Raw genomic sequence first — 144,179 nt, forward strand, 5'->3', positions numbered from 1 at the left:
CCTACAGTACTTTCTTCTTGTCTGCAGAACATCGCAACTCAGTAGTCTGCTCCATTATCCATAGTGGTTACTAATTTGTCTGCAGACTACTGCTTAGTTGTGTCGGGCTCCAATCTCTACTGTGGTTACACCTGTTTGCAGACTATCACCATTGCATCCAGCTTCACTGCCCACAGTGGTAACAGTCTGTCCGCAGACCTTCACAGCAAATATCCATTTCCGCTGCCCACAGTGGTTACTAGCCTATCCGCAGACCAACTTATACTGTATCCTTCTCCACAAGTGATCTACATTCATATATCTTGCTCCACTGGCCACAGTGGTAACAGCATGTCCGCAAATCAATGCAGCATTGCATCCAGCTCCACTGTCGGTACTTGCTACTAGCCTGCCCACAGATTATCCAGTTACTGTATCCTGCTCCACTGTCTGCAGTGGTTATTAACTTGTCAGCAGACTATCTCATTCCAGTGTTCTGCTCCACTGTTTTCAGTGCACTTCTGCCTCACAGTGCTGGGGTCATGAATTCAATTCCCGACCATGGCCTTTTCTGTGTGAAGTTTGTATGTTCTCCCCATGTTTGCGTGGGTTTCCTCTAGGTGCTCCGGTTTCCAGTCTCTCTCTCTCTGTCGTCTGTGTGTGTGTATCTATGTTAGGGAATTTAGACTGTAAGCTCCAATGGGGCAGGGACTGATGTGAATGAGCTCTCTGTACAGCACTGCAGAATCAGTGGCGCTATATATATAAATGGTGATGATGGTGATGATTGTTGCAGCATTGTGTCCAGCGCTACTGCCCGCAGTGGTTACTGCTTGTCTACAGATTCACATTATCATATCCTGCTCCACTGCTCCTCAGTGGTTACTACCAGTTTACTCATCTACTTTCATCAGCTACCTACTCAGCTATTATCCCAGCGTAGCCTTGAGACATTCAGGTTCTCCCAACAGATCTCATCTAGTACTCTCTCAGGGACCCCGTCCTGTGGGGCAGAGGCCATACCTCTTGTACAAAAGGGCCTTGTATGTAAGTGTGAGGAGCTTGAACAGGATTCTGTAGGGGAAGGGGAGTCAGTGAAGGGCTTGGTAGAGGGGGGAGGCAGAAGAGGAGCAGCGAGAAAGGAAGATGAGCCAAGCAGCTGTGTTAAGTACAGCTCGAAGGGGAGCGAGATGAGAGTGGGGGAGGCCAGTAAGGAGAAGGTTGCAGTAGTCCATGCAGGAGATAATCAGAGAGTGAATAAGAGATTTGGTGGCATCTTGGGAAAGGAAGGGCCGAATATGTGTGATGTTGCGTAGCTGGAAGCGGCAGGATTTGGCAAGAGAGAGAATGTGAGTGGCAAAGGAGAGAGAGGAGTTGAGGCTGACACCGATTTTAGCAAGTTTCAGTTTAAGAAATCTAGAGGACATCCAGGAGGAGATGGCAGATAGGTAGGCGGACACCCTAGAGAGGAGGGAGAGCGATCAGGAGATGATTGGTAGAGTTGAGTGTCGTCAGCATAAAGGTGGTACTTGAGGCCGAAGGAGCTGATGAATTCACCCAGGGAAGAGGTGTATAGTGAAAAGAGTGAGGGTCCAAGAATAGAGCCCTGTGGGACCCCAACTAGAAGGGGGAAGGAGGGGAGAGAGACATAGAGGTGGCTACATCCACTCGGAAGGGGTAGTCTGGGAGAAGTCCCTGCAGCAGCTTTTGTATGCCTATCGAGAAATGCTGGAGTCTATTGGGCTCTCCAAGTTCGAGTTGCTGTATGGCCAGAGGGTAAAACTTGGTCTGTGAGAGCCAGTGATATCCATCATTGAGTTTGTTGAAAGTTGCGGGAGTGGTTTAAAAGACTATTGAAGCTGACTAGCTACAGCCTACGAGTAGTGCAGGACCGCCAGAAGCAGGACTGTGATAGGCAATCCCAGGGCCAATTGCTAGCAATAGGGCAGAAGGTGATGATGCTAGTCCCAACCAGGATAGATAAGCTGCAGGCCACTTGGACTGGTTCATATACCATAGTGTAGTGCCATCACAAGGTTGACTATAACATCACCTTGAAAAGCGCAAGCAAAAATCTAAGGACTGGGCCAAAGCATACCTAGAATGAGAGGTTGGGGCAATGACAGACTCCCTTCCTGACCTGGTAGCTGACGTCAAGCAAGATTTAGGAGTAGGGGTGGTACAGACAGGAGAATAGCTCCCCAATAAGGTGTTGGAGAAGCAACGGCCCAAATGCGGACACTGGGGAGTCTCGGTCTATTCACAAACCCGCATTTTAGATGAGCACAGAGGTTCTCAGCATGGACGAAAAGGTGGTGGATGAAATGCTGGAATGGAGAGGTATTTGTGCCTGCATGCAGCCAATGGTTCTGCATGGACATCTGCCAGCTTAACAAGGTGACTGTGATGGATGCTTACCACATGCCGTGTAGATGATTTATTGGACCAACTGTGGGCAATGCGCTATGTGTCCACCCTGGATCTTTTACTGCTACTAAATAAATCTTCAATGGGCTTATTTCATAAAACAGTGCAATGTGTAGAAATGTGCTGTAGACAAGAGTAACCACTTATATTCTGTTATTCGTCCATTGCAACTTGCAATAATTATATAAGCCTTTATTAAATGGAAGTGGAAGATTTGGGGATTTGAAAAAAAGTATTCCATGCCTAGGCACCAATGTTCTTGTCTTGGATGCTTATACAGTAATTCTCTATTTTACTGTTACTTTCATGTTGTATTGTTCTTGTTTTGTACGGTGCGTAAATGGGTGTGCATTTCACAAAAGCCAATCCAATATGCTATAAAAATATTGGTTTCATACAATCTTGTAAAGTACTCAGATAAATCTATATTGCTTTAATTTGATTCTATGCTATATATCCAAATATATTTTTGAGCTTGCATGAGGTTATACACAACTCTTTTCATATCAGCAATAACATACATATCTGGCCTTTAGAGTGTTATCTAGAAATAAATGTAGCCAGCTTAGTATCACCAGGCAGACAGATTTCTTTCCTTGTATGTTTGTCATATGTTTTTGAGACGTGGATTCTCATTAAACTAGATTACCTAAGGGCAATTTCTGGAACAAGCTTCACATCTTTTTTTTTTACTTTCAAAGATGATGTGTCTAAATTCCATGAGGACTCATTATGATTAATTCATGTCTTGTGAGATAACCAAAGAAAATATTATTTAATCAATTTTTCTTTCATCCGTGCACAGTATTTTATAATCATACTGCACCAAAATGCTAATTCTAGCTAAAGAATCATACATTAAGGAAAGAAAAAAATATGAACAGAAGCACTGTATAATAATGTTGTAGTCTACATAGAATTCCCTTTTTATCTATGAAAACCCCTCTTGCTATATGTAGTGATTAACTATATATTGATCTACAGTATCTATATCTCCTGGTCTAGGCCTACCAGGTCCCAAAAATAAGAATCATTAACTTTCTGTGGACTCTGGGTGATCTATTTTTTTCTCCTAAACAAGTAAATCTTCTTCTAAATCAATTTTCTTATAAAGGAAATCAATGTAAGCTTTTGAGGGGGTCAGTTGATACTTTTTTTTGGAGAGGGTGACAGAGCTGCACTTAGGGGGCAGGCGGTTCTAGTTGCCAAGAATTCCCCCTACACTCAAATCAGAAAACAGCTTCTAGAAAGCTACCAGTTAGTGCCCACATTAAAAAAACTATAGCATTTTGCAGTCTAAGGGGTATATTTACTAAATTGTTGGTTTGATAACAATGATGATGTTGCCTATAGCGACCAATTAGATTCTAGTTATCATTTATTTAGTACATTCTACAAAATGACAGCTAGAATCTGATTGGTTGCTATAGGCAACATCTCCACTTTTTCAAACCCACAGTTTTGAAAATATACCCCTAAATCTCATTTTATTGGGAATTTGCCAATGTTTTAAAGAACTTTGGCTACAATAAGATGCCGATGCCGTTCTTGCTCTTATTTTTTGACTCTAGTGTAACATTTTTAATTATGTTTTGGTTCTACTGTTTCTGTGGCTTTACGGAAATTGAAGATGCGATACACGCAAGTTACCTGTGCTCTTCTGTAGTTTATTTCCTGCTGAGAGTTATATGAAACTCTAGGCAAGCAACTGCAACACTAATTGAGACTTTTTTTTTTTTTTAATTGAATGTGAGGGGAGATTAGTATTTAGTTTGTAGATTTGAATTAATTTATAACGTTTTATATTGATTTGGTCAGATGGCCAATGTGTATTTATTTATAGGAGGTTAATATTAATGTGGATTTTTTAATGCACAACTTACTTCATTTCTCATTCTGTATATTGTAGTTTTCTAATTGTATTATTATTGCTGCAAGAAGTGAATTTTATCGGTTGTTCCAAAATCAAGCATTTGGAATCTCCCCTCTAGAAATCCTGCACTTGGCGGTGGGTGAGGATATTATTTTATTAACATATATAATGCAATGGGAGAATACTTAAGTGAAGAGATTACTTACGTAGGGTGGTGCATAACTGTAGATGGTCTTGTAGAGTTGTATGTGATGTGCCAGAGTAAGTAACTAAGTATTTTTGCAAAATAAATAAATCACTTACTTTGGGGAATATTTACTAAACAGCGAGTTTGAAAAAGTGGAGAAGTTGCCTATAGCAACCAATCAGATTCTAGCTACCATTTGGTAGAATGTACTAAATAAATGATAACTAGAATCTGATTGTTTGCTATAGGCAACATCTCCACTTTTTCAAACCCACAGTTTAGTAAACATGCCCCTTTGAGTAATTCACCTGTGATGTTTGAACTTTATTTTACAAGTCCTCGAGGGCTGAACAACATAAGTCTTCTGTAGAGACATTGTCCACCACATCAATAGCAGTGCAACAACACTTCCCATTGGACCTCACAACTGAAGTGCTGCTGTTGCTCTCTTTTGCTGCAAGTAGGAGAAAGGCCTTGTCAAAGACTCTGCAGAGATGGTATCCAGTTCAGAGTGTCCTGGGCGAGCGATGTGCAGTACAAAAAAGCAGATGAGTCCACCAGACATGGTAAAATTAAGCATTTGGTATCCACTGCCATTTTTCAAAGCCCAAAAAAAAAACTTTAAATGCAAAACAGGCCTGAGGCTAATAACGGTCCACTGAGTCTGCTTTATAAATATCTGGCATCACATCAGCAGAGACATATAGTTATACTCAGCATTCTGAGCATTCAGTTTTGGAACAGTTTCTATCTATTTTAATGGTAGAGGATGTATGAACTTCTGTATATCTGAAAACATTATGACTATGCACAAGGGTACCACATAAAAACTCCTGCTTTCAACATTTCATCTTGAAAACTAATTCCAGACTGTCTTCGGCACATCTATCCATTTAACGGGACATGTGGCGGTAGCACATATGAAGACATTCCCAAATGTGCAGTTTCATCACTGTGCCATATGTAATTAATTTTTAATTGTGGAAAAGTTGCTTGATCAGAAGCCAACATATGTTTTATAATAAACTTAGAAAGTAATTTGCGTGAAGAGCAACAATGTAGTTTTTTATAGATAAGTAATGTGTGTAAAAGATGGATTGTGTTCATTTAGAAATTAAAGGATTTTTTAAAGGTTAATGCATCCAAATGGATAACTCTGAGGGAGGGGCTTCGACAACCACACTAGCATTTTGAAAAGAGCTTGAAAAATCATCTGCTCCGGACCATTAGATTTCTTTCTTTTATCATTTTGAGCATACAGTACATGCTTTAAGATCAGGGCTGCCACAGGAATTCAGGGCCCCGTTACAGAACTTCATGGGGTCCCCCTTATAGTTGAGCATGGCAAAAAATTTTGCCATGCAAAATTGGCAGTGGTCATACAATTGGGGGCGTGACTGTGCATCATTGCGTGTCTAGCAGGTGAAAAGCGCTAGGCCACCCTCCTACAGAACAAACCCTGCATTGCTGTGTACACCATTGACAGAAGTGTGCAGTGCCCGCTGGCCGGAGCGTGACATATGTCCCACCAGCCCCGACTTTCAGGACAGCAGGACAGTCACCTCATAGGGCCTCTTAGTTGTGCCCTCATAGTAGAGGCCCAGTTAATACTGTGGTAAATAGTCCTGCCCACAATTCATAACATAACACATGTTCATATTATTATAGTTCATATTATACCACAGTAATGCCCTCAATTCATTATATGCCACACATAAGTGTCTAAATTCATATTATGCCTCACATAAGTGCCCACAATCACATTATGACTCACATAAGTGCCCCCAATTCACAATAACAGGGGGGAAAACAATGGAAGAGGCCCACCAAAGGGGGTGTGGCCAGCCACTAGAGAGGCATAACCAAACCACCAGAGGGGGTGTGGTAAGCCCACGAAGGACATCTAGCACCATAATGTAGTATATAAAGAATGTAGTGTGTACATAAAGAGTTCATAGACTTGGCCTGGCCCTTACATTAGGCAGAACAGTCACCAAAAATTGGGATTGTCACACTAGAATTAGAACATTTGACAGTCTGTACTGCTCCCTCCTACCTTGTCACTTTCACCACCTGTGGCTGCAGGTTTCTTTAGTTGCGGCTTGTCTGGGTCCTGGAAGGTTGGGGGCCCTATTTGGAAAAAAATGGGTACATTTAGAAAATTCCAACCAGCCCCAGCGTTAAATCAGTAATACCCACGATTAATAACACAGGTCTGCAACCAAAAAGCTGTTTTCATAATTTTATCTGATTCTTATGTTTTTTGGTGCGCTGAATTCGAAAATGACCACCGTTTTTTCCTGGGACATCAGATTTTTTCACAATCGAAATGTGCCTTGGTCAAACAGGTAGCTGGAAATCGCTAAATTTCAAATTTATCATACTTGGGGAAAAAAAAACTGAACATGGAAAAACAAATTTATTTTCACTGCCAGTGCTCCCAAAAACATGAAAATACATGTTTATTGGTCCTGATGGTGATCACTGCATTGTTGAGTGTGCTTGCTAGGGCCTGCCTGGACATGTTCTTTCATGCATTAACTTGTTCTCTGTTTCCTCCACAATCTTGTATTTCATTTCAGTCGTCATCCTGCTATTGTCTGTGTGGTTCAAAATTAGAGCAATGCCTGCAAGAAAGTGTGTAAGTTCGTCTGACAGTTTCTTTTTCATATGTGGAGAGTTCATGGTGAAAAAGCAGCAGTTGAATATTATGGATTTTGTTAAGAAAGTTTATTTTGTTTATTTTAAATTAAAACTTGATGACCAAGATAAAGTTTGGGCCCCTTATAAAGTATGTAAGCGATGCGTCGAAGATCTTCGTAATTGGTGAAAAGGCAAGATAAAAGCTTTTCGATTTGGAATTCCTATGATGTGGCGCGAGCAAAAGAATCATAGTGATGATTGTTATTTCTGTTCCTGTGATGTGAAGGGGTACAATTCAAAATGGAAGTGCACCATCACGTATCCCTATCTTCCTTCTGCTATTCATCCCATTCCCCATGGTCCAGACGTCCCTGTGCCCAACCCTCCTACAAACCTGGATGAAGTCAATTGGCCTGACGAGAATGGAACTGTACCTCAGCCCGAAGATGGATCAAGTTCTTCAGATGTTGAACCAAAACTTTTCTCGCAAGAGGAACTCAATGATTTGGTGAGAGACCTAGATCTACCTAAGCAATCTGCTGAATTACTTGGTTCTAGACTTAAAAGCAAAAATTTGTTGATGGAAGGTACATCTTTTGCATGGTACAGACATCGGGAAAAAGACTTTCTGTCTTACTTTTTTCATGAGGGCAATTTGGTGTTTTGCTCTGATTTAGAGGATTTGATGGCTCAGTCCCACATTCAGTATGATTCTTCTGAATGGAGGCTTTTCATTGACTCTTCCAAAAGAAGCTTAAAAGCAGTTTTACTTCACAATGGTGGCCATTATGCGTCCATTCCTGTTGCTCATTCGGTGTACTTGAAGGAGACGATTTCACAAGCAATCTACTTGAGTGTGGTGTTAATTTTGTCGTCACCTGTGCAAATGAGTTAATATTTTTCATGTAAATAAAATATTTGCGTTAAGAGATTTTTTTAAACGATGACCACCCGTTTGTTTGAAAAACCTGACATCCCAGGACAAAACGGCTGTCATTTTTGGATTCAGCACACCAAAAAACATAAGAATCAGTCAACTAAACCAAAACAGCTGTCCAAAATTTTTTTGCAGACCTGTGTAATTAGGCCTTCCTCCAGCCCCAACATTAAAATAATAGTATTCCCATTTAATAAATAAAACTATTTCCATCCCTCCAAACAGCCCCAGCAATAAATTAATAGTATTTACATTTCATAAATATACCTATTTCCCACAAACATCACTGCCATTAAATAATTCATAGTCACATTTATTAGATACCTCATTCTCCCCAAACTCACCCCCACAATCCATAGCCCCCTAACCACCCCATCTTAAATTAATAGTCCCACTATTAAATTGCCCCACCATCACCCCAAACAAAATAGCACCCATTAATTAGCCACCACCTACCTCACACACTACCTCAGTCAGATTGCCACAAGCTCCCTGTGCCATCACACACACATTACTGTGCCTCTTCATCATCACCACACTGTGCCTACTTATGATCACATCAATGCCCCTTCATCACAACCATGCTGAGCCCCCTTATGTTCACACTGCGCCCTCCATGCTGCTTTGCCCCCTTTACCTGGTCCCCCTTCATCACACTGTGTCATGCTGCTCCCCCCCTTCATCACTCTGTGCCATGCTGATCCCCCTTCCTTACTCTGTAACATGCTGCTCCCCCCTCCTCTTCATCACTGTGCCATGCTGCTGCCCCCCTTCATCACACTGTGTCATGCTGCTCCCCCCTTCCCTTCATCACTGTGCCATGCAACCCCCCCTCTCCATTACACTGTGCCATGCTGCTCCCCCCCTCGCCATCACACTGTGCCTTGCTGCTCCCCTCACTCTCCTTTATCACACTGTGCCATGCTGCCCCCCCTCTCCTTCATCATACTGTGCCTTCCGCCCCCTTATTTATTACACTGTGCCTTTCTCTCCCCCTGCCTTCTTCATGACACTGTGCCTTTCTCCCCCCCTTTTTCATCCCACTGTGCCTTTCTCTCCCCACCCCCTTCTTCATCACACTGTGTCTTTCTCTCCCCACCCTCTTCTTCATCACACTGTGCCTTTCTCTCCCCACCCCCCTTCTTCATCACACTGTGCCTTTCTCTCCCTACCCCCTTCTTCATGACACTGTGCCTTTCTCCCCTCCTTTTTCATCACACTGTGCCTTTCTCTCCCCACCCCCCTTCTTCATCACACTGTGCCTTTCTCTCTCCACCCCCCTTCTTCATCACACTGTGCCTTTCTCTCCCCCCCCTTCTTCATCACACTGTGCCTTTCTCTCCTCCCTTCTTCAACACACTGTGCCTTTCCCCCCCTTTTTAATCACACTGTGCCTTTTGCCTTACCTTTACTTACCTTTGTATTGGCTTATTTCATCTCTTTCCTTTCTTCTCTTCTCTCTTCTGTTTTCTGTCTTCTTGCTGTGTCCTCTCTGCGCTGCTCCCCACTGAATGTCGGACGTCATTACGTCACGCCCGACATTCAGTGCGAACAGGGCAGAAAGGAGGTGAGAGGGACAATTTTGGTTTAAAAAAAAAACAACAACAACAACAAACGGTGTCAGTGAGGGCTGGGGTCTGGCCCCATGGCATGTCCGGGCCCAGGTAATTAGTAATCGCCCCCCCTTCTCTGCAGTCTTGTTTAAGATATGTAATATTACGACATTTGATTGACAGTTCACAATTTATGTGAAAACATTTCATTAAAGGGGTAATTCTAGAGACATTCTAGAGACAAGTTTAGAGAGAGCCAAAAGGTTGGATTGTGGAAGTTTGTTAACCTACAACACACCTATAAAATAATATAGTTCACAATTCTTTTGCCCCTTTATTACACACTTGAACACATCTGAAAAAATACTAGTCATATCTTTTCTAAATATTGCTATATTTTAAAGCCAGATCCTGTTGTGGAAATACATAGACCACAGGTTGTTTTCAGAAGGGCAAAAACATTGTAAATGCTTTTGTCATTAAGCCATATGGATACAATTAAGTAATACAAGATAACTGGCTGATGCAGGTCTCAGCTACCCTTGTAATCAATGCAAGTTCTGCAATCAGGAGGCAAACGTTTTCAAAAATTGCAATAATACAATAAATACAGGGTTGTTTCTCCTGACATTGTTTGTTAGTTACTTGCATGCATGTGGTTGTGGTTAAAAAAAAATAAAAAAAAAATAATAAAACCAATAAATAACTTTTATTTTTAGACCACATTCTCAAAATAGAAAAAAAACTTGATAAGCCCAATGGGCCTGATTCATCAAGGAACATAAACGCCGATTTTGTGCCTATAATTCACAAATTTGATGTGCGCATGACCAGAACTGGACCATACGCAACTAAACGCAGCAACGTTCAATTCATATTCGCACGCAAAGGACCCTTACTACAACCAGTGGCGGATCCAGGGGGGGCGATCGGGGCATTCGCCCCCCCTAGCAGCAAAAAGCTAGGTCCCAGCCGCCGATTAAAACGGGAGGGGCGGGGCTAAGCACGAGCGGGGGGCAGGGCTAAATGTGGGCCAGCCAATCAGAGTGGTCCCAGCCGGCGACCACGACGGGAGGGGGTGGGGCCAATCGCGGGTGGAAGGCGGGGTTAATGCAGGCCAGCCAATCAGAGCAAAGGAGGGGCGTGATTATGCAAAATCGCCCCCCCTAAACATAAAGTCTAGATCCGCCCCTGACTACAACCTGCGATTTTAGAGAGGGAACAGGGTGGGGAAGGGGGCGTTTGCACGTAGTCAATGTATAGGGCATATGCACACCCAAAATCAAACTCGAGCATCTGCAGCCACGTCTGATTCAAGCTTTGTGCAGCGCAGAGTTACTTGTTTTTCTGCCGTATCTCTTGCTCCAGCTGCAGGGCTATTCCTGAGTACTAGTGATGACAGTCGAGTATTCATGCTATAATGTCTTTGTAATCAGGAACAACTGTAAAAATGTAATTTATGGTCAGTAGACATTTATAACAACCTAATAAATGTATTTAATGGAAAAAATATATTTAAAAAAAAAACCACATTTTTTTTTTAACTGTTTTATCATTAACGCGTATATTAATTTACATCCCCCATAGGCTTTGGATGTATCCTGCAGTGTCTTGTGTAGTATAGCTGAATAGACCTGCACCCAAAATGATCAGCACACATATCTTCAGATCCGCTCCTTATTGGATTCTGGCGTGCTTATGTCCGAATTACGTGTGTTTTAAAACAAACTCATGTTGTGCTCAGTATGCGTGCCTTGATAAATCAGGCCCAACATATGTAGATATCATGATTCAGGCCTTCAAATCCTGAAGTGTAAAGGTATTGAACATGTCGTAGTGGATAAAAGGGCGCCAACAGACTACCCAAATTCGCACAATGGGAAACTTACTGGGTTTTCAGTTTAACCACTTTTTGCTCAGATAGCTTCAATGGAGTTTGCAATATCCCTTTCTTGTTTAATAATGGCCTTATAAGCGTTATGTTATGTATTTGTGATGTATATTATATTGGTGCATACTAGCTTCTCTGTTTCAGTACTGTATTTATTGGATTTGCTGTCGAAATCTAAAATATCTGTGTTAAATTATATTTTAGTATACTAGTATATAAACTTATCTAGGGGTCAAATGTATGTATCAATCTCTTATTTGTCCTAAATTGACTTAAATTAACCACAAGAGCTGTACAATTTTTGGGTACAAGTAAAACTGACATCATACTCAGGTGAACCAAAGAAAATGAATAAACAAACAAATCTCATGGGTTAAAGGATCTATTTCTGTCCTTTTCAACTAAACAACATTCTTCCTTGGCATGGATGCCACCCTCCTTCTTGGTCTACATTATCCCCCCATTTAACCTTGCCACCAGTCCATGGATTTGACTTCTGACTACTTCTGACCTCTGGCCTTAATTGTGTAAGAATAGGGCTAGAATGTGGAGTCTCCTTTGTGGGAACAAAGTCTATTGGCCTCCGTGGACTTCACCAACAGTCCTCACAAGGAGATATGGATTCTGCTACCAGAAGCCCAAAGGTCATGACCCCCAAGTCCTACCAGTAGGCTGTTGTTATTAATCAAATCCGGTACGAAGTCTAAAGGAAAATGGGAATTTGAGAATAAGGTGAAGGTTAAGAGTCAGAGAAGAGTAGTCAAAACAGGCTAGTCAATATCCAGGAAGACATGTCAAGAAATGCTTATAGTACAATTGCACAGCAAGGCAACCTGTTGTACAAGCAAAAACTGAGAAAAACTGATGTATTATATATGCGTGCAAGTGATCAATTCACTAGGTTTTGTGAAACATTAAGAAAAGGAGAATAGAAGATAATCGACTGAAAGTCTAATGGCTATGAGCTTGGCGTCTACAGCTCATTCCCTAGATCAGATTCCTTACAGATTGTTATGTTTTTGATAAGACGTTTTCCTTTGGTGACCACTGGCTCATTTCCAGCATAATGGCACACCGGTAAACATTGTCACCTATAGAAGGAGATGGGTGGAGTGAGGGGCTCATTATTAAGTAGGACACCTAGTTTTGTTGGAGCTGTGCAAAAACGTGATTTTATTTTCCAGAGCTGGATTAGATTAATTAGATTAAGGAGTTGCAGGACACATTTTAGAGGCATTCCTCAACTTGAAATTTGTAACAGTTCACTACTAGTGAAGATCAGGGGGTAAATGTATCAAGCTGAGAGTTTTCCAGCGGGTTTGAGAAACCAATCAGATTGTAGCTATCATTTATTTAGTACGTTCTACAAAATGATAGCTAGAATCTAATTGTTTGCTATAGGCAACATCTCCACTTTTCAAACCCGCCAGAAAACTCTCAGCTTCTTACATTTATCCCCTGGTCTCAGCTTATGTTTTTAATGGGACGTATTTTGTATGTTCAAGTTGCATTTCAGCAGAGATGTGCATTTGTAGGTGCACTTTGACCCGCAAATAAAGACTTTAAACATACAAAAATGACACTTGCAATTTTCAAGTTCTTTTTTAAAGTGGTTATTGCCCTAAAAATCTTCCTTTTCCACCCCTTTATATCATTACAATTATCTCACTTCAAAAAAGGAAATCACATTTCTGTACTACTTTGCGAAACTAAGTACATCGGATTGCTCTCATTCATGCCCTCATAGTTCTGCCTGTAACATATGTCTCATCTCCTCTTTTATTACTTTGTACTGCTGCCTCCATGACTTCTCCAGTGCTGTTTCCCACTTATGGAATTACTTTCCCCGCCTGACCAGACTCTCCCAAGAAATATGCTCTCTCAAACCCCATCTATTCATTATAGCCTATCCTACCGTACTACTTCCTCTGGGTGCTATCAGCTACCATCATGTCCCACTATCTTCTATTGTCTTAGTGTTTCTGTCTCCCTCTAGGCTGTAAGATCTCATCATCATCATCACCATTTATTTATATAGCACCACTAATTCAACAGCGCTGTACAGAGAACTCATTCACATCAGTCCCTGCCCCACTGAAGCTTACCTAATATACACACACACAGACAGACAGAGAGAGAGAGACTAGGGTCAATTTTTGATAGCAGCCAATTAACCTACTAGTATTTCTTTGGGGTGTGGGAGGAAACCGGAGCACCCGGAGGAGACCCACGCAAACACAGGGAGAACATACAAACTCCACACAGATAAGGCCATGGTCGGGAATTAAACTCATGACCTCAGTGCTGTAAGGCAGAAGTGCTAACCACTTAGCCACCGTGCTGCCCACGTGCTCTCCCATTGTCCCATCTCACAAGCAAGACCCTCTCTATCCTCTGTTTTATGTCTGCATCTTCTCCAACATCCACAGGTGAGATGTGTTTTACCAACTCTCTGGCACTTCAGAGTTTTGTGGCACCTTACAAATGTTGTTGGTTGCAAAGACAAAATGGATTTCCTGCTGACATATCTTGTCAAACATATCTAGTAGACTGGGTGACCAAATAGATCAGTGAGGATTCAGAGACTGTGCTTGTTGTGGGTTTTTGGTAGCTACTGATTACAGGTACAGCGCTAAATCCTGGCTTCAGTTCCTGCATTTGGTCTGTTGGTAGATACAGCTACTGTGCTAGTGCCTAGATTTTAGAAAGATATTTCATACGGTATCTCACAATAAACCAAGTAATGGCAAGTCTTTGGCTCAAGAATGGGGGGTCATGGCCCCACCATGACGTCATGAGGCCACTTAGGCCGCAGGACCAGCCCCATGCTCAATTATTTGGAACAGAAGCTGGGCACACTCAGCCGTGCGCTGCTCTGCCCGTTACCTTGCAGAGTCAGCACGGACATTTGTAAAGGCACTGCAGCCTCTGTGCGCCTGCGCATTCTCACCCCCATGTCATGAGTGGCCTCATCTGAAGACGTGCCGCGGCCTGCTCCCCCACATCTACCTCACGTTCATTACACTCACTCAGTGAGGAAATGATGTGGGCTGTTCTTGTACCAAGTGAGCCTGCACACCTTTACTTACACTCTCCTCTGTTTTCCCCTCTATGTTAGTTTTATATCTGTAGCAGTCTGCCCCCACATTGTCTGTCTCTGTCCCACCCTATCTCTGCCCCCGCTGTGTGTATGCCTCTGACCACCCCCACCTTGCCCCTGTACAAGAGGTGGTGGTCAGGCAATGTGCCCCCACTTTGCACACTTTCTTTTAACTGTGATCATCCACTGAACATTAATATTTTTTAAATTTCCCTTTTTGAACACTTTGCAATTATAACTCTGTTCCCCTCCTCTGTCCTCCTCCCCTGCCTTTGTGTGCACTCACCTGTCTCTTTATTGTGTGTGCCTGTCCCTTGCTTTCTCCATCTTTGTGTGTCAGTCTCTGTCTACAATTATGTACATATAGTAATGTCTCCCCCATGTGTCTCCCCATGCGGTTCTCTATCCACATCCCCAATTGTTTCTGTGTCTGTCTCCACATTATGGGTGACGGTCCCTTTCTTTCTTCCTCTTTTATTTGTATGTCTCCCATTGTCCCATCTTATGTCCCCCCTCCTTTTTCTCCCATCTACCCCACATCCCACTGGCCTCATTACCCCTTTCCTTCCTCCTCTTCTGTTAGTTGACATGGCAGGCAGAACCACTGCTGGTGGCCAATCAGAAATGTCGTGGAGGAAAAGAAGCACAACCATGTCCAACGTCATAATTGAACCTAAGGCTGGCAGGTAGCCAGTACCAAGGGACAAGCGAATTAAGGTGACTGCCATCCTTGGGCTAGTGGGGTATGGGCACAGTGAGTATGGTCCACCTGCCTTGTATTAATACTGTAACTTGTAAAGTTTTTGCACAATAAAACCACCTAACTTTTGTTGTCTGAGTGACAGAGAACCCCTAAAAGGTACTGGGAACCATCACGTGGCATATAAGATACCGTTAGGTGGCCAGCGAGCATTAAGTGGATGTAGGTGAGTCAAAACTAAACGCGTTATCCGCACACCTGTTTAGTAGATTTTCAAGCCTTTCTAGTTCTGAATTCTTGTAGGAGTGCCGTGCTCCTGATTTAGACATCTTTCTTTAATTAAAAAGGGTGTGATCAATTCAAGGAAAGATCACTAGCATTACCTGTTTGGACGTTTAAAGCTAAGTGTGAAGGCTAAAATACTTCTCATCACTGGAGGGGGTAGTATCACCTTGCGCTCAAGTATATTATTGAGTAATATCTAGTATGAATCAGAGATTGAGGGTGTTGAGGGGTATTACTCAATAATATACTTGAGCGCAAGGTGATACTACCCCTTCCTCTAATCTACCAGGATTGATTAGCTCCTTCTCACCCAGCTGCTCATATATTTCAATTGCCTTAGTGCATACACCTCTTCAGCACTTCTCATCACTGGTTTGCGTTTGACTATATCTCTAAAATCGATATGTCTGTATATGCAACAAATATATATATAAAATTAGTATATGCTTAAAAGATACAAGTGGAACTATGTTAGAAATAAAGTATTTCATTCTTAATATAATTTTATTTCTTTTTTTTCTTACATTTTTCAGCAGACAATACAGATTGTGTCAATAATAGGTCATAAGTTACTTCAATAAAAATTAAATGAGTCATTTGTTGTAATAATTTTACATTGACTGTAAGCACCCACTTATGTTTTAAATCATATCGTGTTTTAGTGGCAGCACTTCTAAAATGAAAAATGTGAGTGGTTCGCATTAAATTATTTATAAGGATGAACATATTGTACGTGTTATATACAAATGGCACAACATTAACCTCATTTACATACATATAACATTTTAAAAAGAAGGTGTGTTTTCTATTTACAACAATTGAAGAATATTTTCAACATGTTTAATTCATGATGTCATGCTATAAAAGAAAGAGTTAAAATATGCCTTTTACAAAAACATATGTAGAAAATAATATACATAACTAGAAGGTATATGTTTGTATATGGGGAAATGGGGCACTCATTGGATAGCGATTCCCCTGATTAGCAGAATTTTGGGGTGGAGGAAAGAGTAGAAACCAACCAAAACTGTAGAGACTGAGGGGTAAATTATCAAGCTGCGGGTTTGAAAAAGGGGAGATGTTGCCTATAGCAACCAATAAATTCTAGCTGTCATTTGTTTAGTACATTCTACAAAATGACAGCCAGAAACTGATTGGTTGCTATAGGCAACATCTCTACTTTTTCAAACCCACAGCTTGATAGTTTTGCCCCCGAGACTTGCTGGTCAGTTAAGCTGCAATATCAATGGAGCAAAAGACCCACACTCTGAATAGTTGGATCTTGTCCAATTAGTTAACCCATGTGTGTGACCAAATTAGACAGTAATCCCATCACTTGGGCTGTGTGCTATCAGTCTTTACTCTATTATGGAAAACAGTACAATATATATCCCAGGGAGTCATATGGAGGAAGACTACAGTGTTCAGCTCCAAGCAGAAAACCCTTCACACAATGCAAGTTCCAAATCAGGCATAAATAAAACGTATTATTCATTTTTATTCAGCTCCAGGCTTATTTAAAAAGCATAATGCTTACATGTATGATGTTGCAATGATCAAAGAACAGAATAGAGCCAAGAAGTTAGCAGTGCCTTATTGGGGCATGCATTGAGAGATTCCTCACTCCACCTCCCTGGAGTTTTCATTGCTTGTATGATGACGGTTTTTTAAATTTGTGCCTGGAGAACCCTGTAGTGGTAAGAAACTGTCTCCCTAGTTGTTGCAAATTCATTTTCATGAAGCAATTCCTTGAGAATTCAACTTTCTGGGATTTGGATCTCAGTAATGGTGGAGCTCCCAGGGGTGGAATTCCTACCATTGTTCTACTTTAATAAAAATGGATATATTTTTGTGCTAAAAGACAACACAACTCCCAAATTTAAATATATTTTTATATGACACATGAAGGAAAAATGCACTGATGAGTCTTATGCTGACTTTCCATTGTAGCCTTGGTAAAACTATAGTGTGATTGAATATAGCAAAATCCATTGTATCATCAGCAGTTTCCGCATGGCTTATGGCTTAATAAATAGGCGCCTAAAACTCCTGCCTAGTATGGGCTCCATCAGTGTCTGATAGAGCAATTTGTCATCTGAAAGGTTAATGTTGGGAGTCCCCAGCAGGGGAGGAGCTCCCAGCAAAGTTATACACTGGGTGTTGTGTCAAGGTAGACAAACCCTTATAGAAGTACCATTAATATTGTGACTTTCTAAAAATCCCCCTCTGCTAATACTAAACTGCAGTTGTAATAAGAATGAATTACAAAAGGCTGCAAGGTGCTGATAGCATTTATGTTATTATGTAATAACCTTATTACTATATTTCCTAATAGAAAAAGAAAGTTAGTAACCTGGAGATTTCATATAACAAAGAGAGTAATTAGAGTTTCCTATTTACTACGAAACAATTAGGGAAATAGCTTAGACCACATTAGGTTTTTACGTTGTTGCATGCTTTCTACTGCTAGCTTAATTTGAAAAAATTCATATAAGATATTCAGGGCCTTATGTAAAGCTGGACATGATTTATGCTTACAAGGAATTGTGCCTTGTACCTTTACCTAATACTCCGAACAACACGTTTCTTAAGAAAGATCTATCTTAAGATGTTTTGGGTGGATATCTCCATTAATTCTGTTCATTCGATAATTCTTAGTTTTCCTAATAAATCATTATGAATGTCACATAAATTCATATTAGTGTTATCTCCATGTTGTAAGCATCAGGGAGAATATAGAGTTCAACATTTTATTGAGATTGTTTAGAAGTGGACAATGAATGGCAGCATTTGGTATGCCACCTATTGGAAACACACTGCCCTAATGCAGACCATTTAAACCAACTTTTAAAATGTGCCACTTTGATTCCCAGACCTTGATGCTCTTCTGAAAGATTATAACATGTACATGCATAAACTGTCTATTTGGAACACCCTAAGGATTGCATTACATGGTCCTTTAAGCTCCACTACAGAAAAAAATGCAGCTGGTAATTGTATTAATTGCCTTTCCTTTTGATGTGGATTATGAGCATTTAAACCAATATAGATCTGGGTATATCTGAGAACTATATAAGCACCACAAAAATTCTTCTAAAAGAAAATAAAGTGTGGGAACATGTAGTTGGCACCAGTTAGCTGACACACTGAATTTTGATTTTCTCCATGACTTGGCTGAGTTGGCTTGTTAACACCCATTTATCGGGGGAAAATGTACAGGTGAAAAGAAGTCATTTCCTGCTATTAAAATTTTAAGACAGAGTAAAGCTGTCAAACAAGTAACCCGTCACCCAAACAGGTTGGTTGGTTTGAAAGATTAGTTAGTGGCTGGAAACGGTTCAAAACAAAAAAAAATCAATATAAAAGTTCTTCTGCATCAGATTCATACTTTGTGATATTAAACAAAGTCTGATCCAAAGTTATGTTGTTTAGTGATGTGAACAATATATTGCAGGGATGATTTTAGCTCCTCTCACTTTGTGTACTTGTGAAACAAAATAAAATTGTTGACCATGTCACAAAGCTTTCTCAAAAAAGCCACTCAAGAGTCATGCTAGAGGATGAATAGACCTTTAACAGCCCAACAATAAGAAGATGCCTGCTGCCCAAGAAGGTAATTTTTTTTTTTTTTAACAAACTATCCCCATTTAAATAGTATTACAACATTTCAATAATACATTATTTTTGCACAACATAAATGTTCATAGTCTTGAAATAATGCTGTTTGACTGGAGCAATGGTAAAAGAAAAACGAAAAACAAAATAGTATATGCTCAGGGTGAATTTGCTTTCTTTGGTGGTCCTTTGAATGAAAATTTGCTCCCAGCTGCTTTGTGTTAAATTTGTTCTATCGCCTTCATTGGGGTTAAATGAAAAAAAATAGGATGTCAAAAGGCTGACAATGAAATGCTTTTTCTTTTATACCGTGAGCCATTCATCCTATGTCTATTCACTCTTTAGCTTCTTAACAATGGATTAGTCACATACCACATTTCTAGGCCATTAGACTTTTCATGGCCTGGGTATTTTCACCCCCTAACAGCCAGAGGATAATACTTTAGTTGCTCCCCATGCAATATGTTATAACTGATTCGTAAAAAGTGCTTTCTTTGTGTAGGACTGACCTACGTGTTAACAAGCTATTAATTCAATCAGTCGACAAAGTTCACTTTGTAGGTCAACTGGTGTCCATTGTCCCAGGCGTACAGTACTTTTTCTTTGGGGTTATAGTCAATCTGTGTTGTAAAAGCATGTTCATTAATAAAAGGCAACTTTGGATCTGCCTCAGTGTTTGTGTGAGTGTCATAGGCATAAGAAATCTGTCCTTCTTTTTGGCTGTAGACATCCACAGCGTACAGGATTCCACATATTATAAAACAGTTTCCATAGGAATTGCGTCTCAGGCCAGTTTTCCACGTAGTCTCCTTCTTCACAGATAAGTCATTGGGGTCAAGTTTGCTAATAACGATGACTTCGTGTTGGGAATAATCGTAGTCCACCGCTGGGTAGATGACCCAGAGGCCACTCTCATCCACAGCAAAGTCAATATCTGAATGGCCTCTCCATTTCCATGGGGTGGTGTCCTCATAAATGACATCATGCAGGAGAGTCCAGGCCGCTACAAATCGCTGCTTCAGATCATACTTGATAATGTTTTTAGTAAAAGCTCTGTTGTAATAAAAGGCTCCTTGGAATACCACATGTCCTGTGCCAATCCAATTGTAAGGGACCTTGTACAGATTGCTCCAACGACCTGCAACAATAGAGGTAGACTGTAAAAAAATATCACTACTATACAGTACTAGTCTATCTGTGAGTGCAGCCTAATAATTCTGTAAGAACATCAATGACAGGAGCTTGTTTATACTGCGTTTAAATAATTTAAATGTTTTGTAGTCATACAGTGCTACTTTTGCCATTTTATTCTCATTAAGTTCTGCCTGTAACTAGCCGTTCTACCAGACATTCTGAGGCTTGCCTCACGTACATCACTGCTTGTCATCTTCAGTTTAGTTTTTCTTAAATAAAATATATTAAAAGTAAAAAATAAAATTGTCAACAATCAGATATTCAAGAGTTACTACAATGACACAGTTTTAAAAACAATATGCATACTAATGTATTAATAACGTATCCTACATGATGAGTATCTTTTTTTCCCACCAGGGGGTATATTTAAAAAACTGCGGGTTTGAGAAAGTGGTGATGGTGCCTATTGCAACCAATCAGATTCTAGCTGTCATTTTGTAGAATGCACTAAATAAATGACAACTTGGGCACTGATTCATTAAGGATCGTTAACTCAAGAAACTTCTTATTTCAGTCTCCTGGACAAAACCATGTAACAATGCAAGGGGTGCCAATTAGTATTCTGTTTTGCACATAAGTTAAATACTGACTGTTTTTTTTTTGTAGCACACAATTACTTAATAGCTTATTTGTACACTGAAATTTAAAGTTGATATTTGTGTGCTACATGAAAAAACAGTCAGTATTTAACTTATGTGCAAAACAGAATATTAATTTGCACCCCTTGCATTGTTACATGGTTTTGTCCAGGAGACTTGAATAAGAAGTTTCTTAAGTTAAGATCCTCAATGAATCAGGCCCTAGAACCTGATTGATTGCTGTAGGCAATATCTCCACTTTTTCAAACTTAGTTTATTAAATGTACTCCCAGATATTCAGAATATTTTGGCCCTGGTTTTTCTATAGGTTGCTATAGCCGGGTTGGGTACGGGTCAACGATGACCACCATGCCGACAACTGTGATTCCTACATAAAAAAAAGCCGACTTACTTCAGTGGTAATTTAAAGCGGTAGTGTCCGGACCCCGCAGGCTAAGTGTTAAACCAGTTATCCTGTGGGGTCCAGACATTGCTGCTTTAAATTACCATCGAAGTAAGTCGCGCCCACGTCACACTGCAGTGCCATACAAGTCTACAGTCGGAATCGCCGCCTGTCAACCTGCGCTGGCCTCGAACATCTCCCTCGTCTTTCTTCAGGTAACTCTGCTTGTATTTCATTCGTCTTCTTCTCCCTTCGGCTTTTTTATGTAGGAATCACAGTTGTTGGCATGTGGTCATCGGTAATCCGATTACTACCGGCTATAGCCAGTATTACATTTTGCTTCAGCAGAGCAAGCACTATTGCATAATGTTTATTAAATACAAATATACAACAAAATTAAGTTATAATTACAGAATAATATAAGTTTTCTTTTATAGGATATATTTTTCTATACAATTATATAAGTATTTATACTGTATTTGCTGTATTTCAATGGAGACACTGTACAATTAGGCAACTTTAGTCTACACAGCCTGACTGGAATGAAGAAGCTGTCCCGACAAACAAGCTAAACCAACCCAAATTCTTGCACGTACCTGAAGAGAAAAAATGAAGCGAAAAAAAATAAATCATACAACCATAAAGGGCTCCATAATTTATTCAGCAGCTTGCATTTTTTTCTATCCATTGGCATTAATGTCCTATACTCAGGGGAGGGCTGGCAAATATTAGGGGCAAGACTCTGCTCAGCAGCCCATATTTTATAGGAAAAAAATGCAGGTGGCCCAGTGACCCAGCCCAAGGTAGCCCACTTTGGGACTGGCAGATGCCCCCCAGCCCAGCCAGTCCCTGCCCAAACTACCTAGCACAATAGAGGGGTTAGAGTGCAGAATCTGCAGTGCCATAGTTAGGGAGCCCGGTACTGCCCACTTATAACCTTAAGCACAGCAACCCTTCTGGTCTACATTGAATTTTAAATATATTATATATATATATATATATATATATATATATATATATATATATATATATATATATACATATATAATATTTATATATACATTTTTATCTGCATAACACTAGCAAACTTGAATGAAGCTGGATAGAAAAGACATTCTGTGTGTGGACATGTCTCGATGGAGGTTGCTTATTAATTATAAAGGTATCTGTGATACATAAGATAAAAAACGACAACGATCAGTCCGTGGAATTCTACTTTAAACAGTTTCATATTGATTAATTTTCTACCTTGCTTGAAATTGTCGAGATTTCTGAACTCCACTAGATTATTGCCGTAGTAATAGTTTGTAACGTAGATCCTCTCATCCTTTGCTGCTGGGTCTTTCATCCACGCTCCTTCGTTCCGACCATAGCTGTGATGTTTCTTAGGAGCCTCAACTGATGCAATGGTGCCTTCACACTCGCCTTCTCTGACTGAGATAAAAGATACTTTTCAGACCAAACATTCTACAATAATATGTGTCTAGCATACAATAGAAATGTTTTATTGTCTTTTTTATATATATGTTGTTAGAGAAATTCTTGTGCGACACTAAAATGTATTGTTGTCGTATTTCTGAGTTATTAGAACTACCTTTCAATTACATACATCACAACTGTGCATGAGAAAGGTGGTCACGGTCACAGGCGGGTGTCTTGCTCTTCTGACATGCTGGAACGCCCCTATCTAACTTTCTCTCTCCCAGTCCTCATTAATGCCTCGCACACCAGTGGCACCACAGCAGCAATAAACGGGACATACCTCCAAACCTTTCCGGCCCAATCGGGACAAAAATCAGGATGGTGGGACAGAGTCCTCAAATAGGGACTGTCCCATCTAAATCAGGACAGTTGGGAAGTATGCTATTATAAGAACGCTGTTACTCAATACATCCACGACTAAATAAGGCACGTTAAGATCCAGACTATATAAGCCTGCAATATACAAAAGAAGATAACAAAGGAAAAATGGATATAAATCCCCAATATTAAACAGGGAATAATGAAGTATGAATGATTTTAAAAGCAGCATGTACTGTTCAGTTCTCTCCCTCCAAACAAGAAGCCTAATGAGTCTTTGATTTTATATATATATATATATATATATATATATATATATATATATATATTATAAAACCTCTTCCGCACCTGGGATGAGCAATATCTGAGGGATCAGTGACTTTTTCCGCTCGCTTTGAACTGGCATACTGTTGAATTATCCACATCCTCAAGCTTGGACTAGTATATTAACTTGGCATCATATGATGACCGTTATCTAACATTTATTTTAAATTACATTTTTATTTTTATTGCCTTATGATTATTATGTGATAATGGGATATATTCCATTTTATGACATGTTTAATCATTTTAATCAATTATGTTTATTTAAAAGTTGCGATTTACATTGATAACTTGATAATCAACCTGTGTGCATTTTTAAGCTAATATATAGCATAATAAACGCCTTTAATCAATTACTCACTATCAGCACTATTGTCTAGAAGCAGATATATAAGGTGCATATTAGTATGTATTCCCATTAATATTCATTCCAGTGTACTATACCCCCCATCCTATCTATTATTAATTCCTACCAAGTGAGACTATCCAATATCTCCATCCTGGAACTAGTATTACACTAGTCTGATCCACCAAAGTCAATAGAGTGCATAATAACTAATGGTCATATTTCAGCTAAGGGTGTGTAAGAAACAGAGGACCACTGGGAAAGACTGCTGCTTTGATCAGCCCCAGACTCAGGCTAAAAGGAGGGTCACCCAGGAAAATATTTTCCTAGCTAAAAATAGAGCTTTAAAGCTATTTTTATCAGAATTTGGGGATATAAAATGAATTTAGAATTACTGATTTAAGGCACACCATTTTTTAACAAACATTTTCGACTTGCCGTCTACACACAATCTACACTATGTATGATTCTAGGCACTTGCAATCTTCCGCCTACGCTGGCTTATGCACAAGACTCACTTTCTAACACATTACACATATCCAGGTTAGTTATCTCACAAAACATCAAGGAAAAACCATAGTACAATAAGTCTCTAATTCCAATGTAGTTTTCTAATCAGAAGTTTTGAAAGTTCATATGACAATATAAAAAGCTATTTTCCACAGCCGCTGAGATGGAGATCACTAAATGCCTGCAAGCAATTTTTAGAAAGGAAATGTCACTTTCTTTTAATCAATCACAGAAGTCAGAAACAAATTAGAAATGTCCCCATACAGCTGGCCCTTTTCTTTCTCCAGAATTAATCATACTGAAGCTGTTGGAATTAAATCATAGAAGAAGTATTGTATAGCACTCTCTGAAAACTGACATACTGTCTGACTAATAATCTTTTTACTGAAGTGTTTTCCACTTGCTATTAATTTCCACATGATCAAAACAGAGCTTGTTTTCCCAACTCTACAAATAAAACGTGTTATATGACACAAGACATAAAAAAGTTCTTAATATGGATTTAGGAAACGTATATACAAACCGACAGCATGTTTTATTTTATTGCTTTACTATCTTATTATTATCTATTATTTATAAAGCCCTGACGTATTACGCAGCACTATACATTTAGAGGATCATGACAATTACAAATTACACACAATGACAAGAAACAGAAGGTAAAGTTGGTCTTGCCCAAATGAGCTTACAATCTAAAAGGTGTGGGAAACACTTGCTTATTAAGGTAAAGGGATAATAACAATTGTAGCTGGTAGTGGGAAAAATGAAAAACTAACCTGTCACTGTCATCTAGAATCACATTGATTTTAAAAATCAAATAAGCCACTGTCTATTAGATTGTGTGCTAAGAACAGAAATTATCTTTTGTCATTAGCATACCTTTTACTAAGTACTGCAGTAGTAGCTGGTGAATGTGTCTCCTCTTAGTTTTATACTTTGCCCCTATTCAGTGGCGGATTGCCCTGATCGCCCCCCCCCCCCCCCCCCAGCAGCACAAGCTGATCTTTAAATTGCATCTAAGATGCTCATCAAAATGGGGAGGGGCGGGCCAATCATCAGAAAGAAGGAGGGACATAATTATGCTAAATCACCCTCCTAAAAATAGTCTAGGTCCGCCCCTACTCCTGCCCTATTGTAAGGCAGTGTGCTATTTTAAATCAAGAGCGAAGGGAGCACTTGTGATTTTGGTTTGTTTTATTTTGTGTTTTAGTGATTGTATAAGCTTGTTCTTCATTTGTATCACATGGTCTTTTATTTTATTTTATTTGTTTTATTTATTGCTTTCAAACGTAAGAGCAAATGTAAACTGCATTACTGAAGTTTGAGGTCAGTAAATAGTGAAAGTATCTGCAAGCAGCGGTACAACTAGCCAAGTCTCTAAACAATAAAAATTGTAGAACAAATGTATATAAATCCCAAAGAGTAAATAAACACTTTTAATTTATTAGCATAATAAAATTGAATAAGATGTTAGTAAAAACATAAACTTGTGCAACTTGGTTACAAAATCAACAATAGGCAGAGAAGTAAGAACAACCAATAACTAATAATAATAGAACACATTAGTAAGGAGGAATACTGTGGATTGTACCGATACATTGTGTATGTGTGTGTATTTTGTGACAAAGGCACTGGGAAAGTGATAAATGTTAGATATGCGTTTAAAAAAACCAATGGAGATTGTATTTGGGAAGGAGCTTTCCAAAGAGTATTTCAGCAGTAGGAAAAGCCGGTATAACGGTCCTTGGGGTTATGAATGGAGAGAGAAGGGCGGGCTCCGCTCATCAGGCCTATCTCAGAGAGCTAGCAGGTTGCTGGCTAATCGGGAGTTGCACCTTATTGGGCATTGTTAAAAAGCCATGAGTTTGGTTTCTTAGTCTCTAAATACCTGGGGAGGAGGTCAGATGGCTCCTGAGAGATACTGCATTTTAAGTCTTCCTGATGCAGAGAACTACGACAAATTAAAAGCCAAAATCCTAACTCGTTTGGGTATACTAGTTGCCCTAGCCCAACTAGTACATTACTGTGGATACCGGGTGGATAAACTTCCCCGTTCTCAAATGCATGACCTCATCCATCTCACTAAGAAGTGGCTACAACCCGAGACTTTGACAGGGCCACAGATTGTGAAAATGGTTGTGATGGATCGGTATCTACGGTCCTTGCCCGCTGTTCTGCACAAGTGGATAAGCCACAGGGACCTTTATACCAGCGTTTCCTACAGCCGAAATACTCTTTGGAAAGCTCCTTCCTAAATACAAACAATCTTTCTTGGGTTTTAAAACACATATGACAGAAATTCAGGACATATATATCTGCCATTTATCACTTTCCCAGTGCTTGAGTTACAGTATATACTAAAAAGTTATGTGATAAAGTAGTGTTTTCTACCCTCTTTATCTACCTTATTTGGTAATCTAAAAATAAATAAAGTTAATCTATTTTTATTTTATAGTGTATACAATTTGCATACAAATATTTATACTAATTTGTGTAAGAGGAGATAAGAGCGCTGTTTAAACTGTTTTAGCATTTGCATTATCTTGATAGTTACACATGACAAACCAGTGGACGGCATTTAATAAGCACAAAACGTCCACTCTGTGGTGCACGACCAGTTTTGGACCAGTGTCTGTAGGATTGCAGAAGAGTGATATTACTGAAATGAAGTAAATAGAGTATAGGACCCATTTTATAAGGTGTTCCTTACTCTGTGGAGGGGTCATTTAAACTGTCAAATGTATTTGACCATTGCACTAGCTCAGAGCTAGTAGTCTTTGGGTCTCGTGCTCTGCTTTTAATGGGATCTGCTTTGCAAAACTATGTTGTATTCCGCCAGAGAAGTTATTTTCCAAGTGCACTCAGAGCAAAGTAATAAAAAGCCTCACACACAAAATTGCTACCTTTAATAAAGATAATCCCCATATTTCCTCATTCTCATGATTAATTGAAGCCAAAAACTAGGCTAAACCAGGCATCATTTTACGAGAAACAGGTGGTATAAAGTGCGAGGAGGTTGGATTTTGATGTGACATTTACATTTTTGCCCAGTGCTCCTCTGGAGATTTTTCATCCTGGATGGTCCACCCAGCGCATTACAAGGTGTACACCTAGCCGCAGATCTCAGGAGACTCCACAACCCAGAAATGTACCTACGTGTGGATGTGCCACCTGAGAGATGTAAGTAGACATGTAACTTGAAGTGTGCGGGGTGGACCATGCAAGTGCACCACTGAAAAACCAAGGTGTCTTGTCATGTGAGTCTTACATAGCCTTCACCATATGCTCACTGGAAAACCATACCAGTATATAGGTTGTAACCATCAAAGTCTCTTCACTGGACCTAAACAGAATTTAATCCATATGAAATGAACTGCTTTATCTGTGTGCATTTGAAAAGCACTTTTCTATCTACCTATCTAGGACAACAGGCTATGAACAAACTCCATACCTTTATTAATGTTTTGTGCTTCAGACCCAAGCCCTGTAGAAGAAAGCGTAGTCAGGGAGTATTCTGTCAGACTGGTAGTTTTGGCCACTGTGGTTGTAGTTGTGCTCTCAGTTGTGGTAGTCCTGGTGGGTGTTGTCGTTGATGTGGTGGTGATTGTAGTTGGAGGTCTTTTCTCAATCTGCACAGTCCTTTCCTCTTGTATGAGACGAGATTCTGAAATGTTTCCCTCTGTTTTGACATCTTGCTTTTCTCCGCGCAAAGTCAACCTCCCTGTGTTTTCTACAAGTAAAGAAAGACAGAACGAAAATGTCAGCCTTTATATTTAAAATATACAGATCAAGTAATGATATAAAGAATTACAAAGGGTGGACCTGTCTGCGCTGACTAGTATACTAGCTGCCTCTATTTGCTAAAATACAACCTATCTATGTATATAAAATTAACAAAACCATATATTATAAGCAAACAGATATGGCGCTTATACTCTATATATTCTCCAGAGACATCATAAATAGTCCAGAACTATTGGTAAAGTTCCAAAAAAAAAAAAAAAAGGAGCTTTTCAAAAAAGATAAAAAAATAAAAATAATGTCTTTAATGTTCATACATATCTCAGTATAAATGGATGTGTAACCAGATATTGATTCTCCACCGATGTTCATATATATAAACAAACAGAAAAAAATGGGTTGAGTAATTTCATATATACTATATACTCTGCCACGATCACTAACCTCTTAACCCTCGTGTGGTATTGAACAGTCGCTTTGCACAACCATCCAATGAGGGCGTGACGAGATAAGGAATCGGGACAAGGGCACGCAAGTATGGCAGCAATATTATTCATATTACCATGTGCAGCTCCCTCCCAAGCTCCTGATGCCAAATTTCTCTGTTACCTCTGAGGCGCCTGAGGTCAGTTCTACTCTTATTTTGAGGTATTATACGTAATACCTAAATATTACACATAGCTCTGCTCATAAATGGAGCCCTTAGACTTGGGTAGAGTTCATTAAGACAGAATATAATACAAAGTTCTATGAACCCTCAATGTGACATTAGAACTAATCCAGGGTTCAGCACAAAGGCTCCAATAGTCTTGCACTATGATCCTCTCTCCTAATACTGCTTGCAAACAAGCAGTGGTGTTGTCAATGTCCCTGAGGCATCAACAACTTTGTGTGCTTGAAAAAAAACCCTCCCCACTCTCAGTAATAGCATTGGAGCTTTTGGTTGATGGGATAATGTCGACACCAATGGTAAATAGAACTTATTTTATCTTAATTAATAATACTGTATTTTATCTTAATTAAATAAATGTTTTGTTTTGGGTGGAGTTATGCTTTAATGCACACCAATTCCATTACAGAAAAAAAAAAGAAAATATAAATTCCATAGGATTTCTCTTCCGGAGAACTCATGTGTGAGTTCTGATATACTTATATTTTACAGTAGAAGGTACATTATTCTAGATACAGAGCAATGGGAAAAACAGCTGCTGTCATTATACATTAAGCTTGATGTATGTCCGTGTCAGTAACTAGATTTCTTTTCAACATTAGCGTACATCTTTGATCTTTCAGCATATTTGTTTGTATGCCAAATACTAGTCACTGCTCTAATTATAACCTAAGGATAGGTTTTTTTTTTATTAAATCTTAAAAATAAATCACACATTTGCATCACTTAACTTTTCTATGCATATTAGAAATGATTGTACATGTCCTAAGGATATCAGTGATCCCACATAGAATATTTTTTTCTTTTTTAAATAGCAAGTTAAGTACCTTTTATGCACGCATCTGACATTTTTCCTAGCTATTGTCCTACAAATCATTATCTTCTTTTCAAAAGATCTCTGCTTGGCAAACAAAAATAGCTGCCATTCACAGACAAAGAATCAAAACTCTCAGCATGTTCTGTAATTGCAGAGGGAAGAAAAAGGAGGATGTCACAGTGCAGACAGAGCTCAGAGGGGCGTTCCAATGGCACTCTGCTTATAGCATTGTGCGCCATGTGACTGTGGTAGATATGATAGCCCAGCATCATAAATCATTAATAGCAGAAAAAAGGGGAAAAAGGTAAAACCCATATTCTTCTTGTAGCCAGCTACAGTGATTTATGTTAAAAAACAAAACAAAAAAACAAACACCTGATTTTTTCATGGGATTGCTGTTTTGAAATGTGATCAGTAGCAAAGGGATCCTTTTTACGTCTACTTTCCAACATGAAGTTTCTCACACCATACAACAGGGGCGGACTTAGATTTTTTTTAGGAGCAGTGATTTAGCATAGCCACACCCCTCATTCACTCCGATTGGTTGGCTCCGGCTGGCCCACCCCCTCGTTCACTTTGATTGGCTGTCTCGGACGTTAGTCAAAAGCATGTAGAGTCTTGATAGGGGGAAACAAATCCCCTGACCCCCCCCCCCCCTCTGGGTCTGCCACTACCATACATTCCCTTCACACACAATTATATGAACCTTGCATCGATTTTTTTTTTGTTAGTTGCCAAATAATAATTTTATTCAAAGTTTAGCTCCCGTTGGCTAGCCCACTTGTCACTAGTCAATTATCCCATATGAACATGGTGTATACTTAATCCAGCTGAAGACATTCTCACCCTGGGTGGCTCCACAGTATGAAATTAGCAAAAGAGAGTATTGTCTACCAGAAAGGACGGAGTCTACAACCAGATTGGATGTACCAAATCATGTCAAAGCCTGGCTACTTAAATTAACAATATTATCACATATACAGTTCTTCACCAGAATAAATAATATGGAGATTTCTTCCGTGTGCCTGCGGCTGATGGGGGTGACCAAAGGGGCAGTTACTAAAGTGCAGTTTAGTGAAACTGGCATTTTGTTTTGGTGGTTTTCAAAAGGCCATATTTACTAAAGTTCAAACCTCACAAAAATCACTGCTTTTAAAGTTGCATGTAGTAGTGTCACAAGTATGCACTATAAATGATAACCACATCATAAAATATTAAGTGTCTCCTCCATCATAAATAAATTATTATTGCGTTTGTGAGCAATGAAATAGTATTGCCCCATAATATAATTAGAAAACAATATATTGGACGGTCAACAATATCTGCTTTTGTGTGGTTAGCTTTAGATGTCAGACTGCCAGCTGATACCAATAGGACTCTCCATAATTATCTAGTATAACAAATTACCACATTCATGTTTGCTTTGCTACAATTATGTATTTGTCTTGTACATATTATATTAGATTTCATCTAAGTCTCATTTATAACCTGCCAGATAGAGGGGCCTTAGTTCCTCTAACGTTTGAGATGATTTCAGATGATTTCAGGATGAACATCAGCTTATTATATTATGATTATATTCCATTATGGACCTCAGGTAGTCTCATGTACTTGTTTTGATGAGGCATAATGTTTTCAGCCCTGGTTTTACACGATTGCCTTGGCGGATTGAGAAAGGGGGCGTTCATACTCTGTTGTCTATAGCCAGTGATATGATATGAAGATGTGGTTTCATTGATGACACAACCATCTGTAGGTGGGAGCAAAGTCACCACACACCACTACCTATAATGAAAACAACAGAGATGCTTTTGGGAAGTTACTTATTTTGCACAAACATTATCCCCATCTGAATTAATACTGTTATGTTTTCATAAGGAGTTATAGTGGCTGGTAAGAGTGTTCTCCAGCCAAGCTGGATCAATGCCAGTTGCCTGTCTGGCTGATATACTGTAAGATGTGCTTCCATATAACCTCTGCAGAGGAGTACTCTACCCTCTGAGCTCTTTGAAAATGGATGGACTAGATTATGGGATAATTAGGGACACTGGAACATGTGGCTCAGAAGCCTTATAGGAAGCTGCTTATGAAGTTAGCTTCACATTTGGTCCAATGTAGATAGAACAGGAGACTTTAAGGGGAAACAGCTGGATTTTGGAATGTTATCAAGAAAACACTTGCATTCAACAAAGATTTAAATGATACATCATGATATTTAGTATTCTGATACACATTCCTCCAAGCTTAAAGAAAACAGATTATCCGTAGCATCATCATGCCTACATACACTATAAATATATTATTTGTTATGCCGGGAGACAGACTTTATAGATAAACAGTCTGCAATGTGATCTGCCCGATTAATAAAAGGAACCAACAACCTCCATGTGCTTCAGTTGTGAAACATTAGAGTGTTATGTGACTTAAAAGAGAAATCTGTCGAAACATTTTGCAACATCTGTGCTCAATGTTAGTCAATGTTAGTGTAGAGAGGTCTGGTTATGAGCCTCACATTAGGTTAACCTTATACTTGTCTATACTATTCCTTTACCAGATTTCCTCTCTTAATCCTATAGTCTCTAAACTAGGGATGTTCACTGACCCCCGTGTTTTGGTTTTGGGTCTGTATTTTCTTCTTTTTTTAAAAAATTGATGAAAAATGCTAAAATCACATAATTTAGCTCTTTTTTTGTTGCTACACGATTATTAACCTCAATAATATTAATTTCCAGTCAATTTTTGTCAAGTGACCAGAACACTGCTACCCCTCCTGTTTCTGTATGAGCAATGGCACTGAGCAATAGCACTGGACACTGGAGAGTGACAAAGAACACTGCTATCCCTGTTTCTGTGTGAGCAATGGCACTGAGCAATGTCACTGGAGACTGGAGAGTGACAAGAACACAGCTACCCCTCCTGTTTCTGTATGAGCAATGACACTGGAGACTGGAGAGTGACAAGAACACTGCTACCCTTGTTTTTGTGTGAGCAATGGCACTGAGCAATGTCACTGGAGAATGGAGAAGAACAAAGAACACTGCTGCCCCTGTTTTTGTGTGAACAGTGGGGCTGGAGAATGGAGAGCGACAAGAACACTGCTGAGGAGGGAGGTAAGTATGAAATCCAAAACCAGCGAGATCCGATGAGGCAACAATGATGTTTTGCCTCTATTTAAATCAAAGAAAGCGGGAAAGTACCGAGCCGACACGGCTCGGCGATTTGTAAATAGATTTGTAAATAGTTATATCTGCTACAATTAAAAGAAGGTTTAGAGAATGTTTTCTTTTTCCTTTGTACATATCGGAAGATTCAAAAGCACAGTGTGATACCAGGTGACCCAGCTGGGAAAATGGTATGCTTTTGTTTATTTTGGCAATTTAAATTGTTATGTATGTTAAATTATTCTAGCATTTAGAATGTTGAGATGAACCAATGTAGTTTAACAAAACTGTTTTGTTTGGCTGATGTTCACAAACTAACCATGGAAAGTCTCAACACTAAAAATAAAAAAGACAAGTATCATGTCAGGGTTCAGGAGCTCAAATATGTGAGAATGAGAAAGGGTCATCCAAATTCCAAGAAATAAAGATCTGAGAAAGGATAAACAATAGATTAGTACGATGCCCCCTTTGAAATTGTAGGTGAAACTATATATATATTGTGATGGTGCCCATGTATGGTGAAGGAGCCTACTATAGGGCCTGATTCATTAAGGAACTTCGGCAAGAATTTGATTTCTTAATTAAGTTTTCTGGCCAAAACCATGTTGCAATGCAAGGGGTGTAAATTAGTTTATTATTTTGCATACAAGTTAAATTCTGACTGTTTTTTCATGTAGCACACAAATATCAACTTTACATTTCAGTGTACAAATAAGCTATCAAGTATTTGTGTGATACATGAAAAAAAAATCAGAATTTAACTTGTATGCAAAATAATAAACTAATTTACACCCCTTGCATTGTAACATGGTTTTGTCCAGAAAACTTAAGTAAGAAAACTTACTCAATTACTTGCCTAAGTTCCTTAATGAATCAGGCCCATAGAGTTTACAGTAAAATAGTCAGCATCATACATGAATTTTATCTTCTATAACTAAGATCAAAGTTGCTCAACTCTCACCTCCCTGTTGCCTCCTGACTGACCATGTCTTTCTCTCTCCTCAAGAACCCTGATACACCATCTTTTACCTTTTCATTGACTACCTCCTTAAAAAAATTACACCCATCTGTTCCTCGCATTATTACTTAAGTTAAGGTCCTAGGGGATGTACCTCCATTAATGTACTATTATAAGGACTAGAGTATATTTGAATTTTAATAAGAAACATCATTACCAAATCACAGGTGAATTGAACCAATTGTCCGGGCCAATCATTGAACTACACCTTACTAATGATGATGATGATAGGTACAAGAAGTATTAAAATATAATAAATGCAATGCATTAAACTACCAGCATGCTCAATATTTAATGTTCATGGACCACTGAACAAGAACAGTGTGCTATGATATTGCCATAGTGTACTGATCATTTTAAAAGTTATTATATTGGTACAATTAATTATAATTGTTCAAGAAAATCTCCTGTTTTACTGTCTATAGAACTAAACTGATATTTATGGAAGTTACATTTGTGTAAGAGAAGGGCCCTATTTCGGTTACCAACTTTGACAGCAAAATAACTAGGAAAACCACTAACGGGTGTACTTGAGATGGTTGATAAATCTTGCTTTAGATGTACACATAGATAATGAGATGTAAAGAGTAAAGATAGTGACTATGGTACATTGAAAGGATAATTTTTTTAAGTTTTAAAAAAAAAAGATGTCTCTGTGACCCCTATGGTTTGTGCTGTTGGTTCTCTGATGAATTCAGGCCACATAAAGGAGGGCCCAATTTTGCATTAGGCCAAAGCAGAGCGGTATGTCAGACCCGCTTCTGCCATGCCATTATGGCACTTTGAGCCACCTACATTCACTCTCAAGTCACTCTCACTGTCTTCATAAAGGAGGGTGTTAATATATTTACTCTGCATACATCTAGCCAACATTGTAGCACCATCTGCCCATTTTACAAATCCTGAAATCCCCAGTGTGAAAAGTTATTCATGCCGTGTATTCAAAACGGCTGACACTGAGCAGTTGTTGTGCAGTGAGTTCAGGACAGAGCTGCTTTAAAACTTTGTAGGGCCTGGGGCACTTAAAACAGGGGGGGGGGGGCTGTCGTCTAAAATTAATATTAAGTCATCATTCACGACAAAAAGAAGAGAGAGAAAAACTTATTGTCACCCTCATATCTCTCTCATTGTCCCCTCCCTTTCTCTATCATTGCCCCTCTCCACGCCTCTCTCACATTGCCCCCTCAATGTCTCTCTCATTGTAGCTCTCTCCATATAGCTCTCATTGCAGCCTCCTCCCTATTGCCCTCTTTGTAGCCCCTTCCCTACAGCCTTTTCCCAATAGCTCTTATTGCAGCCCCCTGCCTATAGCTCCCTATAGTTCTTATTGCAGTCCCCACCTATAGCTCTTATTCTTCCATAAGGGCACTTACCTGCCAGTATGGAGGGCATGTATGTGGTGTATTGACACAAAACATTTCATCACACACTTGGCCTGACCACTTGACACATATGGTGAACATGATTGGGCAGGAGCAACCATAACATCAATTTATGCTAACCTCTTCTCGCAGAACCAAGGTACGAAAGTAGACAAGTATGCCCAACCTAGTTATTTGACTACACCAAAGTTAGTAAAATATATAAAACAAAAAAACATATAAAATGATAACAGAGGGTAGGTAATTGTCATGAAGGCATATAAGTGTCAAGTATCAAGCCAATCAAAAAGGAATTTGGGGAATAGCCTGAGCTGGTTAGGTTTTATAAAGTTAGGCATAGGCTGGTTACTTTCTCTTTCCCTCATTGTATTTGCCAGTTTGCATTGTGTTTAATCACTGATTTTATTTCAGGTGGGTCTTAGTGTGGTGGAAAATCAGGCCAATCAGCAGCCATTAATGACACATTTGGGTGGAGCACTCTCCCTCAAAAGGAAGCTTCATGTTAGTCACTTTTTGGAGCTATGTTTTTGGCAGGCACTGCCTAGAAGTGTCAGGGTATGTTCCATTTGGTTGCCATAATTTCGCAGAGTAATGGCTTTTATTTGCCACCACTTTAATTTATTTGTTTTCAATGAATTTTGTGACCTTCTCTTCGTCAAACAAGTCTCATGGTTTTTATTTATTAAGTAAAAGAACACTTGCTAAGGGTATGTGTGTAACAGTAATGTGGAATCAACCGCTAGGTGACTTATAGTTGCTGCTCTCCATGATTATTATCTGCACTCATACAATGGCCGCACAAAGTAGTCCATGAATTTATACTACAGTTATAGCCCCACAATGGCTGCCTTCACTGGCTGTAGGTAACACTCACGTGCCTATTTTACACCAGGACCTTCCAAGCTAAGAAGGAGGATTTCATTAAATACAATTTCACTTTGCTATTTATTTGATTATTAAAAGATGCAAACATTTTTATTATATTATAATCCCCTCATGTTTCTAATTTCATGCAGGACCACCTTATTGACTACATGTTGCTTCTAGAATTAATTTAACCAATTACTCGAATTAGACATAGTCAATGAAAAGTGAAGTCATAGGCTGAATGCCCTTAAACTCAGAAGATAGGGTTAACTTTCATGATTACCATTAGGTTGTAAGTTCACTGCAGATTCCAGCCAATGGGTTGTTAAAGGGGAGTAACCTAGTGGTTAGTCTAAATCCCCGGATAATGCAATCTGGATCCTCTTCCTCGGCTGGAAATCTCTCCCACCCTCCCATTATAATTGGTATATGCATAAATGTGTGTGTGTTAAACATTTTCCTTTTACAGAGCAGAAAGGCATTTGTGAGTCGGCGATTACGTCACATGGTGCTATTGCTGATTGGCCGCAGGTCTCTACCTTCTTCGAAGTACTTTGGCTCTTGGTCCCCTGTGTGGGGGGTCCCTTGTCCAGCATTAGGTGAACTGGTCATTGTGAGTCCAGAAGAGGCGTGGTCACTTTGACACCAGATTTAGCACCGGCCCACTGTAAAGGACTTCGGTCCTGGGTTCAGTGGTTAGTGCCGGATGACCATACACTGTTTGGTTCGGATATTGGTCATGTCGCTTCGCTATTTGCCTTCTCCTCCACCATTTAATTGAATCTAATTTCAATAAACTGTGACCTTTATTTCACCAAAATACTTGTGTTGTGTCTTTATTTATGTAAGTTCTGCATTTAGGACTGAAAGCTTTATATGTATAGCAGAAAATAGGAACATCTTCTTTCTGAAGTTTATAGTAAATACTGACAAATCATTTTACTTTTACCCTCCATACACCTTGATGTTACTTAACATTAGTTATTACAGCTGGCACCATTCTGTCGCTCCACACTCCTTGCTGCTCAGACAGGAAATTAATACGCGTCTTCTCTGAGCACTGCATTGTGCATACTTACCAACTTTGAATGTTCCCCTCCAAAGGCGGGGTGGACAGAAGGGGGCGGGGAATGTGAATCGCATGATTTTGGCCCAGCTCCCACAAGGAAATGATGCAAAAGCGTCATTCTGATGTGGGGCGGGGCCAAAATAACAGGATTAACTGTAAATCTCGTCATGGAGACTCCCATCCTGCCAACTTTACTATGAAGTGGGCAAGATACGGGAGAATTGCCTGCTCACCTGGGAGTCCGGGAGACGAACCTGGAATTCGGGAGTCTCCCAAAGATTACGGGAGAGTGGGCAAGTATGGCATTGTGGGGCTGCCTGGCTTTTCGTCTGAACGCTAAGACAGCACTCCGAGAGATTTAAACAGGTAGATTAGCCACATGCATTTAAACATATATGAGGCAAACAACTGTCTTCTGTAGCGGAGAGGCCCTTTAAAGAGTGGAGCCCAGGGCATGTGCCCCACCTCACCTTAATCTGACATAGGAAGTTATGCAGATGACTTCCAACTGAAGGGAAGAGGCTTCAATTGCAGGTAATATTAGATACAGTCAGCTAGAAAGTGTCATTTCAGTTCTCAGCTTTAACACAGAACAGGTTAAACATTCTAGCACATCCTACACATCCTTCTCTGATCTCTTTATGTAACAGAAACCCACCCACCCAGCGGCTGCGTACAGTGGAGGCGACAGACTGTGTTTTCCATTGAGATCTAATACAAGATACACTACCGTCAGACAATAGAGGATATATATTAAAATGACCAGAAACTGCTGACCATAGCACTGGGAAAACATCTGGGAATTTGAAAAACGGACGCCCCCTGAATAAGTACAATTATCATTACTGAGTTGTGCAAACATGAAATTTCTAATATTTGTTTTTCTGATAGTTGTTTTGCACACAAAGGATTTATTGTTAATATTACAATATAATGAATGCTACAAATGCATGGTAATATTACATGTTGAGCATGCAATGTTAAAGCCTGGTAAACATGCTTTAACACTGATAGTCCAAAGAATTATGTGAGCCAATGCACCTAAACACAAACACACACTTCCTGACAAGCCTTCAATTTTTTATAAATTTTAATGTTGCTTCCAGGGTTCACAAACATTAATGCTCAGTACAATAGAGGGAATTCTATTAGATTGATGATTAGGTTGTAAAAAGTCATGGAACCATCAGGTTCAATCTTTAATAACATTTTAATCATAAATGCCAACCTTTTGAAGCTGGCTTCCGGGAGCTGGGGAGGGGGGGAAGAGGTGGGCGGGCCCCAATATTAAATGTCGTTAAATTCGACATTTTTTTAGGGTCTGGGAGTTGTGCCTACTCTTAAATTAGGGAGCCTCATGGAAATTCCGGGAGAGTAGGGAAGTATGATTTTAATTGCATTGATTCAGAAGAAAGCAATAGATGCCCCACAGTGTCACAGTGGGCAATTTAGTCTCACAGGAGTAAAACAATCCCTCAAAATAGGCAATAAGACAAATTCCTAGAACTATTCACCCCATAATGTCTTTCATTAATTATGTTATAAAAAAAGCTATCCAATCCATTTGAAATTATTTTAATGATGTGTGGTAAAGAATTTTACAACTTAACTACTCTTAAAGTAAAGAACCCATCCTTATTCTAATGAGAAAATTGTATTTCTATTATTATTAGTATTATCATCTATTTCTAAGGTGCCATAGTGCTCATCAGTGCGGTACAGTAGGGAAAACAGGACATACATAAAATAGGGACATACAAGATAGTCACAATAAATGCAGACATGAAAACAAAAGATATGTAGGACCCTGCTCATTAGAGAGCTTACCTTCTAAGTGGAAGAGGACACAGCTGAAACAAGATAAGGGAGTGTGGCTCAGAGTGGAGATTGGGACAGTTGTGAGGTTGTATTGGTGTGAATAGTATCATCGGGGGATAAGATAAGCTCTAAAAAAAGAGATGGGTTTTCAGAGAGCATCTTAAGATTTGAAGGCTGTGGGAAAGCCTGATTGGTGTGGTAGGGACTTCTTAATTGAATATCAGTACAAATGTTTATACTAGGTGGCTTATAATTAGCTCCAATAACTACTTTGATAAAGACTATCCATAAAGACACCAAAAAAATAATGTCTATCCATAAATACTCTACCCTGACATAGTCATAACCAATGGTCAAAGTGGAAATTTAGAAGTATGGAAAATGTAATTGAATGTAATTTAATAGTTTTACAATGAAAGCAGTAGGAGAAGTGGCAGTGTGGCTTACCACCGTATACCAGCCCTCTTTAACATCTGATCATGATGGATACAAACACTGCAGTGGCAATAGTTCCACCACTGTATATATTAGATATAGCCTAGTCTAGCTATCCCTCTGAACAAGCTACAAGGAAACTAATGGAATTGTATGTATCTCCCTCTTGTTCATGTTTTCATACCTTTGGCCTGGCCACACCTTCAATAATGCTATACCCCACTCCTGATGTAAGACCCCACCATTACCATTAGCTGTGCTAATCAGTATTCCTATTGAGACAGTTCCGACAGTTACTATAGCGACAAAAAAATATCTGATTACTCTTAGCCCGACATGAAAGAAATACAGACTTACTATAAAACACACAGATAACATTTCCGACGGGCCTCATTTCAATTCCGAATACAGAAAATGCCGGCAGTGGGAATTGACGTCACTTAAAATGGCCATAGTGAGCTTGCTAGTTTTAAGGGGGCTATGCCAAGACCCACTGCCTCTGTAATCTAATCTAAGGGTTAGGGTTAGGATCAGGGTTAGGAGCAGGGTGCTAGCATTGCCCCCTTAAAACCGGCAATCTCACTGTGGCCATTTTAAGTGGCGTCAATCCCCACTGCCGGCATTTCGGAATTTATATGAGGCCCATCAGAAATGTTTTCTGTGTGTTTTATAGTAAGCCTGTATTTCTTTCATGTCAGGCTTAGAATCATGGGAATTTTTTTGTCACTATAGTAACTGTCAGAATTGTCTCAATAGGAAAAACGTACCCCACCCATCATTAGTCCACACATATAAACCATTGTGTTGTGAGGAGATTAATACAAGATTGCCAGGAAATCTTTGGAACAAGATAACATAATACAAAATAAAGAAATTATGGACCAGAGACCCAAATAATGGTGACTGATATGTTTCTGTCATTACAGATGATTAATGAAGTCTTAGAGCAACATTTTTCATATATTAATCTCTTAATATTTATTTTAGACAAATATAAAGAAAAAATATGGTAAGTATGCTTTTAAGAAAAGTAAAATGCATCTAAGCTCTTAAAATTGAGCCCTGTCACTGATTTGTTCTTAATAGTTTAAAATTGTTTAAAGCTTTATATATCTTAAAGTAGATAAAGACATCTCTTTGCTTTTATTGTGGAAAAAAAATCTTATAATGCCCCCATCCAAATGTACTTTTAATATTGCAAAACTAAAGTTAGTGCCTAGTATTAATACCTTTATTTGACATCATTGGCCAGATCTATTAGAGTCTAAGAGAACAGAGCAATTTCACTCCTCATACCTCTATTGCTTGTAAGGCCTTCAGCCTCTTCATGATTTGCTGCTTTGTAGTAGGTGACTCCTCGTATAACCACAGGCTGCTGGTGCACAGGGGATCTAGGTCTGGGTGTTGGTTGGGACAACACTGGTTTGGCTCTGCTGCTCTCTTTCTTAGTTTTCTCTGATCTTTGTGGCTTCTCCTTTGTGACTTTAGACAGTGCCTTCTCTCCAGAGTTCTTCTTGCTGTTTGGGTATTTGACGTCTTTTACTTTTGTTCCTGCTGTGTCCTGCAGGAGAATAACTTCATTGTAAAAAACAACATTTATTACAAAATTAATATTTAACTACACAATGCAATATGTCCCTGTTTGAAATGCCAGTATTTGTGGGTTATAACAATGGCTCACTTTACTACTGTAATTTGGTTTACAATAAACTTCTAAAGCAAGCTTTATTGGGCCAAGCTAAACTCTCAGTGTCCCTAACACTCTCTAAGGATTGAACAGTCTCCATTCTGCATTCTGAAGGGTATTAATCAGTCTTTTACTGATCATTTTGGCTGATTGAAGTTTTGTATTTCCATGTGCACTGCTGACCTTACTGACATAATGCTTTTAAGTAAATGGGACAATGTCAATTAATTAATGCCTTTCATGGCTTGTGTCGCTTACATTTAACATCAGCCACTGGGCAGCCATGAAAACTCCATGAAGTAAACCTCAAGGTCATCTTACTACACATAACATTTGTTTCCACATCCTTGAAGTAGAGTAATGTATTGAGTGAGCAGAGGGTGACAGCAATGAGAGAGAGGCTTGTTTATTGCAAAGCTGACTACCCTGTGATTGTTTAAGACAACAGTACAAGATCATTGAATTTTCTGCTAAATTAAAGATGCTTGCTGTGACTTGTAAAGTAATTGATGTCACAGGTACAACAAGCACCTCCAACAACAAACTGTTAAAATGAGAACACCGCCTTTACAATATACATGACTATTTGTGTAACAGATCAAGTAAAACATTAGGGGTCCTATTTATCAAGCTTAAAACCATACAGAAATGCCTGTTTCCACATGGTTTAGACAACTTTTAGTATTGGGGCTATTTAACATTGGCCTAAAGCAGGAGGTATCAGTGATAACTAAATTCACTCTGCACATGTGCTGACCTATGGCCACACATGCGCTGTAAAGATTCGGTCAGAATCCGAAAAGTTCCTTGGCATTTTGAATAGCATTGCCGAGACAGCCTCTTATCGAATGCACTGTCCAGGCATGATTTTTTTCATTAATAGATCTAGCATTTATCCCTTTTCTCTGCACAAACCGTCACTAGGGAATGGAAATAATACTGTGGTGAGTCATAAATAGACTCAATGGTCGAAGTAGAAATTTAGAAGTGGATGTATGGAAAAGTGAATGGAATTTGACAGTTTTACAATCATAGCAGTACGAGCACTGTTGGTATGGCATACCACCATATACCAGCCCACTTTGACCACTAAATAGACCCCTACAAAATATCTTCCTGAATGCTTACAGTCTTATATTGCAACTTTGATTGCGCATGGTATAGAAGCCAGCAGCACAACTTTTACTAGGGGCAGAAAGCACTACTCTGCTAAGGACTGCTTTGAAGCAGAGGTAGATACCATTCTCTTAAATTCTAGGATGAACATCTGACTCGCAACACTTTGAAACACCAGATGAGCCACTTATTTAATGCGATAAGTGGGTCGAAATCCTACAGCAAAATCCTGCAGCCTACAATGGGTGCATTCCAGTCCAGCACTAAAGTAGGATGCTTTGTAAGGGAAGAGGAGAGTAGCTAATTTTCTTTAGATACATAGACAGTTTATGCCAATAACGTGAACTATCTGTATTCCACTTTAGTGTATCTCATTAATGACCAACCTTTTATGATTCTTTAGACCTGTTACCCACTGGCATTCTGTTTATGTAAACAAAACTCAAGTGCAAACCACATATGGCCTTGATGCAGAATAAATGTAGTGTGCATATCAGGTTTGTAAACAATTTGGTCACCAATGTGGATGGCCAAATTGGACAGATCAGAGTATTCAGTGTTTAGGCTATATGACTGGATTCCATGCAGCACTAATTGTGCAGTCTGCCAATGACCACAAAAGCATAAGGATTGCCATCATCAAAAGTCCACATTTTCATTTTGAAATGTATAAAATCTGGATTGACTTTAACAGTTCTTATGAACCATTTTTGGACCCCATTTGAGTGATTAGGTCAATTTCGTCTAAATCAACCAAATTGGTAGACTAAATCACAAAGTGTGATCAGTTTAACCCATGACGTTTAATCTAGGAGACAATAGTTCTATTTTCCCAACTTGTTCTCTGACCAGGCTACAAGAGCAACTGGATGACTATAGTCAATACTCATGAGAACTGGTTTTGTTTCTCCATCAAAATGAAAAGTGAATAGCTTTGACAGAATTACAGCCGGATAGTAAAAACATGAATGCCAATAATGGAAGGTAAGTTGTGGTATTAAACATTAAAGATTATATAGAGTAAGTTATGAGAAAGCTGTGTCATGAAAGACCCTACGATGGACTACCAAACAGAATTGAAAATTTTCATGAATAAGGACCAAACCATGGGTTCCATTTCCAAGGATTTCTGGTATTTTTCATTTGTTACGGCGGTTTATTTTTTTTAAATCACATTCCTGAAATCCAAAAATCCCTGTCTTCACCCTTGGTGAACAATTGCTTCTGGTATTGGGTCCCTCACTACTAACCTTTCCCAATATGTTGATTTTTTTCTTCAGGGTTGCTTTGCCTCTCTCAGATCCCACATCAAGGGCACTACCCATATTTAATATCGACTAAAAGACATTGTATGGAAACCATCCTATATTTTTCTTAGTTTGGATCTACAAGGTCTCTTCATTAATATTCATTAAATAGCAGAGGTATAAGGCTGTTACAGAATCTCTTAGTTCTGATGAGGGAAGCTCAGAGAGGCAGTCTGACTTTATATAAGATTATATCACCTTTATTCATACACACAATTATTTATTTAATTGACAATTATTTCTTCAAATTATTGGGACAGTCATGGGCACCAAATTTGCCCCCAGTTTTGCCAATCTATATATGGGCTATTTTAAACAACAAAACATCTGAGATGGCCCACATGACAAAACTTGGTATTCTATTGCCGCTACATAGATGACCTTTTTATCATTTGGGAAGGGAGTAAAGGGAGTATTTTTCTTATTCCTGAAGCAAGAGGGGCAATAAAAACGAAACAGGAGTTAAGTTTGTATCTAAATATTATATGTCTAAACAAATGAAAACAATTTGTAACTAAAAAGGAGCATTTACTGAAGCAGGATCATATTTTGGGCTCCTCTATTCCCGATAAAAGTAATATAATTTTTAAAAAGAGCAAAAAACCTTAAAAACATGTTGGCTCCAAGTTATGAGAGCACCAGATGAATCCTTTGATAATAAAGAATGAATTTAACCACTTTAGGAAAACCCTAAGGAAATGTTAAATGCATTAAAACTAGATTTACAACTTGCACTTGCGCATGAATAATAAACATAAGAATGTTACTTCATCGATCTCAAAAGAGAGTTTTACTAGTTCCATTTTTTGTAATTGTGATATGGCCTATGTAGTATATGTACTCCAATGTTCCTGCCAGCTACAATATGCAGGACAACTAGACCCCTTACGGTTAGGCTCATGGAATACAGGAGGAGCAACCTTAATAAATTATCATCACACAGTGTAACAAAACAATAATGTCAAGTAGGAGTATTCTATAAAATCACGAAAGATCCATTCATCCATATTCCCTTGAGAAACTCCTTATTGGACGAAACGCGTTGAGCCACGCCCCTGATCATCTATTGGATGCACGCAGAACGGAACTGACGTATGCGTTCCACACTGGAACGCATCAGGCTTCCTCACTTCTACAACGCCGAATACGGACGTCAGCTGCAATCTTTCCACCTGCAGAATCACTGGGTACCCGGCCACCGCTAACAAAATATCTAATAGCAAGTATTTAATTGGAAACAGCACTAATCATTTACATTACTGTGGACAGCCGGGATTCTATCTAGTTTCATACTCTGATGATTACTTACAGGCATTTACCTCATGGTTGACCCTATTATGGATGATATGTGAGCAATGGTTACCATCAATGGGATATTACTGACTGTGGATATTTGGAGGTTACCTGCATTAGATTCACTGCTACTGGAATGAGTTTTTAGATCCTCATGGATATGGACTTCACACATATATGAATGTGATTTCTATTACCATATATGTGTGTGCATGTGTTTGAAGTTTTAGGTGGTTAACTCATCAATCATTTTATTGTATTGTATTATTGTGTCTGTTTAATCCCTATTATTTATTAAAATATGGTTGATTTTCGAGGCCTCTATGATTTTATTAGGATAATCGATTATAGGCTAATACACAATGAGTCATCCAGAGACCGCAATATTAATGCAAATATACGTGATATCCTCCTCACTAGTCAATGAGCGTTTAACTTGTGTCACATATTTTTGTTTTTTAAGGGAGGGATACCCTTTGTTATAGCTGCTCTTGCAACAGTAGGAGTAGAGCGCAGTTCTCTTCCTTTTTTTTTATGATGAACAACCTTAATAAATTATTATTACAGAGTGTAACAAAACATTTTTTGGAAATGCATAATGCTGACCCAATTAATCTTACTGTTTCTGCTATAATATATATTATGCAGACCCTACATAGTGGTGACAGATTTCGGAAATTATGTGAGAGGGTAGTTTTTTGGATTTTTAAGTTACGTACAATTCATCCAGAGGGGTTAAATGATACATTTGATTTTACTTTTAGACCTTAATAAGTAAAATTAAATTTTTTTAAAAAAAGGGTTGAGAAATATGTAGTTATAATATCTTGAGTTATTTCTTCTAAGTTTATCTTATTTAGAAATATATTGTGGTCTTAATGTTGTATTTACACTAATTTTCCCTAGGATTATATTGAGATCTCTATGTTGTATTTACCTTTTCAACCTGCCAGTTACTTGAGGCTTTACAGTCGAATGGATTAAAGCTAGTACATACTAATCTGCAGGTTACAAGTTCAATTCCCCAACAGAAAAGCCTTAGATTTATTTTATTTTTTTAAAAAAAATTATAATCGAATTAACTTTTTATTTGTAATTATTATGCATGCATAAAGGAAAATTTGAGAGCACTGGGATTTGTTTGGTTTTGGGGGATAGCAGTATTAATGAAGGACTTAAGCCACACTAAAAAGAGTAATATATTCAAAAAAATAATCTTTCCATAGCTTTAAGTTTACTTGGGATTATTTGTTCTAAATTTACTCAAACTAGGATCACTTGTAGGCCTTAATGTGTATTTACTTTTTTATTAATCATCTATATTTGACTGCTGTGTAGCTGAGTTGATTAATGCTGAGACACAGTAACCAATAGGTTAAGAAAACGCTTTCCTAGTGAAAGTGAACTTTATATATATTATTTTCCATGTGTATTATGTTTAATTTCATTTATACATACATATATATATATATATATATATGTATGTATAGATATACGTATATATATATATATATATATATATATATATATATATATATAGAGAGAGAGAAATATATATATATATATATATATATATATATATATATATTTAATTTTATTGTGAATCTGAAGAACATTGTTTTAATTTTTGGTGAACACTAGCATGAATGAAGTCACATTAAAAATAATAATATTTTTTGCATAGTTTATTGTAAAGATATTGGGTTTATTTTATTACTAATTGATAGGGTTTGTATAATATCAACTACTTTAATCTTGTGTATAAGAGAATTAAGAAACTGTATAAGCCCTATATATATATATATATATATATATATATATATATATATATATATATATTATATCATGTTTCAACACACGTATTTTAGCTAAATGCGAGTGTGATAGAGTTTTCAGTTGACATGATTATTTAGTACAACTGACCATTATTACTAGAAGGGAGTAGTGATTGGTGGTTTTTGTGAATAAGTAGGGATTATATACCCGGAATGAAAATTACCTTATTGCATCTTTGAGAAAGTCACCTCCATGACGAAACATGTCAGTTAATATCTACTTATGTTAGAGATTGGAGGAGTGACAAGACTATACAGTGCTGTATATTGCTACAAAGTGATGTAAACTACAGAGAATTGAACATACGTCTTGATGTTGTAATGATATGTAATGAATATACGTTGCTTGCATGCATATACAATATTTGTCTACCAATATTTGTTGATATGTTCTCAGTATGATGGAATATGTATAGGAGCTGTGCTATATTTTTTACTATGTTTAAATTAAATGATTTTAAATGTATATTTTGAGCCATTTTCTTTATCCAAGGATTCTGCCAAATTTACAATCAGTAGATTTAATATATCATTTTGCAGTGCATAATCCTTTAAAAAAAGATTTCCATATTAAGATCCTCTTAACTGATTATCGCTTTCTATATTTTGTGATATTCTTGTGCAACTGTAAGTTGTGGCATCCTTTTTAAATCAGCTGATGAGCAGTAGAGTTACTTTTAGAGCACCTACGTGTAATTTTTTAGTAATTACTTATTTTTCTATAATGTATGTTTCTTCTAATAGAACGGCCTACCACCTTACCACTGTTTAATATATATAGTCACTCAGGGAAGTGCTGGCAAATTTTAGCCTGGGGGCAAACCTGGACTCAGCAGCCTATTAGGAACATTTTAAAGGAAAAAAAATGCAGGTTACCTAGCCACCCAGCCCAAGGTAGCACACTATGCCCCCCTGTCCCCCAGCCCAGACTGCACCTGAAGTCACTGCTTGTAACTGGAAGCATTGTATGGCTCTTAAATGGTTTTATCCCTGATAGATATGCCTGCCTTCAGCCCCGTTATAACGCTAACATCAAGTTTGAAAGTATTTAAAATCTGATTGCATTGGCTGAATAATTCCGCTAGTGGCTTGCATGACAATGCGCTGTCTTTCGATGGCTTCGCTGTCAACAGAGAAATCTATATTGGAAATAGGCAGTGTTTCTAGGTACAAGATTGTCATCATCATCACCATTTATTTATATAGCGCCACTGATTCCGCAGCGCTGTACAGAGAACTCACTCACATCAGTCCCTGCCCCATTGGAGCTTACAGTCTAAATTCCCTAACATACACACACACACACAGACAGAGAGAGAGACTAGTGTCAATTTTAATAGCAGTCAATTAACCTACTAGTACCTGTCTGTCTGTCTGTCTCCCTCTCTGTCTGTATGTGTGTGAGTGTGTGTCTATATTAGGGAATTTAGACTGTAAGCTCCAATGGGGCAGGGACAGATGTGAATGAGTTCTCTGTACAGCGCTGCGGAATCAGTGGCGCTATATAAATAAATGATGATGATGATGATGATGATAGTATGTTTTTTTTGGAGTGTGGGAGGAAACCGGAGCAAACCCACACAAACACGGGGAGAACATACAAACTCCACACAGATAAGGCCATGGTTGGGAATTGAACTCATGACCCCAGTGCTGTGAGCCAGAAGTGCTAACCACTTAGCTACCGTGCTGCCCTAAGATGTGACCATATCTGTAAAGAGCATATTAAGGCATATTGAAACAGTTATTATATAGGTAGAAATCTCCGAAGTAACATTAAACAGAGCTGTCTCTTTATATGTATACAAGACAAATGGCAGCCCTACCATGTAAACCCTTATTGTTACCTGTACTTTGCTTTCTGGTGCATCCTTCTGAAGCAGCTGATAGCCCAGATTGGAAATCTCCTTCTTGATACTCATCATAATGTCAGAATAATTATCATACTTCTTCATCTGATTAGAAAGGTTCACAACACTTTCCTTCATGAAGTCATTTTCTCGGCTTAAATTTGTTTTGATGGTCTAGAATCAAGAAAAGGACAGGAATATTTGAAAACAATAATAACAGCACTAATTGGATAAATATTCAAAATATATTCTTTATAATGCTTTCATAACTAATTGTATTATTCCTAATGCAATAAGATTCCACTTCATCAAGAAAACATGGAGACTATGGGCCTGAGTTATTAAGGAAAGTAAGGCAAAAAAAGGAACAAATGTTCTCTGGGACAAACCATGATACAATGCAAGGGGTGCAAATTAGTTTATTATTTTGCATATAAGTTAAATACTGGCTGCTTTTTCATCTAGCACATAAATACTTGATATCTTTATTTTTACACTGAAATTTAAAGATGATCTAGGACATGCCCTACCCCAATTATAAATCTATCTTCATATTTTAAATTTACCTCCCCCTTCAATGCAGCTTAGTTTTGCCCAGGTGCAAAGTTACTCCTTTTCTATGCTTTGCTCTCCTTAATGACTCAGGCCCTATATGTATATGCAACCACCATGTTTTTCTCATTTATCGTGTGGACACCATGTGGTTGATGCAGAGTGGATTGTATGCCAGTTTGCGTAGCATATCTTGCATGAAATCGCTCTGCATATGCCCAAATAGTGGGCGCATGCATATGCCCCTATGCAGAGGCACGCTGGGCTGGGGGGCAGGGGGACATCTGCCCCCCAGGCCGATCTCATAGTGGGCTACCTGGGGCTGGGTCACTGGGCCACCTGCATTTTTTTCCTTTAAAATGCTCCTAATAGACTGATGAGTCGAGCCTTGCACCCCAGGATAAAATTTCCCAGCCCTCCGTTGCCCCTATGCAGACTTGCATGACTCTGGCACATACACCCTCCTGCGCCTGGAGAGGGCAAGGAAGGCGCATGCAAACGCAAACCAAGTATACTGTAGTCTTGTTCATGCAGACCTGTAGAAACACGTATGTATACCTGTTAGGTAGCATATATATTGCACCTGCTACAGGACAGGTGCAAATACCCTCTGATGGTGATGACTTATCGTACACAAGGTGCATGTGCTGCTGATGTGAAGGCAGATACATCTTCAGATGCAAACTGCTCTGTATAAGGGCAGAAATACACTTGTTTCCCCTTATTTTCTCTAGTTTTGCCCCATGTATTTGATTCTTATGCTCAAAAGACACCTTGTACAAATCCTAGATGTCTAGATCCATTCAACTGTTTACCATCATAGAGAAATGGGGTATTGATTCTAAAGAAAAAATATTCCTTTTGCCAATCTAATGTCCATCCTTAATAAGCATTACACAGAAATTAAAACCATAAATCAAATTTAAAAAAATGAACAACACAATAAAATAAAATTATTATCAATTAACACTTACTTGAACAAGTAAGCATAACTGGAGTTAAAGCATTATTTATTCTCTTCCTTGGTGGTACCTTTTCAGTCCAAACCAATAATTTTAGGAACCATATATATTATATAATTCACCATGTGCTCACTGTGCATATCAAGGATTTTATAAGCAAAAAACATTTTCAAAAATGTTTACAGAGAATAAATACTGTGTTACATTTATCCATGTACACCGGAGTCCATAAGCAATTCATCCGGAAATGCTTGCATTACCACTCTCATGCGATCATCTGCTCTGTACTATTAATTCACTGAAACCGCTCAGCGTTGAATTATTATTTGAGACACTGAATTTTTATTCATTTTTTCCATCTCAACTGATTTTATATTTGTTCAAACTTTATAAACCACATATCTAAAATCTACCAAACTCTACTTTTAGACTAGTTACAGATTGACGTTTTTAATGCATTTTTCAATGCATGTTGAAAGGTAAGTAAAAGCGCATATAAAGTACTTTGCATTTAAGATTACAAATGCGTTTCATATAAAGTACTTTGCATTTAGGATTACAAATGCGTTTAGACGCAGTCAATCTGAATTTCTTAACTATGTGGAAGTACATATGTAAACACCTCTTAACTGCATGTCATTGTGTTTACAATGCACTCTTGCCGAGGTGAACGTATATTTAACTGCGCTGACTTGCTTCAGATGCACTGAGATGGAACAAGAAGCATTAAAACAAAAGCTCCAGATGCATTCAAGCTCTGCTTTTCCCCACCAGCCTTAAAAATCTAACACCATCCCAAGCTTACATTTTTAATGGCGTTCTATGTACTCCAGAGAAGCCTGACTTCTTTCTGCACTGGGGTCCAATCACAATGTGCATGTGCGACCATACTCGTTTAAGCAGTAGCCACTAGGGTCAGATCCTCCATTCGCTGACAGCGTTATGCTGCTGGTGGAGGTTTTGGTTAGTTCAGATGGGGAGTCCTGGCTTCAACAATACCAGCAGCAGGACAATTTGTATCACTGCGGTATGCAGCGATACAAAATAATTCTCACTGACGTCCACTAACCACCAATGATAAATAGACCACTAAATTTCAAAGTATATTTGTAGATTTGGTGTAATTTATTCTGGAGGTACAAAGCACAATTTTAGGATCTATCACTGAAATATGTTCGCCACCTGTGCTATTGCTATCAAGGAGCAATGTTTAAAAGGGTGGAGGAATTACGAAAATTCCAGACGGACTGCACATGGTCATTTAACTAACCTGGGAATGATAAAAACCCACAGTCTTAGCAAACTGTAGAGGACACATTGAGAGGACAGCACATTTCATTATTGACTTTCATCAAACTGTACACACAAAACGAGTGGTAGAAGTTCTACATGCACCCTATACGCACATGAATTTTTGTGCTTGTTTGAACTAGTCCTGTCGTAAGGTACTGGGAAACTAGAGTATAGTTATGAAGAGGGTTTTTAAACATTATGTTTTTATAAAAGTATATTAAACATGGACATGGACAAATGAACATTCCACACAAACAAGGACTTGGTTAAGGTAAAATTATATAGAAGCTGTAGACTCTGTGCTTCCAGTATAGTTGGACGGAAATACTTCTTTTTTGAGTGAAATAAGTATTTTCGTACTGCACATGCACACCAAATATGTAAACACATATACACTTACAACCACTTACGCTTGTGAAGCAGAAGACGAGAGGGATGGGGAGGACAAGTTAGGCTGAGTACAGCATATCTGTCTGTCTACTGGTTTAGTTTTATGATTGAGACTAAACCAGTGGACAGACAGATATGCCTCTTGTGGGTTCTCAATCCCTGATGCAAAGATACGTGATGATGACGAAGATCATGAGCTTGGATCCTTACAGTATAACAACAAAGAATGAAAAAGTTTTGTTTCATTTTTCAAATGGCATAATCCCGCCCCCCTCCCACCCAAAAAAGTGATCTAAACACCAGTGTTCATTGCCTGGGCCGATTGGCGCCAACGCAAGGGGAAAAATAACATGATATTTCACACTATAACAGGAACATCTGTAGTTTGGGGTCTCCGTATTATACTGGAACACAGCCTCAGCCTGTTCAGCACAGGGTGAATTCCTTAGATGAATCCTGGTTGCAAAAATAATGTGATAACAGCAGCTACGTGCTGAGAGCACTATGATCTGGCAGTCACGGGTATGCTAGAATTTGAAGTTCTATAAGCACCAGCATCCTCAAGCAGGTTATGGCTGCCAGGGATTGATGGGACCAGTACTGCCAGTTATAAAAATGCTATTTTTTTACTTTTTTTTACCCCAACACTTACCACCATGGGTGTTATGAGGAGCCCTAGTGGTTTCATCACAGGCTGTTTTTCTGGAGGGGTTCATATTTCTTTTTGCAATTCCCAATTCCTTGTGCTGGACAGGCTGGAGCTGTGTCCTACTAACAGGAGCACCCATTCTGTGGGTTTCCCTGTGTCGACCAGCCTGGTGCTGGCTGCAGTTTTTATGGAAGGACCCCACACTGTCCAGCCCAGACCACTTTGGGAGTAGGGGGAGGGAGATGCGGCTGCATCTCTAGTATGCAACCGCATCATAGTCAGCATAAAGCATATCTTTTTAGCCTTAAACGTATCTCCACACAGATTTATTTAATAACTATGCTGAGTTGCACATAACTATGTTACATGCAACTCAGGATAAACACTTAAAATAGACCATTTGTGTGTCAGGAATTTAATGTGTATGTTTAGTATACAAATAAGTCTACTTCAGGACCTATACTAAATTATCATGGGAAGCAGATGATTATGTAAGAAAGGCTATTGTAAGAGGGCAATGTAAGGCTGTTGTAAGAGGGCAATGTAAGGCTGTTGTAAGAAGGCAATGTAAGGCTGTTGTAAGAGGGCAATGTAAGGCTGTTGTAAGAGGGCAATGTAAGGCTGTTGTAAGAGGGCAATGTAAGGCTGTTGTAAAAGGGCTATTTCATCCTCCCCCCCCACTACCTGTCCCCTGGATCCCATCCCCTCCCACCTTCTTCGCTCCCTTTCCCCCACCACCTGCTCCCACCTCGCTCACCTCTTTAATCTCTCCCTCTCCACTGGCATCTTCCCTCCTCCTTCAAACATGCTCTCGTATCCCCCATTCTTAAGAAACCTAATCTCGACCCCACTTCTCTCTCGAACTATCGCCCCATATCTCTTCTCCCCTTTGCCTCCAAAATTCTCGAGAGGCTCATCTGCAGCCGTCTCACCTCCTACCTTTCTGAACACTCCCTCCTTGATCCTCTCCAGTCTGGTTTCCGCCCCCTCCACTCCACTGAAACTGCCCTGGCTAAAGTCACCAATGACCTCCTCTCTGCTAAAGCCAGGGGCCACTTCTCCCTACTCATGCTCCTTGACCTCTCTGCAGCCTTCGACACCGTTGACCACCCCCTCTTCCTTCACACCCTCCAGTCTTTCGGCCTCTCCGGCCCAGTCCTGTCCTGGTTCACCTCTTACCTTACTCACCGATACTTCTCTGTCACCACCTCTGGGTCTCTCTACCCCCCGTCCACTCTTCCAGTCGGGGTCCCTCAGGGCTCTGTTCTGGCAGCCTTACTCTTCTCTCTATACAACTCCTCCCTGGGTGAACTCATCAGCTCCTTCGGCTTCAGCTACCACCTTTACGCTGACGACACACAACTATACCTCTCCTCTCCTGATCTCTCTCCCTCCCTCCTCTCTAGGGTGTCCGCCTGCCTCTCTGTCCTCTAGATTCCTCAAACTTAACCTTGCTAAAACTGAGCTCATAGTTTTTCCTCCCTCTCATACCTCATCCCCTTCTGACCTCTCCATCACTGTCAACAACACCTCTATCTCCCCTTTCCCCCAACTTCGCTGCCTTGGTGTCATCCTCGACTCCTCTCTCTCCTTTGGCCCCCTGTCACTCCCCGGACTGTTAGTGCCTCTAGTTTGGGACATGGGTCTCTCTTGCTCCTGCCGGCGCCTCTTCTGAGCCGTGGCCGTCCGCCATCTTGACTAAGATTGCGCATGTGCAGAAACCCTGAACTGTTAAAACCTCGCCTCTAGTCTCATTGGTTAATTAATCACTTCTCAGTACTTAAGGCACCTGTTGCCCTATTACCTTTGCCTGTTCTTGGTTCTCATTCCCGTGAGACTCTGAGGTGTTTCCTGTTTCTGCTCGTGTTATCCGTTTGCTGTGGACAAGTCTCCTCTTCACATCAGTAGTAGAACTTACCCGCTGCAGACTACTCTCACTACCCCATTACATGCCTGCACCTGGACAAGTCTCCTCTTCACATCAGTAGTAGAACTTACCCGCTGCAGACTACTCTCACTACTCCGTTATATGCCTGCGCCTGCACAAGTCTCCTCTATACATCAGTGGTAAAACTTGCCAATTGCAGACCACTGTTGTTACTCTGTTACATGCCTGCACCTGGACAAGTCCTCTCTTCACATCAGTGGTACAACTTGCCAATCGCAGACCACTCATGCTATCCCGTTATATGCCTGCACCTGGACAAGTCTTCTCTTCTCATCAGTGATGTAAACTGCCATCTGCGGACCACTCACGCTATTCCGTTACATATCTGCGCTGAACAAGTTTTCTCTACAAATCTGTGGTGAAACCTACCAGCTGTAGACCACTCATGTCTCCTTGTGATATAGCTACTACTCAGTATGGTAACTATGAGCTGGACTAAAGTCTACAAGTGCCTCTGTATTGTAGCTGCAAGTCGTTGACTCTTCTACTGCATTGTTGATTGGTCTTTGCCTAACATTATCCAGTTATTAAGTACTGGCCTGCTATATGCTACTGCGTGCTAAGGCACTTGGACTCTTTCCTCATTGTATCCTGCTTACTAATCTGCTGTACCATCACAGTTCCACGGTGCCAAGACTCAGCATTTATACTATTGACATTCCTTTCCTCTACTCTATTGTATGGTTCCACTGATTCACCACACTACCCAGAGGTCCGCACCTCCCCACTCTGGTAAGTGTAGCTACACCTGGTGAATTCTGGGTAAAACTCCTAGTGCCCGTGACACCCCCACATTCTCTCTCTTGCTAAATCCTGCCGCTTCCAGCTGCGTAACATCGCTCGCATCCGGCCCTTCCTCTCCCAAGATGCCACCAAATGTCTTATCCACTCTCTGATCATCTCCCGCCTGGACTACTGCAACCTTCTCCTCACTGGCCTCCCCCACTCTCATCTCGCTCCCCTTCGTTCTGTTCTTAACGCTGCCGCTAGGCTTATTTTCCTTTCTCGCCGCTCCTCTTCTATATTCCCCTCTACCTAGCCCTTCACTGGCTCCCATTCCCCTTCAGAATCCTCTTTAAGCTCCTCACACTCACCTACAAGGCCCTCGCCAACTCCACTGCGCCCTACATCTCCACCCTCCTCTCTATTCATACTCCATCCTGCCCTCTCCATTCTGCCTCTGACCGTCGCCTCTCTTCCCCCCTTATAACCTCCCACCATGGGCGTATCCAAGACTTCGCCCGCGCTGCCCCCCTCCACTGGAACAAGCTCCCTTCCTCCATCAGAACTTCCCCTAATCTGTCCAGTTTCAAACGGGCCCTAAAAACTCACCTTTTTCTTAAAGCCTTTCAGTCTCCCACTTAACTTCCTACCTTATCTTCTGCCTCCATTCCCCTACTCTCCCTCTTTCCCCTGCGTCTCTCTGTCTGTCCACCCCTCCCCTTAGATTGTATGCTCCTCTGAGCAGGGCCATCTCTCCTCCTGTTTCCACCACTTCTAACTCTGCTCTCCAGCTACTTAGCCCTCCTCCTCGAGGGTCCTCCACCCCACGTCCATTCTCGCTCTCTCCTCCCCCCCTGAGGGTCTCCCTGTCTTCCGCGCCCTCCTTCTTGGGCCCCGTAGTTTGCGGATCCTCCCTCCCCCTTCCTCGCCCTCTCTAGCTGTGCATTGAGCTTATTGAGTTACTGTGCTTACTGTTTACTGTACTGTGCTGTCTCCCATTGTATTGTAATTTGTTTGTCCCTGTACAGACACCTTGTGGCGCCATATAAATAAAAATTATTAATAATAATAATAATAATAATATGTAAGGCTGTTGTAAGAGTTCAATGCAAGGCTGTTGTAAGAGGGCAATGTAAGGCAATTGTAAGAGGACAATGTAAGGTTGTTGTAAGAGGGCGATGTAAGGCTGTTGTAAGAGGGCAATGTAAGGCTGTTGTAAGAGGGCAATGTAAGACTGTTGTAAGAGGGCAATGTAAGACTGTTGTAAGAGGGCAATGTAAGGCTGTTGTAAGAGGGCAATGTAAGGATGTTGTAAGAGGGCAAAGTAAGGTTGTTGTAAGAGAGCGAAGTAAGGTTGTTGTAAGAGGACGATGTAAGGTTGTTGTAAGAGGGCAATGTAAGGCTGTTGTAAGAGCGCAATGTAAGGCTGTTGTAAGAGGGCAATGTATGGCTCTTGTAAGAGGGCAATGTAAGGCTCTTGTAAGAGGGCAATGTAAAGTTGTTGTAAGAGGGCAATGTAAAGCTGTTGTAAGAGGGCAATGTAAAGCTGTTGTAAGAGGGCATTGTAAGATTGTTGTAAGAGGGCAATGTTGCTGTTACAAATTATTTTTGTGAGATATAGACAGGACTTCCTTCAGCTCTGCAATGGTGCATATATTAGTGCTCACATACCCCTTAAGTGGCAGTAGACAAACACAGCTAATGTTCCATTAGGAAAAAATAATAAATACAGATTAATTTGCTGTTTATAAATGTAAACTTATTTGGGTTTTATTTATGCCAGAGGGATAGTTAAAGGTACAGTAAAGGTTTAGTACAAGGCAGAGTACAGGGGAAATCCCCAGTGGCTGATGGCTCCACATTCTATCACAGGGCCAGGCATGGACCCAACCCGTGTATATGCAATCTACAGAAAATTTTGAGAGCCAAGACATCCCACTCCCTGCAATTATAAGTGTTGCAAAGTACACTGACATCGCAACGCAGTGTAGAATGCCTGGGAGGAGTCCAGGTTAATACTATTGTACAGCAGGAGGAAACATCAGTGGGGGCTGGAGATTCTGAGAGAACTGGGGGGCACTGGGGATTCTGGGATAACCTGGGGGGGTGGTATTCTGAAAGAATGGGGGCTGGGGATTCTGAGATAATTCAGAGGAGGGCAATTGGCCAATTACAAAATGAATATGCAAAGCTCGGGAGTCAGAGAGAACTGGGGAGGAACAATCATCCAATTACACAATGGAGGAAGGCAATCAGTTCCCTGCCATGACAGCTTATTTACAGTGCAGCTGGAGCAGTACAAGACCTGTGTGTGGTGCCCCAGCACTCAGTAACTACATGCGCTGGTCTCCCCCAGCACACTTAACCTCAGTCAAATGCAGCTCTGTAATTCAGGATGAAGAAGGAGGATGAAAAAGAGGAAGGAGGATAAAGGAGAAGGATGAAAGAGGAGGGTTAAGCAGGTAGGATGAGGATGATGATGGAGAAAGAGGAGGAAGGAGGAGGATGAAGTAGGAAAAGTAGGATAAAGCAGGAAGAAGTAGGATAGAGCTGGATGAAGGAGAAGAAGGAAGGAGGGGGAAGAAAGAGGAGGGTAACTGGGCCTCAGTGAACACCTTCCATGACACATGATGTGGATGTGGAGAGAAGAGAAGAGGGAAGTTGCTGTATGAATATGTAAACCCCTCTCAGGTGTGTGCTTTTGTGTGCTTCCGGTGGTGGAGGGGGAGGAAGAAGCTGGTTTCAAGTGCAGCCTGAGGATTGCACTGTAGACCAGAGGTTTCATGTGTAACAATTCACTGGTCTCTGCATTATATGGCCGTAACTTGGATGCTCTCTGCATTGTATGGTAGTTACTAGAAAGCTTTCTATATTCATTATAAGTCCCTAGAATGCTCTCTGTATTGTATGGTGGTAAGTAGGATACTCTCTGTGTTGCATATAGTTCACTAGGATGCTCTCTGCATTGTATATCGGTCAATATGATACTCTCTGTATTGTATATTGGTCACTAGTTGCTCTCTGTATTGTATATCAGTCCCTAGGATGCTCTGTTTTGTATATCTATCACCAGTACTGGGCAAATTTTGTTCATCAAAGTATATACCTTTGTCTTACTTGCAATACATATCTGTTATTTCTCCTTGAGGATGAAATGTACAGTCCCTTGTCTATATTGACCTTATTTACTCCTCAATAATTTGATTGATAGAGATTCTATATGCAGTTTCCTGTCTATATTGATTGATACCAATATTTAGGGATTGATAGCAATAATTACCAATAGTAATTGATGCAGATAAATGCCAAACACCCCAACTGCTACACTTCCCCGCATGACTTCCAGACACCATCTGCCACAGTCCCCTTCACTGCTTCCAGACACCCCAACAACTACACTTTCCCTCCCTGTTACCACACTGGTCCCTGCTGCCAGTCACCCCATGCTGCACCGCTAACATATTTCTCATCCCTTCTGACAGACTTTTCCTGCTGCTGATTATCACCCGCCACCGTTCTCCCCTACCTGACTCTAGGCTGGCCTCCCTACACCACATTCATAGCTGACTGGAGACATTACAAGAGAATATAATTAACATGTACCAAAAGAAAAAAATAAACTCTAGTGAACTTGCGTTGCCTCCCTGGTATAAGGTATAGTAGACAGCTTGTCCAGTTTTCTGCATATGAAAGATGTTTTGGCCAATACAGTTTTTGTTTTAAAGCATCTTGAAAGAATAGGATAGAGAACTTGAATGACAGTGTGTCCCATCAAATATAACAGGTCAGTGATTATCACACAGGAAGACATTGCTTATATATATATATACTCTTACACATACACTTGTCTTCATGTCTCCACTGAACTTTGCTCATGTTCGGTGCTCTTACTGAAGATTGAGAGCATGCAGAATTCGAGGACACACTGCTATTAGTTAGCACATTTGTGTTTATAAACTAGACTCTTACAGGTGTAACCAGCCATACCTCTTCCAGATTGTTCATCTGTGATACGACTTTGTTAATGTAGGAATGCACTTTCATCAGGTCCATGCTGTAAAGGGTTCCTTCCAATAGGTCTACCATAGACTGCAGCTAAGAAACAATATAAAACCAGAAACAGTCTTAGTCATTGTCATCCATCATCCCACATTGGTATTAAATAATGTGAATGGATAGCAGTGTGGCAGATGACAAATGCACATTGCTTGTCCCAGGGCTGGATAAATTCCAGTCACCGGGTTGCTATGATGAATGAAAAGTACGGCCTGGCAACCTAAGCAGGGACACTTGTCCTTGTTTTGCTTTTTACATGAAGCATGCCAATTTTTAGAGAGTCTAGCAAATTACCCAGTGCATGCTGCAAACAAAATCAGCAACCAACTTCTCAGAGTAGGCTGAATTAAATGTCCAACATTAAAAACCTGCAGTGGGTGTTAGCAAGTGCCTTCACATAACTGGTCCAGTCAATAAAGGCCCAATTTTTTCCTTCTGACTCTTAATAGTCTTGGTACTTCTACTATGGTTTCCCAACAAATTCCTCTGTACCCACCCATGACAAGACGAATAACCAACTCTGTGGCACCTAAGCAAATCACAGATATTATTCCACTAAACATAATCTAGTAATGCCCAAAAACTGAACATTATTTAACAGTGAGCAATTACACTATAAACATATTTATTCACTGCTGGATACTGTCACTGATTGGACATTGTCTTGTATTTAACATGTTGGGTCTTTGTTGAGTACATATATGAGCAATGGTTGGTATATTATGTGCTGGGCATTGCTCAGCATTTAATAAGTTCAATATATAATATTCTGAGCACCAGTTAGTAATTACAGTAATACATTGGGCATTATTGGAATTCTAGTGTGCTGCTTCACTCCTAGTATATAATATTATGGGAACGTATTGGTATAAGCTGTGTTGGTTCACTACTGGGTATATAACTTGTATATAGTGATGGCTATATAGTGTATGCACCGCTACAGAGGAATATGTACTAGTTATTGTGACTAACAATATGTGGGCTATTAAAGGATTAAATACATACAAAATTTCTATTTTTCCTGTGCTAGTAATTACTAAGGGGATTCATTTGGCATTTGTGCAGTGGTGAAATTTACCTGCTGCTTTTGGAAGACACTGGTGGGTGTGAGGGGGTACTGGATCATATGTGGGGACACAGGCTGGTATTCAACATCACTGGTGGTTGCTTGGGCACAAGCTTGTATCTGGGAGTGCTAGAATATTGTGTTATTGTATATTGTACAGGTTTTGCTCACTATATATGATAATACTAGTAATATTATTATATGGCTCTGGCTCCTAGCTTTCTGAGAAATGTGTCCAAGCTTACTGCCATCAATGCTTGCATCCTTGAAGAGCTTAAATCAATACTTGTCAGAATGTTTCTTTTGTTCTCGAAATTGGAGTCATAGTTTATGTATTCTTTCCAGTCCCATTACAAGTTCCAGCAGTCACTGATCTAATGTGGAAGATGTAGGAAGAGAAAAAAGGAACCTTTCTCATGAATTTTCCAGCTCACATTTAGTGAGAGCTTGTGACATTTGTCACACTTTGATTTCAAAGACTTATTTGTAGAGTCCAAGCATTGGGCAGTTATTACTATGCAGAGAAATTCACTAACGTGCTATGAATAAGTGTATCTTACATTCAGTATTGTGTCTGCCTTTGTGTTTTAGTAGATTGAAACTAACATAGTAGAAGTGTTGGAATGATACAATTTATTAAACCTATATGTTAACATTGATTATTATTTTAGATTTCTATTTAACTGGTATTTAACTGTAATTCAAAATGCGCATAGACAATTAAATCAATATAAAAAAACATTAAATGCAGAATGTACAGCTGTAAAAGAAATGCGCTGTTTATGCCACTCTTGGCAAATTAATTACCAACATAGTGCACGAATGAAAATATATAGTAACCATAGCAAACAATTGAACATTTGTTTTTATTGTCTAACCAGCACTAGATCAATGAAAGATAATTGCTGATTGGTTGCTACAGCTTATTGCGCATTTGCATTTTGTCAGTAAATAGTATCGATTATCTGTCAACCATAGTAATAATAAAGTTCATTATTGACTAGTGGAAGCAGGGCACATTTTCGTCGATTAATGGCCCTATATAGCAATTGGCTGGATATTGATTCAGCACTGCATATTAACCCTTATAACTTTACTATTATCTTTATTGCAAAGTAAGACTTGCATATTGCCAAAGACATGGGGCTCGTTTTCACCTCACCCAGAGCATCTGTCATTGGTATGTACTTAGGAAACTTGACCCCATTATGTGCCACGACTCATTTAGAAAATGTTTCATGACGAAATGTATAAGTCACTGAAGGTAAAATAAAGGTGGATAATCTTCCAGGGTTCCCATACAGTGGATCACCACGCTAACACAGGGAAAAATAATTAGACCCTCTTAATGATAAGAAGAGACATTATACTACATCACACAGCAGGAATACAGCTTTACATGTGCACAACCCCCCACATAACCCGCATACCCACCCATGTTTAAAGCTGCGATGCCCAACAATGATGCCCATCTACGAAACACATCATAAAATTAAATGAATTTAGAATATTTCCACAGTCACAGAAGGTAGTGTGGCACCATTCTGTAAAGTGTACAAGTGTAAATTGATGCCTCGTGAAAGCCTCAATCAGTGGGATTCCCCTTGTGATGGGGAGACACCTTAATGCAAACAGTTTTCTTGGGCAAAGCTGTGAATGTTGAAATGAGAATATATCCAGGTTTAATGAATCATATCCCTAACATTGCCTTACCACTTACTCAGAAAACAATTAAAGCAGTGTTAATCAGTGGTAACATTTTCACCAAGCTGCTCCTTCCCCTTAGTTTAGTCCCTGAAAGTACACACTTAACAGTTTCTCCGGGGCATCCTCTGTTTATCTTGTATAGCATCAGCAAAATGTGCTCCTTTGCCATTCAAATATGACCTCTGAGAGGGGTGTGAGCAAGAGGATCCATAGGAAGCTGCAAGCTCAGTGCTTATTGGTCTGTGCAGTTAGGACCACAAAGGCTGTTTACGTAAAGCAGCTTTAATTGTATTTTTCCACCTTCTGTATCATTTTCTCCTTTATTTCCTCTAAATTCTAAATTACTTGTCTCATTTCTTCCCCATGTTGGTTCTATTTAATTCCACCATCCCTATCCAATTTAATTCCACCATCCCTATCCCAATCCCTACCCACCCTGGCCAGTCACATGACCTGTCACACCTGTCACGCAAAATCCATTTCTTTCCAGGGAATGTAGATCTTACCTCCCAGCAGTGATAGGTAGTTCCACCTCTCTAGAACCACCATTGACATGACCTGTGTACATGTGCGGTGGAAAAAAATTTGCAAATACTATAATATAAAAAGCTATCGGGAAGGCCATTTCAAAAACACAATTCTGTCCATAAGTGAGAGCTCTTGTTCTTGTATCCAGAAAGAAAAAAATATCAGCAAGTGAAATATTACAAAAAAAATCTTAATTCATTGATGGGAAAACTAGCTTGTGATATTTTTTTCCACTGTGCAAAACATCAAACCCCAGTTTCGTTTAAACAAGTGATTGTAGTGTTTAGAGTATTGGCTCAGTGTTTTGCAAGATAAAATAAAGGAAGCCTCAGGGAGTTTTCATAGAAACGTCTCCGTTGTATGGGATAAACTGACCATCCCAGAGCTCAGACATTTTCCCATGACTTCCTGTGATAGGGATAAAATTAGCTGGTAAAAATATACACCCGTTATATTTCCTCAGACAACGCCTGAAGCTGCTATCAATTTAGTATTTTCCATTTATTGCATCTATGTAGAGACATGTAAAAGCTGCATCAACTCTCAGACATATATTATTTCACCCTAGCTCCTTCAATAATATTATACATACAGACTTTCCCACAGGCTGCAATTCAAATGTTTTCCTCCATTTATTTTTGCAGCCTCACTTGGTGTCTTCTCATTCCATAGATCCTGTAGGACCACACACATTTTCCTATAGGATCAGACTTTTTTGATCGGCTACTGTTACTGGATTTTCCTTGATATATACATTCTTGGACACTTTTTTATTTTATTGCTCCTATACTGCTACTAGATCATGGATCTTATTTCATAGCCTGGTGACAAGTGCAATGATGTGTTGTAATCAATCAGATATCAGATTACATTAGTTTGCTAAGATCATACTACGGGAGATCCCGGAAGGGGGGTGTGGTGGGAGGTCAGAAGGAAGCGGGGCATGGTGAATCGCGTCCTTTTGGCCCATCAGGGACATGATGCAGGAGACTTGCCTGCTCTTCCAGGAGTCTGGGAGACATACCCGGAATTCGGGAGTGGGTAGGTATGGTTAAAATATTTGATTGGCTAGTGTGTTTTTGCAGTGCATCAATGCTCAGTTTGATTTTAGTTCCAGCTTTCAGTCTTAGGTGAAAGCTGTCACCTATTTATGCTAAATGGAAATTTGTGGGCTTAGTGTTTTTCATCACCTCTTGCCACTACTTAGAAATTAATACTAATCAACACAAAGGTAAAATTATATAATTTGATACCTTAAATAATTCAGGAGCTTGTTTCTTCATTTTCTCCATTTTCCATTCATTCTCACACGGATTAAGAGACGATGGTGGCGCAGTACAGGAACACTTACAGTCAGACCCTGAGCTGACCGTCTCCACTGTGTAATAATCGTCCACGCGCATACTGCCGTCTTTAATACGGGCACAGGCCTCTTTGCTTAAAGGTCTCATGATACATTTGCAGCGACAATCCGAGCCCTCTGAAATCATCCGCACATGGTCTGTATCTCCAAAGATCTGAAAGATACATCAATATAAATTAAAGTGAAAAAGAAAAAGTTTTATCTTAAATCATGTTAGCATTTAGCATCATCCTGAAAAGTGCATAAATAATAGCATTACATAATAACATTTAAATAAAGCAGACATGGTAGAACCTTTGCTTTACTACAAAGCACATAGGGATACATTTGGCAAGCACATTTGTGCACTAATTACATAATTACAATAATTTGCTCATACTTTTTGCCCAATTAGTGCGTAGCATGAAGTCGGTTGGCAGCTCCACTCATGCTGAAAAATAGATTGAGTAATGAGTGCCCTGGACTTAGCAGTACAATGGCATCATTTGTGTTGTTTCAGTTTATCTTGAGCATGTTCACCATTTAAACAAAAAAAATTATCACAATTTTATTTTTAATCAAACTGACTGTTGGGGTCTTCATCATTTTTCTGCTCTATTTAATTCTAACCTCAACCTAAGGCAATTTAGTGCTACAATGCTTACCTCCCACCATAGCTTAACATATATCCATATATGCCACTGCATCAATTAAATAGAATATTCCTTCTCTAGTACTCTGTATGTATATATTATCAATCTTTCAAATTAATCATCCTACATTTGCACCAAATTTTCAGTTTTTTCTATTTAGGAACTTAACATATATTGATTTATTTCTCAATACGTCACCAGCAGAGTTTCTGCAAGGATGCAAGAGTTTGTACCATCTGATCAGAGAATTTGGGTAGATCAGAGGCTCTCCATGCTAAATGAGCCTATTTTTGAAATAATGTTAAAAATTAGACTTTAATTTGTGGTAAAAGAGTATTTAAATTAAATAAAGGGGTAAGGAGTGAGCTTATGGGGTGGGGGGCTAGATGTGCAGCCTTTTTCTCTCCATAAAATTCACTGTGATTCACTGTGCCCCGCCCCTTCCGCCAGTCATGCCCTCTGTCCGGGATCTCCCGGACTTCACTATGTAAAAGTCGGCAAGTATGATTGATCTATGAGTTTAATTCAATTTTATTAATGTGTATATTACATATCACAAAGATTTTGAGCAAGTTATTTATTTTCATCAGACATTTCTGCGCTGTCAAATTTTTTATTGTTTAACACTATTTATCAAAGCCTCAAGCCGGTAAAGCATACTTGCCAACTCCCGGAAACTTGCTTCCGGGAGTTGGGGGGCGTGACTGGAGGGGGCGGGGCAAGACCAAGCGCGTCATTTTGGCCCTGCCCCCCGCGAAACAATGCTGTACATCGCGGGGGGCGGGGCCAAAATTACACGATTTACCTCACCCCGCCCCCTCTCGCCCTCCAAAATGGCGTGATTCACAGAGAATCACATCAAATGACGCGATTCTCAGTGAAATCTTGGATCCGGGAGAAATGCCAGCTCCCCCGGGAGCCCGGGAGACTGACCCGAATTTCAGGAGTCTCCTGGACTTTCCGGGAGAGTTGGCAAGTATGCGGTAAAGGCTATCATCAGCTATCGTAGGCGAATAGCCATCACGGGGGCCTCCTGAGATACTTCCCCAAATACCGCCACTGTCCTCTGACCGCTAACACCATCTCAGAGTGGCGTTAACCGGGGGTGCCCGCAGTAAAAAATGTTTTAGTAGTAAAATAAATCATTTTATTCTGTTGTTGTTTTTTCATTATTATTTATCTTTCATTTGATTTTTTAACTGTAATATATTTATTTTTTTATTGTTTTTTAATAATATGTAACTGGAAACCCATTGTCACCTAAATCTTAATAAATTGTCTGATAAAAGATTTTTTGTTATGAAAATATTGTAATCTGATAGGTCTTCATTAATAGACCCCATAATAAGGTCCTTTGTGTTTAGTAGATAGAAAATAACAACAAATGAACAAGGGTGAGGTAGGGGGGGGGGGGGGGGTAGTAGTGACAGCAGTCACCAGTGTTAACAAAAGGAGCAAGAGATAAGCTACCAATAGCTAACTGTTGGTGAGCTATAACCAGATAATGTGCAAAAACTACACTTTCCGTAAAAAAAGAATACATCCAACATATAAAAAAATGTGCTTAGTTGTCATTTAAATAATCTGCATTTAGTAGCATTGGAAGGAATACTTAAGTAAATGATCCAGTATGTATCACTCTGTAAAACTATAATTAGAATGTTGTAGATACTCAAAACACATTTATTACTAGCAGATGTTTACTTCCTCAAATCCCTTGTGATGATCATTTATTCAAGATTTGGCATTCACAAAATAATCCTTTGTCAAGTGTGTCTATTTTCTTCTGTGCTTTTAGAAGAGTTCTTTTCCCATCTCCCTTGTTTCCTCGACATCCCTGTCTGCATGATACACTTCAACAAACAATATGTAGGTTGATATTTAGCCAAACAGGTAAACCACGCTAATTTCTCCACTGCGCATAAGGAGATTGTATTGGAGGGGGGATGCTTCTCTTACTGAGCAAGCAGGGTATGACTGAAACATTTGCAAGTTTGCTCTGCATTCATTTTATGAATGGATAGAAGGATTCCCATGGGCATGGTGAGTGACATCACAGCAGCTCAACTTACTGCAATATTAGCTTTTTGACTTTCAACACATACACTTAGGACATGTTGTAAAAATGTAAGAGGTGGCTTTAGCTGTCTATAATGAAGGGGAGGTCATATTCTATTCATCTTTTTAACAGAGCTGCAGTGGAATGTCAGTTTAACCTTAACTTTATATATTACCTTTATGCTTTATCTTTGAAGATTTCAATTTTGGTATTTAGTAACCCTTTAAGAACCCTACATGCGATGGATATACAGGTAGTGGACAATAAAATGGAAACACCTGGGTAAATGAGGCACAAGCATATTAAAATCAGGGATTTCCACAAAGATGTAGCACATGCGTTACTTAAGCAAATAACATTCTGGCAACATCAGGGCCATGTATAAAAATACTGAACTGTTCTGGAGTTCCAGGTTATAGCTTTACAATCATAAAATATTGTTACAAATATATTTTTTATTTTGTCTACCTTGTATGTCCCTGTTTACGTGTTTAATGCTTTTTTTTCCCACTGTCCAGTGCATCAGGGGATTGTGGCACCTTGCAAAACAATTACAATAATAATGGCAGCTGACACAAAATACAATAAAAAAGAGATATGTTTACTTGACTTCAAGCATACTGTTAAATGTGTCTGGATCTTTGCAGAAAATTCCAAGAAAGCCAACCAACAAACAGTTCCTGCTGAAGAGGATCAGGGCACTTTTTTCTTCAAAGTCAACTGCACAAATCCAGATGTATTTAACCATATGCTAACCTAACCTAAATGTGTCTGTTTTTCATTATAACCTTTGTGTCAATTGTCATTCCATCTTTGTGCCAATGTTTGTGTTTGATTATAAAGCCGTCACCTTAAACAAACTTGGCGCTGTGAGCGGGTACTCTCTTGAAATTTGTAATATTATCATGGAATGTTCTGTACTTGATATGTTATGTTAATTTGCGCAATAGTGATTTGTGGCATTGTTTCTGTGCAGATTCAAAATGATTCTTTCTGTAACTGTGTTGTGTGAATGTCACATAAGTGATCATTTGTGTACACAATGATTTTGTTGAAAGGTTATGCTTACATTTTTAGATAATCCAGTACTGTATAGGATTTAACAAGTATCAGACCCTTATATTATATCATATATCTAATGCCCGCAAACAAGTGCAGGAGATTTAAATCAGTTTAACCACACAGAGCAGAAAACAGAGGCTTCCGTTGGGTGGATCTTGCTGCAGACACACTAAGAGATAATCCAGCATCAAAAACCAGATAGTACATGTTGTAAAACTTGAGCAACAAACAAAGAGAGAGAAAAGCATTACTAACAGTATGGGTCAGAACAGTTATGCTACAAGAGGGGTGCGATGCTGAGCTCATACAATATAACCCATGCAGTGGCGGCACTACAATTGGTGCAGCAGGTGTGGTGTACCTGGCCTCATGGAGATAATGGGGCCCAGTTCCCTCCTCTCCACCTCCTGTACCCGGGCGCCCAGCTTGCTAGTTCCGCCTCTGAACCCATGGATAGATGATTCAGACTCAGAGGTAGAAATTACCCTAAATAAAAATGGGCCACCTATTAGCTTCCCCAGGGCATATCCATTGGTCACCAGACATGCCTGGCAAAATTTAGAGCAGAGAGCTCAATTTAGCAGGAGGAGTGGCAGATGTATTAGCAGATCATAACTATGATGGCTATAAATGTTAGTTAGGAGCAACCAGCGTCACAGCAGAGTACAGAAGGAAGACACAATTCCAATGCAGGTGAGTTACACGATTTAGTAGAAGAACTTGTATTTTTATTTTGTTAGGAATATTTATTTTATATAGCTTACTCCGCAGCGCTTTACAATTGGGAACACAAATAGTAATAATGTAAGATTGGGTATTAAAAGACAGACAAAATGGTAAGAGGGTCCTGCTCGCAAACTTACAATCCATAGACAAAAGCCAAGAAAAAGTTGGTCACATGGATATTACGTATCTGGGATTTAGGGCATGACTGAGTAGTTTGTCAGCGGGTGAAGCTGTTGTTTTAGGGAGCATTATTACAAAACCTATGATACATTTTGTATATGAGGAGAATGAGACTGCAAGAAAATAATTTCCTCTCAATTATTGTGTGACTTTAAATTGCTGAAGTGTACATCAATTCCAGTGAAGTCATGGACATTTTTTATGGTGTTCAATTGGGGAAAATATAAAGCATGTAAGAGAATATGGGTGTGTGGCAGCATTACGACTTGAGGAATGGACAAATGGAAATAAGCAATGATATGCGCAATCGATTCAGATGGGATAGTCCTTATATGACACCATTTAAATCCACATCACAAATTAAATTGCTAAAATATGCTCCACCTCATTCTAGAGCATGATTGTTTATAAAGTTTAGTGCAGAGGGTTCCACTGCACAAATACATGAGGCGGCTGTATTACTGAGTCAATTAGATGATTCGGTATATAATAGCTGAGACAGTGCAAGCCGCAATCGTTTTGTTACAGAAAAAAATAAAAATGACAGTAGACAAATGTTTTTGTGCTGTTTAAAAGTGAAATACCATAAGAAAAATGAGACAGGCGGCCAATTGCTAAACAGCTTGAGATGTGCAAGCACAGGAAGCAGAAACAGAAGGAGGAATATGGAATCCACCAAAGAAGAAAACACTAGGTGATGCTGAGAAAGTGGTACCACTCTCTACTCCTCCCATGCTAAAGTCCAGCCTTTATGGTCCCACCCAGGGAGCATTGAAACAATATAAGGCCTGGGCATGGGTGGTATCGTTGTCTATTGCATTGGAGATAAACCAGTCTGCAGTCGCAGCCCACATGTTTAAGGCTGGAGATCCATGCTCTTATGTTCTTGTCTCTCGTTTGTGGTGTGATCAGACCCACCCTCAGAGTGTTACTTATCTATTAGATACTGGATCTGAAATAATCATCTTTAATGTTAAATTATGTATTGCAAACACTCAGCATTTTCCAGCTAATCAAGGACTTCACACACAGGCATAGAAGGTACAAATAAAAATAGCAAAAGGAAATATATCACTGAAGACATATTAGTTAGGTTGGGTACACACTACAAAAATGTTCTCCCAATGTGTTATCTATAACGATTTTACCAACAAACTGGGGAAAAAAAAGTCCCAATCAGCATACCGATTCATGTGTACACACTATACACTTTGTACATGATTACTTTCAGATCTGTAATCTTCATCTGTCATAACCAACTGCTGAAAAGATTATGAATCTTTAAACTCCATGGAGATCCTGATCGTTAGTGCATACACACTGCAGGATTCTAGCAACGTCGTTCCATCAAGATTTTTAGTTTGGTTTAAAATTCCAATGAAACAATATTATGTGCTTTGTAACAATCCACATTCATCGTTGGACATAGACACTAATGCAGTATCGGGCCAAACACTCGTTTATCGGGTGGTTGGCTTGATAATTGGTTGAAAAACATGTAGTGTGCGCCAAACCTTAGTTAATGATAACATACTGGAAATGGATATTCTTGGGAGACAAAAGATAATTTGAAACACTAGGTTACCTATAATTATGGCTAGCATGGCTGCAAGAGGAGATATTTAAGAAGGGATGATTGCTGGTGTACGTATGGCAGAAACATTAGCTACCTAGTCGACTCCATTTAAAAATATTTCACAAGCGAAAGAGACCTAAGGTAGTGTCATCATGGAACTCCAAGGGAAAATTATCATCAGAAAAGGGCTACAGTGGGCAGAAGCGCATACTCTAGATATGTGATATCCATGCATAATTTCAAAGGGCAAGACAAAACAGGTAAGCAACTGCAGATTCATTTATAAAAAAAACTCTTCAGTTCACTTAAAACATTTATCAATCCCTCAAGGAAGCTGCTAGTTTTGGGTTGATTGTCAGATCCCATCCAAAGACAAAATATAAAAATCAGCAAGAACCAACATTACATGTGTAATAAAAATAAATGTGTGTTTATATGGCAGATTTTATATTGAAAACAAAAAAAAGGTTTATTTAAAGCGATCCTTTCAATTATTAAAATAACATCAATGGGTCTATTTATCAAGACACTAGATTAAAATTATCTTCTATCAGCAATTTATCAATCCAAGTTTAGCAAATATTTTACATCCTGATGCTAAACATTGAATGTAATATCTCAGATTTTGAGGTGCCAGCTAGGATCAGGGGGTCGGGTTACCCCCGGCCAACATATGTCTCAGAAACAGTATATAAAGCTGTATTTTGTATTTTAACTGTATTATACCATCTGGACTAGTACCTCTAACTTTTGTGTAAATAAGTACCTTTTCTGAGGAAATAAACATCACTGCTTCAAGATCCTGCTTTGAAGCCTACTTACCTGCTGTAATTTATATGACCTACAGATTCGACCACTCTATTCTGTTATCCAGCTGTTCTGAGGTTGGGACCCAGAATCTAGTCAGGAGCAGGCTGAGCTGGGGGGCAGGGGAGCATCTACCCCCTGGGCCGGTCCCACAGTGGACTACCTTGGGCTGGCTCACTGGGCCATCTGCATTTTTGGCATTTAAAATAGGCTGCTGAGTCAAGTCTTGCCCCCCGGGCAAAAGTTTGCCAGCCCTTCCCTGCATCTAGTAATATCGCTCTGTCCGCTAGCCTGCAGCTACGGCAATTGTGAGAGGCAAGGGGGAACCATCCACAGCAACCCTGATATGAAGGAAAAAGTCAGGTGTACCAGTCCAGGTGACAGCAAGGCGGTGCACTAGCAGCAAGAGTTACAGAGAAGGAAGCAGTTCTAGGTGCAGGTGGAGGAACCTAGTGATGGCTGCAGAGCCCATCCTATAGCATATATAGGGGGAGCATTTGGGATAAAGAATGGGGTCCATGGCAAGGCAGGCCCAGCCAATCTTCAGCACCACGACAGGGTGGCATAGGCGGTTCATCCTGTCACAGATGCCTTTTGAATTATGCCACTTTTTTGAATGACTGTACATCTCTTTATGTTATTAGTAATTTGAGAACTTGAACTGAAGCCTTGATTCATGGGCCATGGGAAGCACGGTGGGCAGCTTGTATGTTCTCCCTGTATTTGTGTGGGTTTCCTCTCGGTGCTTCGGTTTCCTCCCACACTCCAACAACATACTGGTAGGCAGGGGTAGGCTGGGCATAGTGGGCTAACTTGGACTGGTTAACAGCGCTGCCTGCCTTTATTCTCCTTTAAAATAGGCTGCTGAATCAAAGTTTGCCAGCCCTCCCCTGCTGGTAGGTTAATTGGCTACTATTAAATTGCCCTTAGTCTCTCTCGGTCTGTGTGTATATTTTAGGGAATTTAGATTGTAAGCTCCAATGGGGCAGGGAATGATGTGAGTTCTCTGTACAGAGCTGTGGAACTAGTGGCGCTATATAAATAAATAGATGATGATGATGATTCACACCAGCATTTTGGTGTCAATCCAAAGTTTGGCGCCCCATACCTCAGACTCCACACCATTCTAGCCCACTATGAGCCCTACTCCCACAGGTAACTATTAAGCTACAGGATAAAAACAATAATAATGGTGAGTGCCACCTTTACATCCCTGCCACTTTAGACCTGAGGTTATGTGGCCTTTCCACAAATCAGAGTGTGCTTGCGTTAGACTCTTGTAAACCTGCCCTCATGCAATGCTATATATAAATATTACTGTTGCTATAACTGTACTATTACTAATTTCTCCAATGAAAACATTACTTTTTCAACTACCTACAATCAGTAGCAACCTTCAATAAATTTCTCACAGGAACTGAAAATAACAATGGTAAAACATAATGACATCAAAGTCACACTAAATCATCAATTCCAATATGGTGGTGGTATACCATACTGCCACTTCTCCTACTGCCTTAATTGTAACACTATCAAATTCCATCACTTAAATTTTCCATACCGCCACTTCTAACTTTCCACTTCAACCACTTTGCACTGCGAAAATAAAATGCTCCCTTCATATAAAAATAGTGCATGATATAAAAAGTAAAGTGTGAAAAAGCACCTTATGTATCAATTGTTTTGAGAGCTAGAACACTTATCTGTTGGAAAGGTTCATGTAAAACTTTACTTTTACATGTATGTTTTTTATGCATAGTTGCCTACTCTCCCGAATGTCTGGGAGACCCCCAAATTTCTGGGAGCTCTCCCGCACTCCTGGGAGACTAGGCAAACCTCCCGATTCCCAAACAACTCAATAGTAAGGTGGTGGGGCGGGGCTTATGACACAAATTACATGTCGTCGTGGCCCCGCCCCCTGCTGTAATTGGTCCAAACAACTGATTGATGCTACAGAGGTGGGACCAAATGACGCAACCCGCCGGGCCCCGCCCCCAACACGCCCACCTCTCCCCGATCTCCTGAAGCACTAATTGCCAATGTTGCCAATTGTGTTTTTATGATGTTATATTTGATATAATATATAGTTGTTCCTGTACATACAATTGTTACTTACAATACAAACTGGGATCCACCTAAGCTATTGTTTGTCTTTACTTTGTTGAAACAATCTGTCTGCTCTCTATAATAGATAACTCATAACAATGTTTGCAACTCATCTTAGTATCAATGGGGAGGGAGTAATTATTAATTAATTAAAAATGAGCGAGGCGTGTAATTTTGGTAATGCCACATAGGACTGCAGCATTGCAGGGTGGCACTGTTTGTATATTAACCATTTATTATTTACATACTATAATTAATTTACCATCAGCTGAATTAGGAGTGAATAGCTCCCATTATATTATATATTAAAAATGCTGTTTGGGCGCTTAGCTCCAAGTTGTGTGGGGTGGTCCAGAAAAAGTGGCTTAGAGATGCAAATAATAAAACAACTTATAATATGTCTGGTTTATACAGTATATTATAGTAATGCAAATAATTATAAATGTAAATCAACATCTGAGTTAGACCCCTTTAACATCACAAATACACTGACGTTTTAATTTGCTTTTGAAAATGTGACAATAAAAATCATTGTTCTGATTCCATACACAATAGCGATTTTACTTGCTTAGCGGTAGCTATTTTTGCAACTCTACTTGTTCCATATCCATATGTTCCATTTGTGTTTGTCACATTTTAATGCATTTGGAACTATACGGTGGCCTTGTAGGTTTGAAGCAACCTAGGGCCTTATTAACATGTTTCAATGAGCACAAGTGAATTGCAATTCATAAGATTCAAACAAATAAAGTGCTTGATGCCGAGTTGGGCGTACACCTGTTTGCCCACAAAGAGAGTGCACGCATATGCTTGAATGCAGAGTGGCGTACATCTGATGCTTAAAACTCCTTACCCCCAAAGAGACAGAAAGGGGTGTGCAAATGCAGCCTGAGTATAGTAAGGGAGTGTTGATGCTAATGCAGCTCATGCAGAAGTGCAGATATACTTGTCAGTAGGATTATCATTTGCAGGGTTTTTAAGTGAAAATGAAACAAAAAAACAGGGTGTGTTGCCAGCAGCAGCTCTAATAATATAGGCCATACTTGCCAACTTGGTTTGCGTGTGGGGGCATGGCTTTATGAATCGCATCATTTTGGCCCAGCCCCTAAATGATTGTCACAATTTTGGCCAATTACAGCAGGGGGCATGGCCAAGATTACACAACATTTGCGTCATTCCGCCCCGCCACTTATTTATTGCAGGAGCGAGAACCAGGAGGTTGCCCTGCTCTCCCGGGAGGCCTCCCAGAAATGCGACAGTCTCCAGGACATTCCGGGAGAGTAGGCAACTATGCGTTAAAGAAAAGCAGCTAATAAATCTCTAGAGACTGAAGTGTCTTTTACATTTCTGCCTCCATTATTGAAGTCATGTTGTCTTACCTGTCAGTCTTTGATTAAATCTTGGTCTCCATGAAAATGGTCACCTCCATAGACATCAATACATGAACATAGGACACAATTTCTGAACTGTGCCATCCTGCCACATATGGCGAAGCCAACCACGTCTTGTACTGGCTCAGCATCAGGGAGAATGCCAGACTCTTCAGGGAGTGAGGGAGATCAACCCCATTTCAGGGAGTCTCCCTGTCATTCAGGGAGAGTTGGCAAGTATGACGTAGGCTAGTAGCAGCAACACTGGCGGGACATATAGTCTCTCTGTACAAGCCACTATCAACACTAGGCTGTGACAGGCTGTTGACAATATAGCAGGGAAGCCCACAGCGTTGGGTCCACCTGACATAATATATCCACCAGCCTAGTCAATTCAGTACTGGGGTCCATTCCCTAGTGGAGTCTGTCCCACAAAAAATATGCAGTTCCCACCCTATAGGAGAAAACAGCCCCAAGCTGAAGCCCCTGGTGTGGGGTAATAGAAGTGTAAAAAAAAACAAAAAAACTTTTTGCTTGTGAACTGCAGGTCCCAGCTATTCCTGTCCTGTCTAAATTGTTTGGGTATGCTAGCTTTCATTGAACTACAAATGCCAGCATGGTATCTAGGGACCACTGGGACTTGTTGTTCACCAGTAAAAAAAAACACACTTAAATAAACACACCCACACCATGACAATGTCTGTTATTTAAGTAAACACTCCCCAAAACATACCCTCTTTAACCCCTTTACTCATACTTGCTAACTTTTGAAGGAAGCAGTCCGGGAGGGGGTCTTCTGTCGAGGGGGCAGGGCCACGCAAATTGTGTTGTAAGGCCTCGCACCTGTCAATCTTTAACAATTTTGGCCAATCTCGACAAGGGGGTGGAGCCATGATAACATGTTTAGCCACGCCCCCCACCCACTTCCCCAACAGAGATAGATGGATCTAGGAGGTTTGTCTACTTTCTCGGGAGTCCGGGAGAACTCCCAAAAATTCGGAAGTCTTCCGAACATTCCGGGAGAGTAGGCAACTATGCCTTTACTGCTTACCTAAGTCCAGAGAGGGTTCTCCTCTATGTAACAGGCTTGCAATCCAAAGAATAAAACAAAATAAAACATGGATGATGAAACAACTGTTTCTCACAGTAGCCGCACAGCGAATGAGCCATTCTAACCCATACTCCCGACTTCCTAGTGAAGTGGGCAATATGTTAGCCTAAAAAACACGATTCACGGAAAATCACATACTTTTGGCCCTGCCCAGTGCATTCGCCCCCCCTAGCAGTAAAATGCTAGGTCCCAGCCGCCGATTAAAACGGGAGGGGCGGGGCTAAGCGCAGGTGGGGGGCGGGGCTAAATGTGGACCAGCCAATCAGAGTGGTCCCAGCCGGCGACCAAAACGGGAGGGGAAGGGGCCAATCGCGGGCGGAAGGCAGGGTTAACGCAGGCCAGCCAATCAGAGCAAAGGAGGGGCGTGATTATGCAAAATCGCCCCCCCTAAACATAAAGTCTAGATCCGCCCCTGGCCCTGCCCCCATGAAAAAATGGCAATTTAATTGCATGGGTGGGGCCAAATGGCACAAACTGCCGGCAAGTATGTTCTCACCAATACAGAGCAGCTTCACACTGATTGTCCTGCAGATGGTAAAGCCGTGTGACTCAGCATATAGGAGTAGATGCACTCATTTTTAGGCGTACATTACACAATTTTTCTATGCAACTCTGCATCAGGCCCAAAGTGTGCAAGAAACATGACAGCTATTATTTAATTGGCTGCTATGGGTGACAGTACATTATGTTGTCTACCTCGTATGTCCCTGTTTTATGTATGTCCTGTTCTTCCCACTGTCCGGTGCTGCCCAGCACTGTGGCACTTAACAGATTACTGATAACGATAATAATTGCACCATGTTATTACATAAGGGTTCTAGAGTGATCGGCAGCATCTGCTGGCAGTGAATAAAGATAGTCTCCTGGTAACTGTAAGCCACTGCTTCTTGGAAAGACCACCTGAGAAGACCTGTCCTAATTCACAGCAGAGGGTGTTTGACATATATACATATCTTTGACTGCAATTTTACATCAAGATGAAATATAACTTAGCAATGCCATCATATTCTTTTTCCAGCTGCAGCTGTCCTGCCCGCAGTACCCATCAGTAGGAACATTCTTGGTATTCCTGTCTCACACGAGGCATTAGCAACTGCAAGTTTTAACAAATCCACAGCATTGACAAATATTAGCTTTCAATGGAGGATCTTTTCTGGTATCTGGTATGCATTGTGCTGCATTGCGTAATAAAGCTCACACAATACAGCATGCTTACAAACCTAGAGACGGTGTTTGCTCCCTATGAAAAAACTCCCATCACTAAAACAGGGCTTGTCCACACACATATATATATATATATTTACACTGGGGAAAATGGATAGAAATGCATGAAAACTAATATGCACTGTAGAAATGCGTTTTCCATCTGTCGGGGTTTTACCAGTGCCTGATTTTGAATTAGGAGCAAAGCAATTAAAAGGAGCAACTTTGCACTTAGACAAACCCTGTTACAATGCAAGGGGTACAAAATGACTTATTGTTTTGCACGCAAGGAAAATATTGGCTGTTTTTTCATCTAGAACACAAATACTTTATTGCTTTATTTTTACACTGAAATTAAAGTTGATCTGCCAAATCCTAACTATAAATCTGTCCCCACATTTTAAATTTACCCCCCCCCCCCTCTAATGCAACATGATTTTGCCCAGATGTAAAGTTACTCCTTATCTTTGCTTTACTGCTAACTCAAAATCAGGCCCAGGGGTAAATGTATTAATGTCCGGATTCTTCAACTCCGGCATGTTCAGCGCCTTCGGCGATTAAATTTAAAGCGGCACTGCATTGTAAAGGGAAGTATCCCTTTACAATACAGCACTAACTTTAAATTTAATCGCTGAAGACGCTGAACACGCCGGAGTTGAAGAATCCGGACATTAATACATTTACCCCCCAGTGTGCATTAATGCATAAGAATTCAGGCTGCATTCTACAGTTTGTTACTGTTATTTTTGACCGCAAATGGAGGGACTATATGTTTTATTGCTAATGTGCTTCTCATGCATTTATGAGTGTAGACAAAGCGCCAACATGTGGATTGGTGTGGAAGAGCCCTCGGCATGAAGATCGTTTATCTGGCCATTCCTTAATATTAATTGTTTGATGTCAGCTGGAGTTAGAAATACAGATGTGACTTTCATAAAGCATACACCTGCCAAGCTGAGTCATTGTCACCATACGACAATGCTGTTTCTGCTTTTCACACTACTTTTCCAATTGCAATAACCTGGGTTAAGTTTGTTAACTGATGTTGAATAAATATCCAGATAATTAACTCATTCCAGTTGATTGATTTTGGCAAACAAGCGTGAAGGCAGAAGGATTTTATCTCACTATGAAATTGTGTTGCAATTTGTACACATGTGATAACCCACAGGAATCAATCAAATGTTTGATAAAATTATGTGCTATAAAAAAAATTACAGCTTTAATCTAGTTGAGATGGTTTTCGTTAACTTGTGCAGTGTTACTAAATGAGCCTTGTAGTATCAGTATGCACCGTCTTATATGCAGCAGTGAATTTGTTCTCCCAAACAGTGAAATAAACAACAGCCAGGTGTAGAATGTTAACCATGCAGTAAGCATGTAGTACATGTAAAGTCCTCTGATTGCACCTATAAAGGGAGTGTTGTTAGATTCCTCAGGCACTTCACAGAAAGGTGAGATAATATTATTTGCCTCATACCTCGAAAAGTGTACACTGGAAAAAGCTTGGTGCTAGATTTACTAAACTGCAGGTTTGAAAAAGTAGAGATGTTGCCTATAGCAACCAATCAGATTCTAGATATCATTTTGTAGAATGTACTAAATAAATGATAACTAGAATCTGATTGGTTGCTATAGGCAACATCTCTACTTTTTCAAACCCACAGTTTAGTAAATCTATCAAATGGTCTTCTAATATATCCCAAAATGCCATGAACCGCATGTGGCAACGACAATTGTGTCCACCCTTGAAGCAGGCAAAGAGTAATACAGTACACAAAGAGCAGCTTTATTAAAGTGTGATCTTCACAGTTAAGCACTTATCCACACCACAGTCGTCTCAGTCTGTTTCACAGACAGCTGTGCTATGAGAATCTTGAAAATGAAAGGGGATTATGCTGGTTGTCAAGAGACTGCCGATTGGACGAGCCTTTGGAGTAAACCAAAACGCTCTCTTTATTATCACCATATCACAGTTTAAATGGGACTCCCAACCTTCGTCACTATAGATCACAATAAAGAAAACATTTTGCAACACTGATGTCCTAGGATTTAGATCAGAATATAGCCTCAATTTTCCTACTACATATCTACCAACAATGCTCCAATTATGCAGACCTGGTATTTTTTTGTTATGCTGCTGCACAAGTGTTTAACACTGTAAAATCATTTAAAATGCCTATTTTTCTAAAAGTTAGGTCTCCCTTGCTTGAGATGATCTACTCCCGCTCACCCTGCAACTACTCACTCCTGATGGTGTGCGAGCGCTTACAATGACGTGCGCTGTATCGAGGGATGTGGGTGACCGTGTTCATGAGCACACCCGTGCAGGGCCGGTGCTAGGGTCCGTGGTGCCCTAGGCACATTTACAAAATCGGCGCCCCGCCCCCGCGCGGCACATTTTCAAAATCGGCGCCCCCACCATGCACACTTACAAAATAGTGTGTAAGTGTGTAGGGTGGGGGCGCCGATTTTGAAAATGTGCGTCTTTTCTTACCTGCTTTTAACTTGCCTCCTCTCTGCTCCGTCTGCTCCCCTCCACTCACTGATACTGTCGGGCCGTGATGATGATGTCACGCTCAGTCAGTGAGTGGAGGGGAGGAGACGGAGCAGAGAGGCGGCGGTGGTAGTGAGCAATAGTCCCTCCCCCCTCCCTGTGGATGTATGTGAAGCTGTGCGGCGGCCGTGAGAGGTATGGTCAGCAGTCGCCGCACAGTTTTAAAGAAATTTTAAAGAAATTTTTAATCTGTGGCGCCCTCCAGAGCCAAGCGCCCTAGGCAAGTGCCTAACCTTGCCTGCACCCGTGATATCATTGAGTGTTTTTAAGCGGCTCTGCCCTTTCACCAGGGCCTCAGCAACAGGTCCTTAGTTGTCTGAACTCCTCTAGCCGCTAATGGATTATTGTGTACTGGCCCAGCATCTTTGTCTATGCTGGATGTCTTATTACCCCGATCCTCTGCCTTGCTCTTTTATTTTGCATCTGATCTGACAGCCCATGGATTCTGATTCTGGATTGGATTCTGGTTTTGAACGTTAGCTCCACCTGTATCCTCTTGGTTATGAGCATTCACCTTAGCGAAAGTGGCTGGAAATCGCAAACTGTGGGTTCCCAGCAAAGTCTATCAATCTTTAGTGGAGGTTCCTGGTGAGGACCAGGGTTCCAATTAGACTCTGTGCCCCAAGTTAGCCAGTGCCAATCAACAATGGCATATAGGACCCCACAGATGGTTCACACACTATGGTAGGGTTGGATAAAAAACACATTCATGTGCGCTGTGGTAAACAGGGTGTACTCAATGCACCATTATCATTATCATCATCATCATCATCATTTATTTATATAGCACCATGCATATTGTGTCCCACGTAACTGTTATACATTAAACTAGTGCATGATATAGCACAAAAGTCAATAGACATTGGACCCAATGTCCAGCATATCCTGTGCATTGATTTTTCCAACATGAACAGTCTCAATGCCAATATTAACATGAACTGAATCACATCACAACTCCATACAGCCATATATCTTCACTGTGTCACTATACAGCTTCATAGTGCCACAATACAGCTGTATAATGCCCCCATATAGCTTTCATTATCTCTCCATATCATCATCATCAGTTATTTATATAGTGCCACTAATTCCGCAGCGTTGTACAGAGAACTCATTCACATCAGTCCCAGCCCCATTGGAGCTTACAATCTAAATACCCTGACATACACACACACACAGACCGAGAGAGACTAAGGGTAATTTAATAGCAGCCAATTTACCTACTAGTATGTTTTTGGAGTGTGGGAGGAAACCGGAGAACCCGGAGGAAACCCACGCAAACACAGGGAGAACATACAAACTCCTCACAGATAAGGCCATGATTGGGAATTGAACTCATGACCCTAGTGCTGTGAGGCAGAAGTGCTAACCACTAAGCCACCGTGCTGCCCATATCGTGCCTTCAGTGAGGTGATTTTCCAGGACTCTGGTTTAAAGGTATTTTTATGAAGAAACCTAGTTTTATTTCATATTAGAAATTTACCCCTTGCCTACATAATGCCCCCAGATTCCTTATATAATTTTTTATTTAATAACTATGGGCCTGATGCTGAGTTAGGAGCAAAGCAAAGAAAAGCAGCAAATTTGCACTTAGACAAAACCATGTTGTATTGGGAGGGGGAGATAAATTTAAAATGTAGGGACAGATTTATAGTTGGAATAGGGCATGTCGTAGATAAACTTTAATTTCAGTCTAAAAATAAAGCTATCAAGTATTTTTGTGCTACATGAAAAAACAGCCAGTATTTTTCTTGAGGGCAAAGGAAGAAATCACTTTGTACCCTTTGCATTGTAACACGGTTTGTCCAGGTGCAAATTTGCTCCATTTTTTTGCTTTGCTCTTAACTCAGCATCAGGCCCTCTGTCTATTTAAGTATAAGTCTTTGTATCAGTGACTGTGTTACTAAGTATAAAACTTATTGTAATAAAAAAACAAAACAAAAAAACAGAATAAAGTAAAACTTTATAGGTATTCTTTTTATGAAGCTGCCTGGTTTTATTTCGTATTAGAAATTCACCGCTGGCCTCCGTCATGCTATGAAGAATCCATATGGCCCCCATCATTCTTCTACATTGCTCCATGATGTGGCTCTTAAATCCATTTGCTGACAATTCTACATGCCACTGCTAAACAGACATACATCAGACTATACAGCGTAGCTACCAACTGTCCCAATTTTGGAGGGACATCCTGATTCATGAGTCACAAAGGGGTGAGGCTTACAAAGTGGGTACAGTTTTGGCCAAATTTATCCTTTGTGCGCAGAGTTTGGATGGAACAGGGGTGTGGCTTATTTTGTCCCGATTTTGTGATTCTAAATTTTGGGAGGTATGCAATACAGGAAGTGGGGAGTGTGATTGGATATACAGGCTGTACTTTCCAGTGAACACAGATTGAATGCAGTTCACAAAGAATTAAAATATTAGCTTTATGCAACCAACCACTCATTTATGTATGTCAAGGCAATAAATTAATATTTTATATTGAATAACATCTGTTCTATAATCTCAATCTTTGCTGACTGAGGGCTGCGATGATTTCTTTAAATGTGTGCTTATGTGGAGGGAGGCAGGGGTAATGTAAAGCATTTAGTAATGCTAAGGATTTACTCTGTGTATTCTTAAAATATCATCTGTAAATGATGAAGTAGGAGTAGTTTAAAAGGAATGTGGTAGCAGTTAGTGACATGAATATGGTAGTGTGCATTGAGCAACTTTTCAATAAATTTTCTTTTCCAACTAAATTTTAGCCTGAGCTTAGTTCCACTTTCATTAGCAAAAGCCAGGAAAATTCTGGCAATACCTGACACATGGAAGCCCTGTTAGAGAAATCTTTTTTAGCTAACACACTCTTTTAATAATATAAGACATCCCACCGCGTATTCATCATCATTATAATCATTAGCTATTTACACACTATTAGGGCAGCACAGTGGCCTCACAGCACTGAGGCTCCCGGACTCCCCAATATTCAGGAGCCTCCTGGAACGGAAATTCCAAAACAGTAGGCAAGTATGACATACCAGTATACCAGTATGTTTTTTTGGACTGTGGGAGGCAACTCAAGCAAACACGTGGAGAAAATACATACTCCACACAGATAGAGCCCTAGTCAGAATCATCTCATGGGGCAATGCTAACCACTGTGTCACCATGCTGCCAATTCAAAAATGTGATATAAATCTTTTCATGTTTACAAGAGTATTATTATTATTATTATTATTATTATTATTATTGTTATTATGCAAACCAAGTGAAGGAAGAAAGAATAAAAAAATATATATTTTTCAACTGTAGTAAATTATATATAGTTTTATAACAACATACTGTATATGATTATGAATGTTTTACGTTAAACAATTGCCACCATTTAAGTATGACCTACCAAGGTTCTTCTCAAAGTAATGAAATCAGATGCTTCTCATCTGTTACATATTTTATAAAGATTATTCCCCTCTAGTTTGACTTAGAAGGTGAACTGGGTATCCGAGACTTCAAAAGATATCACATGGCTTCTCGACTTCTCGGCATTCCCCACCTGATTCCAAAATTTGGTCAGCTATAGAATCTGGAGGTGTGAGCCTTTCATCACTATCTTCCCTTCACTGGTTACATAAACATTGGTGGCCCCTTGCCAGTAACAATCATCCAGTGCTATTATTTTCATTAAATATTTGGGACTATGCTAATAAGTGGTTCTCCCTATCTCCCTCTCCTTGGCCCTTAATGCCTATCTGGTGGGACACATGTTTCCCACCTGGGACACTCCTATCCTATATTAATTCTTTAGTGTCAGCTAAACCACTTTCTTAAACAATTTAACCTCCTCTTAACTCTTTCCACGCTATGCAAATATCCAAAGTAAACTTCAAATTGCCACAGCAAATATGTATCAATTTCTACAACTAAAGAGTTTATTTAAATCAGTCTCAGAAAGAAATTGACAGACCTCTAATCTCATTCGAATTCATATGTCAAACCTTCCATTGCCTTAATTCCAGTTTAAATGTCGATTTGGTCCTCCCCAACAAATCAGTCAAGTTTCCACAAGAAACTCACTGTGAGACTGACTTAACTGACATTTTGGTGGCGTGGGACCAGTCAGAGATCTGGAGCAATTTGGCTTCCAATTCAATTTGTGTTATTTATTTACATTGTGGTGTCAGTGTTGTATTTGGCAGTGTCAGTCACATTACCGGTGCTGATAACACCGACAGGGACTACCACGAAAAAACATTCACCAAACTGACTTGCCTGACAGTTAATAAATGCTGACTGACCTTTATAATGACAAAAGAAGTCCCAGGCAGTGTGCTGACAAATCACGAGCACCAGTAATGGCGGCAGTGTGTTTTGACGTCATTTAGAATGGCGACCGCTATATCAGTATTTTTAAAGCGGCAGTGCCGGTTTTCATCCAAGGTAAGTGTTAGGGTTAGGGTTAGGAATAGGGTTAGGAATAGGGTTAATGACCCGGCATTGCCGCTTTAAAAATACCAATAATACGGTCGCCATTTTAAATGACGTCAAAACACACTTCCGTCATTACTGATGCTCGTGATTTGTTACCAGGTCGTCGGGGACTTCTGTTGTCATTATAAAGGTCGGTCAGCATTTATTAACTGTCGGGGAAGTCAGTTTTGTGAATTTTTTTTTCGTGCTACTCACTGTCAGTCTAACAAGTTCCGTTAAATCGCACCCCACCCGTATTTGGTTGCAGCTGAAGATGACTGTGGGTACAACAAAAAGTTGACCATAAAGTTATCTGTTAATGTCACGATCAGTAATCGAAGTGGACATTTAGAAGTGGCGGTATGAAAAATATAACAAGAATGTAAGTGAATATAATATTATAGTTTTACAATGAAGGCAGTAGGAGAAGTGGGGGTACGGCGTACCACCCTATACACCCCCACTTCCACCACTGGTCACAATTAAATTGAAATTTTCTGTTGTAACAGGGTCGTTTGTGTAACGCAGCCTTATAGTGCTTTTCTACTGGTATTTTTGTAAAAACAATTATGCCTAAAAATGCAGCAGCCCAGTCAAATTAAATAAGTGAATTGATCAGTGCAGTACTCAATACTTGTGTTTCTCACTGTAATTCCAGACAATATTCATATTTATACATTTTTGTATTGGTTAGATTGGACCCCACTAGTTGCCTGTATGTGACACTTCTATGTCCTGAGGGGTCGGACTTTTACTGGCATCTACTTTTTTTCTAACTGGGTAAATATTGTTGGCAATGCAGTAACTAAGATGTTATATTGGGATAAATATCTTATAGGAGAAAGAGACATAATCATGATTTCACCCCTTGTTATTCTTACAATGTTATAGCAAACCCACAAAATGACCTATATATTTATTGTTCTGCAATTGCAAACAATTATAGCGATGCCAAATATGTATACTATAGGGCATACTTGCCTACTCTCCCGGAATGTCTGGGAGACTCCCGATTTCCAGGTATATCTCCCGGACTTCCGGGAGACCATGCAAGTTTCCTGCATCCTGTCCCTAACGGACCTCAAACACACGATTCATGATGAATTGCGTCATTTTGGCCTGCCCCTGTGACAAAATGGCGATTATTGTCGTGGGGCTGGGCCAAAATGATGCAATTCACCATGCCCTGACCCCTTCTACCCTCTCACCACACCCCTCTTCAGGGATCTCCCAGAAATGGGTCATAGTAAAGTTTTTATGTGTGATCACGTGTCTGTATTTCTTCTTCAACATTTTCTTCTTTCTTCAGTTATTCCCTACCATTTAGGAAAATATATAAATATAATTGTTTCATTTTCTGCAAGGGCATGTATGAAAATTCAGTAATAATGTGCAGTGACATCATCTTTGTCAATTGAGCCACACAAATAATGAGTCTTTCCTAAAGAGAAAAATCACGAGTATGCCATATGCGTGTAACAAGTGATTTAAAAACACAATATGCTCATTTATATAAATACATGGGCTCGCTAACAGTTAGCTGGTAGTACCTCCACTGGGACCCCCAAACATTGCCTTATTTAAGTCTTGTTTCCCGGATATCATCATTGGTGCCGGCAGGCTGGGAGAACTATCAAACTCTTAAGACGTCCCGATTTACTATGTTAAAATGATCTGCACATTATAATAACTGACAAGGGTCTATTCCAAGCTAAGGCTTTAAAAGTAGGTATCCAATAACATTATCGGCGTGCCCCAGGTATAGAATGCCTTAAGTGTGTACTTCTCCTGGGCTGATGACACCAACACTGATTTCGGTAGATCTGCGGCAGCAAAGTGGATTAACTGCTGCATTGCTGAAACAGCAAGAAACCCGTACACAGCAGTGCCCCTGGTGGGAGGGAGTATGGTACTGCACCAAAGTTCTCAGTCTACAAGACCTATTGCAAATTTTACCTGTTAACCAATATCACTTATTTCCACTATTTGAGGCAATAAGAGATGTAGAAACGGGGCAATTTATAAATTAACTGTAGACGAGACAGCTGCGCTGATAAGCAACGGTCCCAGAGAATGGTAAAAACAACTCTCTAGCTGCTGATCGCTGGGGAAAAAGAGTGTATTTCCAGGTTCTGTCCTGGTCTTCTCTCTGCACACAAATGTTGAACAGGGGGGAAAGAGAGGAGGAGCACCCAGCCTGCTGGGGAGGGATCAAAAGATCCCACTCTGACTAGGCTTTTACTAAAGGGGCAGCGCTGCTAACGCCTGGACTTTGCTATTCCAGAAAGCATACATTTCCACTGCAGTAAACACATAGTTGGCAACTTTCTATTGTTGTCCTCCGGGAGATCCTGGAGGGGGTGCCAGGCAGTGAGGGTGAAAGGGGGCAAGGAGACTTGCGTCATTTTGAGCCCGTCCATATGACAAAATCAACGTTTTGTTCACCACGAATTGCATCATTTAGGCTCCCTACAGGCAGGTTGCGGAAGAATTACCTCTCCCGGGAATCTGGGAGACCTACCCAGGAATTTGGGAGTCTCCCAGACATTCCGGGTGAGTGAGCAAGTATGAGTAAACCCCAATCAATATGTGGGGACAGTGCACACTACACCAAGGAATTATCCTATTACGGACTTAAGAGTAAATACATATAGATATTTCGGGCCTCTTTAAAGAGACTACAACTAGGAAAAGACATTATCAGTTATTTCGTTTCATCGACAATGTGTATTTTTTATCAATGTTTTATTTGAATCATTTCCTTTAAAATGATAGTAATACACGTGATATTTTAGTAGCAAGTCTCTATCATTACTAATATTTACTGCAAAATCTCACTTTTATACATAATATATCACTGGAAGTCATACATTTAGCGCTGTCCTCTTCTTTTATTTAATATTTGTATTTTAGATAGGAGCCAGCAGACTCCTACAGAACAGCGGCTGTTTTACTACCACTGGATGACTGATGGGTTTTTTTCTGTTCATTGATATATTTATTGATATTAACATGTGACGCTAACTGCTTTCTCCATTTACGCAATCAATAAATGCCGTGGCCAATTTGCATCCACACAAGAGTCGGGTGTCAGCTCATGATGAGTTACAGGTATGTCATTGTGTGAGTGGAGGAGAAGGAAATTGATGCTGCACAGTCAAGGCTTATTGTTCCCCAAAGGCCTCTTTCCTTATCACATAAATGCAGCTAAAGTTTCCTTTAACATGGAAACTAGCAGTAAAACAAACGTATTGCGTGTGAAATAGTTATGATGTATTGTATATGTTATTGGACTGGTAGAAAAAAATGCAAAAATATGTCATGTTAGTTCTAAGACACGTACATTGTAACTAGGCTTGACTTGTACTGTAAGAAGATAACATCCCATATATGTTATTTCAGTGTGACCTGCTAATAGCAGAGGCTGCTCTCCTGGGATAGGTTGAGCCTACTGACATAATGATAAACATGCAATAGCCATTACCCAGTACATTGACATCCAGATTTTCCCATAAACCTGCAGTGCGTGATAGAGCAAGGCTTCTCCATACAGCAGCTATCATCCTGAGAGGCAGGCTCTCACAATATTTGACACCAGCTGATAGTTGCGATTATAGGGGCAGCACGGTGGCTTAGTGGTTAGCACTTCTGCCTCACAGCACTGAGGTCATGAGTTCAATTCCCGACCATGGCCTTATCTGTGAGGAGTTTGTATGTTCTCCCTGTGTTTGTGTGGGTTTCCTCCGGGTGCTCCGGTTTCCTCCCACAATCCAAAAACATACTAGTAGGTTAATTGGCCGCTATCAAAAATGTGTATGTGTGTATGTTAGGGAATTTAAACTGTAAGCTCCAATGGGGCACGGACTGATGTGGGTGAGTTCTCTGTACAGCGCTGAGGAATTAGTGGCGCTATATAAATAAATAATGATGATGATGAATTATGGACACCACATGTAGCGCTGTCTAGGTGGACTGCAGTCATTTTAATGAGGAGATAAAGTGGTATTTGTCATGGGCGTACCAGGACTAGGGACCCTCAATTAAACCTTAGGAATGGAGACTGGGTGGGAGAAGTACTGAAGCAGTTTCTATCTGTGCCCCCTGGTGTCCTAAAAAGATTTGACATCCATTGTTTCAAAACGATAATCTTTTATTTCAAGATATTTGATTAAGGTGATACCTGAGTAAATAAAAAAAGCAAAATACTAACCTTAGTCATTACCCAATCATTTTGATTAGTGCGTCCTTACCAGGGACTGACCCAGGGGCAGGAGAGGTTAATTGGGGTGATCACCCCCCTAGCAAACCAGCGACGGTGCCTCAAGCGCAATGGCACAGTGCCTCGCTCCCTCCTTCCTCCACCTCACTGATTGTGGGACGTAACATTATCTTCAGTAGGGAACGAGGCACAGTGTGATGAAGGAGGAGCTGTGTGATGATGGGGCAGACATATTTGTTGCTCTTACTGTTGGGATGTTATAGCTATATATTATGTTACCTACAAAAAAGCAAAGACAAAACCTGACTGACTTGTATCTGAAAATACATTAATTTGTAAGGCACACAGTGTTATTGGCCTAAAGCAATCGGGACTGGAGAGAGGGAGGAGTCCAGGCTTGAGAGGGGAGGAGTCAGGACTAGAGAGGGGGAGTAGTTGGGATCAATCAATAAACCGTCCCCACCCCCCTAAAAGAAAAGTCTAGATCCACACCTGATCCTTACATAGCCCTAACACTAAACCTAAACCAACTCCAACCTCATCATAAAAAGCTAAAATGTTATATCCCCCTTCACTTAATTCTCCCACCCCTTTACAATGAATAAACAGTAATAAAACAAGATTGGATATTAACCGACAAAGAGATAAGAGGGACCAGCTCGCAAGCTTACAATCTAAATGAAAAGTTCACTATTTCAAGAACGTGCAACAGACACTAACTCCAATGGCTATATTTACCAAACTGCGGATTTCAAAAAGTGTAGATGTTGCCTACAGCAACCAATCAGATTCTAGCTGTCATTTTGTAGATTGTACTAAATAAATGCTTACTAGAATCTGATTGGTTGTTATAGGCAACATCTCTTCTTTTTCAAACCCGCAGTTTAGTAAATATAGCCCCAAAACTTTCTACATATGAATTTAAAATCTATTCAATGCCAACTAATACTAATGTAATTTGTGACATGAATTACCTAGTAAAGTGTTCGCAAGATGTGCTCCCACGAGGTTTACCCTCCTTCCCCAACTCCAATTTGTATTTTATAAAATGTTGTGGAGGGAAAAAACTTTTTTATTGTCTTGCTCTGCTCTCTTGAGCAATAACCACTAACAGCAGCAAGGACTTCCCTACTGATAATAGGTAGTACTCAGGAACAGAGGAATGGACACTACACACCGAGTGGACAATCCATTATATTCAACCTCAAGCTTTGATCCTTTAAGAGAAATCAGTTTTTCAGTCTGACATTTCACAAGTTGTTGAAAAAGGAAAATCCATTTATAAGAACAGGCACTTTGAGTCTGTGCGCCTGAGATTTAAGTCTTTAAATGCCAAAGTGTGAAAGACAGGAAATCCAGCATCCGAGAATTATGTACATAGGACTAAGTCATGTAACGCCTTTGTCTGAGCCATTGTTTTCTTTATTGATAGTCACGTTGTAATATTTATAATCAGGCGTTAATACGTTCTACCTCTTCTCTTCCAATGTTAATGACAATGGTGCATGAAATGTTTTTAAAAGATGTGTATAAAATTTATTTTGGTAAGATGGGGATAACAATTACAGTATTCTCTTGCCTCACTGTAAAAAAGCTGAACACCGTTGGCAGTACACAAAAGAGAAATTATCACAAACATAAACATCACCGAGAGATCCTCCACAATAATTTTATTTACAGCATCTGACCTTCAATCTGTTCAACCTGCAGTGAACACAGAACAGATGGGGCTTGAACCAGGGATCATTGATCACTAGTGGAAAAGAAGTGTCCATGCACACAGACTTTTGGGAAAGCTCAGCATGGAGTGTGGGCAATGCTTCTGTCCCCCTTCCTGTGCTTTCTATTAAGCACCACTCTGGCGACAATTTGTTTGCTACAGATGTCAATGATCACTATATCAAGATTGGTTTGTTCTCCACGTATAATCCAAAATAGCTAAAAAGAGAAACTCTACAGTATGACAACGGTACATAGTATACGTACACATCCTACATTTTGAATTTAAATACGGCAACATTCAGGAATGTGATTTATGTGGACTAGGGGACTCCTAAGGTTTTTTCAGCCAATCTTGGACAAGTTGTGTTGTTTCCCTGCATGCCTTCAAAAATGAGCATGGTAACCTACATGGAACATTGACTGTTGCTACATCATACAGTAAAGTCTCCTTTTCAGACTCTGAAACATGTGTGTGCTTGAGTATGATGGGTGCGTTGTGGCCTTGGGCAAGGCACAAGCAAAACGTGGGCATGTCCTATGTGCTGCAACTTTCTATGAAAAACACTTTTAATCAGTATCGCCAAAGAGCTCTCATCTCTGTAATTCCCAACTGTCCCAGTTTAGGTGGTACAGATCCAATTCTGGGGAATGTTTGTCCCGACTACTGTGAATATTGGGAGATATTTCCAGATCTGCTGTGCAGAGCCACAGAGGGCTGGTGCATGGGTGTTTTTGGGGGAGAAAAAGGGGTTGGGCTTCAAAGGCACTAGGCACGCCCTGGAGGATCTGGCCATGATCCATGATGATACAATCACGACACAATCATGCGCCACAATATTGTCCATTTTCCACAAATTGGAATGCTAGGAGGTGTACTCATCCCCCTTCCAAATAAACAATATCTAAATCTTTGTTCATGTTTACAAAATACTTCAAACAGAAACAAAGGTGATGTACTGTAGCCTATAGCAACTGTAGGATTTCCAGTGTAGTTCAGAAAATAAAAGTGATCAATACATTGTTGCAATGGGTTACAGTTTATTTTTTACACAGTTACCTATACAGCAATTTTCATAAATGCCCCCTTGGACCACAGGAGGCACATTAATGTTGTATAGCCACCAATCTATCATTCTCCTGTAATTGCAGACATTAATGAATCTGAAAGGTATATAGTCTGTATTAAGTACTGGACCTGCGATCCCAAACCACTTTGAGCCACTTTGCCAGATCCTGTTCCCTGCTCTAATTTACTCATTTATAATCATTGATGGCATACACATAGTATAATATTGTACACTTTTTCACACATATTTAGCTAGTCTTTTTCATTTCTTTGGACCAACATTGTAAATATCCTAGTACAAGAAGTGTTAATGTCATCTGACCCTTCCAACCATGTCTAATAATGAAATCCCCCTTACACAGGCAGCAGAGAAACACCTACACCCAGGAGAATTCAACTGGAACATTTCATCACTGTCCCACCTCTTTTATGGGTGGGTGAAAACAGTGAAACCGTCTTTCCCATTACAATAATGTACCAGGAACAGCTGACACAAGCAGAGTGTAACCGCATAAGATGTACAAGTGCAGCTGTACTAGAGCCAGGGAATTATTCTACTTACAAAATGCTCACATGTGCCTGCTCTGTGCACTACCTAAAATACAAATGTGATCATTTTAAAAGAAGCTCTCTAAGGGGTCTATACATCAAACCAATCAAGAACTTAAATCATGCGGAAACGGCTGTTTCTGCATGATGTAAGTTTAGTTGCTATTAGAGATGGGCGGGTCCGGTTCTCCGAGAACCGAACCCACCCGAACTTTGGGTATCCGAGTACCGAGCTGAGCAGCTCGGTACTCTCCCGCCAATTCCGAATCCAAATCGAGGCCGAACGTCATTGTGACGTCGTCGGATCTCGGGACTCGGTTCTCGCGATACTTCAACTTTATAAATACACGCCTCCACAGCAATCCATCGCCATTTGACAGAGGGAGAGAGCAGGGTGTAGTCATAGGCTAATTAGAGCAGGGACAGAGAAAGAATACAATATTGTTCTTGCAATTGCTCTAACCAAAATCGCTAGTGCAGAGAGGAGGATAGAGGTTTATTATTTTTTCTTCATATTTGGCACTCCCCAGCGCTTTTGGGTTGTCCCCCATAATTGTGCATTAATATTTCTGGCTGTCAAAAGTCATATCTGTCAGCAGTATCTACTCAATAAATGTTAGCACTCCTCAGTGTTTTTGGGGTGTCCTCTCTAATTGTGCATTAATATTTCTGGCTGTCAAAAGTCATATCTGTCAGCAGTATCTACTCAATAATTTTAAGCACTCCTCAGTGTTTTTGGGGTGTCCTCTCTAATTGTGCATTAATATTTCTGGCTGTCAAAAGTCATATCTGTCAGCAGTATCTACTCAATAATTTTAAGCACTCCTCAGTGTTTTTGGGGTGTCCTCTCTAATTGTGCATTAATATTTCTGGCTGTCAAAAGTCATATCTGTCAGCAGTATCTACTCAATAAATTTTAGCACTCCTCAGTGTTTTTGGGGTGTCCTCCCTAATTGTGCATTAATATTTCTGGCTGTCAAAAGTCATATCTGTCAGCAGTATCTACTCAATAAATTTTAGCACTCCTCAGTGTTTTTGGGGTGTCCTCCCTAATTGTGCATTAATATTTCTGGCTGTCAAAAGTCATATCTGTCAGCAGTATCTACTCAATAAATGTTAGCACTCCTCAGTGTTTTTGGGGTGTCCTCTCTAATTGTGCATTAATATTTCTGGCTGTCAAAAGTCATATCTGTCAGCAGTATCTACTCAATAATTTTAAGCACTCCTCAGTGTTTTTGGGGTGTCCTCTCTAATTGTGCATTAATATTTCTGGCTGTCAAAAGTCATATCTGTCAGCAGTATCTACTCAATAATTTTAAGCACTCCTCAGTGTTTTTGGGGTGTCCTCTCTAATTGTGCATTAATATTTCTGGCTGTCAAAAGTCATATCTGTCAGCAGTATCTACTCAATAAATTTTAGCACTCCTCAGTGTTTTTGGGGTGTCCTCCCTAATTGTGCATTAATATTTCTGGCTGTCAAAAGTCATATCTGTCAGCAGAATCTACTAAATAATTTTTAGCACTCCCCAGTGGTTTGCGCTCAGAATGGATTCAAAGCAGTCCACATATGATCTGAATGAGCAACCAGGTTCTGTCACCAGTCCTGATGTTAGTGTTCCCAGTACGTCATCTGGCCAAGGCGATGTCAAACAACAGAGTGTTTTCAAATTAGTGCAAAAAACAAAAACCAAAAAAATTTTTACTGTATTGAAGCGAAAAAGAAGTGTAACTGAGCAAAAGTTAAGTGACGATAAAAAAAAAATTGCAAGCATGCCATTCTACACACGCAGTGGCAAAGAGAGAATGAGGCCTTCACCTTTGGCTATTAGTGGCAGATCCCAAAAAGTTACCCAGCCTACAATTGGTGCACAACTACTGTTACGCGTCAAAGCCGAGCTGCAAGATAACAGTGAGGCATTACAGGAGAATATTTGCTCTGATTCACAAATGACAACAATCCCTGTGGAGAGTCCATCCAACAGTGGGATGTCTAATCGTGAGCATTCTGCTGATGTGTGCCTTAATAGCCCGAGTGTAGCCAGTGATACCCAAATTGAGGATGCCACTTTGGAATTAGAAGAGGATGAGGGGGAGATTTGTGTAGGCGACGAGGGCGCTAATGATGATGTTGATGATTATGATGCAGACAGATACCAAATTGCCTTTCTCAATTTCTATTTATATTCTAGATTATATAACGGCTGAATAGTTTTCTATTTTACTCCTAGTGGAGAGAGGATCTGATGCAGACAGATACCAAACTGCCTTTGTCCATTTCAATTTATATTGTACAGTATATAACGGCTGAATTTATTAGTATTTTATACAAGTGGAGGGGGGCCTAGAGAGACAGAAACCAAACTGGCTTTCTCCATGTCAATTAATATTGTACAGTCTATAACGGCTGGATTTTTTGGTATTTTATACAAGTGGAGGGGGGCCTAGAGAGACAGAAACCAAACTGGCTTTCCCCATGTCAATTAATATTGTACAGTCTATAACGGCTGAATTTTTTGTTTTTTTAAAAAAGTGGAGGGGGGCCTATAGAGACAGAAAGCAAACTGTCTTTTTCCATTTCTTTACATATTTAACTATAAGTGTAGGGTGTAATATAGATTCAAAGACGATGGCTGCATTGCCAATATGCATAGATGGAGAGGAAGACAATCTGTTTTGTGTGTAGAATAAACGAAGGCCTACCAACGAAGAATTAAACAGTTTTTTTGGATGATTTATTACCTCAACAATTAGATTACTTATCTCTAAAACAGTTGGAGCACTAAATTGGGTTATTTTAGGCACAAAAACATGTATTTTCCAACAAAATAGCAAAACAAAACCAAACAAAACCAAAACCAAAACCAAAACACGCAATGGCGGATTTGCAAAACCAAAACCAAAACCAAAACACAACGGTAATCCAGATCCAAAACCGAATCCAAAACCAAAACACGGGGGTCAGTGACCATCTCTAGTTGCTATACACTAACTGCCTAACGGAGGGGATTTCACAGCAATTCCCTCTGTTTAGGCAAAAATCCTGCAGCATTGCAGTCCCCATAGATTACTATGTGGACTGCGAAATTCAGCAATGAATGAAGCTTTGATAAGCTTTGCATTGCCCAAAAAGGTAACGACATCTCAGGATGGGGTTACCTGTCTTTTCCCATGGGATTCTGCTAAAGCCTCTCTGGCTTCACAGAATCCATTCCAGTGGAAGTGCTGTGCGCATGCGCACAGTACTTCCTTCAATCACCGGCAGCGCTAGGCTGCCAGTGAATAGGAAAAATGGTTCGCAGCACAGAGGTTATTTCACGGGGGCTGCCAAAGTAGCCCTGGTATGGTGCATATCAGTAGTGCATACATATGCATCGCTGTGGCTTGCGGAAATGCATATTTAGTTGCACCGCATCTGGCTCATGGATTTGCAAGGTGGAGGCACCTGTAAGAAAACTTTTTGCATTCTCTGATTTTGAACGCTTGACAGATTGTGGAGCTTCTAGCTAAATACAGACTGCGAGCATGTATTCTTGTATTGCACCCACATGCAAAAATGAGAGTTTGGTCTGTGAGACAAGACAATTATATGAAGATGGATAGACGGTATTTATCAGGTTGTTCCATGGTATGCGTAGGGGGTGAAAAGCCTCTTCAACCCTTAAAAAAAGAACTTGAATTTAATGGAATCCTTTGTGCAAAAAAGAACACTGTGAAAGAGCCACATACTTGTGGCGAAACGCGTAGAGTTCAGGAACTACCACACAGTTTGCAAATCTTCTTTTATTTTTAACTTTATTGCTATATTTATTTGAATCATTTTATTTATATCTCACATATACCGGGATAAATCTTGAATGCAGGAGTGAAACGCAGTAACCAGATAGGAGGTGAGGTGGTGGTCATTGGCTAACCATAGTGGGCGTGATGGAGTACGAATGGATCGGAGGTTGGAGAGATAAGGGGCTATGGAGCTTTAGAGGGCCTACGTAAGGGAGAGGAGCTTGAAGAGGATTCTTTGTCGGAGGGGTAGCCAGTGGAGAGCTTCACAGAGAGGGGAGGCAGAAGTAGTGCGACGAGAGAGGAAGATTAGTCTTGTTATATAACTATGCACATTAGTAAACCTATTTCTGTTTCAAGTCACCAGTGCAATCAATGGGTAGACAGTAAGTTGTTATAAGTAAGAGAGAGTGAGGGTCAGTTAAAGCACTTTGTCTAGACAAAGTCTTTCCATAAAAGGATAAGTGCACTGTCGACTTGACAGTGAGTGATTACAGTGAGGAAATAACAACTGCTATCTAACTTCCTTTATGTTTGCAGTTTAATTCAACTTGCAAATTTGTTTTTATTTAAACTGTATTGTTCCTTCTTTGAAGTGAACAATGGATTGTAGTAACATGAACTGTAAAAGAGATGGGCTGAAAATGTAAATAGATTCACTAGGCAGAAGAACAGCTGAAATTGCCCATTTTTACGTCATTGTGTCTCCATATGCCATATTTGATTCTGCAACCAAGGTGGTGTCTTTGTGGAACAATGGGGCATTGTTTGTTAACGGCACAGAAAGTGGTTGCGCAGTGTACAGATTGTGGTGGCGTGAAGTCTTTATCAGCTTTGCATGTGGTATGTAACAAGAGCAGCACAAGTGCACTTAAATCATTGTGATGAATTTGCAAACCTGATATTTAAATAAACTAAAAGATATGATCGTGCAACCCTGGAGATGTTGTCTTTATGTGTGAGAAATTGCAGAGTTTCTCATTTTTGTACTGCACAAGTTCACCAAAAATTTCTATGCATACGTCCATCTGTGGACTATTGCATATGGTTGTCTTGTGTCACTTATTATAAGTGCAGGCTGAGTCAGTGGTGGAACTACCATTGGTGGAGCAGGTTCAGTGTTCTGGGGCCGAAGGAGATAATGGGAAACTAGCGAGCATGGGCCTTGGTTCCCTCCTCCCTGCTTCACTGCACCAGAGCCCAAGCTCGCTAGTTCCACCTCTTGGCTGAGTTTAGTAAGAGCGTGTTCTCGTGATGCATCTGAACCAATAGATACACGTAAGAACACTCACAGGCTAGAGAACCTTTCCCCGCTAGCTTGGCAACATTTTTTGTCCTGCATTGACAACTGGGTAAAGCTCGAATAGGAACAACCAGCTACAGCCCTGTCCAGTTAGTGAACAACCAGCTACAGCCCTGTCCAGTTAGTGAACAACCAGCTACAGCCCTGTCCAGTTAGTGAACAACCAGCTACAGCCCTGTCCAGTTAGTGAACAACCAGCTACAGCCCTGTCCAGTTAGTGAACAACCAGCTACAGCCCTGTCCAGTTAGTGAACAACCAGCTACAGCCCTGTCCAGTTAGTGAACAACCAGCTATAGCCCTGTCCAGTTAGTGAACAACTAGCTATAGCCCTGTCCAGTTAGTGAACAACCAGCTACAGCCCTGTCCAGTTAGTGAACAACCAGCTACAGCCCTGTCCAGTTAGTGAACAACCAGCTAAAGCCCTGTCAAGTTAGCGCTGGAACTAGAAACTGGCACACAGCACCATTTGAGCATCTCATCAACGTCAGGACATGGAGTATTGCAGCTCTGGCAGTGTGACATGAGGGGGTCTCTGGATGGAACTCCCATGGTGCTGTTATTTGTTTGGAGGGTGAATATTGGGTACAGATCACCAGGCGCTGGCTGGGAGAGGGATGGCCAGGGGGCACACAGGCGGCCGCATCCCATGAAAAGGGATGCGGCCGCGTCATTGATGACGTGGCCGCATCCCCTGTCATGTGATGCGGTCGCCTGTGCGCTGACGCGGCCGCATCTGATGTCATCAGATGCGGCCGCGGGGGAAAGTATTGTATTTTGCATTCGGGGGGGCGGCCGGCCGGCCTACCCCCCAACCCGAGTAGCCTGAACGAGCGGCCCGCCCCTGCAGATCACATTTAATGAGATTTGGGTGCAAATGAGATACAGGTAGGCAATGCTTAAAGTAATAATGACTATGGTCTTATACACGGCAGGAAGAGGTTTGAATTTTCTACATTGTTGATTCCCATACATCTGTGCTCATTAGGCAAAAAAGTTGCACACTAACTAACAATAGATGGTCACTTTCTCACTGCCAGTATCCTCTTTAAGCGTGCACTACCACCTATATTGTACTAAGGTGCCAGTCAGCCTAGCTAAAGTTCTGGGAGCTGCTATATGTGGACACTTTTCAAGGTGCTCTGCTGGTTCTGTGTGGCAGTCAAATCAATTAAGATAATCAACTTAAAATGGTGCTTGAGGTAAGGGTGTGAGCGGGAGGACCAAACACAAGCTGCGGACTTTGAATTGGTTGTCGGACAGGGTAGTTAAAAGAACAGAGCAGCCTTTAAAAAAAAGTCTGCACTGAGCTAGAGCAGCTTTGCATCATCATTAACATTTATTTATATAGAGCCAACAAATTCCGTAGCGCTTTATAATTGGGGACAAACACAGTAATAAACAATACTGGGCAATGCAGACAAAAAGATGAGAAGGCCCCGCTCAATAAGCTTACAATCTATGGGACAATGGGAGCTGGATACATGAGGTTAAGTCATACTTGCCAACTCTGTGACGCTGTCCTCCGGGAGATTCCAGAGGACAGGGCATGTGACAGGAGTAGGAGGGGGTGTGGTGACGTCTTTGCATCACCATAGCTCCGCCCCACTATAAAATGCCAAAATTCACAGCATTGAATAGTGGGGGGTGGAACCAGGGCCATCTTTTCCACTGGGCACAATGGGCAGGTGCCCGGGGGCCCCATAGGCAAGGCTCTTAATAAGAATAAATAATCCTGCAAAAAAAAAATCCTGCAAAAGAAAAACTTTAAGGGTCACAGAGCGAGTACATTTAAAAAAAGCAGTGCATCGAGGCCCATATATATATATATATATATATATATATATATATATATATATATATATATATATATATATATATCATATATATAGGGGCCCCGATGCACTGCTTTGCCCGGGGGCCCATAATGTTGTTAAGATGGCCCTGGGTGGAACTTAATAACGCGATTAAGCCCCACCCCCCATATTCAATGCCAAGAATTTCAGCATTTTTTAGGATCCGGGAGGTCTGCGCACTCTTCCGGGAGTCCGGGAGGACTCCCCGAAATTTGGGAGCCTCCTGGAGATTCCAGGAGAGTAGGCAAGAATGGGTTAAGCCTACATATTGCATTTCGGTCCAACCAGAGTACACACATGGTAAAACAGAAAACAAGAGCCTGAAATTATACTTGGCTAGTAGGCTGTTTCAACAGTTAGAAAAATTAACAATTAGCAAATGGGTTAAGTCTGTTATTTCCTCTCTTGTAGACTTGTCTTGTCTGTCACTTTTTTCTGTACCCTACGTATTCTCTAAAAATGAATAAAAAAAAATCTCTTAGCAATGCTTTGCTTTTGGAGCAGGTTATCTCAATGTAGGATTCATAGAGATGTATGTGTATGTTTTATGATGAGTCAGCAAGCCTGTCAGCAATTCAGCAAGCCTGTGTGTGGCATCTGCTGTTTTGTTTGTGGTCTCTTTGCTAATTACCCTTCGGGCGGGAGAAAATGAATGGAATGTTAATTGAGTTGATATAAATAAAATTGAGGCATGTGAAAATATCAGGACATCAACCCCATGAACACTTATGCGGGTGACATCAAATTGTTCTTTGATACATTTTTAGTCAAGAATCTGCCCTTGATTTGGTGTAATGTAACAACAAATCTGTTCTTATCAGCCATTGGAGAGCTAATACATCCAACCTATTCCAGCTTATAAATGTAAGTGGACTATGCAGCCTGTCTTTCCACAACGAATGGTAGCTTAAGGCGTTGTACACACTGCCTCACAACATGTGATAAAAATAAATTATACGTTAGCGCATCAAACAAAAATGATACGTTTGATGTATTAAATTATTATAGGGTTTGGGATGAGACAACAACTAGTAATTGACCCGTGGTGCCACAGTTTACAACAACATGTGATTGTGGAGAGGTATGCAGATGTAACAAGCCACATAGATACTATTTACTATCACTGCCCTGCAAAGTGCACTAGTTGTATAACTATTCTTTCGGCACCGACATCCATCTGTCTCACTCTCGGGTATCTCAAAGTCATTACCAATGTGGAATCAAGTATTCATTCCTGTAAATTATAAGGATATTAGAAGTCATCATGGAGATCCATGGCCATAACAAACAAATATAAGTTATGTAAACATGAGTTGACTTATATCATTTACAGCAGGGTTCTATTGTTTCTTAGAATATAAAAGGTTTCCTATTGGACGCTAATATGATGACATAGGAACTCACTAGTTGCAAGCACTGACATGAGAATTCGCCATCTATACAGGCGTTATGTACAGGTGTACATCATACTTGCCTAATTTCAGGCAGTGCAGTCCGGGAGAGGGGCGTGACTAGAGAGTGGGAGGGGGCGGGGCATGGTCAATCATGTCATTTTGGTCCCTCCCCCGCAACAAAATGAAGCTTAGTTGCGGGGACGGGGCCAAAATGACACAATTCACTGCAAATCGCGTTATTTTGGCATGGGAATTGCAGGATATGGGAGACTTGCCTGCTGTCCTGGGAGTCTAGGAGACCGACCCAGATTTTGGGAGTCTCCCAAACATTCCGGGAGAGTTTTCAAGTATGGTGTACATATACTTATGCATATATTACCATCCCCTATATATATTACAGGTCTTGTTTAGCATTAGGAACAAGGCAAAACAAAAAGGAGCAAATATGCTCCTGGACAAATCATGTTGCAGTGCAATGGATGCAATTTTTTTGTATTTTTTTTTTTTTTGCATGCAGGGGACATATTGGCTGCTTTTGCATGTAGCACACACATACTGAACAGCTTTATTTTTACACTGCAATTTAGAGTCGAGCTAAGATACGTCCCCTCCTAACTCTAAATTAGTCTGCATATTTAATTTGCCACCCCCCTGCAGTGGAACATGGTTTTTCCAAGGGGTACATTTACTTCTATACTCGACTATAAGGGGGGCCCCATGAATTTGTTGTACCGGGGCCCTGAATTCCTCTTGGCAGCCCTGCAAACGCCACTACAGTTTAGGAAAATGCAACAAACGTCTGATTGGCTGTTTGGATACAGCATATTTTTGCACACTTACCCGTGCATCAGTTTTCCTCACTGTTCTAAACTCTGGCTTGTGGAACATTTCTTGTTGAGCTGAACATAGGTATGTCCAATATCTCCTTTTATTAGTGGGGGCTTGTTAAAATGTTTTTGTTTTTAAAGGTTAACTGAAACTGTATGGAATAAATATGTGTGTGTTTATAAATCATGAGTTTAAGTTACATTTTAAGGAATCAATAGCTGATAGTACTTATAGAAACATGAAACATCAGAGATTAATTGGTTCTTTTTAAATTTGGTGGAAATGCTTTTATTTTTGCAATAAATAGATTGCAATAAAAATGTTTCTATCTTCTCTTTGCAGAACGGTGGGGATCCAATGCCCAAAGCATCTGTGATTGAAGAGAAATCCATCCCTGGTTGCACATGCAGTCCCATGATGCTACAGTACTCACATCCTTGATTTAGAAAATGCATTTATGCATTCTAGGTGTGGGGAGATGAAAATACATTTTATTTCATTTTAAATTCCATATTAAATCATACGTGCCAACTCTCCCGGACTGTCCGAAAGACTACAGAACTGCGGGTAAGTCTCCCCGGAGAGTAGGGCATCCTCTCGCATCTGCCCACTTCTCTAGTGAAGTGGGCAGATAACATGATTTTCTTGGAATCGCTTCATTTTGGCCCCACCCACCCGTGGCCAAAATGACCCCTCCTGCCCTCCCGGATGTGACCAATATAAAGTTGGCAAGTATGTATTAAATATCAATATAAAACAATTATTTTGTACATGCAGATTCTCTAGAAAACAGATACAAAACCCCTGCCCCCTCCTCCCCTCCATCCACCGCACCCCTTTCTCTTTGTGTACATATTAGAAGAACATTCATAATGCCCCCTGCCAACATCTTAGCAGGGGTTTATTGCACAGACAATAATTTTTCATTGAGTATACATTGACATAGAAGACTTGCGGTGTAAATGATTTACATATTGGAAGCTATGGTGCTTCTCTACTAAATGAAGGTTGTGCAAACTGGTCTATCACAGCAAAGATAATGTACATTCAGATAATATACCAGCACTTATTTTACAACTAGAACTGGTTTAGTGCAAAACCCAAGATATGTCACAGATATGTTAAACCCATTATGACTGCAGTTGTTAACACAATGTAAACTGCGCCAGGACTGAATGAGTTAGGTGTCTGCTGAAAGCAAGAATTGTGGGAAGCAGCTGTCCAGAGCGAATGGATTTCTAATGTCGACACCACCAGACATTGCTACACAGACATTGCTCCACAGAGGGAATGGATTCCAGATTAAAGATTAAAGAGAAGGCATGGGGGCTGTGATGCAGGAGTACATGGTTTATTATTATGTATTTATAAAGCACCAATCATATCACGCAGCGCTGTACAGAGAACATGTAATTCACATCAGTCCCTCATTGGATCTTACAATCTAAATTCCCTACCACACATACACAGAATGGGTCAATTTATTCAGAAGCCAATTAACCTACCAGTATGTTTTTGGACTGTGGGAGGAAACTAGAGCACCCAGAGGAAACCCACACAAACACATGGAGAACATACAAAGTCCACACAGGTCAGAATCGACATTCTACCTCATGATCACATAGCTCAAACAAGTGGATAATGCAGGATAACATCATAATGGTGTGATGTGATGTGGGATATATAGCAAAGATTTCAAGATTACAATTTAATTGGAAAGATACATTGGACACAGGCAGCACAGTGGCTAAGTAGTTAGCACTTCTGCCTTACAGCACTGGGGTCATGAGTTCAATTTCTGACCACTGCCTTTTCTGTGTGAAGTTTGTATATTCTCCCTGTGTTTGCGTGGGTTTCCTCCAGGTGATCCTCCCACACTCCAAAAACATACTGGTAGGTTAATTGGCTGCTAACAAAAATTGACCCAATGGGGCTAACAGGGACTGATGTGAGTTCTCTGTACAGCGCTGCGGAATTAGTGGCACTATATAAATAAATGGTGATGATGATGATGACACACTGATGAGCTAAAAGAATTTGTCAGGGAAACTGTACCCTCCTTATAGGTCAACTAAATATGAAGTAATCTTATCCCCAAAGATGATTATTTATAATATTTGGGGGGGGGTTCTCTCTTGTGCTGGAAAAATATATTACTTTTTTTCTAGTTGTTTGCTAGAGAATTTAATTAACATGTATAAAGTAAGTTCAAAGAGATAGTAGTCTGGGCTCTGGCATTCCTCTCCCTTCCCTATGCACAACAATAGAGGTTGGCAGGCAGGCAAGATATCTGTTAGTTGTTTTCTTTTTACTTGGCTGTAACAATGTTGCTGCACTCAGCAGTACAGTTAACCCTTGGTGCAGAGACAAAGGACAGAAAAATTAAAAGCAATGTTTGCAAATCCACCTACGATCAACTGAGCAATATAGTAAAATAAAAAAATAAAAAAAAACAAATTCAGTGAACATCTCATTTAAGGTTTAGGATACAAATATTACCTGGTTCACAAATACTTTGCCTACAAAGAAGAATAGTATAGATAGTAGAGATAAAACAACAGCAAATGACTTTGTAAAATTGGCTTCCAGGCTAAATCACATGTAACAGTTTTGGGGAAATGTGACACCACAAAAGAGGTTATTGGAAGCAACAGAAAGACTTCTGTAGAGGAGTTGAAACAGACGTGAATGACACAATGAAAACATTAGTATCCACTTGTTTCTTCTCAGAGGACTGATGTGTGCGTAGCACTGACAGTGAGCTGTGAAATAATGTTGCAAGGAGCCTCTGCCATATCCCAGCAATATGGCAAGTCAATGCAGGAAATGGCCAGCTTAGCCCCTGGCAACACCTCCAGGCATTGTTCTTAAATGTTTTCTCATTAATTTCAATGAATCCAAGTCTACTTTATATAAGGAAAGCAGAGAATCGACATTATTATTATCTATTTTTAAGGTGCCACAATGGGTCCATAGCACTGTACAACGGGGTTTACAACAAAAAAATGTACAAATTGAGATAAATGACAAGTGGCAACGAGTTACATATTAGGGCAGAGCATACAACGAGTGAACGGTAACACATTGTATAATACAAGGGAGAAGTATAAAGGAGAGATGAGGACAAAGCAGGGGTCATACCAGTGTGAAGCAAGCCTCAGCCCAGAACTATAGGCGCAACACACAGACGCTGAGGGTGGAGACCTGGAGACCAGGCAGAAGGTGCTTGTCATTGTGCTAGGATAGTATGAGGGTCCTGCACTTGAGAGCATACAAGACCTTATCAGGTATAAGAAATACACTTCATGTGGACATCATTCTTGTTTACATCCATGGGGTTCTCATGGGTATGGAACCCAATGCACACCTTCATGCTGACACATAGTGCAACACATTGCTTTTCTCAGCCCAGCGTTTGCCAGTTGTCACCTGAGACTTTTCATCCAATAATGTGCATTTTCATAATCATCATCATCATCATCTATTTATATAGCGCCACTAATTCCGCAGCGCTGTACATTTTCCATTCAATCAAATGAGCTCAGGAAAAACACACATTTTTAAAATACAATTTTGGTATTTTTACTTTTTTTTTTTACGTAAACTCTAAACACAGAAATATACACAATAGTGAAAAAAAAACAGGTATTTGCCCTATGGGGATTGTAAATTTGTTCATTGCCCAGTGTGTGCAGTTTGAATGACTGTTATAACAGAAATAATTAATCCCAGCAGTAAATGTGTGGCTACCTTAAGGGAGCATAAAGGGGGGCGTAAAGAAGTTGAGTGTGTTTTATGGGCACATTTGGCATCAAGGATCTCTGATAACTCATTCAAACTGTTTTAACCATGCAGCAAATGGAGACAAAAGCACTGCAGGACAAACACCTATTTTTTATCTAGTGTGTATGAGCCTGTACAATTGAAAATAGATAAAAAAAAAACAAGGGGAATGAATAGCACAAACTAAATTTCACGTTAACCATTTCCCTTCTGATGTTCTTTGGAGCACTTTGGTCTGCAATACAGCGCTCATTACTCTATAAAGTCAGTACGAATGTTCTGATTATACAACATTATAATAACATAAATAAAAGTACCACTGGAAATGTCATATACAATCAAGCCCAGGGGTTGCTATTCCAAGCTTTTTAAAACTGCAACTTTAGTGCCCCTAAAGTTGAGCATTTACACCTCCTAAATTGCAAACCCACCACCTAGCCTATTGTCCAAGCACAATAGCCACAAGTGATAGCTTAGTGCATACAGTAGAACAGCTGCGTGTATAAGAAGCTCAGTGCAGCGCAACCAGTTGTACAGGGGTGTCATTAAAATTGAGATATGTTGGACTAATACAACTGTTTTAATCAGTCAAAACCAGAAAGGTCACATGACACACACAGCCTGTTGGGCAGATGCAGCAACACAGAGATTTGCTGTGGAGATTCCATCCCAGTGCTTATAGCAGGAATGTTATATGTAGATGTAAATTATCACACACAATGTTCCTACTACTTCAGAGACCAGATCCGCTACTGGTGTTTCTGCTTAGTGTCCAGCATAGACTATTCTGACAGAAGCAAGCTGCATGGATCAGGGAAATGTTGATGCAACCTTAGAGATAAGGAGATGTGATCTAAATATTTTCACAGGTTTGTTAGACAGAAGTTTTACAGAAAATCTCTCCCTCTTCCTGATACAGCCCATTACTGGCAAAAGTCCACAGACAATATTTAAAGGGTGAATCCTCCTACCTTACTGTCTGCTGTCACTGTTGTGATGAAGAGAAGAGATAAAAGCTGAAACAGTTTATATCCCCACATGGCTGTCGGTGTTGGAGCTGCTCAGAGTCCACTCTGCTGATAGACAAGACTAATCATGTACTGGCAGGCAGGAGAGCAGTAGGCAGTGGATACTGAGAGCTGATGGATGGTGGAGGGGCGATGATTTGGATAGGTTCCCTCTTCTGCCTCCCTCAGCTCTGATAGTGAACTGATTCTCATTTACTGTCTCCCAGCTACTTGAATGGGAAAGGAGGAGCATAGAGTAACACCTCTAACCATCACAGCCACAATAAAGACAAACAGTTCATTTGAAAATACAGATCTACTATGAATATATTATTTAAAGCTGAAATCACATCATTTTGACAGCATGCCAGCATACAGACAACGATAAGCTGACAAGATAAAGAAAACTATGAGGGAACATGTATATGCAGCATCCACATGTGGGCACATTTCAATAACTACATAAACTTTTCCTCTGCTGACTAACAAACATACATGCACTGTGCACATGTGCTGTGAAAATCCATATATGTCATTTGGCTCCATAAACATGTTTGTAATTTTAAACTATAACTCTGTTTGGAAAAACAATTGTTTCCCCATAATCTAACAAAGTTGGTGTTATTTAGTAACAGAGGGCAAATGTGCTGTAACCCATAGCAACCAATCAGCAGTTAGCTTTCATCAACTTAGTGCAAGTTAAACAATGAAAGCAAATTTATGATTGGTTGTAATGATTTTCTGTTCTATATTAACAAATAATCTTCCCTGTCAATCTCTAGGGTAGATGCAGCAATTGAAGTAAATTACTGTTTCCAATTCGAGATACATGTTGCAAGATGGAACAGTATATAAAAAAGTCCTCTGCTGCATCAGTATAAGGCTATACGTGCATGCTCTCCGCTTACGATATATGAGTTATAGCTATGACGGACATTAACAGACATATGGCAGGATTGTTCTTCATAATATTGATCAGACTTCGCAGGGATAAATGGATTAGTGATAATGTATTTATAACATTTACCATGCTCTTTTCTTGGATACCTTATTTGTGTGAGCATGATGCTCATACAAATAAGGTATCCAAGAAAAGCTCAGACAATAGTGTATGGTGGTGCACCAGCGCAAACAGTCATTCAGCAGCCACCTATAATCACACTCTGATCCACTAAGAGTGAAAAAGCCAGATACAACAAAAAAAATATTCTGATACAGATGGCGCTATTGACTGGTAAACAGCACAAACATATATATATATATATATATATATATATATATATATATATATCAGATGAAATGTTTGTAAATAAATAATGTCCTTCTTTCAGAAAGCGTCCATAGGTTGCAGATTCCTTCTTCCAATAAATGTGGGAATTTTGATTAGTCCGTCTTACTTAGGTTGTAGTAGATCTTCTCCCATTCTCGGAATAATATGTAAAAAAACAGAAAAAACAAACGATAATGCAGACTGGTATGAACGCATATATCATGTATAGAATCTCTGTGAACTTAGCATGCAACACCAGACCTCCCCCAGTGATGTCTTCACCCCTGTCCCCTAATGGGTGCACACTTACAAGAAGTCTTTGCAATAAGAAGCATTAAGTGTGGTGTCTTTTCTCCTTTCTGGAGTTTTCAATTAGTTTCACCTCAATTTGCTGAACCCGTCAGGCAGTATTTATATATGTATAGGTGGAACAAAAAGCACTCATAGTGCATTATCTCTTAATAATGTATAATAATAATATTTATTATTATAATAATAAATATTATTATTATACATTATTAAGAGATAATGCACTATGAGTGCTTTTTGTTTGACCTATACATAAAAAATATTATTATTACACATTATTAAGAGATAATGCACTATGAGTGCTTTTTGTTCCACCTATAAATATATAAATACTCAATAGCGCCCTCTGTATCAGAATTTCTTTTTTGTTGTATCCAAGAAAAGCTGTCTGAGGATACAACAAATGAGCATGAAGATCATTTTAACTCTTATCTCTTTGTTCACGCATCATCATCTCCCAAACAAACGTAGGATTTACACAAGAGGAAGGGGAGGCACTTTTGTCTTCCTTCTGCAGTGCTAGAAATCAGTGACATATCAATAATTGTAGCAACCACAGTCGGGCTCTGGAATCCCATCTGCGACCCTATGATACATGGGCAGGAATAAGAGATATGTGTGCATGTAGGGTTATTAGTGATGTGGAAATCTGACTTCTATTTCGCTCTGGAGTTGAGGGTCATTTAGTTATGTCACTGTAAAAATGACACCAGATAATGTTTAATCATCAAATTTGAAATAGATCATTCACTATTCATATTCTAGAAATCACTTGCTTTCATGTACTTGTTTGTGCCGCACACTTTAAATTGCCAAAAAGGGACATTGAAATTGGTGTAAATATTGCTTTCCAACATTACTAATGCAGGAACATATGTGGGCGTATATAAGCAACTAATCAGTGTCTACTTGCTTTTTTCTAGGTGTTTTATAAGGAAGGACACACAAGCAATAGTTGGTGTCGCTTTTTTGTTGCCATTCTCAGCTGATTTGTAAACAATCAGACCAAATGACTAAGGGCCGGTTGTACGTCAAGGGGGCATGGCCACGTGATTTGAGCTCTTAGGCCCCGCCCCGTGCTTATCTTTAATAATTTCACAGCAGGGGGCGGGGCCAGGAAGACACATTTAGTGCCGCTCCCACCAACTTCACCAAGGAAGAGAGCTGGATGCGGGAGGTTGCCCTGCACTCCCAGGAGTCCAAAGAACTCAAAATAATTTGGGAGTCTCCCAGACATTCCGGTAGAGTAGGCAACTATTATGTACATCTGTATGCATAGGATAAATTTAGCAAATTCATACTATCTATCCACACAGAAAGGGGCACACAAATGCATGTATGCAGATTCCCTCGCACTTGACATATCATCATCACCATTTATTTATATAGCGCCACTAATTCCGCAGCGCTGTACAAAGAACTCACTCTCATCAGTCCCTGCCCCATTGGGGATTACAGTCTAAATTCCCTAACACACAGACACAGACAGACTAGGGTCAATTTGTTAGTAGCCAATTAACTTACCAGTATGTTTTTTGGAGTGTGGGAGGAAACCGGAGCACCCAGAGGAAACCCACGCAAACACGGGGAGAACATACAAACTCCTCACAGATAATGTCATGGTCGGGAATTGAACTCAGTGCTGTAAGGCAGAAGTGCTAACCACTGAGCCACCATGCTGCCCATCATATGCATCTGCTTGTTTTTGTCTGTCAGTAGTCATATCAAATGCGGGTACCTGAGAGCTGGTGCAAATACACACTGATAATGAGAACCAGCTGTCACACATTTGTAGCTAGTGAGGGCTGTTTGCTGGTATTAACACTACTCTACTGAGAGATGCGGAGTCTAACGCGACTCCGGTCTTCTCCAGGGACCCCCGCAAGGAGGTTTGGGTTTCGTTGCGGGAGACGCGCAGGTCACGGTCCTCAAAAAGGATCACCAACAAAACAGTAGGTAATATGGAAGGTCAGACAATCCGGGTCAAGCTGTGCGGACAGAAGCAACTCCGGAGAAAATCCAATAGCGAGGTCAGGCAAGCCGGGTCAAAACACAGAAGTCCGAACACACCAGAAGGTCAAACATTGGTATCAAGAATGCCAAGGGAGAGAGCAGATGCGAGGTCCCAAGAAGCTGAGATCAGTAAAAGGAGTCAAATGCAGGAATACACTAGGAGGTGATGGAGTAAGGGCACCCAATACTTTGGCACCCTAGTGGTGCCAGAGCCGGGTATATATCATCATCATCACCATCACCATTTATTTATATAGCGCCACTAAATCCGCAGCGCTGTCCAGAGAACTTACATCAGTCTCTGCCCCATTGGAGCTTACATAGAGACAGGTCACATGATTACTGGCGGCAGTGGCGCAAACCGCCGCCACCGAGCCCTGGAATAGCGTCCCGTTGCCTGGCAATGGGACGCGCATACTCAGAAAATAAATTTCAGCGGCCGGGAGCAGTGCATCTGGTTGCCTGACAAGCACACACGGCCACGTCAGAGGAGACGGGACACCATCAGCTGAAGCAAAGACACAGGGACGGCACCTGACATCAGCACTAGCTAGCACCTTTCTGATTGGCTGATTGGAAATTCACCTCTCAAGCAGATAAGTGTTTTCTTCATTGATCCTGCATATATTATATGATTTGGTCAGCGTAATTTTTAAAAACTTTTTTTGCTAATTTCGTTCGTACGAGAGAATAAATATTACATCTGCGGTATTATAGAGGGTTTTTTATTTAAATCAATGAACAGTGAATGCATTTGTCACTAGTAAAACAAATGTTAACAAACTTATCTTGCGCTTATGATCTTGTTGCTTGTAGGTGCATCTGGGTGTAAGTACACCTGACGTAAGCCTGGCATATAAGCTACTGGTGCAGAGCTGGATGCATCTAGTGATGAATATACAGCAGGATATGGGAGTAGATATGCTATTTTTACGTGCAGTTTTTAAAGCTTAATATTGAGACACATATGCGGCCAACTCAGCATCCCCTAAATCTATGTCTGATCTCAATTACATCCTGATATTGAACAGGTGCTTGTGTAACAAGCCCATAGAATATAAACTGCATACCAAAAATACAGTCCTTGGTACTTATATTATAATATTTTGTGTTATTAACACCATACTTGCCAACTTTTTAGACCTCCCCTCCGGGAGAGGTGAAGAGTGAGAACAGAAGGGGGCAGGGCCCAGTAAATGATGTCATTTTGGCCCCGCCCTGCAGTGCAATGAGGCCTCATGGAGGCTCCCATCCTGGGTAGGATGCAGGAGAATTGCCTGCTCTCTCGGGAGTCCAGGAGACCTACCTGGAATTCGGGAGTCTCCCAGATATCCCGGTAGAGTGGACAAGTATGCTTAGCACATTTGTCAGGACACACATCACTATATACACACATCTTGACAAATTTCAGGTACACACCTTAATATACACATCAAAATTAAAAAAATCACAACAATAGCGAGAAAAAGCAATTCTACAGAATTTAGCCAGACAGATACATTTAGAGGACTGTGAAGGGGTGCCACATTTAAAACAAAATGTACATAATGGCGAAAAAGCAAGACCCAATGTTTCTATTATATAGCTAGTGAGAGGCCAGAAAGACATGTATTTTGGCTATGCCAAAAGTGTGCTTTCACCATATACTTGAATAAAAGTGATTATGGTTTGTACTGCTTAAGGTGGCCCTGAAATTGGCATTGGGATTCATTCATTGCTATTGGCCAAATTGCTAAGATATCATCCCATGTCATATCCACCAAAGAACAGATCATATAGATGTTTTTGAAGCATGCTTGAAGATATGATCAACTGAAGATCACAATCTGCATACACGCTGTTATTTGCAAAACACGCTGTTTGGGCTCTACATGACCAATATATGCAATTTATCCCAAATATATGAAGACACATTACACACAGAACCATTTAACTATTAAATTATTACTCCTATAGAGACCCATATGGTTAATTTAGTGTTAAGCTGATTCCCACAGAATAAATACAGTTGTTTGTTGTCAAACATATTCTCCACATTATGGGGAAATGCATGGATTTGAATGCCAAAAATGGGGTGTCTAAAGGGATTCAAACTTTGGCATTATTTGATTTGATGAGCTGCTCAGAGTGTTCCTTGTTGAGTGTGTAGCAGGTACATGAATGTGCCTAGTTATGCACGCACATCCATAAATAAAATTTAGCTTTGTTAGATGAAATTATTTAAACGAGATTCAATAGGTGTGGAAAAGGCATTTTGAAGAGTGTGCTCTCGTAAAGATGAATACATATAGAAAACACAATCCTACTGTACCCTGACTCTTTAGACACGATAATATTTAAAATTAATCCAAATGGGTCATCTTCAAGTGATAGTAGGCTCTTTTTTTTTTCACTTTTTTAACCATGTGCATTTGCAGTAGGGTCAAGACCCAGAATGATTGTTTTTCACCCTTCCATCTCAATTACTATATATAACATGAAAAACTATAATTTTAACAGAAATCACTTGGGAGTCCTGAAAATGTGTTAAGCTCAGTGAAGGAAGTATTTATGGTGATACACATAAAACACTACTAGAGCAGGACCTACTAAGGATGGATATAAACACAAGTATATTGCCCCCTGCTGGACATGTTCAGAATTGCAGTCTAGAAATCACATGGCCAAGATGGGTCTAAAGCGCATTTCCTAGGCTAAGATGGTGGTGACTGCAGGGATACAAATGTTGGCACTATCATGGTGGACCAGGGCTGTTCTTTCCTGAGTGCCGTATTAGGCGTGTGAGCGCACTTTCTTTTCTACTCACATGCAAAAATGAGACAAGATTCTTTAATTGATGTAAAAGTATATGGAAGGCACAATTTGGGAGTGTCCCTACTTTTTGAATCTTACCCTATATTTTAGTAAGAAGCATTTTGCACCTTGCAGTTGCAGTTTTTATGGAAAAAGTCATTTCTAGACACACTTCAATCAAAAATATATTCACGTACACATGTAAGAAAGACAGCCGATGTCCTATTCAAGGTAAGCTTGCGCGTGGGGCCCTCTTACCTCCTCGTCTGTTTGTTAATGCCTAATCTTGTTTTATTATTGTGTTTGTTTCCAATTGCAAAGTGCTACAGAGTATGCTGATGTTATGCAAATATATGTTAATAATAATAATTATAATAATAATAAAAATGTCTTCTCGCTATTATGATTTATTTAAGACATAAATTAAGCGAAACAAAGTAGTATTTTAGAAGACACTGAAAATAGAACCTGCTTGCCTACTTTTTCAAGTGGCCTTCCGGGAGTTCCTGAAAGGGGCATGGGCAAAGGGGGCGTGGCTTAGCAAATTGCATCATTTTTGGCCCTGCCCCTTGATGCAATGATGCAGATGCATCATTTTTGGCCCTGCCCCTTGATGCAATGATGCAGATGCATCATTTTACAGCGGGGCGGGGCCAAAATGATGCGATTCCCTAAGAATTTTGTCATTGTGGCTCTAATTCTTCACTAGGAAGAGGGCAGGATGTGGGAGGTTGACCTACTCACGGACATTCCAGAAGAGTTGGCAAGTATAAAATAAAACTAAAAAAGGGGTGGTTCGAAAGATGTAATAGGTTGGACTTTAAGATGAAGTAAATGAGTATTTTCAGTGGATCTACAAACCCACAAAACTAGGGGCAGTTTCAAAGACCAGAACGTGGACATGTGGCCTACAAACAATGAGGGGCACGAATGAAGAAACAGTGAGGCCCGCTTTTATTGCAGTTTGTAAAAGAACATTAATATATTATTTTAAGTCCTTTACTATGCATTGTACCTTTTAATCCTTGCCCTGATAGTGTTAAACACTGAACTTGTTACTGTTTTCTGTAAGGTTGCACCAGACCGCAGATTCTAAATGCAGAGTGCGGTTCTCGTTATGGAGATATAGAATTAGTTATTTGTAAAATAAAAACACTATTAACATTTTTAGATGTACTCTAACCACTTGCATAATATACATTAGCATGTTTCCAGCAGAATGCTAAGCTTGCTACAGATTTAAATGGGTGCGGACTGCTTAGAAAGGTCAACCGGCCTCCAGTAAAATACCGTGCAGACATATACAGCAGAGGCAATAACATTACTACATACAGTACCACCCTATTTTATTAAGTAATTGCAGATTGTTTTATTTTTGGTTAAATACTTTCTGACATTATTTGATTTATAAAGTAGATGGGTTAACTATACCAATCTTTTTTACAATATAAAAAATAATACACTGAATTATGTCATGCTTTTATAAATATTTAATAACTTTTAACCAGCAGGCCCACTACATATGCTATGATTGCTATAAAAACAAACAAAAAGCAAGTGTATAAAAGCAAGGTTATAGTGCGGAATAGAGCAGTATCACCATGATCTGTTGGTTATTAAGCGCCATCTAGTGTTCACAGTATGGAACGTATGCCTTGTTCTACGCTTCCAGAGTGTTGAATGTCAGTATATGTTTCTGAGGGTGAAAGTGGCCCATGTAACGTGTTAAGCATATCTCTGAATATCTGGGCAACTCTTTATTATCATGTATTCAACATTAATGCCATTGCAGACACAAGGAGGTATTTACTAAACTTGGTTTGAAAAAGTGTTGATGTTGCCTATAGCAACCAATCAGATTCTAGCAGTCATTTTTTAGAATGTACTAAATAAATGATAACTAGAATCTGATTGCTTGCTATAGGCAACATCTCCACTTTTTCAAACCTGCAGTTTTAGTAAATATACCTCAAGGTATTATCACAATGCCCAACTTGAATGTGAACAGAGAAAGTGTGTCGCACCTGCCAAATTCTGAGATCTCCCCTCCAGGAGGGGAAGTCTTGCTGCCGTGTCCTGGGGGGTGTGACCATGTGAATCGCATCATTAGGACCCACCCCCTCAGTGAAATAGTGCCATTTTCAGCCTAATACAACAGGGGGCGGGGCCATGATGACATAATTCACCGTGAATCGCGTCGCTAATCCCATCTTATGCCCACTACATTAACAAAGTGGGCAGGAGATGGGAGGTTGCCTTGCTCTCTCGGGAGTCCAGTAGGACTCCCAGAGATTCGGGATTCTCCCGGATATACCAGGAGAGTACGCAACTATGAAGTATATGGGCTCTGCTTATTTCTTTTATATGTCCCAGTTGTTGCACCACTCAACAGAAGTGATGTGAACAAGCCTTACATGTTAAGTTGTTGGTCTATTTTAAGAGCAAAGTCATATGTTGAATTATAGGGTAGAATTTGTTTGCAAGTTCTATTGGAGCCTCGAGTGATGAGCGCTACGCACAAATCCAGGTATTATGGTAAGTAAAACATTGCTGATTTTTGCTCGCACCTATGTGACAGCCTGCAGAGCCTCAACACGCGATTTTCCCATGGACTTTGGGCACAACTGAATTCCCCCATAAAGTGTGAAGTGTCATCAATACACTTGCACAAGCTTTCATTTCATATGTGTGTATATCCATTGAATTTAGTAGTTCTTTTGGATATGCCTGGCATAAATATCTAATAGACCTTTCACAAGCAGCCCTGCTACACATACTATGATTGCTGTAAAAAAAAACAAACAGGCATATTTATAAAAGCAGCATTAAAATGCAATACTATGATGATCTATTCTGTTGGTTACTAAGCGCCATCTAGTGTTCTTAGTATGGAAGTTATTACTGATACATTGTCCCACTTTTTAGTGGTTAATATTACAGCTATGGGCCAGGATCACCATAAGAACTGAGTAGCATTTAACTGCCCAGCAATATTTCTATGATAAATGTGGGCGATCAAAAAGAATACTTATCACTGCAATAGCGTAATTTTAACTAAAATGAATGTATGTGTGTGTGTGTGTGTGTAATTTAGACTGTCAGCTCCAGTGGGGTAGGGACTGATATAAGTGTGTTTTCTGTACAGCGCTGTAGAATTAGTGGTGCTATATAAATAGCTGATGATGATGATACAATGGTAATAGATTGATGTATACTGCCATCTACAGGTTGTATTACTATTAACTGCTTTCTTACACATCTTGGACTATAGATGAGCAGCAGCAGCAACTATTTATATTGTGCCACTAATTATTATTATTATTAGTAGTAGTATTAATCTTTATTTATAGGGCACCACAAGGTATCCGTAGCATTGTACAAAGTATAGGCAGTGAACCAAACAGGGTAGAACTAGAGATGAGCGGGCTCGATTATCTGAAATCCGAGCCCACCCGAACGTTGCCGATCCGAGACAGATCCGGTATTCCCGCCAACTGCAAAACTGAAACCGAGGCTCTGAGTCATAATCCCGCTGTCGGATCTCGCGATACTCAGATCCTATAAATTCCCCGCTAGTCGCCGCCATCTTCACTCGGGCATTGATCAGGGTAGAGGGAGGTTGTGTTAGGTGGTCCTCTGTCCTGCTATATCTCGTGCTGTGCTGTGCTGTTCAGTTCTGTGCTGTGCTGTTCAGTTCTGTGCTGTGTTCTTCTCAGTCCAGTGGTGTTGTGTCCTGTGCTCTGTCCTTCTGAGTTCAGTGGTGCTGCTGGGTCCTGTGCTGTGCCCTGTTCAGTCCAGTGGTGCTGTGTCCTGTGCTCTGTCCTTCTAAGGGCATTGTTATTTCCCCATTATTCCCAAATTATAAAAAATTACAAAAAAAGTAATTATAAAAAAAGAAAAAATAATAAACAATCCTGCAGTATAAGTCCATTGGTACTGCTATATTACAAAGTTCACTGATTCTGCAGTATAAGTCCAGTGGTACTGCTATATTACAAAGTTCACTGATTCAGCAGTATAAGTCCAGTGGTACTGCTATATTACAAAGTTCAATGATTCAGCAGTATAAGTCCAGTGGTACTGCTATTACAAAGTTCACTGATTCAGCAGTATAAGTCAAGTGGTACTGCTATATTACAAAGTTCACTGATTCAGCAGTATAAGTCCAGTGGTACTGCTATTACAAAGTTCACTGATTCAGTAGTATAAGTCAAGTGGTACTGCTATATTACAAAGTTCACTGATTCAGCAGTATAAGTCCAGTGGTACTGATATATTACAAAGTTCAATGATTCAGCAGTATAAGTCCAGTGGTACTGCTATTACAAAGTTCACTGATTCAGCAGTATAAGTCCAGTGGTACTGCTATTACAAAGTTCACTGATTCAGTAGTATAAGTCAAGTGGTACTGCTATATTACAAAGTTCACTGATTCAGCAGTATAAGTCCAGTGGTACTGATATATTACAAAGTTCAATGATTCAGCAGTATAAGTCCAATGGTACTGCTATTACAAAGTTCACTGATTCAGCAGTATAAGTCCAGTGGTACTGCTATATTACAAAGTTTACTGATTCAGCAGTATAAGTCCAGTGGTACTGATATATTACAAAGTTCACTGATTCAGCAGTATAACTCCAGTGGTACTGCTAATACAAAGTTCACTGATTCAGCAGTATAAGTCCAGTGGTACTGCTATATTACAAAGTTCACTGATTCAGCAGTATAAGTCCAGTGGTACTGATATATTACAAAGTTCACTGATTCAGCAGTATAAGTCCAGTGGTACTGCTATTACAAAGTTCACTGATTCAGCAGTATAAGTCCAGTGGTACTGCTATATTACAAAGTTCACTGATTCAGCAGTATAAGTCCAGTGGTACTGCTATTACAAAGTTCACTGATTCAGCAGTATAAGTCCAGTGGTACTGCTATTGCAAAGTTCACTGATTCAGCAGTATAAGTCCAGTGGTACTCTCCTGTGCCGCATATAATTTTTAAAGGCTTTGCCGAGTGTGTGTGGCTTAGGGGTACGCTCTCTTGTGCTACATATAATGGAAAACAAAAATTTGGAGGATAAAGTAGGGAAAGATCAAGACCCACTTCCTCCTAATGCTGAAGCTGCTGCCACTAGTCATGACATAGACGATGAAATGTCAATCAACGTCGCCTGGCAAGTCCGATGCCCAATCTCCTAGTATAGGGCATGTAAAATCCAAAAAGCCCAAGTTCTCAAAAAGTAGCAAAAAGAGAAACTTAAAATCATCTGAGGAGAAACGTAAAGTTGGCAATATGCCATTTACGACACGTAGTGGCAAGGAACGGCTTAGGCCCTGGCCCGTGTTCATGATTAGTGGTCCAGCTTCACCCAAGGATCTAAGCCCTCCTTCCACCCCCTACAAAAAAATTAAGAGAGTTATGCTGTCAGCAACAACAACAAAACAGCAAAGAACTCTGCCTTCTAAACAGATGACATCACAAATCCCCAAGGCGAGTCCAAGGGTGTTGGTAGTTGTGAAGCCTGACCTTCCCATCACTGTACGGGAAGAGGTGACTCCATCCAGCATTTGCAGCACGCCCTCTGCATATGCTGGAAGGATCACCCACAGTCCAGTTACAGATTTGGCTAATGAAGGTGTGAATGTTGTACACCGGGAGGAGGATATTGATGTAGCTGGCGCTGAGGAGGATGTTGATGATTATGATGCAGACAGATACCAAATTGCCTTTCTCAATTTATATTTATATTCTAGATTATATAACGGCTGAATAGTTTTCTATTTTACTCCTAGTGGAGAGGGGATCTGATGCAGACAGATACCAAACTGCCTTTGTCCATTTGTTTGTATATTTGAATTTCTAGTTCTACAGTCTATGCAGGCTGCTTTTTTTATATTCAACTACAAGTGTAGGGCGGGGGGGGGGCATAGATAGCCACCCAAGTAACGTGGTCCATTTAATTTCACTTTCTAGCTCCACAGTCTGTGCAGCCTGCTTTTTTTATCTTCAAAGTATTTATATTTACAAGCCTTGCAATCTAAATTAACTAGAGGTAGTGACGTGCTAGAACTCCACCCTCTATATGCTGCAGAGGATGGAGGAGCATCAAAAGGCCATTCAAGCCTTCACAGCCACCTACGACATAGGAAAAGGAGTGGGGATGCGCATGAGTCAAGCGCACTGGAGAATGATTTCCGTGTTGTGCAAGGTTCTGCAGCCATTTGAACTTGCCACATGAGAAGTCAGTTCTGACACTGCCAGCTTGAGTCAGGTGATTCCCCTGATCAGGCTTTTGCAGAAGCAGCTGGAGAAAGTGAGGGAGGAGCTGGTACACCATTGCGATTCCACCAAGCATGTAGCTCTTGTGGATGAAGCCCTTCGTACGCTTTGCCAGGATCCGAGGGTGGTCAGTCTTTTAAAGTCAGAGGAATACATTCTGCCCAACCGTTCTCGATCCTCGGTTAAAAGCGTATGTTGTGTCTCTGTTTCCGGCGGACACAAGTCTACAGCGGTGCAAAGACCTGCTGGTCAGGAGATTGTCCTCTGAAGAGGACCGTGACATGCCACCAGCTCCACCTTTATTTTCATCACTGTGCAGTTCCAAAAAAGAGGAACTGCCATTTCTATTGCTACCTTCTTTCTTTCTGTATTTCCTGTGTCCTGTGGTCTGTTCTGCTAAGGGCATTGTTATTTCCAAGTTATCCAAAAGTTAACAAAAAAATAATTTATTTTTATAAAAAAAATTATAAAAAATTTATTTTAAAAAAATAAATAAAATTTTTTCCAAAATTAATTGAAAAAAAATATTACAAAATTTTAAAAAATCTAGCTTGCACTGCTATTTAAAAGTCTAACTACGATCATTCACTGTTGCTGTACCCAAAAATAATAGGTACTGCTACTAAAGTACAGTCCAGTGGTACTCTCCTGTGCCGCAGATAATTTGTAAAAGCTTTGCCGAGTGTGTGTAGTTATGTATCACAGGTTTTAAGAAGAGGCACAACACTGACAACCTGTTAGAGAAACTGAGGGAAATAATCTCTCTGTGGCTCACCCCACTTAGACTCTCCTGGGGATTCGAATAACTGCCATTTCTATTACTACCTTCTTTCTTTCTCTATTTAAAAAAAAACAAAAAACTGTCATTTCTATTACTACGTTAATTGTTTGTGCAGTCACAATAAAGAGGAACTGCGCCCTTAACTGCTATGTTGGTTTTAGACGTCCATCCGGTGTCCGCCATCTGTTCCCTGGAATTCAGACCAGTTGAGGGTTTTTTTATTATATTGTGGGGACCACTCCACTACGCAGTCCAGATACTTTTTTGGTAAAATTCAGACCAGTTGAGGGTTTTTTTATTATATTGTGGGGACCACTCCACTACGCAGTCCAGATACTTGTTTGGTGGAATTCAGACCAGTTGAGGGTTTTTTTATTATATTGTGGGGACCACTCCACTACGCAGTCCAGATACTTTTTTGGTGGAATTCAGACCAGTTGAGGGTTTTTTTATTATATTGTAGGGACCACTCCACTACGCAGTCCAGATACTTGTTTGGTGGAATTCAGACCAGTTGAGGGTTTTTTTATTATATTGTGGGGACCACTCCACTACGCAGTCCAGATACTTTTTTGGTAAAATTCAGACCAGTTGAGGGTTTTTTTATTATATTGTGGCCACCGTTATCAAATTGTGTACCGGGACCACTGCACTATGCAGTCCAGAAAGCTACCTCGGTGAAACGTTTTGGACTAAAAACAATATTGTGAGGTGTGAGGTGTTCAGAATAGACTGGGAATTAGTGGAAATGATTGCTAATGAATGTTATTGAGGTTAATAATAGTGTAGGAGTGAAAATAAACCAAAAAAAACTTGATTTTAACACTTTTTATGTTTTTTTCAAAATAAATCCGAATCCAAAACCTTAAATCCGAACCAAAACCTTTTGTGAGGTTTTTTGCGAAACAAATCCGAACCCAAAACCTCAAGCACATCCGAATCCAAAACACAAAACACGAGACACCAAAAGTGGCCGGTGCACATCCCTAGGTAGAACCATACAGAACATTAAACAAAAAATATCAGGACTTCACAGCTCCCAACATTGCTTACAAATTGAGGAGGGAACAGAAGAATATGTAGAGAGACAGGAAGGAAGAGGGCCCTGCTCGTGAGAGCTTACATCCTAAAGGGAGGGGAAACAGACAGAAGGAACAATGGGTAGTTAGAGGGGTACAATCTTAGAAGCCAGTGGCGAAGTAGGGGTTGCTAGGTGAGGAAATCAGGCATAGAGAGCAGGTTAGGTGGATGGCTGGTAGGCTTTGAGGAAGGGGTGAGTTTTAAGTGTCCAATTAAAGGTGCACAAATTTGGAGACCGTCCGACGGAGCATTGGTAGTTCCAGTGGAGGGCGGCAGCACGGGAGAAATCTTGGATTCTGGAGTGGGATGAGGTGATCAGAGTGGAGGAGAGGCGACAGTCATTGGCCGAATGCAGGGAACGGGATAGGGTATGTGTAGAGAAGAGGTTGTAGATGTAAGTGGCAGCGGAGTGGGAGAGGGCTTGTAGGTGAGGTTAGCAGTCTGAAAAGTATTCTGTAGGGGAAAGGGCCAGTGTAGTGCAAGGCAGAGAGGGCAGGCAGAAGAGGAGCGGTGGGAGAGGAGATGAGTCTTGCAGCAGCGTTAAGTATAGACCTTGTCACGATCGGACTTGGAGATGACGCTGACTGGTATTGACTCTACTAGACAGGAAGGCGTGGAGTCTAACGTACCCCCGGTATTCACCAGGGACCCCCGCAATGAGGTATGGGCTTGGCTGCGCGGGGCACGCAGGTCGCGGTCCTTCAAGCTAGCTAACAGTGCAGCGGGAGATAGCAGGAGTAGTCGTACGGTCCGGGTCGTAGCCAAACGATAGCGCTGTACACAAAAGGTAATCCAGAGGGACGGTTGGGAGGAAAGCCAAGGGTCAGAATCCAAGAAACGAAGAAGCCAAATCGCTGAACAGAGAATGGTCAGGAACAAGCCGGGAGCCAAACACCAAAGGTCACTAAAATATGGGAACAGGATACAAGCGCTGGAGAGAGGTGAAACCAATACTCTGGCACTGGAGAAGGAAAAGGAGGGGCCTTATATAGTAGGGCACTGGCCCTGACTGGTACCTGCGGCGGTCAGGGGCTCCTGACCGCCGATATAGCGCCCCATTGCTAGGCAACGGGACAGGGGTCCGTCGGAAGAGACAGGTGTCCGTTCCAGACACCTGGCATGGTGCGGGAGCGGCGCCTGACAGTACCCCACTCTTTACGCTTCAGAAACTGAGCCAGGAGACGAGGAGCATGAAGATCCTTCTTGTTGACCCAGGATCTCTCCTCAGGTCCGTATCCCTTCCAATGGTTTACCTCAGAGGGTTCGTTCTTTAAGGATACTCTCGACTTCAAACTTATCCCCCAAACATGGTCCTGACAGGAGGAGGAGCAGGAGTTTTTTTTGAAAATTCATTGATAACCAGAGGTTTGAGGAGAGAAATATGAAAAGAGTTATGCACTCGCAGGGAGGGAGATAATCGGAGTTTGTAAGTAACAGGATACAGAACTTGCATGACAGGATAGAGTCCAATGTAGCGAGGTGCGAACTTCATGGATAGAACTCTGAGTTTAAGATTTCGAGTGGAAAGCCATACTTTTTCTCCAATGTGGAGTACAGGGATATTCTTCCGATGGCGATCCGCAAAGTGTTTGTAACAATCCAAATAATGCTGTAATTTGGCCTGTACTTGAGACCAGATTGATGAGAAGTTGTGAACCAAATCTTGGGCTGCCGAAACTGTGGAGACAGGCAAGTCTGAGAAGGTATGCATAATGGGATGTCTGCCAAACAGAATAAAGAAGGGAGACATAGTAGTGGATTCATATAGATGATTATTGTGGGAAAATTCTGCCCAAGGAAGGAACTTACTCCAGATTGTTGACCGGAACAGAAACATTGAATATATGACTCCAAATCCTGGTTGACTCGCTCAGTTTGCCCGTTAGTCTGTGGATGGTATCCCGATGAGAACTTCAAATTGATTTCTAGGAGCTTACAGAAAGCCCTCCAAAAGCTGGAAATAAACTGTACCCCAGTACTGTGCAGATGGAAGATATGATGAATGAATAATTATGCCAGTTCAGGAGCAAAGGGAAGACCTTTGAGGGGGACAAAATTAGCGAATTTTGAAAATTGGTCAACAACAACCCATATACAGGTATTGCCATCACTATTAGGGAGATTCGTGATAAAGTCCATACTCATGCTGGACCAGGGATGTTCAGGAATGGGAAGTGGGCGCAGGAGTTCGACAGGAGTTTGTCTCAAAGTCTTATGTCTAGCGCATACCTCACAGGCTTTCATTTATTTAGTACCTTCTACAAAATGATAGCTAGAATCTGATTGGTTGCTATAGGCAACATCCCCACTTTTTCAAACCCGCAGCTTAGTAAATCTAGCCCCAAGACTTAAAGAGGGTCACCAGTAAGACCGGGAGAGGAGTGCCACCGTTTTCTTCACCCCGGCATGGCCTGCAAATCTGGAGCAATGGGCCCAATTTAATAACTTGCTGCATAAATGGGAGTCAACAAAAGAATGGCCCCTAGGAGGATTGGGTCAAAGCCAGGATTATTTCGGAGTTAATAATAGGTTTGATGGGCACAGATGTCTGTGAGTCGGAGGGGTCAAAAGAGAGTGAGAGGGCATCTGCCCTGAGGTTTTTGGAGCCAGGCCGGAAGGTCAAGATGAGTTGGAAACGACTGAAGAATAATGACCATTGCGCTTGTCAAGCATTCAAACATTGGGCGGTTTGCAGTTAAATAAGATTCTTGTGGTCAGTGAAAATGGAGACTGGAAAGTGGTCTCCTTCCAATAGATAGCACCATTCCTCCAGTTTAATAGCCAGGAGTTCTTTTTCTCCGATACCATAGTTAGATTCTGGGAGAGAATTTTTTTTAGAGAAGAAGCCACAAGGTCTGAAGATGCCAGAGGGGGTCTTCTGGGATAGAATAGCCCCTACACCTACAGCAGATGCGTCAGCCTCCAGGAAGAAGAGTTTAAATAAATCGGGTTGAATCAGAATGGGAGCTAGAGAGGCTTCTTTGATAGCTCTAAATGCAGAAACTGCTTCGTTGGGCCATAGCTTCACTTGGCCTCCCTTATGTGTCAGAGAAGTAATGGGAGTAATAAGAGTAGAAAATCCCTGAATAAATTGCCGTTAGTAATTTGTGAACCTGATAAAGCGTTGAGTAGCTTTTAACCCTGCAGGTTGAGGCCAGTCACGGATAGCTTTAAGTTTATCTGGCTCCATTTGGAGGCCAGAACCGGAGACAATGTATCCCAAAAAGGGTACCTGGGATTGATGAAATGGGCATGTCTCCATTTTTCAATATAAGTGGATCTCACGAAGGCGAAGAAGCACCTCTTTTACATGACCCTGGTGGGAACAAAGATCCTGGGAAAATATCAAAATATCGTCCAGATAGACCACCACGAACTGGTAATCTTGGAAGACCTCATTGACAAATTCTTGGAAGACAGCTGGGGCATTACATAGCCCAAAAGGCATTACCAAGTACTCGTAGTGGCTGTCTCTGATAATAAACGCTGTCTTCCACTCGTGCCCCTCTTTAATCCTGATCAAGTTGTAAGTGCCCCATGGGTCCAATCTTGTGAAGATTTGAGCTCCCCGAATACGATCAAATAAATCCGGAATGAGGGATAGAGGATACCTTTTCTAGACCGTGATAGCGTTGAGTTTGCGGTAATCTATACATGGTCTAAGAGATCCATCTTTCTTTTTCACGAAGAAAAAACCCGCACCAGCCGGAGAGGATGATTTATGGATAAATCCTCGTTTGAGGTTCTCTGAGACGTACTCGGACATGGCCTGGGTCTCCGGTATGGACAGAGGAAATACCCTGCCCCGGGGGATGTTCTTACCCGGCACTAACTCAATGGGGCAATCCCAAGGGCGGTGAGGAAGTAGAGATTCCGCAGCAACTTTGCTAAAAACATCAAGGAATTCGGCGTAGACCTCGGGAAGGGTATCACAAGAGGGAGCGGCTCGGCAAGAGATGACTGAATTATTGCAAATGACAGGAGTCAGACAATGAGATTTATAGAACGAACCCCATGAGATAACCTGGGAGTGATGCCAATCAAATTGAGGGGAGTAGTCCCTTAGCCAGGGTAGACCAAAAATAATAGGATTGATGGATTGCGGGAGAACCAGAAACTTGAGCACACAAATACTTAATAGCTTATTTGTACACTGAAATTTAAAATTGATATTTGTGTGCTACATGAAAAAACAGTCAGTATTTAACTTATGTTCAAATCAGAATATTAATTTGCACCCCTTACATTGTAACACGGTTTTGTCCAGGAGACTGAAATAAGAAGTTTCTCAAGTTAAGATCCTTAATGAATCAGGCCCATGGAGTTTATATGTTCTCCCCGTGTTTGCATGGGTTTCCTTCCACACCCCAAAAACATACTAGTAGATTAATTGGTGCTATCAAATTGACCCTAGTCTGTGTGTGTGTGTGTGTGTGTGTGTGTGTGTGTGTGTGTGTGTGTGTGTGTGTGTGTGTGTGTGTGTGTGTGTGTGTGTGTTAGGGAATTTAGACTGTAGGGACAGGGACTTATGTAAATGAGTTCTCTGTACAATGATGCGGAATTAGTGGTGCTATATAAATAAATAAATGATGATGATGATGATGATGATGATCTGCCATCTTGTTTAATGGTAAAATTGTAATACTGAAGGTGCCAATAACTTCTGATTTAAAAAGCAGCTTGATTTGTTCCTCCTCCCAAGAAGTGTACTCAGAACAAACTATAACTAGTTTTGTCAGGATTGACTTTGTGGAATAATAAACAAATGTTTATCCAGAATGTAGAGGCAAATTAAACACACCATTCTGATATCACTTTATCCAAAAGTCTATGGAGGAAACAAATCTCATGTATCATGATTTATAATGTTTCTGTTAGGAGCCGCAGCGGCCACGGGCACCGCCGCGACTCAGCTCCAGCCCTGCCTGGCATCCTGTCCATCTCCTTGACGACCGGGACATCACTTCCTCCAGCCAGTCGGACTCCCTTTATCCCTGACAGCGCGCCCCGGCAGGCAGTACAGCCGGGTGCATGCGTTGACCTTCTCCCAGCCTGCAGGCTGATTAATTAATTTAGTGCCCATCAGTCCGGCCCTGAGGGTTATTACAGGGCAAAGTCCTGATTGGTGGATTCTAGTATTTAATGCAGGGAGGGCTTAGCCTCCCTGGCGGTTATAGTGCTTCTGACCCAGTCTTGCTGACCTGCTGCTGTCTGTTGTACCCTGCCCTGTGGATACTCTGTTGAATTTTCTGTGTATGACCCCTGCCTGGACTTTGGACTCTGCCTGTTTGCCTGTGACCCTGACCCTTTGGCCTGTACTTTCGACCCCGCTACGTTGCCTGTGACCCTGACCCTTTGGATTGTTATTGACTACTCTGCTTGCCTGTGACCCTTAACCTCGGCTACCTTCTGATTAACCGCTGCCTTTTATCCAGCCTCCTGGCCTGCCGCTACGGGCCTGTATTACCAACTCACACTACGTCTGGAGTTAAGTCCTGGGGGCATCTGAGTACCGGTGAGCATATCAAGCTCTAAGGGAAAGGCGGCTGCTATAGGTGAAGACCTCCGCCATCTTGTTCTGTGAGTTGGTGACCAGACCATCAGCCTAACATTATAACTGGCCATAAAATTATTCCAGGAGGAGAAGCTTTGGAATGGATGTAGGCGGAACCAACTTGTCCCCAGCTCAAGTTCTGTATAGACAAATTCAGACCCTGTCACAAATGGTCCAAGGACTAGCCCAGCATCTGTCTGCTTAAGAGGAAACCTCTAGGACCTCGTAGGCTACATCGGCTCCTGCAGGTGAACCCAAGTTAAATTTGCCGGACCGGTTTTCCGGAAACAGAGCCTTGTTTCGGAATTTCAATGAGAGCTGTAAACTCAACTTTTGGCTGAGACCTCGGTCTTCTGGTTTGGAACAACAGATGGTTGGGATTGTCATCTATCTCCTTCAGGGTGACCCCCAGTCTTGGGCTTTCAGTCTGCTTCAAATGAGCCCTACCATGCAGTCTGTGGAAGCCTTCTTTAATGCATTGGGTCTGCTCTACGACGATGCTGGGCCTCTGCTGAGGCTCATCTACGGTCTTTGAAGCAAGCCCTGCGCTCTGCAGAGGAATAATGTGCTGAATTCCGTCGATGGTCGACTGACAACAAATGGAATGATCCAGCGTTACGCAGTCAGTTTCGCTTAGGGCTGTCAGAACAGATCAAAGATTCCCTGGTGCAGTACCATTCTCCAACCTCTTTGGAAACCCTCATGCAGCTCACCATCAAGATTGACAGGAGAATTAAGGAGAGAAAGGCAGTAAAAGAGGCAAATTTCTTTTCCTTCTGCTTGTATTCCTGTTCCTGCAGACATTGAGGAGCCCATGCAGTTAGGGGCTTATCGCCTCTCTCCTGAGGAAAAGGACAGAAAGCGGTCACAAGGTCTCTGCCTCTATTGTGGTGCTAAATGCCACATCTCCCGCTCTTGCCCCAACAAACCAGGAAAAGAGCATGCCTAGGGAACGAGGGGAAGGTACAACTAGGTCTGCAAATTGTTTCCCCAAAAAATGCTGTCTTGATTCCCGCACAAGTCACCTTCGGTGCCTGTTCCGTGGCCCTCCCGGCCTTCATTGATAGTGGAGTTGCGAGCAACTTCCTTGACATCGGGTTCACCCGTTCTACTGGAATTCCTACAGTAAAGCTCAAATCTGCAATTACAGTCTGTGACTTAGACGGAAGTCCATTACCTGTCGGCAAGATTATCTGGAAGACCCCCTTGCTACAGTTAAATGTAGGAGCTCTCCATTCTGAGTCTTTGACCTTCTTCCTCATCGACTGTCCGTCTGTTCCTGTCACATGCTGGTCCCATAGATAGGTGCCGGCACTGTGACTTGCCTCTGGGAACTACGATTGAACCTATTCCTGTTTCTAAGATACTACCTTTGCACAGATGTTCCTGATTGCTTTGCTTGGACCTCCTTTCGATTCTCATTGGTTCTGGAGTATTACTTAAACTACCCATGATCCTTGGCTCATTCCCTGTTCTTCATGTTACTTAGTCTGCCTTGGTCCTGGCTGCCACTACTGAACCTCTCGTTGTTGTTACCTGTTTGCTGGCCTCCTGCATCTACAGCCATTGTACCCGGTACTTGCAGTTCTATGTTGTCCGGCTAAACCTCTTGCTGCTATTACCTGTTTGCTGGACTTCTGCATCTACAACCATTGTACCTGGTACTTGTAGTTCCACGCTGCCGGCTGAACCTCTTGTTGCTGTTACCTGCTTGCTGGACTTCTGTATCTACAACCATTCTACCTGGTATTTGCAGTTCTATGCTGTACTGCTGAACCTCTCGCTGCTGTCACCAGTTTGCTGGACTACTGCAATCTACCATCATCGTACCTGGTACCTGTAGTTCCACGCTGGTCTGCTGAAATCCTCGGTTGCTATCAAGCTTCATGTTGAACGTTCACTGTGAGTTGATTGCTGCACCTGTGGTTTAGCCTGCACACCTGTTGTTGTACTTTCAATGCTGAGTTCCATTGAGACTTTCCTTGTGTTTAATCTACCTGCTGAATTACTACGGCCTGCAGCTAGTTCTATGGTTCAAGTTCCTGCTTCTGCCCGGCTGATCTAACAGTGCTGTTATCTTCATTCATATGTTTATTAGAAGACATCAGTTATCTGCGGTTCTATACTCGGCTAGGATACTCCTCGTTCTTGCTACTTCTAGGTAATGAACTGTTTGAAGTTTCTTCTGTTCAACTATATCTTTGGGACTGTTATTAGTAGAACATCAGTTCAACGATTATTGCTGTTCTATTCTGAGAATTATCGTGATACCTGTAACCCACCTGCTACGTAGAATCATCTTTATCTTCGGATCAACAGTTCTACATTCTCATTCTCTCAGAACTGTTATTGACCAGTGATTTACATCAATCTGCCGTGTGTTACATTATTGGATCCACGCATTCTCCATTTGTCATCCTATGTTTGAACTATTGTTTACTCATCCCATACAGTTGTCAAGAGTTACCAATTATGAAGTGGCATAACGTCATTTACATCTTGCCTGTGTCCTAATTGCCGTGTATTTAATATCTGCCGTTATATATATATTCTTCCATTTCCATTGTACCATCAATCAATATACTACTTTACAGCACTGCTACCATCTCCAGTGTTTTATTACTACTATTGCTGAAGCCTGTGAATCCTGAACTCGTTACTCTGTGTCTCCTCATCCACCGTGGCATTGTGTGTTGCCTCCACTATCCTCTGTCAGTCCTTGCCTGGGAGACCGTGACCTGCGGAATAGGAGTCCATATCCCCTTCCGGGGATCCCTGGTGAATACCTCCTATCCATTAGACTCTGCATTCCTGGGCAAGTCCTATATGACAGAGGCAAGGGATCTATAAAACCACTCGGAGTCGTGACAGTTCCCTTAATTCTTGGCCATCCCTGGCTTTCCCTTCATAACCCTGTTGTGGATTGGGTTAAAGAAAAAATCATTCAGTGAAGCTCTTATTGTTCACAGTCCTGCTTGACTTTACCTCTCCAAATTCTACAATCAATTCCTGAGCAGCTTCTCTCACAATATCGTGAGTTCTGGGATGTGTTCTCTAAAAAAGCTGCTGACTCCCTACCACCTCATCGAGACTTCGACTGTGCCATTGAGCTTATTCCTGGTTCCAGACTACCTAAGGGGCGCTTGTATTCTCTTTCCGGTCCTGAGACCAAGGCCATGCAGATTTATATTGAAGAAAATCTTGAGAAATGGTTCATTAGGCCATCTAAATCTCCTGTAGGAGCCGGATGCTTCTTTGTATCCAAAAAAGATGGTGTACTGAGACCCTGTATTGACTATAGAGGATTAAATTTAATCACAGTCAAGAACACCTATTCTCTTCCCCTCATCTCTCTAATATTCGACCAACTAAGGGGCGCTACTGTCTTCACTAAAATCGATCTCTGTGGAGCATCAGAGAAGGAGATGAATGGAGGACAGCGTTCAATACGCATTCTGGCCACTACAAATATCTGGTCATGCCATTTCATCTTAGCAATGCACCTGCAGTATTTCAGGACTTAATTAACGACGTTCTCCGTGAATTCCTTGACCACTTCGTGATTATTTACTTGGATGATATCCTCATATACTCTCAGTCGCTATCCGTACATCGGGGTCACGTCAAACAGGTTCTACAGGAACTTCGGGAACGCCATCTCTTTGCCAAGTTGGAAAAGTGTGAGTTTGAGGTACAGAAGGTATCATTTCTGGGATACATAACCTCTTCTGTTGGTTTCTCCATGGATCCAACCAAGGTCCAAGCTATTCTCGACTGGGTACAACCCAACAACCTCAAGGCTGTGAAGAGATTCTTGGGCTTCGTGAATTATTAAAGGAGATTCATCCATGGCTCTCCTGATATAGTGGCTCCTATTGTCGTCCTGGCCCGAAAAGGAATGGATCCAACTAATTGGCCGCCTCAGACAGTAACCGCATTTGAAACCTTAAAAAAGGCGTTTGTGTCTGCTCAAGTCTTTAGACATCCAAATCCAGAGATATCTTTTGTATTAGAGGTCGATGCAGGGGCGGGCTGGCCCGGGGGGCAAGGGGGCAATCCTGTCATGTGATGCGGCCACCTGTGTGCCCCCTGGGCTTCCCTCTCCCAGCCCTCGCCTGGGTCGATGCCTCTGATGCCGGTGCTGGCACTGGCGCTATCCTTTCCCAGAAGGACCCTCATACTCACCGCTTACATCCATGTGCCTACTTTTCTCGTAAGTTCTCTTCTGCTGAAGCTAACTGTGATGTGGGCAACCGAGAGCTGTTGGCCATTAAATGGGCATTTGAGGGGTGGCGTCACTGGCTTGAAGCTGCTATACATGTTATCTCCATTATTACAGATCACAAGAAACTACAGTACATCCAGTCGGCTAAACGGTTGAATCCCAGACAGGCCCGCTTGTCACTCTTCTTCACTCACTCAGTTCTTGATCACCTACAGACCAGGTTCTAAAAATGTCCAGGCAGATGCTCTATCTAGGACCTTTTTGTCACATCCCATTCCAGTTACGAATCCTCTACCTTTCATTCCCTTATCTATTATCCATGCTGGGTTAACTCAAGATTTGAGTATCACGCTCCGTAGGTTTCAAAGGATAGCTCCTGACAACACTGTCACGAAATCTGGTGAAATTTAGAGAGTCCTGTGTATCTGCCAATAACTGATGCTCGAACTGAGTCTAACGGTAGGTGGTATTCACCATTGACCCTTAGGAGAGGGTATGGACTTTGCACCACCTATTACTGCAGGTCGCGGTTCCCAGAAGGAGTGATGGCAGAACAGTAGGTGGAGCCTAATGTAGCAGGAACGCTATGATAGCAGGGACTGCTCCGGGAGATATAAGTAAGTTACCAGTAGGAACTTAGCTGATTCGTAACTCAGAGCAACGGCATGTAAATACTGGTGCAGCAGCAGTTCGAGGGAAACAATAATGATGAAAAACTAGCTAATCCGTTAGATGGTAACTCAGAGCAACAGCAGATGAATTACTGGTACAGCGGCAGTTCAGTAGAAGCAATAACAATGAAGAACTTAGCTGATCCGTTAGATGGTAACTCAGAGCAACAGTGTTATGATCTTACCTGTTCCCCGCTTCGCTGCGCTGTCGGTGATGTCTGGCAGCTTGTCCTCTCCGGCGGTTAGCGCTCCCTCTGATCGTGCCTCTGCACTTCCGGGTTCTCGCAGCGGTGGTCATGTGACTCCTGGGCGGGGAATTCAAAAACTACATATTCTCTGCTCTGACACGCTATCTGTGTCAGAGCAATGTGTTTCCTGTTCCTGGCTATCTCTCCCTGTGTACCTGACTCCTGTGATCCTGCTCCCTGTGTGCTCCTACATTTCTTCAGACTCCTGTGTACTGACCTGGCTGCGTCCTGACTATTCTTTGGCTAATCCCTGGCACCGTGTATTGAACTGACCCCCCGTGTACCGACTCGGCAGTGTTCCTGGCTACTCTCTGGATTTCACTCTGGCACCGTAAATCTGACGATCTCCTGTGTACTGACCCGGCTGTGTTTCGACTACTCTTGGACTCATCTCCTGTTTAAGACATACAACAGATACCGTGTACCAAGCCAGCTTCCGCTTCAGACCTTCAAACCCTGGAATTCACGGTTAGTGCGTTAAATATTTGCACCACCCTGTCATATTTTCTGCTGTCTATCCATCACTTAGAGCCTTTTCCCTTACTTCAGTAGGCTAATCTGGGGGCCGCGACCTGCGGTTCTTTGGCAGTAAAACCCATCCTACCTTGCGGTGGTTCTTGGTGAAGACCGGAAGGCCGTTAGACTCCGCGCCCTAGATAAGCCTGCGAAAATACTGACTAAGGTACCTGAACCGTAACAGTTTGCTCTGACCCACTCACTTAGCTGTTCGGGTTGAAGACCAGGGGAAAAAATCAAGAACAATTACTACAGATTTTGCAGACTCTGTCTAATCGGTTGGACACGCTCCAGGGTACGGTCTCAGCTCAAGCAGCTCAGGTGGCTGCTCCTACTCCTCCGCCTGTTCCAGCTCCACAATCTATTCCCTCTCAGAGTAGCGCTGCCGCTATAGTTCCAGCCATGTCTCAACTCCGCACTCCTAACCCACCCAAATTCCATGGGGATCCCAAGGAATGTTGAGGTTTCTTGAACCAGTGTGCCATTCAGTTCGAACTACAGTCCGGTAACTTTTCAACGGAGAAGACTAAAGTGGCATACATAATTTCCTTGTTGTCTGGTCAAGCTCTTGCCTGGGCATCTTCTCTATGGGAATATGATGATCCTATACTTCATAATTGTGCTACCTTTCTGGAAACCTTCAGACGCATCTTTGATGAACCAGGACGTGTTTCCAGCGCAGCTTCAGGTCTTCTCCGTCTATGCCAAGGTACTCTTACTCTGGGTCAGTACGCCCTTCAATTTCGCACCATAGCGGCTGAGCTACATTGGAACAACGAAGCTCTTGTGGCCACTTTTTGGCAAGGCTTGTCCAACCGCATTAAGGACGAGTTAGCGGGTCGAGAATTACCTACTACCCTGGATGAATTGATCTCTCTATGTAACTAGATTGATATCCGGTTTCGTGAACGCACTCAAGAGAGGGAGAGTTCCCATCGATCTACTTTCCATTTGGCTCCCCGGTTCCAGAGTCCGAAAGAGAGAGGCGATTCAAGAATCGTTTATGCCTCTATTGCGGGGAACCCGGTCATGTTCTGAGCCATTGTGGGAAGCGACCGGGAAACGACCGGACCTAACTGACGTTGGAGAGGCTAAGTTAGGTATGTCTATTCCCTCTCCTGAGGATTCTAGCTTTTCCATTCAAGTCCTTCTGCAATATATTGATAATCAACTGTCTTTTCCAGCACTTATCGACTCCGGAGCAGTGGGGAATTTTTTACGAGCTGACATCATAGAGAGGTTGTCGTTACCCATGCAACCATTGGATCCACCTATCGCTATCACAGCTATAGATGGCAGTCGTATTACTGGAGGATCCATAAAGAACAGAACTGTTAACCTTTCTCTACGCATCGGAGCCTTACATACTGAGGAAATCTCCTTTTTAGTCATTCCTGAGGCTATTAATCCTTTGATTCTAGGCCTTCCTTGGCTCAGACTTTTCTCCCCTACCTTAGATTGGCAGAAACCTGAAGTTCTTGCATGGGGCCCAGGTTGTCATTCCCGTTGTCTTCCCAAGATTCATAGACCTAATACTGCCTGTTCTACTTCTCTTACCACATCCTCTTGTATTCCTCCTCAATATCATTCTTTTTCTGACGTATTTTGTGAAGAGGAGGCTTCCAAGTTACCTCCTCATAGACCATGGGATTGTGCCATTGAATTGTTGCCGGACAAGATTCCACCTAGAGGACATGTCTTTCCATTGTCTTTACCCGAATCGAATGCTATGTCCCTATATATCAAGGAGAATTTAAACAGAGGTTTTATCCGGAAATCCTCATAACCAGCAGGGGCCGGTTTCTTTTTCGTAAAAAAGAAGGAAGGTGGGTTACATCCTTGTATAGATTATCGTGGCCTCAATGCCATGACTAAGAAGAACAGGTACCCCTTGCCGTTGATCTCTGAACTCTTTGATAGAATCAAAGGAGCTTCGATATTTTCTAAACTGGACCTGAGAGGGGCCTACAACTTAATCCGTATTAAACAAGGGGATGAATGGAAAACAGCGTTCAATACTCATGATGGGCATTTCGAGTACCTTGTTATGCCATTTGGACTTTGCAACGCCCCTGCAATTTTTCAAAATTTCATAAACGAGATTTTTCAGGACTTCTTGTATCAATTTGTTGTGATTTATCTGCATGATATCCTGATATTTTCCCCTGATATGGTTACTCATCGCCATCATGTTTCCCTGGTTCTTCAACGCCTTTGTTTACATCATCTATACTCTAATTTGGACAAGTGTGTCTTTGAGAAAACGCATCTTCCTTTTCTTGGTCACGGGGTTTCTGGCTCCGGATTACGCATGGATCCCGAGAAGTTAAAGGCAATTTCTGATTGGCCCCAACTGGTAGGACTCAAGGCCATCCAGCGTTTTGTTGGTTTCTCCAATTATTACCGCCACTTCATCAAAGGGTTTTCTTCGGTGATAGCACCCATTACCTCTTTGACTAGGAAGTCCGCCAACACTAAAACCTGGCCACCGGAGGCCGTGGAAGCCTTTGCGTTTCTTAAAAAAGCCTTCATCTCGGCTCCTATTCTTCATCAACCAGACCCTTCCTTCCCTTTCTTCCTCGAAGGTCGATGCATCCTCTACCGGAGTGGGAGCTATTTTGTCTCAGAAAAAGTCTACTGGGAAATTTTCCCCCTGTGGCTTCTTTTCTCGTAAACTTTTGGCTACCGAAAAGAACTATGGCATTGGAGATAGGGAACTCCTCGCCATTAAGTTAGCCTTAGAAGCTTGGAGACATCATTTGGAAGGAGCCAGATTTCCTATTACAATTTTTACAGATCACAAGAACTTGTTGTATTTACAAACTGCATCTTGCCTCAATCCTCGCCAGGCCAGATGGTCCCTGTTCTTCTCCCGCTTCGATAGGATCATTACCTTCAGACCAGGATCCAAGAACAAGAAGGCAGATGTTCTCTCCCATTCCTTCGACTCTATGGATACAGAAGAAGAGGGTTCTAGACCCATCCTAGATCCAGAATGTATTTTGGCTACTACTCCTACTCGTTTTATTATTCCTCACGGGAAGACTTTGGTTCCTCCGCATCTCCAACCAAAACTTCTCAAATGGGCTCATGCCTCCCGTTTTTCTGGTCATGCCGGTATAAAGAAAACCTTGGAATTCATTTCCCGTAATTATTGGTGGCCATCTATCCACTCGGACGTCCGACAGTTTGTGACGGCATGTTCCACTTTTGCTCAGAACAAGGTTCCTCGTCAAGCTCCCTACGGTCTGCTGCAACCTCTACCTATTCCAGATCGACCTTGGAGTCATCTTTCTATGGATTTTATCACAGATTTACCCTCCTCCAGAGGTTTCTCAGTGGTATGGGTAGTCACTGATCGCCTTTCTCGGGCTGCTCATTTTGTGGCATTAAAAGGTCTCCCTTCTGCTCCTGTCCTGGCTCAACTTTTCATCAAAGAAATTTTCCGCCTACATGGCTGTCCAGATGTTATCGTCTCTGATCGTTGAACTCAGTTCGTGGCTAGATTTTGGAGGGCTTTTTCTCGTGTCTGTGGCATTAAGTTGAATTTTTCTTCCGCATACCATCCTCAAAGTAATGGTCTCACTGAAAGGACGAATCAAGAACTGGAGAAATTCCTCAGATGTTTCATTTCAGCTAAACATGATGATTGGGTCGATTTGTTACCTTGGGCAGAGTTCGCTCACAATAATAATTCGCATGACTCCACCTCTACATCTTCTTTTTTTGCTCTTCAAGGATTTCATCCTAAAGTTCCTCCCTTCAATGATCTACCCCCTTCTGGAGTTCCTGCAGTCGATTCTCTTTTATTGGACTTCTCTGCTAGGTGGGATTTAATCAGATGCAAATTGCTTCACACCTCTGCCATCAGTAAGAAAGCATTTGACAAAAGAAGGAGACCATCTCCATTACTTGCTCCTGGTGACAAAGTGTGGTTGTCTACGAAAAAATCTTCGGTTGTTGGTTCCCTCTAGGAAATTCGCTCCCTGATTTATTGGTCCCTTCAAAATCATAGAGGTCATCAATCCAGGGGCATTTAAATTGAAGTTACCTCCTACCTTAAGGATTCCCAATGTGTTTCACATTTCCCTTCTCAAGCCACTTGATATTATCAAGTTTTTCTCTTCAAAAAAACCTCCTGCTGCAATTTCTGCGCTAGATCAGGAATTTGAGGTTAAGGACATTCTAAACTCTCGTATTTCCAGAGGTTCCTTACAGTTCTTGGTTGATTGGGAAGGATACGGCCCTGAGGAACGTTCTTGGATTCCTGCAAGTGATCTTCATGCTCCAAGTTTGTTGAAGAGATTCCATGCCAAGTTCCCTCAGAAGCCTTATAGGTTGTCAGGAGGCCGCCCTTGAAGGGGGGGTACTGTTATGACCTTACCTGTTCCCCGCTATGCTGCGCTGTCGGCGATGTCTGGCAGCTTGTCCTCTCCGGCGGTTAGCGCTCCCTCTGATCGCGCCTCTGCACTCTGTGTTCTCGCAGCGGTGGTCTTGTGACTCCTGGGCGGGGAATTCAAAAACTACATATTCTCTGCTCTGACACGCTATCTGTGTCAGAGCAATGTGTTTCCTGTTCCTGGCTATCTCTCCCTGTGTACCTGACTCCTGTGATCCTGCTCCCTGTGTGCTCCTACATTTCTTCAGACTCCTGTGTACCAACCTGGCTGCATCCTGTCTATTCTTTGGCTAATCCCTGGCACCGTGTATTGGACTGACCCCCCGTGTACCGACTCGGCAGTGTTCCTGGCTACTCTGGATTTCTCTCTGGCACCGTATATCTGACGATCTCCTGTGTACCGACCCGGCTGTGTTTCGACTACTCTTGGACTCATCTCCTGTTTAAGGCATACAACAGATATCGTGTACCAAGCCAGCTTCCACTTCAGACCCTGAAATTCACAGTTAGTGCGTTAATTATTTGCACCACCCTGTCATATTTTCTGCTGTCTATCCATCACTTAGAGCCTTTTCCCTTACGTCAGTAGGCTAACCTGGGGGCCGCGACCTGCGATTCTTCGGCAGCAAAACCCATCCTACCTTGCGGTGGTTCTTGGTGAAGACCGGAAGGCCGTTAGACTCCGCGCCCTAGATAAGCCTGCAAAAATCTTACAAAGGTACCTGAACCGTAACAAACAGCAGGTGAATTACTGGTACAGCAACAGTTCAGTAGAAACAATAACAATGAAGAACTTAGCTAATCCGTTAGATGGTAACTCAGAGCAACAGCAGGTGAATTACTGGTACAGCGGCAGTTCAGTAGAAACAATAACAATGAAGAGCTTAGCTGATCCGTTAGATGGTAACTCAGAGCAACAACTGGTGAATTACTGGTACAGCGATAGTTCAGTAGAAACAATAATGTTGAAGAACTTGGCTGATCCATTAGATGGTGACACAGAGCAGCAGGTGTGGGGAGTTCCTAATGAGGCTGGAGTTCCAGTACTGAAGCACTGAAGTCGGGGCAGTAAAGCCGAACAGGAAACACAGAACACAGCTGCAAAGGATGGGTATTGTAGAAGTTCTAGCGGAGGCACCGAAGAGAAACTACAGCTGACTTTGGAACAGCAATGCACAGCAGCCACAGGTAAGTCACTCGAAGGAAGCCCAATCCTGATGAGAGTGAGTAACTCAAAGAACAGGCATCAGAGAGCAGGAACTGGGAGATTTAAATAGCGCTCCAAAGTGCCAGGGCCAATGGGAACGGGTAGGAGGTCATAAAAGAGAGTGGTGGCTGACACATGCGCAGAACGAACAACCAGATGGAGACGGATAAGCAAAACACTGAGTTCAGGATACTGTGATCACCACTTATGAGATAGAGGTAACAAAGCCGGTACCCGTCCATGGGGCCGGTGTGTGACAGTACCCCCCATTTTAGAAGTGGTCACTGGACACTTAGCGGTGATTTTGTGTGAAGATCTAGCATTAAATTTTCATAATAATGCAGGAGCGCTCCTCAGGGCCAAAACCCCTCCAATCCACTAAATACTTCACCAAACCTCTGGAAACTTTGGAATCCAAAATTTGAGTAATTTCAAAATCTTTCTGTTGGGCGAAACTGGGTGTAGTAGAGGAATGCTTGGTAGAAGAAAACCTATTGATGATCAGTGGTTTCAAAAGAGATATATGGAAGAAATTAGAGATACGGAGTGAGGAAGGAAGCTTCAATTTGAAGGAGACTGGGTTAATGACCTGCAGTATTTTATATGGTCCAATAAACCTGGGAGCAAATTTCACAGAAGGCACTCTAAGATGGATGTTCTGGGTGGATAACCCCACTTTATCTGCAACCTTGAGGGCGGGAACAGCCCGACGTCTTTTGTTTGATGCAGTCTTATAACCGATGGATACTATCTTGAGCTGAGCTGAAACTTGAGACCAGGTGGAGGAAAAATTTTGTAGAAGTTTTGCAGCAGGAACATGGGTGGGTGGGAGCATAGAAAACCTGGGAAGGTTAGGATGAAGCCCGTAGGGCCCTTAGGATCCAAGATAGGGTGATCAGCTGGTGGATCCGGATCCAGAGTATGGTCAAAGGCTTGGGAGAGCACATCTGCTCTTTTTGTTCAGCTGACCTGGTTTGAAGGTCACATGGATGTTGAAGCGAGAGAAGAAAAGCGACCAATGGGCCTGCCAGGGATTAAGACATTGTGCAGTCTGTAGATACAGGAGATTCTTATGATCCATGAATATTGTTACCACGTGTTGAGCTCCCTCCAAAAGGTAATGCCACTCTGATAACGCCAGTTTCATGACCAATAGCTCTTCGTCACCGATGGTATTATTCTGTTCGGCAGGCAAGAATGTCCGGGAAAAGAAGGCACAAGGTAATAATCGGTTGGATGAAGCCTGTTGGGAGAGAACTGCTCCGACACCAATAGCTGAAGCATCTACTTCCAAAAAGAATGACAAAGAAAGGTCTGGATGTCGAAGAATAGGAGCTGAGGAAATAACTTTCTTAAGAAAGAAAAAAGGCCTCCAAGGCCTCATCTGGCCAGGTTTTTGGATTGACCCCTTTCTTGGTGAGGGCTCTGATGGGAGCGACAATACTGGAGTAGTTATAAATAAATTGGCGATAATAATTTGCAAATCCTAAAAAACGCTGGACCACCTTGAGTGAGCGTAGATGGAAGGGGCCAGTCAAGAATAGCTTGAACCTTTTCGGGATCAATTTGAAGGCCAGTTCTCAAAATGATGTAACCCAGAAAGGGCATGGATGCGGCTTCAAAGAAGCATTTCTCGAGCTTACAAAAAAGATGTTTTTTATGGAGTCTGGAAAGTACCCCAGCTACATGTCTTCTATGGATACTGAGAGCTTTGGAAAAAATGAGGATACCGTCTAGATAAATGACCACACAGGAATAGAGTAGATCTCGAAAAATTTCATTCACGAAACTTTAAAATACCGCTGGGGCATTACACAGACCGAAGGGCATCACTAAATATTCATAATGCCCCTTGCGGGTATTGAAGGCAGTTTTCCATTCATCTCCGGATTGGATACGAATCAGATTATATGCGCCCCGAAGATCTAATTTTGTGAAAATGTTGGCGCCTTTAATCCGGTCAAATAGTTCTGTGATCAGAGGAATTGGATAAAGGTTCTTCACGGTGATTATATTAAGGCCGCGATAGTCAATACAAGGCTGTAATAACCCATCTTTCTTCTTCAAGAAAAAGAAACCTGACGCAGCCGGGGAAACTGATGGTCTGATAAAACCCCTCTGTAGATTTTCTATCACATAAAGTGACATAGCCTGGCTCTCAGGTTTAGAGAGAGGATAGACTCGGCCCCTAGGTGGCATTTTCCCTGAGACTAGTTCTATGGGACAATCCCAAGAACGATGTGGTGGGAGAATTTCAGCACGAGCCTTGTCGAAGACATCAGCAAATGACTGGTATTGAGGTGGTAACAAAGATGGACTAGCAGATGTTGCAATAGATGAAGTTCGAAGTGGTCTTACTTCCATTAAACACCCAGAGTGGCAGTGAGGACCCCAAGCCAGAATATCAGAGGTATTCCAATCCAATTGAGGAGAGTGTAATTGAAGCCATGGAAGACCCAGAATGATGGGAGTAGTGGTGCAGGGCAATACTAGAAAAGAGATGCATTCCGAATGTAATGCTCCAATACGGAGAGTAAGTGGTTTAGTCTGTAGCCAAATCACACTTCCAGGAAGTTGAGATTCATCAATAGCTGTGATAACAATAGAGGACTCTAAGGGGAGTGTAGGAATATACCATCAAGTCACTAGGGCTTCTGAAACAAAATTCCCGGCAGCACCAGAGTCTAAAAGTGCTTGAGACCCAACAACTGAAAAATCGAGTAGTAAGGAGACAGGAATAGTACAAACAGTAGACGGGCAGTTTTTGCTGGTCACTAATCTGACCTCCCCGGTACAGATCAGGGTTTGGCGTTTCCCGGCCTCTTATGGCAGGAATTGAGGAAATGGTCGGACTTGCCACAATAGATGCACAACTTATCTCGGCGTCTCCTATCACGTTCCTCAGGGGTTAAGCGGGACCTCCCGATTTGCATGGGTTCATCAGCAACAATGGAGTGTGACAATGTTCGTGGAATTGGTCTAGATGCAAAGTGCAGAGAACCATCCCTCTCTGCTGACCTCTCTTTGAAGTGCAAATCCACCCTATTACACATAGAGATAATGGCATCCAAGGTGGTAGACAGTTCATGGGATGCCAATACATCTTTGATGCGGTCTGGCAAACCTTGCCAGAAGGCTGCCACTAGGGCGTCACTGTTCCAGGACAACTCAGAAGATAAGATTCGGAACTCAGTGACGCATTGTGCCACAGAATGGTTCCCTTGATGTAATCTGAGGATGCCAGCAGAAGCAGAGGTAATCCGACCGGGCTCATCAAATATTTGGCGGAAAGTAACCAGAAATGATGCATAGTTGCTGAGCAGAGGGTCATCTCTCTCCCAGAGTGGGGAGGCCCAGGCCAAGGCTTGGCCAGTTAATAAAGACATTATATATGCTATTTTAGTTCTGTCCATAGGAAAGTTATGAAATAATAACTCAAATTGAATAGAACATTGATTTAGAAATCCACGGCAAAATTTTGGGTCCCCATCAAATTTAGCAGGAGTAGGGAGTCTGAGTGCAGATGCAGAAGAAGACTGGTGACCAGGAAGTTGCTCAGGTGGAGAAACTGAAATGACAGGCTGGGCTGCTTGAAAAACATCCAGGTGACCTGCCAGGGTTTGAAAGCATTGAAGCAGCTGGCGATGAGTGTTGTCTTTCAGTTCAGCTCGGGTGATAAGATGCTGTAACATGTCCTTCGCATAAGGCACCACCGGGTGCTCAGACATGATGCCTGTTCTTACTGTCACGAAATCTGGTGAAATTTAGAGAGTCCTGTGTATCTGCCAATAACTGATGCTCGAACTGGGGCGCGGAGTCCAACGGTAGTTGGTATTCACCATTGACCCCTAGGAGAGGGTATGGACTTTGCAGCACCTATTAACGCAGGTCGCGATTCCCAGAAGGAGTGATGAAAGAACAGTAGGTGAAGCCTAATGTAGCAGGAACGCTATGCTAGCGGGGACTGCTTCGGGAGATATAAGTAAGTTACCAGTAGGAACTTAGCTGATCCGTTAGATGGTAACTCAAAACAACAGCAGGTGAATTACTGGTACAGCGGCAGTTCAGTAGAAACAATAACAATGAAGAACTTAGCTGATCCGTTAGATGGTAACTCAGAGCAACAGCAGGTGAATTACTGGTACAGCAGCAGTTCAGTAGAAACAATAACAATGAAGAACTTAGCTGATCCATTACATGGTGACTCAGAGCAGCAGATGTGGAGAGTTCCTAATGAGGCTGGAGTTCCAATCGTGAAGCGCTGAAGTCGGAACAGTAAAGCCGAACAAGAAACACAGCACAAGGCTGCAGAGGACAGGTATTGTAGAAGTTCCAGTGGAGGCACCGAAGAGAAACTACAGCTGACTTTGGAACAGCAATGCACAGCAGCCACAGGTAAGTCACTCGAAGGAAGCCCAATCCTGGTGAGAGTGAGTAACTCGAAGAATATGCATCAGACAGCAGGAACTGAGAGGTTTAAATAGCGCTCCAAAGTGCCAGGGCCAATGGGAACGAGTAGGAGGTCATAAAAGAGAGTGGTGGGTAAAACATGCGCAGAACGAACAACCAGATGGAGACTGATAAGCAAAACACTTAGTTCAGGATGCCGTGATCACTGCTTATGAGATAGAGGTAACAAAGCCGGTACCCGTCCATGGGGCCGGTGTGTGACAAACACTACGGAGGGTTGCCTATTTGTCCCAGTCCTTTTAAGGAAGGTGGATCTTTCTGAGGCGCACAACAGTAAGACTGCTGGACATCCTGGAATCTACAAAAGTTCCTGTATGTGTGGTGGCCGTCATTATGCGCTGACGTTAGAAGTTTTGTTCTCTCCTTCGAAGGCTGTGCTAGGAATAAAGTCCTCAGGAACTGTCCTTCAGGCCAGTTGGTCCCATTATCCATTCCTTCAAAACCCTGCACACATCTGTCAATGGATTTGATTGTCAATCTCACACCCTCTGCAGGACAGATCACCATATGGGTGGTTGTAGACCTGTTTAGCAAGATGTCACATTTCATACCGCTAACCAGGCTTCCTAGTGTTCGAGATTTGGCTATCCTGTTCATTCAACATATATTCCGTCTCCATGAACTTCCTACTGATATTGTTTCCGATTGTGGCTCTCAGTTTGTGGCACAGTTCTGGAAATCTTTCTGTACCCTTCATGGAATCAAGATCAGTCTTTCATTTGCATATCACCCTCAATCTAATGGCCAAACTAAAAGGATTAAGCAGTCCCTAGAGCAGTTCCTGCGATGTTATACCACAGAGTTCCACGATAACTGGTCCTCCTTGTTACCCTGGGCAGAATTCGCCTACAATAATTCATGTCATTCATCCACTCAAACTTCTCCATTCTATTGTAATTTTGGTTTTCATCCCAGATCTAATTCCTTGTATTCTCTCAAATCCGCTGGTATTCTGGAGATTCGTTCCACAGCCACTGATCTCAAGGTTATCTGGAAGAAAGTGCAGTCCTCTTTAAGATGAGCCTCAGTTTTTGCTAAAAAAAAATCGGATCTCCACCGTACTAACTGTTCCTTCAAGGTGGGGTAAAATGTTTGGCTTTCAACCTGCAACATCAGACTTAAACAGCCCTGCAGAAACTTAGGCCTAAGTTCACTGGACCATTCACCATCACTAAACAAATCAACTCCGTAGCCTTCAGGTTGAAGATCTCTGGCTCATTTTCACTGCTCTCTTCTCAAGCCTGTGTTGTGCCCAGACCAATCTCAGCCTTCAAGTACTCGAGTACCAGATTTGAAAGAATCTCAGAAGTATGTCATCCAAAAAATTCCTGACTATAAGAGTGCAGGGTCAAGTCCACTTTCTGGTTAAGTGGTAGAATCGTGGTGTGGAGGAACGGTCCTGGGTTCCACGAAGACGCCTTCATGCAAAAAACATATCCAGAGATTCTTCAAGCAGTTTCCTAGGAAGCCGGGATGTCGGGGTTCTTTGACCCCTCCTCAAGGGGGGTATTGTTAGGAGCCACGGCTGCCACGGGCACCGCCGCGACTCAGCTCCAGCCCTGCCTGGCATCCTGGTCGTCAAGGAGACGCCAGTCACTTCCTCCAGCCAGTCCGACTGTTGCCAAGGCAACGGCCGGACGCCGTGTATCCCTGAAAACGCGCCCCGGCAGGCCTTACAGCCGGGCGAATGCACTGACCTTGTCCTAGCCTGCAGGCTGATTAATTAATATAGTGCCCATCAGTCCGGCCCTGAGAGTTATTACAGGGCAAAGTCCTGATTGGTGGACTCTAGTATTTAAGACAGGGAGGGCTTAGCCTCCCTGCTGGTTATAGCGCTTCTGACCCAGTCTTGCTGACCTGCTCCTGTCTGTTGTACCCTGTCCTGTGGATACTCTGTTGAATTTTATGTGTATGACCCCTGCCTGGACTTTGGACTCTGCCTGTTTGCCTGTGACCCTGATCCTTTGGCCTGTACTTTGGACCCCGCTACGTTGCCTGTGACCCAAACCCTTTGGCGTGTTATTGACTACTCTGCTTGCCTGTGACCCTTAACCTCGGCTACCGTCTGACTATCCGCTGCCTTTTATCCAGCCTCCTGGCCTGCCGCTACGGGCCTGTATTACCAACTCGCACTACGCTTGGAGTTAAGTCCTGGGGGCATCTGAGTACCAGGGAGCATATCAAGCTCTAAGGGAAAGGCGGCTGCTATAGGTAAAGACCTCCGCCATCTTGTTCTGTGAGTTAAAGGTACAAAACCAGCCTTGAAAGAGATGCTCCCAAAATATTCTTTTTGAGGAGTACAGTCTAGTCAAATTCCAATTAAAGAAAAGTGACCACTGAGTCATATGGAAAGTTTTGTGGCTAGCTTTAAAAATCTAAATTCCAAGTATGAATATTTCAAGTATCCCAGCCTGTTCTCATTCTCATAAACTTGCACTTTACAAAGACGAAATCCTCCTCGCGATCACAAATCCCCATGTTTCGATTCCATTTCTAATTAATGAGATCAGAGATTCTTTTGTCAAATTTTAAGATCAATTCAGACAAAACTGAAGTTCTCGCCCTCAACATCCCCCCTGATGTTCAACAACATTTACAATCTTCTTTCAAGTTTAATTGACAACCTCAGCAAATTAAGCATGTAAATATTCACTTAACTAAACAATTGTTTGCAGTTAATTTTCCTCCTTTGAATACTACTCTAAAGAAGGACCTGAACACCTGGAACTCTCATTTTATCTCCTAGGTTGGTAGGGCTACTGCTGGAAAAATGAACATCTTTCTCAGGCTGCTTTTCCTGTTCCAAGCCTTGCCAGTGCAGTTCCCTTCCAACACCCTCAAAGATATTCAATTAAGTATCTCCTATTTATATGGTCTGGGACGCATTCGCGTGTCAGCCAGAAAACTTGTCATTCTAAAAACACTGGCCTTGGTTTTCATACTAGGTTATGGGTTGATGTGGAGGCGGACTTATTGCACTTGACATTACCCTTCGGCCTGTTCTGGCTAGAGCCCAAGGATCTGCCCCTTTGCTTCATCTTCCCCCCACAATTTGGTTTTCCTGCTCTATTTGGAAATATTGTGTCCATGCATTCAAACAATCCGGGTTTTCCTTCCAGGTCATAACCCTAAGGCCTTCTCTGATTGGACTAAACACAACTTTACGTTCCTTAAATACGTAGTTCCAATGGGTTTTTTCTGAGAATTCTTTGAGCTTCGTGACTACCTACACCTATCTCCCTTTATCAGTACCTTTAGAGTCATCATCTCTATAATAATCAGGTCAATCCACATACCCACTATGATTCCATCTATCACCACAGTCAATGTTATCTCATTTAACTTTTAGCTCCTTCTCACCCTCATTTTCTAA

At 41.1% G+C, this 144,179-nt stretch overlaps 1 protein-coding gene across 1 annotated transcript; it reads right to left on the bottom strand.

The window, feature by feature from the left end:
• Positions 1-16,042: 16,042 nt before the first annotated feature.
• OLFML2A (olfactomedin like 2A) lies at positions 16,043-105,201 on the bottom strand. Its single transcript, XM_075184710.1, has 8 exons — positions 104,956-105,201; positions 63,539-63,802; positions 58,916-59,023; positions 48,409-48,585; positions 40,620-40,884; positions 27,797-28,075; positions 22,614-22,799; positions 16,043-20,328 (listed from the first exon to the last, which is right to left on the bottom strand). The coding sequence occupies exons 1-8, from the start codon at positions 105,022-105,024 to the stop codon at positions 19,727-19,729; spliced, it is 1,950 nt and encodes a 649-aa protein (XP_075040811.1). The 5' UTR covers positions 105,025-105,201; the 3' UTR covers positions 16,043-19,726.
• Positions 105,202-144,179: the final 38,978 nt, after the last annotated feature.

Source organism: Mixophyes fleayi, chromosome 9 (genome assembly GCF_038048845.1).
Source record: "Mixophyes fleayi isolate aMixFle1 chromosome 9, aMixFle1.hap1, whole genome shotgun sequence".
NCBI classification, from domain to species: Eukaryota; Metazoa; Chordata; class Amphibia; order Anura; family Limnodynastidae; genus Mixophyes; species Mixophyes fleayi.

Coding starts and splice junctions, on each gene's coding strand:
- OLFML2A (XM_075184710.1), bottom strand. CDS start 105,024: ATGTGGGGATATAAACTGTTTCAGCTTTTATCTCTTCTCTTCATCACA. Junction 59,024..63,538: donor AAGCTCCTGAATTATTTAAG/GTATCAAATTAT, acceptor ATTGTTTCTTAG/CTGCAGTCTATGGTAGACCT. Junction 40,885..48,408: donor CACCAGAAAGCAAAGTACAG/GTAACAATAAGG, acceptor ATTCTCCTGCAG/GACACAGCAGGAACAAAAGT.